The sequence below is a fragment of the Argiope bruennichi genome, chromosome 7 (assembly GCF_947563725.1).
Source record: "Argiope bruennichi chromosome 7, qqArgBrue1.1, whole genome shotgun sequence".
In the NCBI taxonomy this organism is placed as follows: domain Eukaryota; kingdom Metazoa; phylum Arthropoda; class Arachnida; order Araneae; family Araneidae; genus Argiope; species Argiope bruennichi.
The window spans coordinates 93,060,740-93,204,918 of record NC_079157.1 but is presented as its reverse complement, the minus strand read 5'-3'; the positions used below and the strand labels follow the sequence as shown (position 1 = coordinate 93,204,918).

At 29.9% G+C, this 144,179-nt stretch overlaps 2 protein-coding genes and 1 long non-coding RNA gene across 4 annotated transcripts in view; all 3 read left to right on the top strand.

Annotated features, from left to right (window-relative positions):
* The window catches only part of LOC129975677 (transcription elongation factor SPT5-like), a 22,952-nt gene extending 22,057 nt beyond the window's left edge, over positions 1-895 (top strand). For both annotated transcript variants that reach the window (XM_056088798.1, XM_056088800.1), the window contains exon 27: positions 1-895. This exon is cut by the window's left edge and continues 62 nt beyond it. In XM_056088798.1, coding sequence (XP_055944773.1) covers positions 1-73 — 73 coding nt within the window. In that variant the 3' untranslated portion in view covers positions 74-895.
* Positions 896-53,572: 52,677 nt separating this feature from the next.
* On the top strand, positions 53,573-118,114 carry LOC129975671 (elongation of very long chain fatty acids protein AAEL008004-like). The gene is made up of 8 exons (XM_056088790.1): positions 53,573-53,811; positions 73,684-73,805; positions 87,580-87,770; positions 91,749-91,838; positions 99,199-99,255; positions 101,079-101,184; positions 103,736-103,872; positions 116,100-118,114. The coding sequence occupies exons 2-8, from the start codon at positions 73,739-73,741 to the stop codon at positions 116,415-116,417; spliced, it is 966 nt and encodes a 321-aa protein (XP_055944765.1). The 5' UTR covers positions 53,573-53,811; positions 73,684-73,738; the 3' UTR covers positions 116,418-118,114.
* Positions 118,115-122,485: 4,371 nt separating this feature from the next.
* Positions 122,486-130,016, top strand: LOC129976372 (uncharacterized). The gene is made up of 3 exons (XR_008785132.1): positions 122,486-122,612; positions 124,782-124,865; positions 128,597-130,016. It is a non-coding gene; the product is annotated as an uncharacterized LOC129976372 (long non-coding RNA).
* The last annotated feature ends 14,163 nt before the right edge of the window (positions 130,017-144,179 follow it).

The window sequence follows — 144,179 nt, the reverse complement described above, 5'->3', positions numbered from 1 at the left end:
TGATGGTGTAGTAAAGCTTGATAGTAAAGATCTTAGGATGATGAATTTGAAGTTCTTATGCAAAATGAAGTAGAATTTGAAATCAGAACTCTTTGACTATTTTTTTTTCTTGGAGGGGAATGATCTTAGACATTCCTATTCATATTTATACTTTTGTTTTTTGTTGTTGATATATTTCATCTGACTTTATGCTCATATTGTTTGAATGAAAAAGTAATTATGCCCGTTAAAAATTTTTAAATAGTGCATCTGGGGAAACGTGATTATTTCATGCTGAAAAACATTTTGTATATATGTGTATATAAATTTGTAGATGATGTTGGTGATGTTCTCTGAGGTCACCACAAATTCTTACAATAAAAATACATTAAATAAATTTTCTTGTGTCATTTTTTTTTTATTGGCACAATCATCGTGCAAATTGCCTTTGGTTGACTAACTGGCTTACTTGGAATACTAGCTGATTTTAATTTAATTAAATCTCTAATCCATAACTTCATTATCATGGCTGTTTCAAAATACTTTTAAGCATCAAATTGTGACTGATATTAAAGTTATATTATTTTAAAAACTTAGTGCTAGCTCTCTTTATTTTGTGTACAAACCTTCCGAATCGAGATATGTCCCATGATGTCATAGTGTCATTAAAAAATTACTTTGTCTTTGCAGTAATACAATTTCACTTTCTGATTTCTTGTGCAAATTATGCAAATAATGAATACAATCATTCTTCTTTAGCTGTCAGCAATGAATGGAAGTCACATGTTTAAATATTTGATGAAGCAGATAGTGATTTTAATTTCACCCCAGCACTGAAATGTATTGTTGAAAAATTTTGTATAAGATTGTCAAAATTACATATCAACTAAATGGCATTAAGGAATTTTTTCTTTTTTTTTTGATTCGTAAAATTGTAAAGATTATTTTTGTATGGCATTATTTTTGTATGTTATTGTGTGAAGCACTAAAGCCTTACTTAAATTTTAATTTTCAAACAATCTCTTCAAGCTGCATTTACCATCCCCATAATATATTTGTACTACATTTGCTAGCTTTAGTTAAATGGTCTGTAAGATGACAGCATGCAAGTTCTTCTTTATGATCAGTAAAGATAAAGTTATTTACTGTATCTACTGCTTATGAATATCTTATGTTTTTGACACTGTTTTTTAGACAATCTAAAATTGCGAACTAAATTTCATTTACCTAATTTGCCTAGCTTTTGAATTATTGCACTTATATGCATGAAAAAAGTGTAGATTGACAGACAGTCAACTCTTTGACAGATTTGATTTAAAATTTAGTAAAAATTTAATTTGGAAGCTATGAGCTGACTTGTAATCAGACAATCAGCCTGAGAAATTTTTTTGAATGTGTTTTGCTCAAAGTATGACAGAAATCAACAAATTGATATAAAGACCATATACTGAATTTCATTGGTTCTATCTCAACGCATTTTTGCATCGTCATGTTCATAGTTCCAAATATATGTTTTTCAGATTAAGAGAGATCTGAAATATGGAAATTTATTGAGTTTGAATTTTTCGGTAGTTATAATTTTTGTATACTTCATATATAAGAAAGTAAAAACTAGCAATATTTTAAGGAATCTCAATATTAAGACATCCCTTAATAATATGTATATTATTTCTTAAACAGAATGACTCAAAAGTTGAACAAACTGCTCTATGAAATTCTATATTTGGTCCTTACATGAAATAAATTTAATAAATTCGTCTACAGGACGTTTATCTATCAGATTGACACATTGATTTAAAGACAATAGTAAATGGCATTCGAAGTTTCATAACCAGAAATGTAGTTTGCGATCAGATTTTCAGGCTCTTAAAGGCTGTCTATTTGAAATACAAGAATTAAAAATGCAGCAAGCTAGATTAATGAAATTTGTTGTTTTTGTGATTTTGATACCAAAATTGTAACCTGTAACAAAAATTAAATCCAATAATTGAATATTGTATTGCAAATTCGAGTAGAATATTCACACTAGTTATCTGTGGTTTCACTTATTTTATCAAGTTTATTTGAGAAGGAGAAAGTTTGACTCGCAAGAAAACCGATGCGTTTATGACTTACTTTGGCATGATTTCTTGCAATATTAAAATAATGAAATATCAAGTTTAAAGGCTCTTTTAGAAGCAGCATTTTTTCCTCCTAAATCTGAATTTTTTAGAAATATTAAGTAAAGGAATAAAATTATACAAAAGAAAACATGTCTTTGAGCAATTAATTTTAAAAAGTTAATAGAAGTCAATCTGCTTTCCGGTTTAATTAAATGAAATAGAGAAATAATTATGTCTAAAGCCTCTAATCTTTAATATAATTTTTTAGAGTATATGATAGATGTTAGGGAGGTAAATGATTTTTAAAAATTGAACATTAAAAAATAATTTTAATTTCTAAAATAAGATATACATTCGATTAAATAAGAATGCCTCACTTACTTCATCTAACTAGAATAAAGCAAAACTGACGAATTTAAATCAAATTTAAACTTTAAATATTATGAAATGCATTTTTTACATAATTTTTTTTATCACACGATTCATATTTGAATGAAAGAATATGCATACATAAATGTGAATAACCCAAGTATTCACCTCTTTATTATGTATGTATGCCTGTATATATACAATTACATATGCATATATACATTTCCTCATATTGAATAATAAAATAGATTAATTAAAATTGTATTAGTGTTACATAATTGCTTATTGCTATGTTTGTGTTTTTAAATAGATTAAATTATAATAAAGCGTTTTTTGGTTACCTTTGATTAATTACTTTTTGTTTGATGGCAACAACTTTAAAAACTGCTTCCAAAACTCTTTTTCGCATTTGCGAGAAAATAATGTTTTACTCTGCTAAAGAGAGCTTCTCTGAAACTGATTAATTTCTTGATTCTATATTTCATTTGATGGCGGATTTAATATTAGAATAGCTTTTTGTTTCAGCTTTTTTTTTTCTTCAGGAAAACCAAAAGCAATTTATATTTTAAATCAAGGGAATAATCGCTCTAAATGAGTAGCTGAAAGTCAGTTCAAACATATACTATGTTAGTGATCTTTTTTTTTGCCTTTAATTTACTTTTCGATTTCCACAAATGCATTGAATATGAGACAACAGCACAATGAGTTATTGCATTAAAAAATAGATATTTTGTTCTGATATGAGCAATTAAAAAAATCAGCAACTAAATTTAAATGGTGCATAGCTGGTAATGTTTCTGAAAATCGAATCTTGAACTTTATAAAGTTTTTTTTTTATTAATAGTCAAAATATTTATTTCCGAATAATTAATCGCACTTCTTTCTTTACTAATAATAAAAAAGAATTCGTATGTCTTGATGCTCTATTATCTAAACCATTTCGCCTACAGTAAAGAAATGTGATGCAAACATAACTTATAGTAAAAAAATGTGCATATTTTTTTGAAATTTTAATTAAAATTCTAATTAAATAAAAATTGGGCAACATTTTGGCGTTTTTTCACGATAACTCACGAAAATGTTATCGCAAACACAATTTTATGCTAATTATTCAGGAGTGGTCGCCTTAAAACTTTCTTTCATATTCTCTAATGAAGATGTTATCTTCATTCCGCATGAAATTGTGGACCTTGGGCAAGAATGCCTTGCATGGTATAAATAGTGACAAAATATTGATCGTCGGCATGAATGTAGCATTTTTATTGAATTTATCATGATGCTTGGTGAATTTTTTAGCGATTATTATCACAATGAAATCAAATTTGTATTTTTGATGCATTTTTTCAATCATTTGAAATCAAAATTTTTGACACAGAATTGCAATTGTAGTTACAACATTACATATCAAATGGCATAAATTTAAATCACTGCATTTTTGAGCCATTGTACTTACATAGTTCTGAAAGTGCATATAGACAGAAAGCCAACCCCTTCACGGATTTGATTTCAAATTTAATAAGTATGTAAGATATTAAATCTATGGACCAAATATTATCCATGTCGTTCTTCAGTTGTAAAAATGGAGTTTATGACATAAATGCGATAAATAAATTTCTGAAAAAAAGAAATATCAGTAATTGAGGTGAAGAGCTGTGATTTTGAACCATCCGTGGCTATGATGAAATGATTCGGAATTTTGGATGCATTCAGTGAAGTTTGAATGACATGAAGAAGCTGGGAATCCTTTGTTTTGGAAACTGAAATCTTTCAGAAAGATTTCACAAAGATCGGGGCAAGAATGGGAAAAAATTGGTATTTTTATTTGATGCTTTCGAGAACAATTTAAGGTTTTGAAACGAAGCTTTGAGCATTTCTTCATCCTTTTCAGTTAATGGGATATTTAGTTCATCAGAATTATTGGTTAAAGGTGAGAAAGGAAAATTAGTCATTTGTTTGATGAAAAATTGGATTGCAAGGAGTTTAATTTTTTCTGACAGAATATCTTATCCTGAAAGTTTTAATAAAATGGTATTGGAGGTCCAGATGAGGATGACAAGTGCTATTTTCAGTGCCATTGTTTGGATTGTATTACAGGATTTGAGATGTGTTTTAGAGAATTTGTTAATGATGGGACTACTGTAATAGAATAAACTAAATATGCTGTTATTAACGATTATGATTAAATTTTTTGTTCTTGGGCCATGTCTCATGGATCCTGAAATTTTGAGACCTTGTTTTTTTTAAGCGCGTTGTTTCTAAGACTTTTTAAAATTTTGCCATTTTGATTAGTTCTAGCAAATGGAATTCCAACATATTTGCAGAGGTGGCGGTAGAGTCTTGCCGACGGGGGGCGGGCAAGACATATCCGACAAGGGGGCAATCACAATTTCCCTAATTTGGTTAGAAAATAACTCATAATAATTAATTTTTACGTTTAATTAAAGGAAATTAAGTATTTTTTAGCTTCTTTTTTATTGAGATACTGACCTTTCTTTCATTGATAAAAATTTACAAAGATATTTGCACAAAAAAAAAAAAAAAAAAAATTCTCAGTTGTTTTTTTACTGACCATTAAAAAATTGTCAATATTTGAATCTATATATCTATGAGATTCTTGAGATTTATTTGCACTAAGATCTAATTTTGGAAAAAATACAATTTTTTTTATTCTAGATTGTAGTATATAGATAGAAACACAGGCTGAGGTAGAATGCGGTGTCATTGTAAATTAAACAAATACATGTTCTCATCATGGAAGCTATTTAAAATGAATGTAGAAATTATATTCAAAAAGTTTTATAAAAGAAATTTTTTAGAAATCCAGCATGATAAATGAAATGGAATATTCAGTGCTTTCGCCAAAAACCGATTTTTTCCCCCTTCTTTGTATAGTCTCCTACCTAAAATAATTTTTATAAGAATTGCAACAACGAGAGGGAATTCAGATATATTTCGAAACCGAGGCGAATAAGCGAACGCATACAACAAAAATTTTATATAATTCGGACACGAACAATATAGAATGCAGAAAAGATACAATGATGTTTCTTAAGAAAGTTTCGGAAGATATTTTGTAAAGATATGTACAAACTTAACTATTTTATGTAAGATTGAAAAATGAGCGGCTTAAGCATTAGGTGTCCCATATATTATGTATATGCTAAAAAACTATCAGACTTTAAAAGACAAAGCGTTTTATTAAAAAACATTTAGATCTAGAATATGAACTCCTCTATCTTCATTTTTAGGCACGTGTTCTTGTGGTTAAGTACTTGTTTCCCTCGAAGCTATTGCAAGCTAATATACCTCTAAAAAAATTATTTTTATCCCCTCAGTTGCATGCATTGGTTTTTCTTAACCACTTCGTATACAATGACGAGTCTGGATCGCGCATCGAATTACTAAATTTTTAATCTACAATTAAGTGAAAGTATTGAGTAAATTAAAAAGCAAAAATCACTTGAAAACTCATCAGCGCCTCAAATGACTTTATATTATTTTAGGAATTAAAATAATAATAATTGTCCTTAATAAGATGTACCAGTTAAGTAAATTCGGATGTCAAAGTATTAATATATCATATATAAATATTCTATGAATAAATATTTTAATCAAGACATTATCATTTTATCAAATTAAAATTAGAAATAAATATTAAGTTAACAGCCAAAGAATCAAAAAGAAAGATTAAATGAATCCGGCCCGAAGACTTTCTCAAGGGTCATCCTCAGGCAAGGATTCAAACCAGGAATTTTTTCTGTGAGGGGTCTGACTTTCGTCCAACAAACTGACCCCTCGTGACCCGAAAATCCCAGAAAATTGAGGTTTTGGAGATAAATTAGTATCACAAGATTAAAACAAGTAAAAACATTTGCAAAAAAACAATCCAAATAAGACTACAGCAAATCAAACCACAAAATACATGAAAATAGAACCAAAAAGTAATAAACAAAAGGCAAAATACTCACAAATTGAAAATACAAATCCGAAGCAAACTACTTGAGGTTAAAACTTGCTATTGTAGATGCACTTCGTTAAACTAAACTAAATTTTAATTTTTCCACGTTTAAAGCTATATACGCCTACCACGTTTCGTCATAATGCATCGTCATAAAACTTGAAGCGCCATCTATTGTGTTAAAACTCAAAGCTAACCAACTGGAGGAAGTCAGAAATTAAACAGACCCTCTCTTATCAAAACTTCTATATTGCAAAAGTTTTTGGGAAATTCGTTAATAGTTAAGTTTTTAATGAGATTGTTTGTTGCTAAAATATAAGAACTTTTATTATTGCAAATTTTTTTAATCCTGTTAAATTGTGAAAATATCAAATTTTTGAAAATTTTAGAGTTTAAATTAGAATGGTAGTTACTAAGTTTAATTATTTTAAAGTTAAATTCATCCCTTTTATCATAAATACCTATCAAAGTTTTTCCATTATCAATTTCTATATTTAAATCTAAATAATTAGCTTTAAGTTGATTTTCGTTTGTTTGAGTTAAAACTAAATCATTTGGGTAACAATTAATAATATCATTAGGATTATCCACATTTAACAAAATTAAGCCATCAATATATCTCCAGCCAATTATTAAGTTAAGTTTAATTATTTCTTTTTCATAATAATGTAGGAAAATATTGGCTAACGCACTTGAAAAAGCTGTTCCCATTGGAATTCCTTTTTCTTGTTTATAAAAATTTATTCCGTTAAAAACATAGTTTTCTTTAATATTAAATTTACATAACTCTAAACCAATTAGTTTTTGTAATAATATCTCTATTTAAATATTCCTCATAAATATTAGTACAGACATCTATTAACTTTTCATGAGGTAAATTAGTGTATAAATTTTCAAAATCATAAGTATTAAGCTTATTAATATTGTTATCTTTTAGAAAGTCCAAAATATTTAAAGTCTATTAAAAATTTAGAAGCACCAGAAATGATATAGATTTTACTGTAAAGAGTATTTATTAAAAAATATAAAAGAAGTATTTTTAAAAATACTTTTTCCGATTACATAGTTATAATACTGAATGCAGAATCTTAAAAATTTAGGTAGTAATTTATTTAACAAATTTAGTACATACTTGGATACGCTCTTAGCGTAGCTAAAAAGCTACCATAAAATATATATTTATTTTTTGTCGTCATTTTCAGTCGGTAATATTTCTTTAATAATTGTAGCCAGTAAATTAGATTGCATAAAAAAGATATTTTACTGTTAAATAATTTACAATAATAAAATTTACTTATTCCAGTAATTTATAATGAATTCACATAACCTGGTTACAGCAATCTAACTCTTCGTAGCATGCATAAAGCCAAAAGTATCGAGAGAAAAAGAGTGTTTATTAAATTTAGTTTAACCATAAACTAGATTTTAATCAGAGAATTCTCAGTGAAGTAAAATAAAATAAATTTACCAATTCATCACCGAAGAAATAACAATTAGATAAAAAAAATGATTCATTTTATAATCTAAAATCTCATAAAAGGATTCATTGAATTCCGAATTAGAGAAAACTATCGCCCTATTCATGTTTATAATGGCACGTGCCATGGACAAGCTCGTTGACGAAGTCAGCGATTTTAAGCCAAGGGAGCCTCTCTTGTTTTAGTAGCGCTAACTAGGGCCAAGAGTATGAAGAGTATGACTGAATATTTACACTTCTGGAAAATTGTTTCTTTTTCTTACTAGCCCATGTAAATTTAATCTTTATTTAGTTAGTGTTAGTATTTTAGTTCGGCATCTTTGATATAAATGATCAAACAAACATGAACTTCAGAACAAGCTTTAAAACGGTGGATTAAATCAGATTAAGAAGATGTTTCACGAATTTACATCCTGTCAACAAATACCACTGTTATTTTTAAATTCACTTATGTTTTTAAACTTTCGGATTTCAAGTTTAATCTTCATAATACTTTTGTTCCTAAAGAATCGTTCACTTTTTCCCGATAATAAGACCAATTTGAACAGTGACCCACTTATAAGTTTGAGTTTCGTTTTCTTTAAGTTCATGCAAATTTTTTACGTCGCTTTGAAGATTATTATTATTATTATTTTATTTCATTAAAAATAAAAAAAACCAACTTTCTTTTGAGATCCTTTGTGCTTAAAATCTAATTTAAGAGTGCTCTGCTCTAATTCCGAAGATTAGTTGGATAGATGTTTTTACAAACTACGAAATAAATGATGCATATTACTATGTCGCTGAAAAAAAAATTTATACAATGAAGATTCATTTCTTTCATTCGTAAAAGTCAGAGTTTTGTTTATCGTGATCCAATCTTCTTTCAAAACTTACTTCGCGAATTTCTGATAAATGGATTTCTAAAATATATTAAATATTAACTCATATTAAATTCATTTCTAACATATTTTTTTCACATTTATATATTTAAAATAATTCAGAAAACCAAAGAACCAGTTCCGAGTCATAATCATTGTCCAGATTTCGATAGTTTTTATTTCACATTTTCGCGTTTGCGAGCAACTGGTTCCGCGGATTTCTTATTGGTCACTAAAATTTTCATTTCAAAATTTTATATAACTTAGTCTTTATAGCTTTATCAATAAAATATTTTCAGGCAAATTTTGATAGATATATAACCCATACTATTTTAGAAATCTAATACCTTTCTGTTTATTTTACCATGCACTTCCCTTTTCTGTCAAAACCCTTAAAAATAGTAAAAAATGGATATATTACTATTTCTTTTCTTTTTAACAATGTAGCCTAGTTTCTAATCTGAAACATTGTAAAATTTGACATTTTTCTTCATGTTAATATTATAATTTAAACATAAATTTAAATCTTTTTGTAGCTTTATTTCAGAACTATCACTTATTTCTCGAAATCTGTTTTGCCAGTAATGATTTGTGTTAAAGACAGAAGTTTCATTTTAACATTTTGCAAGTTTAATTACAATTTGTATCAATATTGATTAAAATTTAATTAAAAAAATCTGCGGTCTTAATGAGGACTTTTATCAATAATTTTAGTGTTCTTCCAGAATTCCTATGTTTTTTTTATTTTTATTTTTTTATTATCGTTTTAGATACGTTTAATATTTGTTCAGAATTCTTGCGAATATTTATATTTTTGTTGGAAAACTTGCTTAAAATATTTTTTAAAAATTGATTAAATATGGAAAAAAATATACGAAAAAAAATTGGTATAATTGAAAATACATTTTTTGAATGTTAAGCTGATGAAAAAAATCATTTTAGTGCTACAATATTTTAGGAATTATCGAGGAAAAATACCAAAATATGACTTAAATATTGCATTGTTTGCAATATTTTCAACAAAACCTTTGTATCTGCTGAAAATTTTGATTCACAGGCTACGGACAATTTACGATCCTAGACAGTACTATATATAAAATTCCTCTTTTAACAATGGTATACATATTTCAGCATGTTTTTAATTTAACATTATGCTAATAATTTATTTCAAGTTAATTTCTTATTTTAGTAACTTTGTAAAATGCATATCTCTTATTTATTTACTACAGTGACCTTTAGCGACCAGCTGGTTCGCGGATATTTGTTATTTTTAATTTCAATTAAATCGTTTAGATATAATTTCATATCTAAGACATCGTGAAATTTCTAGACATTAAAGATGTATTATTTTAATTGTCTTACATATGATTTTCCCACTCAATACATGAGTCTCATACAGTCTCATGACAACATGGCGCTATTGAAAATGAAAATGTGTGGTTCATTTTTCTTATAAATTTCGTGGTAGTGTAACTTCAATTTTTTTACTTTGTCGTATACAACAGAGAGAAAATATTAAAATCGGCAAAAAAAAAAAAAAAAAAAAAAAAAAAATCTAAAGCGAAATTTTGATGGATCTCTGCGTTTTAGATTTCCCTGATTTCGAAAAATATATTTTTAGAAAATGTCTGTCTATGACAAAGATAACTCAAAAATACTAAGCTATATGAATGAAATTTGGTATACAGCTTTTACAGCAAATTTGTAAATTTCTGTCAAATTTTGAGCAAACTCCATTCTGAGGAAATCCGTTTGTTTGGAGGCCCGAATATAAGTTGACATTATAACTACAAAATGAAGACAGCTCTATAAATAAAATTCGGTACACAGACACCTATAGTGTAGATGTTCGGTAAATATCATAATCTAAATCTGCTAATAGACATTTAGCAGACGATTCCTTTTCAGACAATTTTTAAATGCCACTGTTTTTATTTAGTTAAAATATTATTAAAAAGTATAAGCAAACGATTTTTTCTTTGATAAATTTTTTTTTTATCTAGTTAAAATATTATTAAAAAGTATAAGCAAACGATTTTTTCTTTGATAAAAATATTTTTTTTATCTAGTTAAAGTATTATTAAAAAGTATAAGCAAAAGATTTTTTCTTTGATGAACATATTTTATTAATATTTTTTCGTTTATTTTTTATATAATAGCTGATGGTCAATTGTAAACCTTTTGGAATCTGACAGTGCTTGTAATATATGTTGTTAAGTTGAAAGAATAAACAAGCCGATGGAATTCTAAAATGCTTGGAGTATTATTTTAGTTTTTAAGAATTTAAGATGCCCTGCAAGCTATAGTTTGAAGCTTAAGAAAACGGATAGTTTTCTAGAAAGCATGCAAAAGTAGACGTCTTTAAAATTTTGAGCCAAATCCAAAAAGGACTGACGGTCTGTACTTACAGAAACAAGAGCGGTAATTTGAAAGTGCAACGACTTAAATATATCAAATTTGGTATGATATTTTGTGCCTACAAGTGTAGTCTTGTATCAATTTTTGTTTCAATCGATTGGGTAAAATGCGTCTAAAACAGAAACTTGATTTTCGAATACTATTAACCATATGCCAGGGATTAATCGCTAAAGATCACACGATGGATTCAGTAAAAGCTAAATTGCCACCAAAGGTTAATATTTCGTAACTACTGTACGCCAATATCATTCTGATATAACTCTTTTATTAAATAGTAAGAGGGAAAGTTTGGGGGAGACAAGTTTAAGTATCGTAAACTGCGAAGAAATTAAACAAAATCTTTCTTTAACTTTCAGCAATGGAATCAAGCGATCAGATAGTTGATGAAACAACGGAACCCTTTGAACTTGACAGCAATGTAATCTATTGTTGCAAATTAGGTAAAAAAAGCATATTTAAAAAAATTGCCAAAATTCAGTAAAAATATACATGATTATTAAATTGGCATCTGTGAAAAGAAAATTTCTTAAATTTTGAAGCGGTATATAAAATCAATTTTTCTGCATATTATTTTCAGAAATTACCCAGAAAAAGTCAAATATCAGCTTAATTTGTAATTCATTAAAATTTCAAAGACAAAAAAATCGTCCCGAAGGGCGCATTTTCCATCCTCCAGTGTATATATGAGTCAAATTTGGTAACTGTCTTGTAGAGTGCTAACACACACACACACACACACACACACACACACACACACACACACACACACACACGCGCGCGCGCGCGCGCGCGTTTATTATTAGTAGAGAAGACTCATTCAAAGAGCGGCGTCGGGGTTTTATAGTCACTCTTATTTACAGAGACACTCGATGTTTATAAACACTTTAGTATTTAAATAAATATGATAACCAAATTTAAACTCAAATTTATTAATTTCGAAACTAGGTTAATAAAATGCTTTTAATCAGCCTGCTTACGTCTTCCTCCAGCCCAGTGACCCTAGGCAGTTAGTTACATAATCTGTCTAATCGAAAATGTTGTGTTTTCAGGTTCAGTTCTGAATACAGTAAACACAGATAGGCAAGCTGGAAAAAAAAAAAAAAAAAAAAAAAAAGCCCTAAACCCCTATCTGCCAACAATAGGAGGAGTTCTGATTTATTGACATGTTCAACTAGAGGAGCTAATGAACACAAATAGCATTTAAACAACGGGTTCGCTGAACTAAGGAACAATTTCTTAGAAGAAGCGGCCTGAACCGGCCGAACTCGATGACGATATACCCATTCTAGTACAAAGGGGCCTTTCTTAAGGGCAGTAGATCTAAATGCGGATGCAGTGAGTGATTGCTGACCCTATGATGCAGTCGTGTAGCTAAAACTTGGGATTCCGGAGATACTTCCTGCAAAATTCGTACCCACGTCGAGCCTCCGCCGGATAGCGGGTCAGGTCAACACCTCGGGAAGGTGTGAGCCCGATCGCTCCAGGCGGTTAAAAATGTGCGGTCAAGGTAGTTCGTTTGCTTTCAGAGGACAGCTTTTTTTACTCAGCAAAAGATTCTCCTCGTCCGACAATGAGGTCTTGTGACGAGAAATCAATCACTTTTATTCTAATGTCCTTTTATTTATTTTTATATATATTATCTCTGTTGTTTTTATTTCCAGTCAGAGTTTAGAGGCGTTACCTCGTAATACAGTTTCGATTGTTTGTCTTTTTCTCGAATGTCGACGAGCTGTTGATGCTGCTGTCCATAAAAGATGGCTCTCCTGGCAGATGCTTAATTAGAAGATCTTGTTTACTTTTTGGGAACCTTGATCGTTTTTGCAACTTCTTCCTGTTTGTGTTATTGCAGTTCGTCAAATGACATAAAAACTGATCAATGATCTAATAGAGATGTTCTTTTTTGTTTGTTTACAAATTGATTTGAAATGATACAAACTTAAGGATTTTGTTTTGATTATAAGATTGACCTGGACATAAAATCATGATAATTCTGAAAAGGCCAGATCTAATATGTCAGATTCGTGTCCCACTATGAGTAGTTTTGAGACATAGACAGTATAGCATGCCAAACTCAAAATTTTGCGCTAACTTGATTTTTGAAATTTTCAATTGCACATAATAATTTATTACATTGAAAAAGAGCAAATTTGAATTCGTCAATACTTCGAGTACTTTTTTAAGCTTTAAAATTTCTATGAAGAGAAGATTTTAATATTGTGTAGAATTCCGGTTTATTTTGAGCGATTCGAATTCATTATCATTTTTTTTGGGAATGTTTTGTATATGCACCAATTTTGTATTTTGTTTTATTTATTTGTCTTTATAACTCATATTCTTTAATGATATCCTTTTAATATTTTTTATTAAAAAATATCCTTTCCATCCATCAAACTAGAAGGGAGCCTTTTTGACTCTAAAAACAGGAATGTAGGTGATTTAATACAATAATTCGAAATCAAGCCTAAAAACTATAAAATCCTGTTTTTCTTTCTGAATTATTTCATTTATTAAATATATCCTTAATGATCGAAAATAAGTAATTTTTTAAGTTTTTTTTAATTCATTCGAGGACTTAAAATGTATATAATCCAAATAAACCATAAAAATGGCTTGTTTTGTTTTGGAAATTTTGAACACAATATTCGAGAAAAGTACTTCTGTTTAATTTTAGGTTTTATTATAAGATTTTTGCATTTAGAATAATATTGAGTATTTGCTAAATCACATTGTCCATTTTTTTGTTGAAATTATTTTTTAAATAATGAGTGGTGAGGGCTTGTTTGAAGAAAGTTCTTATATTTACATGGAAGAAGTTTTTTCCGGATAAGGTTGTCGAATGCGACTACGAGGAACTTGGGCAAGTGCCTGTGGAACCTTCATCGATGATTTTGTCTCTGATCATGATTATGGGGCAAGAGATGGATAGATACCACATCGGTGAGCTGGTGGAAGAACATAGACAGATCTATCGAAGAGTTTATGGAGCTGCATTCTGTTTCACATAAAAATACTGCGGAAGAGGATTGGTCAGGAGTACAACTGTAGGCCCAATAGTGCAACAACCTTGAAGTGATATAAGCAAAATGCTGAAATGCCGATTATTGCATTGTATGTTGAGAAGCATTATCTTGATAAGATAATAATTATGCAAGATATACAGTGGCTCAAAAAATTGAGAGTACACTTTACTTTTACTTGATAAATCCGACTTTCAATATAAATTACATATTACCGGAAAGTGCAAACATGTTTTTATTTTTACGCATAACAAATGGTTTAATGTAGAGTAAAAATAAAGAAAAATTAACGAAAAACTTCTAAATTGAAAAGTTTAAGAAGCATTTTAAATAAACATACGCAGAATTTTGCCTCAAAAAATTGAGAATACACCAATGAATTTTTTGCAATATCACACATAGAAACCAAGTGTCACTATTAAGTTGCATGTCTTTTGGCTCTTATAATGGCCTCTAAACGTCATGATACCGATTCGACCCATTTTTGGTGGTATCTGAAGATATTTTACCCCTTTCTTCTTGCAACACTTGTTTTGTGTTTTTGAACCACTTTTTCGAGTATGGTCCACGAATATTCAATGGTATTGATGTCGGGGTACTGTGGTGGTGTGTGTAACTGCTGTTTACAATGAAAAAGACACCATATTTTAACTTTACGTGCATTCTGTTTGGGTTCGTTATCCTACTGGAAAATGGAATTTCCATCTAAACCCGAATTTTTAACACTTTCCTTTAGATTGCTGAGAAGTATATCCAAGTAAACCTATCGTTTATAATGTCATCTAAAAAAAAAAAAAAAAAAAAAAAAAAAAAAAAAAAAATTAAGTTCCTACCCCGGATAAAGCCATGCAACCTCAAATCATGACGGAGTAATTTTCGGATTGGAACACATAGTCCTATTTTACATAGATTCATATGAAAAAAATTGTTTCTCTAAACGCATTACGAGTAAGATTTGGGGATGAATTACGATCGTTTAATGAGATTCCACTGTATATCACAATTATAATCGGTTAAAGTTAAAATGGACGTAGACACCGAAATTTTTCCTTTTCAAATAAACTGCTTTGAAATTTTCATGGCAATTTTACTATATCGTGTAATGCTATAAAAAATAGTAATCGAAATTTATTGGTAACTTATTGATTTTTTTGGTAAAAAGATAAAAATTTTTTTAAATATAATTCAAATTCTTCCAAGAGCATTAAAATAGAATATAAATCCATTTTTTCTTACTTTTAGATAGATATTTTAATTCTTCATAATATTTTGCATGCTTAACTTTATTAAAAATAGAATTTTTACTACAAAATGTGAATCGTTTAACATTTTTCGAAAATTTTTTTAAAACACTATAATAATTCCTTGAGGTCTTCAAAAAAAAAAAAAAAAAAAGGTCTTTATAAATGATTGTGCAAAATTATATAATTATACATTTACTGTTCCAAACACTACTTTTGCAAAATTATATCATTATACATTTATACATCATAGAAAAGTTTCAAGGTTGAAATCATGTGCATTAAAACTCCTGCACTTGATGGAAAACGAAACTGTGTCATGCGGCAGTTGCATAAATGTAAACAAGTGGGAGTGGCATCCAAAAATCAATAAAAGAAAACTCTAATATTGAGCAAACCAATAAAGTTATCAAAATAATTCTTTTTGCAAACGATTACTCGCAGACTATTCATAAAAGAAAAAAAAATGTTAGTCGATTTTTTACATGTTTATTGTTTTATTGTATCTTTAAGACTTTATTTATCCCACATAATTTCACGTTACAGATTTTGAGCGTTATGTTTAGCGTCAGATTAAATTTTTTTTGTCTTCAAAAAGAGAACTAGAAATTAAAATGCTTGTAATTTTATTAAAAATAGTTTGACGTTTAAGGAGTTTTAAATTCTTGAGCATTATAAGGAAAGGAGAAGACAGCAATTTGCGGTAAAGATAGAATTGAATACACTGTCGTCATTTACAAAAATGATATAGGAATAGAAATCATTAAAACGTTTTAATTTAAATACTTAAGCTAATTTTTTTGTCCCTGCATTGATTTTTACTTTCTAATATAGGAAGTATACAAAGAGAAAACATTGTAAAAAAATATGAACTTGAAATTTTGTTTCCTCCATGTTTCAGACGTCCCTAAGCCTGAATAATAATTTGGTTGTCTGTCCATGAAAAAGATGACCCAAATTCGCTTTCCTCATGATGGATAAAATCCGGTATGTGGTCTTTACAGCAAATTTTTGGATTTCTATCAAATTGGAAACGAAATTTGTTCACTGAAAGTTTGTCTGTTTGGCTGTCATAGAATAAATGAACACGATAATTATAAAATATAAATAGCTAGATGATTAAATGTGGTACTCCATTTTTTTTAGCGTTTTGAACTATAAATTTGTATCAAATTTTGAACTAAATCTCTCAACAGTTTGACCATTTGTCGGTCTTTATATTTGCATGCGTGTAAACGCAATAAATAAAAATCGCAAAGATTTAGCTGATACTAATTTGGTATGTGATCTTTTCATTAAAATTCTTGTTCTATGCCGAATTTCAATTTCAATCGGTCAATAAAGGACATCAGATATACAGGGTGTGCAAAAAGTCCGTAAAAACTTTAAAAATTTATAAAACCCAGAAAATTAAGCAAAATAAAAAAACGGTTTACAGGTTTAGCCTTGATAAGTCGAGAGATTTTTTTTAAGATAAGAAAAAAATAATTAAAAAAACATCCGATAGGTGACGTTTCGTACATAAGTGAAAGAAAAGACACGCATATAACAAAAATTATGTTGCCAAATCATTTACTATAGCAATATTTGTTCCACATGTCCACTATCACTGGTGATAACACATTGCAGGTGTGTTACAAATCCAGCAACGGTAGAGTGGAGCATGTTTACGCACCAGCTCTCGGAGGATTGCATTTTTCCATTCCGGCATATTGGATGTAAGGGATCGATACATCCGAGATTTGAAATTTATCCATAGCGAAAAGTCTTCTGGTGTCAGATCTGGAAATCGAGGAGGCCATGGAAACTTGCAACACCTGCTAATGATTCTCTCGTCCCCGAACGTCTGTATCAGGAATTCCTTGACTGTAATAGCAGTGGTGACGTGTTGCTCATACACGTAACAGTAGAAGGCGTATCTTTTCCACGCAAACTTATAACAACCTTTTCGAGCAAAAGCGTTAAATAACGTTGAGCATTTACTGTCACCGTTTTCCACCCATTTACTGGACACTGTGTTTCAAAGAAGATGGGATCTGTGATGAAGGAACCTGTGGAGCCGCAATAAGTTTGACTTTTGTGGGAATGCAGTGGTTTCTCAGTGTACATTCGCGGATTTGACGTGTTTCCCAGAAGCGACAGCTATGTTTACTAACGTCGCCATGGAGAGAAAAATGAGCTTCATCTGTCCACAAGATATTAAAGACCCAGGAGGGCTCTTGTTTAATTTTGGAGTGAGCCCATTGTGGTGAATAGCATATAAGCCAGTTAACAGCTCTGTTACCCGAGCAATTATTTTGGTATCGTGGTTAAATTACTGGACTGCGAATCACAAGGTTCCAGGTTCTATCCTCGCTCATCACATATTCGCTTAATTGGTGACCTTGGACAATGAAATTTCAATCTTCGTACAGCTGTTGTGATGCCGTCTACCCTCAACCAAAGTCGTCAGACTCACTTGACGCAGCAACCACACACTCACACACGCTCGCCATAACGCTTGGCGCTATTCAACTGGGTACCGGCCCATGTAGACAACAGCTAATAACTCAATACATCACCACTCAACAGCCATATCGTTCGTCTCACCTCCGACTCACTGGAGTGAGCCCATTGTGGTGAATAGCATATAAGCCAGTTAACAGCTCTGCTACCCGAACAATTGTTTTGGTATCATGGTTAAGTTACTAGACTGCGAATCACAAGGTCCCAGGTTCTATCCTCGCTCATCACATATTCGCTTAATTGGTGACCTTGGACAATGAAATTTCAATCTTCGTACAGCTGTTGTGATGCCGTCTACCCTCAACCAAAGTCGTCAGACTCACTTGACGCAGCAACCACACACTCACACACGCTCGCCATAACGCTTGGCGCTATTCAACTGGGTACCGGCCCATGTAGACAACAGCTAATAACTCAATACATCACCACTCAACAGCCATATCGTTCGTCTCACCTCCGACTCACTGGAGTGAGCCCATTGTGGTGAATAGCATATAAGCCAGTTAACAGCTCTGCTACCCGAACAATTGTTTTGGTATCATGGTTAAGTTACTGGACTGCGAATCACAAGGTCCCAGGTTCTATCCTCGCTCATCACATATTCGCTTAATTGGTGACCTTGGACAATGAAATTTCAATCTTCGTACAGCTGTTGTGATGCCGTCTACCCTCAACCAAAGTCGTCAGACTCACTTGACGCAGCAACCACACACTCACACACGCTCGCCATAACGCTTGGCGCTATTCAACTGGGTACCGGCCCATGTAGACAACAGCTAATAACTCAATACATCACCACTCAACAGCCATATCGTTCGTCTCACCTCCGACTCACTGGAGTGAGCCCATTATGGTGAATAGCATATAAGCCAGTTAACAGCTCTGCTACCCGAACAATTGTTTTGGTATCATGGTTAAGTTACTGGACTGCGAATCACAAGGTCCCAGGTTCTATCCTCGCTCATCACAATATCGCTAAACCATCTCGCAAATGCTTCTCTCTCTACGGTATACGACGGTAAAAGTTCATATCAAGACTGTAATTCTGGATCAAGAGCGTATTTATAATCGTCTATCTCATTTGCAAATTTCCATTTAATTCGTCGTTCCAGCTAATTAAGTCGTTCTTACCAGCGCCATCTATCGGCTGTTTTTTAATTTTTTTTATTTTAAAAAGATTTCCGTGACCTATCAATGCTAAACCTGCAAACCGTTTTATTTTATTTTATTTTTTTATTTTTTCAGTTTTCATGAATTTTTATAGTTTTTACGGACTTTTTACCCACCTTGTACATACTCGGCTTTCTCCACTATATTATGAAGCACAAAACGCTCATATGTAAAAAACACTAAATAATAATAATAGTAATTAATTTAAGCATTCATGGCATTTATAGTCATCTTCGAGATCCATTATTTTTGTGTGGGAGGAGGGATAATATTTTTGCGAGGCACTAATCATAAAAACTTCAGGTAAACTATTCTTGCTGGTATAGAAAACATTCCTGGATTAAGTATTGTAATCAGTCATATTTTGATGAATTTTCGTCTTCCATATCTTCCACAGTTTAAGATCACAGTCGAAATTCTGTCTGTGAACTCAAAAATGAAACGAGCCAGGTAAACTAAATTTCATACATAATCTTCATATTAAAATTGTAGATCTATATAGGAGAAATTCCAATAATAGAAAACATATTCGTTCGTACGTCCGTGAACATGACATTAAAAAAAAGAACAAGCTACATAAATTGTGATTTTTCTCTAAAATTGAAGAACCGCATCATATTGTAACAGAATTTTAGAAATAGGTAAGATTTTTCTTTATACCTGGTTCTCTCCACTGAACAATTAAACTAAACACAAAATGCTCCTTATTATGTTAGTATACAAGAAAATTATTAAAAAAAATCCTTTTTTTTTGTATTTTTTATGCACTTTCATTTAACTGCAATGTTTAATTTTGTAAAAATGGAACTTCATGATTGTATTATACAGTCACTCAATAGCGGAATGAGCCATTTTGCGATTCTAGGCAGTGCCTATTAAGAGGCTCTTCTTTCAAAATTGAACAATGTAGTCATACAGTTCAAGAGATTTTTAATTTAATCAACATACTAATAATTTAATTTAGTATAATTTTGAAAAAAAATTATAATTATTATTAATTATGTATATTAGTGTGTTGTTACTCATTAACTAGGTAGTTAATTATTTCACTAGATAGTAACTATTAATTTAGTTAATTATTTCTTTATTTACAAATAAAAGCATACAATTATTATGATAAATTAAAAGGAAATAATCAACTTCAAGAATATATAGCATTAAAATTTATTATTTTGTTGGGGTTTTTAAAGTGAAATATAGCAGAGCTAACTATAAATAAAAAATTATACATTGCTTAATAATTCAGTGCAAACACATATTCTATTCCTGATATTTTACAATTTGAATTATATGAATTTTAAAATATTAGGAATATTTTACATAATTAAATTAATTCATATATATGAATTATTCACATAATTAAATTAATTCATATATATGAATTATTCACATAATTCATTATAATGAATTATAAATTATCATTAAATTAGAATTTACTATGTAATATTATCATATGAATTATTCATATAATAATATTATATATAAATTATTCATATAATAATATTATATATGAATTATTCATATAATAATATTATATATGAATTATTCATATAATTTGGGAATATTAGGAATATTCCCGAATTCACTTCTTTAATAACTTAGTAAATGGCCATTTTAAATCGATCTGCAAACGGCCTACCCTCAGCCCAGTGGCACTAGGTAGCAGCCTAATCTGACTAAATGGAAACTCGCTACTATTTTCATTCCATAATGTGCTAGAACTCTGACAATTCTTATATTTATCAAGTTTTTTTATATTATATCAAATTCGATGAAAATATCTTACTTTAATATATATGGCAATACTTCGATTTTTGTTAATTTCGATTAATGTTGATTTTGATTGAAAAATTTGTCTCCTGTTTTCGTCAATGGGTCCATGTGAATTCGCTGCTAAATTTCGTTCTTTTGCACAGAGTAGCATTGTTTCTTTTTGTGTGGAGTGCTCTCATATAGTGTCTTGATCATTTCAATTTCAGGGAGGTGTTTCCCTTCGTATTGTAGAGAAGGGAGGGAAAGAGCGTGTAGATAATCTAGGCGGAATTCTTGTGACAGTAGAATAAAGACAAAAACATTGTACGCTAATGACATGTTTTAGAGTTAAATATGATTAAAAAACTAAAAAATTATACCATGCTGCGAGTGTCATTATTATTTCCTAAGGCACAGATGAGCCCTGGAGGGTAAAAATGTCAATTAACTCCGGGCATCATTTAACTCCGATAGTCCACTGATTTTCTTTCTAAGACCAGCAGAAGTAGTCTCTACAAAAAGTTTCCCCGTACTATTTAAAAAGTAATATGACTCGAGTACCAGCATAAAACTGTATACTTTAAACGAAGATGAGCACCACGAATGCTCAGAATTTTATTTTCAGAGTCCTACGTATGAACCCATTTGTGATAGATGGTACAGAGAAGAAAGACAAGTATGCATTTAGAATGCTTTTACTTGATTACCTGAAAGCAAAATGGGGCACAAAACTGCAATCGTAATAAAAAGATCATATGCCAAATTCCATTTATCTAAGTTGTAGTGTTAAAGAGTTTACATGCTTGAGAATATTCAGGTCAGCAGATGACCAACCTGTGAGGAATTTAAAAGTAGTTTTAAATTCTTCGAGGTTTATCAAGGTTAAAGCTGTAGATACTAAAGCTATGTACCAAATTTCATTTATCAAAGTCATTGATTTTTTTTAAAAGTTAGCGCTTAACATGCGAAAGTATCGGTGATCAATATCTTGATAGACTTGCCTCAAAATTTGATCCTAATCTTCTCTTTAAAAGATAAATTTCTGCAACACATTTTATTTATCTACCTCTACATTTCGTAGTTATCGTGTGCCTTTATACTTAGATTTCCTACGCATGTACAAGGGGTGTTCAAATGAAAAGGTACGAAACGACATCTTTCAAATATGTCTATCAATATAAGAACAAAATGCTTGCAAAAATACTTAGGCAAATGAAACCTGGCATATGGTCTTAATCAAGATAGCCTTTGTAGATTATCTTGAAAAAAATACGTGGTGTTCAAATGAAAAGGTACGAAATGACAATGTGGGTATAAATGAAGATTTTATTCAAAGTATACACCATAGGCACAACGATTCCATTGATTAACGAGAAGAAGGATTCCTTGTTCCCAGATTCCTGTGGCCATGACGGGACCCAGTCCTTCACAACGTCCTTCAGTTCGTCGCCCGAGTTGAAGCGCTTCCCTTTCAAATGTTTTTTCAGGAGACATAACACATAAAAATCGCAGGGTGACATATCTGGGCTGTAGAGTGGATGGTCAAGCTGATCCCACTTGAACTTGGCCAGTTCCACCTGTGTGACTCTGGAGACGTGTGGACGCGCGTTATCATGGAGAAGAATCACATCCTCCGTGAGTAGCCTCTATCTTTTGTTCTTGATGGACCTGGTAGTCTTCTCAGTGTCTCAGAATACACATTGGAGTTAATAGTTCTTCTGGGATCGAGCAATTTAAAAAATAGCGTCAACTGGACGGAGAACTCAAGGACGCTGTGAAGGACTGGGTCTCGTCACGGCCACAGGAATTCTGGGAATAAAGGAATCCTTCTTCTCGTTAATCAATGGAATCGTTGTGCTCAGGACTATGGTGTATACTTTGAATAAAGTCTTCATTTATACCCACAGTGTCATTTCGTACCTTTTCATTTGAACACCACGTATTTTTTTCAAGATAATCTACAAAGGCTATCTTGATAAAGACCATATGTCAGGTTTCATTTGCCTAAGTATTTTTGTAGTTATTTTGTCATTATATTGATAGATATAATGACAAATCTATCAATTACTTTATTCCGATTGAGGACGTATGAAACTTGATTTATCAGGTCTCAAGATCGAATATGTCGTCGATTATAAACGTTCTCTTTGCATATTTCATATACGAGTAAATAAAAATAGTATCTGCATCTCTTTCTTTTCATTTTACCGCCTTCCATATGCCAAAAAGAATCTTCAGTAAGTTATTTTCAGTAAAATGGCCATTTTAAATGTTAATTTATTTGAATTATTCATTTATGATTAAATATATATTAATTTACTATTGTTTTTATTATCAAGCTCAATATTTTGTATAAATTGTATTTTCAATATTATTTTGTACTGTCTAGAGTGATTTAATGGGACTTACATTGATTGAATGGAAATAATTGTCTCAATTTTCATCGATTTCAGATTTTTTTGATAGTTTCTGTCCATAATATTTATATTAATGAGTTATAAACTGATGGAAAAATAAAGAATAATTGAAATAAAATTTTGTTTTTAAACTTATTTTTGTTAAATTTATTTCTCATTAAGACGAGTTTCATTCATAAAGACGAATCATGTTATTTTTGTTTAATATAGACATCAATTGTGAAGAACGATTCATCTCCAAGATTGCATTGATATGTCCCTATTTGAAAGGAAAAGAATACATAAAAAAAGGTTAAAAAAATCGTTTGAATTTCGTGAAATTTATCCTAATAATGCTTTCAAAAAGCATTTTAAAAATGCTAAATAATTTGTCAGAAAAGAAAAGAAAAGTTTGCGCCAGAAAGTAGAGTGATGTCAAACATCTAGAACAATACCAACTTTGATGTGTTTAAACAGAAAGTTTAAAGAATGCCCCATTTTTTTCCCTCTTAGTTTTTTGCTTTATTCGTTCTAGTAGTTGAATTTTAAAAACGTTATCGCATGGTTCACGGAGAACAGTTTGTTTGTCAGAAACTTCGTTTCTTCCATCTAAAAATACCAATCGTGAATGAAAACTGATCAAATCAAGTCTGGAAGAATAATCATATTATTTTTTTGCCTGATTTTTCTGCTTCAACGATTTTATTAAAGCTTATTTTCCTACATTTTTTATCCTCTTAAGAATTCTTCTAGAAGCAGTTAATCAATAAAACTTACTTATACAGATATTATTACCAAAAAAAAATTAAACTATCAGATGCATTTGTTATTGAATATATTTCTAACATGTTAAGATTTTAAAGGATTTTTTTTCTCTCAAATGTGAGTTCTGTAACTGTAATATGCAATCGACTGTAATCTTTTGGTCAAAAGATATCTATCGTTGTCACCAAAGATGATGAAAGCTTTCGTATTCGGGTGTCTTCTTTTGAGTCTGATATCATGGTATATTACAGGAACCTGAAAAAACTGTTATATCTTGGACATAATATACCATAAATCATAAAACCTATTCTATGGGCCACTTTCTTGTCTCAAATAGCCGAACTATTTCAAGCTATATTTATTAGTCTTTTGTAAAAACCTGTTGTTATGAATCATTCAGGTCCTATTCTGAAGGGAGCTTTAAAATTGTTTTTAAATGTATACAGTAAAATTTTTGAAGAATTATATTTTTTTAATCACAAATTCCAAGATCTGAATTTTTCCATCCTATACCCCAATTTGAGCAGTATAATTTGATGGGCAAAGCTAAATATTTTTTGTAACTTCGAGCTTAACCTGTTGTTGTTGTTTCTTGTGGCACTTGCTATGGATAAGCCTGCTGTAACGAAGACAGGGATTTAAGTCACTGGGGGAGCGTCTCTTTGTTAGCTTAGTAGCGCCAACTAGGGCTAAGAGTACGCCTTTGCTCACGCATCGCTCATTCGCTTGCACAACCCCTTTTTACAGGAGGGCACATTCACACATCTCACGGATAGAACAACGGAAGAACAACCATGCCCAAACCGGGACTCGAACCCAGGACGCCCAAATCAACGGAAGACGCGCTACCCCTATGCAAGAACGCCGGCAGTTTAGTCTGTTTCATCATGTGTTAGAACTGAAAACTGTAATATTTTGTACCACGGAAGTATATCCTGTACCTTTTATCATTGATCCAAGATATGCAGGTATTAATTATCATGGTTTTTTGCATTTCTTTTTTTACCTGATTAGAGGCAGATGCCCTCAGCTGCATTTGCGTTAACTCATTAACTAGTGCTATATGCTATGGAACGTTGGAATAGTTGTCGCATTGTAAACTTTATCCTTATCGATAAGATTCTCTGAATGACAAAGTACGACGGTTGGTAATCAATCAATATCAATATGAGAATTATATTTTACATTGTTAATAATGGAACGAAGCTACCGTGAAAAAATACCGATGATCCTAATTATTGTCCTTTTGAAATGAACAACTAATAAAGCATTTAAAAAGAGAGTAATGCGGAAAGATAATAATAATTCATTTTTCCGTTTCATATCATCATTCATTGCATTTTTATTATTGCGTTCAAAATTATGCACATTACTTATTGATACATTCTCATATAAAATTAGTAACTAGTTTTTCAGGTGCTGAGGGAGAAACAGACATTTTAAGGAATCCTATAAAATGTTTAATACTAAATTTACAGCAATGATTGGGTGTTTGACAACTTTTAAGAAATCTGGGAAAGAGAAATTCAAATAGGATGTTAGGCGAGAGAGTAGAAAAGTATTTTCAAGGAATAAATGAAAATCTGTTCAAAAGATAATCTAAACGAAGTAGTGAAGATGAACTATAGGAAGATAAAAAAAAGATGCTTAGTGCGAATAATAAAATTCGACCATTTTAGTAGAACGAAGACAAAGAGGCTGGAATATATATATATATATATATATATATATATATATATATATATATATATATATATATATATATATATATATATATATATTATTTGAATCCTGTCGGCTAAATTATATATAAATATATAACATATTTGGGTTGATGCAGAAGGCAGGTTTGAAGACGTAGATGAGACTTTGTATTTTTAATTTCGTTTCATTCTATTCCGAGTGGCAGGCATGATTTTTACAAGAAGGTGCAGTGTGGCACAAAAGCAGAAATAAGAAAGAAGCCAAAAAAGGGACGAACAAATGATCACTAGTCTTATATAACATAGGATTTCTGGCCAGGCGCCAATTCAATACATGTGGTGACTTTTGGCATCTTTTCAAGGGCAACCGAAGATATCACTTTCTCTTGATACGTAGTACTGATGGCGCATTATTTTTACAGATGAATTAATTAAACCGAAAGTGGAATTGCATCACAAAATAAGAGAATATTTTAGAATGAAGTTACGATGGGCTAAATTAAGATAAAATCTTGGAAATTAATTTGGATTAAATTAAGAGTTTAAAATATCATTATATATTTATATGTAACTTGATACTTGTTATTTCTCATAATCTGAAAAAAACATTCAATTCAAAGTAAAAACTTTATTCGATTTGGAAGAATGCCTTTTTTTAAAACATGTAAATTGCATCTATATATTTATGTAGGCATAATTTTCAAATTCTTTAATCGCAACTCCTAATAATAGTCTATTTAATTGATTCTAAATGATCAAAAAATCACAGAAATAAAATTTTAGACAAATTAGTACAAAATAGACAGAAATATGCAATAAAAAAGATTTAGAAATTGTTTCTATACAAGTAAACGAAACAAAAAGGACACTCTATTAATACTTTCTTTTATTCAAATTTTCATTTCAGTCATCAATATGTTAATTTTGCTCTAAGAAAATTATTGTATTTTTATACATAACATTATTAGAAATGAAACAAGATTTAATAAGAATTCGAAGTTCCTGCTTTTGTTTGTATACTTAATTACAAATAAATAATATATTAGTAATAATAATAGTATTTTCCAAGACATATTATTAAAAAAAATATTTGAGGTAAGTTTGACAATTGATATTAATAAAATTAGCTGAAATTAAATTTTTTTGAGCAAACGATAATTTAAATCATTTTAAATAATTTCTTTTAACACTTAATATATTTTTACTAGAACGCGTATTAAATAAAGAAAATAATTACCGAAGCTTTTGTTCATTTTTTAGATACGCTTTTGTTCATTTTTTAAATGGTATTTTGTGAATATTTAATGACACTGCCTTATTTACACACAAGAATTTGCTTTTGTATTTTATTCATTAATGTTTTATTTATTTATATATTTCACCATATAATAATTTTGTATTTTACACAGAATTTAGCTTCTGTGCTTTCTTTATTAATTAAATATTTCACAAATCAATTCTTTATCAGTAACCAACTCCCATTTGTTCCAGACGAAACTTCGTTTAGAATGTTGCCAGAGTAGAATAGATTATATACATAAACTCCCCCCACCCAGTCATGACATTTATTTTAAAAGAACAAATTATCTTAATCTAAAGCAGATGCGTTTTATTTTTCGTTTCATTTTAACGATTTTTTTTTTCCTGATAAAGAATCTTTTTGTAAAAATGAGATGCTGCCCTTCAAAAAAAAAAAAAAAAAAAAAAAAATCCTGCTGTTTTATTGTTGCTACATTTCTTAGAAACTACTATTTGACGAAAATTTATAAAATTCGGAATATTTTTAGGATTTCCTTCTTCGATTGGAATTAAAATTTTTAACTTGTGAATCAAAAAAAATTAATTAAAATATAAAATATACTTTCACATTTCAAAGAATTATTGACAAGCATTTCTCGTGTCTTGAAATATATTGAAGAGATGAGCAACTTCATATAACATTAGAAATTCCAATTTTTAATTTCTTATAACTCGCCAGCTATTTACTCAAAATTACAAAATCTTATATATATCTGAACTATTTTAAACTGAAGAATTCAGATATGTATTTGAAATTAGATATTATTGTTTGATAAATTGAGTACGAGTAAATAAATCTATGTATAGAAACGATACTGTGTACGAAAAATATTTCATACACATATTGAGAACATATTTCTACAGCGATAGACATTGATTTTTGGATAAAGAGCAGTATTTGATACTTCTTTTGAAATACTGTACAAGATTGTCATATTTCATGCATCTCTGTCATGGAATTATAATTTTTTTTAAACTTAAATTCACTATTTATAGTATACTGTTTATACGTAATCAAAACCGAAGTTAAATGGATGTTACATAAAATAGGATGATTGTAATTAGAAATACAAAAGCAAATTGTTGCACAATAAAATAATCGCAATATTTTATTCGCACTGTATAAAACAGTTTCTTCTACTGCAAAAAATGCCTCTTTTCTAGCATACATTTTATACTAAAACATAATTTTCTCAAATGGAAAATTATATCTATTTTAAAATTTAGAAATTCTATTGAGTGAGTTTTCGTTTTTTTTTTTGTTAAAGAACAGAAAAGAAACATTAGATGAATTCTTCCGGACTGATGGAGGTCTAGAACAAGGAAATTTGCTAGAGTTTCAAGGTGCATTTTTTTCCAATTATAATATATTCTTACAAAAATTTTATAATTTAAATTATAATTTAAAAACGAAAAAGTAAAAATTCTAATTATATATTCTTTTTAATTTAATTACTAAATTATGAGCATTGTTTCAATTTTGCAAAATATGCATATACTTAAGTACAGTTTGGAGCACGAAATACTTAAAATTGTAGTTTATCGAGATGCCATCCACTTGCGTCTCAAATAGTTAAAATTTTTTTGATGAACAAGTCTGCTTATTATGTGTCTAAATAATGCTGATTCCAAAGATAAAACATGAAAATTGGTTGCAGTATTTTTAAAACTGTCCTTGAAAACTGGAAGAATACCCACTCTAGGATTTTAGCGCCTGTAAGCAGAACTAATTATAGAACTTAAAAGCAGAATTAGTTATTCTTAACTAATTCTGCTTTTTTCTTTATATGGCATTTCCTTGAAATCTAGAAAAAAGTATTCGAATAAAATGAATATCTTTTATAACCAGAATATGATTTTGAAAAAATTGTTAAGCCTTCACTCAAATGTGCTTTTTCTCAACATTATATGGAATTTCTTTCACCTCCATAAATGATTTAGATTTGGAATGTAATACATTATCTGACAAATTCTAGTAGATTGACTTTGTTTGATATTATTGTCTGGGTTTTAATTATGTAATCAAGGTCTCAGACTTGTCTTATCTTTCAAGGCTAAAGATTTTAATATAAGGAGAAAATTGATTACCAATTTTGCCTTGAGATAGTTAGTTTTGCTTACGGAAGTGACAAAATTCGCAGAATAATTTGATTCGGTTCGAAACAAAATTCGGCAAAATGCTTTTACTTTTAAAGTAAATCTACGAATTTTTAAATAGTCCCTTTTGTCGACCAGCTGGTCCATCGGGGGTAATTTTCAATCCAATATTTTATCTAGTTTAATCCTGATGGCCTTCGCAGCAATTTTTTTTTTAACTTAAGTGTATGTACACACTTGAAACTTCGAAAATCGTTCAAAATATCGAATATTTTTTTTATTGCTTAATAATGTTCTCTGATTCTTTAGCTTTCCAACGATACCAAGATGTTGTCAATATTCGAAATATTTCTCGAGTTATAATTATTTTTCTTGTGGTGCTTTCATTAAAAACTCTAGTTACGGTATTTTTAATCTGAAAAATGATATTTTTCCACTATGTTGCTTCATTCAAACAATCATAACTCAACAAGAAATCAACCAAATACAATTATTTATATATCAAAAGAATCTACATGAAATAGCGGATGTTTTGTGCCTCAATCAAAGATATATTTATAGAAATAAATTTTTAATAGCTATTTAAAAATTAAAATTACAGAAAAAATCTCGCTTTTTCTATTTATAGTTAATGAAAAAAATTGTAAAAAAAAAAAAAAAAAAACCCTACATATTTTTATAACTTGATTGAGGCAGGCAACATGAAGACTAATATTGAAATGAAGGCAACATTTCCAACTAGAATTGTGTGTCTGTACAAATTAAAATTTAAAATATCATGTTTCAAAAAATATATGCTAATTAGCTCATTAAATATTAATTAATTAATTAATAATTAGCGTAATATGGTTTTTTCTCACTGAAATGAGTTTAAACAAATATTAATAACCTACTGTGAAAAAACTGGATTTTTAAAAAAATTAAAAAAAATATTCTAGTGTGCACGTACACCTTAAATTTTGATAGACACGCAACATTTTTTATTTTAAAAGCCTTACACTTTTCCGTTCATTGTGCGGAGTGTCTCTCTACGATTCTGTTAACTCATCTAAAATGTGAACTTTAATTTGCAAAATGAAACGCTAGACTTCAACTAATATAAAAATTTTTTTGTTGAAAATAATTTTTTAAAAATTAAAATATAAGAAAAGATATTAGATTCATTAAAAATTAAAATTTTAAATGAGCTACAAAATTTTTTTTTTATAATTTGTGTGATAATTCTGAAGATTGCTTAATACAAGTTCCTTTGTTTTAAAAAAAAATCAGTGCACTGAAATAAGAAAGCAAGAAGGATAAGTGTAATAATATACATTCAATTATACTTCATTTAAGAGTAGCACTGTTTAAAAATAGACGCATTTTAAACCACAGGGAATGATTTCTCCAACACTTTCTCATGTACTCTCTAATAAAAATGTTATACCAGTGAACGCTTGCATGGTATTGGAGTACAATAGTTACCAAATATTAACCTTGGGAGGAAATTTAGCATTGTTACTGAATCAATCGTGTTACATTCGAATAGTTTTTTTGGCGATTAATTCCTTGATATGCGGCTAATAGTATATAAAAAAAAGATCAAATTTGAGTTTTAGACGCTTTTTCACTCAACCGATTGAAACTAAAATTTGACACAGTTTTGTACTTACAAAAATTACATACAAAATTTGATATATTTAAGTCATTGCGTTTTTGACTTTCCACGTTACGTTTCTGAAAATACATAATGACTGAGGAAAATCTCTTGTTGGATTTTACGTTATTTTGATAGGTGTCTGTCTATACTATAGATGTTAAATCTGTGTACCGAATTTTACTCAATTTGCACTCTTCGTTTTGTAATTATTCAGTTAACTTATTTCTATTTGCCTGACAGACAGACTTCCTTCTGAACGGATTTTTCTCAAAATTTGATACAAATATACAAATTTGGTATAAAGAATGTATACCAAATTCTATCCGCCAAGTTCAAATCGTTTCTGAATTACTTTTGTCACAGAGAGACGGACAGATATTTTCCAAAAATGTGTTTTTCGAAGTCAGGGAAGTCTGCAAAGAGGGGATTTGTAAAAGTCTCGAGTTCAAATTTTTGACTATTACAATACTTTCTCTATACCGCATATACGATAAAATAAAAAAATGCTTTTATTTCTTAGTTATTATTTTGATAGGTGTCTGTTTATAATATAGATATTAAATTTGTGTACCGAATTTTACTCAATTTGCACTCTTCGTTTTGTAATTATTCAGTTAACTTATCATTAATGTCTATTTCTTAGTTATGAATTTAAATATTAACTAAAAGTGCAACAAATTTCAAAAACTATGTTAAAAACGCGCTTTAAATTGAAACCTACTCACTATGGTAAAATAAGCCGTAATGTTATACTTTCATTATCAACGATGGGAAAAAGAAGGTCGAATTCATTAGTAGCAATAAGAAAAAGATTTCAATTAAACTTAAACGAAGAAGCAAATTTCAAAATACCTTTAAATTCTTTTTTTTTTTTAAATGATTAAAAATAAATGTCGGGAAAAGGAAAAACAGAACAGATTTTGACGAATCTTTATATTTCAGACTTTCCACCACCACCATCATCATCATCACAACCACCACCACCATAATAATAATAATAATAATAATCCTGAGTCCCTGTGGTGTTTACCGACCTCATACAAACTGTTCAAACCAGTGGGAGTGATCTTCCTAAAATGTTCTCTTGTTTGCTCTAATAAAGATATCATCGCACACCCTCAGTGCTCCAATTTTTATTTTCAAAGTCTCGCAGGAAAGAATTTTGATCTTCGTAGTATAGTAAAGACATGCGTTTTGGACGCCTTTATTGATTGATTAATGCGGAAATTTGACACACAACTATAGCTTTAGTAACAATGTCACATATCAAATTTCATATTCATATTTAATTCAAAAATTCATATTTAATTATATTCATATATAATTCAAAAATTCATATTTAATTATATTCATATTTAATTCAGATTCATATTTAATTTTTGGATTATCATGATTATATGCATTCGACAATGCATGCAAATACATGAAATCCTTTAAATACAAACAAACAGATGATAAATCGTTTGACAAATTGGTTTAAAATTTGATACTTAATCTATATTTTAGATACTTATGCCTTTAGATATTTATGCTTTCTGCATAGATACGATCAATCAAAAATAGATACAATCAGAAACCGCAGGGAATCAAGTTTCGAGAATGAAAGGAACAAACAGAAAATGTTTCAAAACTATCCAATCATCTCCAAGAATGAAATCACGCTAGAGTAGTATTCATCACAGAATGCAGAGTTTGCTCGTTTCTAGGGACCAGGCTCCTGTGAGGGTATCCAGTATCCCATATGTGATAGTTCTGAGTATTGAAAACCTCGTTAGGGCAAAATATGCCTAACCACAGAATCTTATAAACAGGAAATGTTTCAAAACTATCCGATCATCTCCAAGAATGAAATTACTATAGAATAGTGTCCATCACAGAATGCAGAGTTTGCTTGTTACTAGGGACCAGGCTTCTGTGAGGGCATCCAGTATCCCATAAGTGATAGTTCTGAGTATTGAAGACCTCGTTGGGGTAAAATATGCCTCATTTAACCACAAAATCTTACAAACAGGAAATGTTTCGAAACTCTCCAATCATCTCCAAGAATGAAATCACGATAGAGTAGTATTCATCACAGAATGCAGAGTTTGCTCGTTTCTAGGGACCAGGCTCCTGTGAGGGTATCCAGTATCCCATATGTGATAGTTGTGAGTATTGAAGACCTCGTTAGGGCAAAATATGCCTAAACACAGAATCTTACAAACAGGAAATGTTTCAAAACTATCCAATCATCTCCAAGAATGAAATTACTATAGAATAGTGTCCATCACAGAATGCAGAGTTTGCTCGTTACTAGGGTCCAGGCTTCTGTGAGGGCATCCAGTATCCCATATGTGATAGTTCTGAGTATTGAAGACCTCGTTAGGGTAAAATATGCCTCATTTAACTACAAAATCTTGCGAGGCCATGAATGATCAACGACTATTATGGCCAGAAACCAGTAAGCAAAATGGTGTAGTTCTGAGTCTTGAAGATGCAGTTTGAAACTTTTGCATCATGTGAAATATCACTTTATGGATACTAACTCATTAATTTCACTTTAAAATATCACTTAATGGATTTCAACTCATGAATATCACTTTATGGATATCAACTCATGAATAATACTTTCAAATGGATCACAGAACCTTTTGTGTCGTAGACTAAGAGAAAGACAAATCACGCGATACCGCTCGAACACTTGTCGAAGAATATTGAGAACCGGGGTCTCTTTCAATTACAGCAATAGCGACTTCTTTCACACTTTCTTTTAAAATCCGTTTTCGTCCTTTTCTTGGCAGCATAAACCAACTTCTCAGTCTCTTCAAATTAATTTAATAATTATCTTTTTCAATTCATTCTTCGACATAGGCTCTTTTTTTTTCACAAGCGTTTCAGTAGTAGATATTCTCATAGGACAGATAAATTCTCATTGTAGTTTTGATAAGAGAACTTGATCTTTCTTTTCTAAAGATGTGATGAAGAACGATTTTACAGCGTTGACAACTGGCCATTTTAAATGTTCCTAATTTGAATAATGACTTTTCTATATTTCTTGAAAAAGTGTTATAACTAGTTTTTAAAATTTAAGCTATTATTATTATTTTTCTTTTTGTTGTTTTGTTTCTCTCAGGGCCCATACAAGGTATAAATCAAGTGTCAACCATAAAGGGTCTACATAGGTTTGAATAGCGCCAATTTAATTATAATCACTTTCAATGTCCCGAATTTCCTCCGAAAAACTAGCTTAACCCACTCAAACTTGGCATACTTATTATTATTTATGATAAAAAAAGGAATATGTTAACTTTTCAAAGTGTGAAAGTTAATTATATTTTTCATTAATAAGAAATAAAACGAAACCTTGCCAATTTCCCGCAATAACTTTGGAGCAAATTATTCCACAAGAAATATTTTTATATCATCTTAAAGTTGCGCCGTTTCAATAATATTACAGGAAGTGGCTAAAATTGAGGAAAACTTTTGGAAAGACAGCAATTTTGAGATTTGATGTCTCATAACAGCCAATTTCATTACGAGAAATATCTTAAAATTATACATCATTATAAAAGTAATTTAATCATAAGTTTTATAGAATTAATTTTAGAGTGGATAATTGTATTAGACAGCAATGATAGAAAAAAAATACGAATAATGATGTATGTAAAAATTCTCAATTATAATATTTAATTTTTAGTTGGGAAACTTTTAGCATCAGTTACGTCTTTGCAACACCGCCCCATAAATTTCACCGATGTTTTCAGTTCCTTAGAGTTATAATGTGATGCCATGATTGAATTATTCTTTTAGTTATTCAAATTTTATTTTTAGGTTGCAACTTTCTTTAACCGGCTCTATAGATTTTTTTATTGGGAAAGGTCTGAACTATTCCCAGACCATTCCAGTAATGATATATGATTGTCTCGAAAACAGTTATTACGTACATATTTTGACAACACGACATGGGGCTGAATCCTATTGAAATAAAAATTCTTCATTATCTGGGGAAAGATCTAATCTAAAAAAAGCTTAATCTAAAAATATCGAAGGCAATTATCAGTATTTTTTGGAAATTACCTAAGTACAAATATTTTTTTCATATGACATCACGATTGCTCTTGGATGCTCGGGCCCGCAAATCATTTGTGATAATAACCTTGACTATTGTAGACGTCACGTTTTCTTAAGGAAAAAGGAAATATCAGATCTCTAAAACTCTCAAAATGTGCTGGAAAATGTTCAGGTCAAAGAAGAAGAGTAACAAAAATCAGAACAACTTTTTTTCTAAAGATGTCCTTATTAACCAAGTTTCATTTGAAAACGCAGCTGGAAGTCATAAAAATTTCCATTCATCACTTTAAGCATACAAATGTTTTATTCATTGTAAGCATACAGATTTTGAAAGATTTAGTTAATTTTATCATTTAGGAATTGGTGAGTTTTTACGCTTTGATTTAAATAAAAAGTACATTTCCATTAAACAAAATCCAAAAAAACTTGAGGCAGATCATGAAATTTTTGTTATAGATTTTTTTTTAGTGATTAATTATGACACCAAACATTTAACACTTCAGCAGATACTAACAATACTTATTAACATTTCAACTAGACGACTTTGATGAAAAAGTATGAAAGTAAAATTATCTAGTTTCAATTCAAAACATCTCGGCCTCATTTCCTGTACAGATTTCATTTGTTACTAATGAGTAAAATCTGTGTACCTTTATTTGCAAGATCATTTTTAAAAATGGACTGTCTTAATCATAGGAAATAAATAGAAGGTTTCAGAATTCTTTTCGAATTTGAAGCATGGAATATCCTGGTAACCATTAGACCGCAACGAACCTGTTATTAAATAATGATAACCCTATCATAACTATCTTTCAGACGGTTTTTAGTTATAGTAGAATCTACTTGTTTAGCTTCATGCATGAAATAAGTGTTGAGAAATATCTACTAGTTTAATTTGCATTCGAGACGATATAATAAAAGAATATTAACTCATAACAATATTAATAATAAATCTTTGATTTACAAGGTCCTTTTTATCAAAGATACGTGTTTAATAAATTAGAGGTAAGGCATATAATTGAAACATTACGAAACTGTAATTTTTATTTTGTTCTAATTAATTGACACACATTTTCTGAATTTTAGTTTGGGCAGTATAGATATTGTGAGTAAACGTGACGCACAGAAAAGCAAGACAAGGATCAATCTGGAATATAGAGTGAATAATGGAATTTCTCTCTAATCCCATATGTCTGATCCTTTTATACATGATTTATTTTCGAAAAAAAAAAGACATTTCGGAAAATGAACAGTAATTTAGAAATTAAGGGTTAATTATTTATTATATCTTCCATTCCTTCCCACTTTTAATTATTGCACAAGACATCAAAATCTTTTTTTAATCATAAGAATCAAAACAAAGAAGTTAAACGAGATTCAAACCGAACAGAGTAATTTAATACATTTCCAGGCTTACTTCGTCTGTTTCTATATACTGTTACAAACCTGAAATTCTGCTTCCCAGTATAGTTGGTTCCATCATCAGAAAGACAGTTGTACAGTCATCTGTATTGGACGGAGTCTGGGTGTCGCGTCGGAGGTCCCGGAGCTTGGCGTCCATTTGGCGACTTGGTGACGAATTTGGCGCCAAAATAGATTATACCCGAAACATCGAGAATTTTCCCGATCCGTCCAGTAGGAACCGAGATACGCCTCGAACGTTCCTGATTGGTTGAGAGGCTTCTAGCCCCGCCTCCTGAGACCTATAAAAGGAGGCAGCCGCAGCTGCCAGAGTAGTCGTAGTCGGAAGCCACAGAGAAGAGTAGTCGGAATCGACGGTGAAGAACTGGTCTTCCAGGGATTAGCGGAGCAGCGACGGAGTCAAGCTAGTGCTGAACTAAGCTGTGTGCTACTGTCTGCAGTAGAGTCTTGTTGTATGCTGCACGTCCCGGCTGAAGATAATCGTCTTTTATGCTGTATATAGTTGTCGTCTTTGTGCTATCCTGATGTGCCTTCGTGTAAATAAACGTCGTTGTTTTATTTTCTACTGCCGCCTGCTGATTGAGCGTTCTAAACACCATATAACTTCCACTATCCAAACGAACCCAGGAAATTTCGTAACAATATATTTTGAGAATTTACATTGAATTATAAAGCAATTATAATGCAATAACAAAAAAAAAATGCATTTAGTTCTGACGAAAGTACATGTACATAAATGCAGAATTAAAATGAAGAATTAGAATTAAGTGTTGTTGTAAAATATACTTTAAAGTATTTGCAAATTTTTATTAAAAGTTTGTAAAAAATTATCAGGAAACAAAAAGGATACCTCTAAAAATTTAATTTTTGAATTTTAAAATGGCATAAAACATTTTTTGTCTTACAATATACAGCCATTGAGAAAAAATGTTAAAAATTTGAAAATTTCTTTCTTAGTGTTCACTTGCTATATATGAAGTAAATAACGAATTTTCTTGCCCTATATCCTACTATTTATCCCTTACAGTATTTTAAATGACTTTTTTTGTTCCAAGCATATCGAAATTTATAGACAGTATAAATTATTTTTTCGAAAACAAAATATAAATCGGAAATTTGTAGATATAGAATTTATACATACATTAGAATCTGGATAGAATTAGAATCATATATTAGAATGTACATTTAGTGGGTAACGATTAATTTAGGAGGTCATTAATTACTTTAAATTGGTGGTAGAAATATAATGAGTTAGCAGACTATTTTATGCTGTTTTAAAGCAACACAATAATCTTCTTCAAAAATTTTTTTTCTTGCACAGTGATATTTAAAATAATTAATGGCTATATTATTGTTTGTATTATAAAAGCGAATTTGGCAGAAAAAGGCAATTAATAAGCAGCATTATTTCAATATTTAAAAAACTGAATTAAATTTTTTAAAAATATTTTTTATAAAGTGGTTTATTTTTAATATTTTTTAATTATATCCCCCGATTTTTATTTGTTGGCTTATTGAAAATAAAAGTTAGTAAAGAATCTTTTAAAAATTTTAATAATTAGTTTTCCCCAAGAAAAACCTGAAAAAAAAATTCTAAAAATTACAAAAATATCAACTTTGATATAAAAAAAACTAGAATTCTTACATCTAAATCCATATTAGTTATAGTGTATAAATATGAAAACATGTACAGAAAATATCAAAACTCTATCTTCAAAAGAATAAAAAAAGCTTTAGAGAAAAGAAAATGCATCAAAACAAATTTTATTTAAAGTTCGTAAAGTTAGTAAACAAAACCTAATCATGCTTTTAGAGCTATAATATTTTAATAGGATTCCTCGAACTTAAAATATTCACAAAAACAATATTTAAACTCAATAAGATTGAATATGTTTTTTTAAATTCAAATTATTATGTTTTTGCATAATTTCTTTAAAATTAGAAAGTCAACAGCAGATTACTCGTTTTGATCAAACGTTAATTTCATAAAAGTTTTGAATACAGTGCATTTCTATAAAATAATAATAAAAATACAAAATTAAAAATAATCAATTTTATACATAAAACTTTATAATTCGGCCATTCAATTTATTATCAGTTTTGTATTGACACTATTATTTAATTTTGTTTTTCTATTGCACGATTTTATACATCACTGATTTTATTTTCAATATCTACAATATAGTTTAATGCAATAGAGATAACTTTCTTTCTGAATAGAGTTTTATTCAGAATACCGGCATTCAAAATATTTGTATTTTGAAGTCTTAAATTAGATGACTAGTTTTCAAATTTAATGTTTTTATTAGTCTGCAAACGCAAGAAGTCCCTGTTGCACAAGATATTGAACGATATCTCCATTATGTTGCTCCATATTTTGAATGCTAACCAATATCCTGGAACTAGCAATACAAAGTTGTTGGGCATTTTGTACTAATAGAAGTGTCTTAGTAATTTGAAAATATTTCGGAATCGGTATTTTCTCCACAGAAAAATGAATAGGAAACAACAAAGAATTGAAATTGCAAGCTTTTAAATAAAAAAAAAAAAAAAAAAAAAAAAAAAACCTTTTGTATAAAAACTAACACCTTAAATAAAATTAATATAATAAAACTCTTGAAAAACATTTTGATCTTGAAAAATTATGGATCTTAGTTAAGTAATAATGAAAGCTTAAAAAGAACACATAACATAAAGAGAAACGATGAGTGTGAAATATGACCATTTCCCTTAAGAAATTTAATTATATACAAAAATATTTTTAATTAATTAACTTTAAGAATGGAAAACTATTTCAAAATGGAAAATGGAACTAACCATGTGAACTCAATTTGAGATGGACAACACCCAGAAAGTTTCAAATATCTCTAAAATTGTATAAATATGAAATCTAAAATTTGGAATCAAGCTTCCTAACTGTTAAATTGTCGAAAAATGCAATAAAATTATTTTTCGATATTTTTGTCATTTTTAGGATTTGTGCATTCTTTAAAGAAAATTTATACTTTGTAAGTATTTTTTTAACACTTTTATTGATTGTGTTTTCAGTTCACTGAAATAGAAATTCAAGTCGACAAAAAAGCATATCTTCGCCACTTTATCAAGGCGTGTATGCCTTGAAATTGTTCATAAAATTTGCACTGGGCATGCAAAAAGAGCAATATCTCGAAAAACCATCCGCTCTTCTTTTTTGATTTTCAAAAATGAGAAATCCTGCTATACGGAAAAATCAAATATCAGTCCAGGAACTGAAATTTACTCACAAGTAATATTTTACTAATATTACTTGAGAGTAAAACATGAAAAATTTATTTAAATTTCAGGATAACATTTTTTTGAATCCTGAAAAATGAATTACAAATTGGGAGGTTCTGAATAATCAAGGAAATTTCCTCTCTGTTAAATTAAGGTGGAACACAGACAATATTATATGTAGTTAATCTTTTTCTTGGATATAATGATCATTATTTAAGTATTACTATTAAGAATGACTATTATTTAAGAATTACTATTAAGAATAACTATTATTTAAGAATTACTATTATTTAGAATATTAGGTAGTTAAATAAAAATTGGGGGTGTTTCAGGATTAGTTTTTTTTCAAACCGGTACATAGTATCGGAAATTAAGAAAGATACTCTCGACTAACCTGAGGAAAAGGTCTCTAATCACATAGTTACAGATGCAGTTAATTCTATTTATTCTCTTTCCAATGGAAGAGGAAATGTTTTAAGTGCTTCTGAAATTCTGACGAAAATTAATACACCGATTTTGTGGTTTTCTTATTTAGACCAAATCGGGGAAAATCAAATCACTCATCAAGAAATAGATTGCTATTTTTTTTTTTTTTCAAATTCACAAAACGCATTTTAATGGGAACACTCTGTTACGCTTTTATGCTTGACAAGTCTTTAAAATACTGTAACGTTTGTTATGTTTTGTAAATAAGAATAAATAGAATTCTTTTTTTTTTACGTTTAAACTCGTTTTTAAATCTAAATGAATTCTATTTTATGTAATGACCATCTTGATTACAATTGTAGAAATGTTTTATTTGAAATTTTTTATTCGAATGTTAAATTATCTATAGCTTTATTTTTTATTTTTTTACATCTAAAATATTCTACTCATTATATTATACAGAATCTATGGGGAAGTTTATTTTGTTCAAGAAATAAAATTCGCATGGTTTTTCTTTGAATAGTCATATGTAACGTAACTAAATAGTGACTAGTTTTATGAATTACTTATTTTTATCAAGAGTTGTTCGCAAGTTTTATCAAGAGATCACATGATGTTGTTTATTCTATGTGAATTTATTTTGATTTGATTGTATATAAATCAGGCGTAACTACTGTTACTAGTAAAGTAAAGAAAAGTGCCCCGATGTTCAGCAAGAATGCAGATTGCTTTGTTTTGCGTAACTGATTGCCTTTCTTCTTCTACTTAAGAGATGCAACTTGGCAATTCTTGGTCGATCTATTTTGAAATTATATGATTTTTATGATTGGAAGAGAAAATATTTTCCAATAACTAGGATTCTTCTTTCCCAAAATTAAAAAAGCGGAAAAAATTCTGACAATTTTGGTAAGTTTTGCAAATATTCAAAACATTACTAAAGTCATTAATATGAACTATATAGATTAACAAAATTACAATTTTTCAGTGCAATTAAATTATGGATTTGTTTTATCCGTATGAAATCAAACCGTTTAAAAAGATATGTACTTTAATTTTTTTAAAGATTTTTAATATAAAAATTATGTGATTAAATTTTTTTTTGATTTTTATTATTTACGAATTTAAGGTATAAAAATTGCAGCTTTTTTTAAAAATAATGTTAGTTAATTGCTGAAATATTTATATTATATTAGTATTCCAAGTTGTATGGAAATATTTAATTCCATACAAATGAAACAGATTTTTTTTTTGGATTTAAGAAAAATTGGCAATAAAAAAAAAATTAATTTTCATATATCCAAATTATTTTGAAATCAAACAAATTTAAACAAATAAGACTGCAGGAGTTCTTTTTAAAAGCATTTTCTTTTAAAATTAATTTGTTTTAAAAAAAACTTTGAGAACCCCCCCCCCCAAAAAAAAAAATGAATGTTATTAATGATTAAAAAAAAATTTTTAAATATTGAAGAAGAAATAAAAAAATATCTTGTCGAAATCATCTTTTTAAAAAAACACTTCTCAAATGTCCTTTTTAATTAAACTCTGTGCATTTTTGAAATATATTCTAAAAATAAAGAAAGTTAAATCACGAATAATAGTATGGTTGAAGTTAATTGCAAAATCTAACCTATATGACCTTCCTTATTTTCAGAGTTGCAACAAGGTGTCATCATTATGGTAATAAAAATAGAAAACGACATTGAAGAATCATGTTCTGAAATGAAAGTTAATAGATTTTAAATTATCCCAGCCGAGTATCAACTAATGGAGATTAAGTGTGAAGGATTCCCCATTTCTGATATGGCGTTTGTCCAAATTAATGAATTCTTATATAAAGAGTATTTAGTAAATATTGAAAATGAAAGCCCATCTTTTATTCTAATCCTTAAAATGACATTTTCATATAAAATGTTTTTTTCCCCAGAACTCTGAGATAGTGAATATCTAAACAGTTAGACTTTATTAAATACCAGTCGATTTAGGCTAAGTTTTAATAGCTGAAAATGAAATTAGGAAGTATCAAGAACAAGAGAATTTTTTGCGATATTAAAAAAAAGCCAACGGGAGTGGTCATCTCCCCCCCCCCCCAAACTTTCTAGCATTCTGTCCACTAAAGGTGTTATAAAAAAACGTTTTGATTAGCAATGACGCACAATAGTTGTGCAATATTAACCTTTGACGTGATTTTTGCATTTTTACACAATGTGTCGAGTGATTTTTGACGAATTTTTTGGCGATTAATCCCTGACATGAGGTTAACACTATCTGAAAATCGAATTTGTGTTTTAGATACAATTTTATTCGCGATTGAAACAAAAGTTCGATATAGAATTACTCTCGTAGTCACAAAATCACATACCATTCATTTCACTTCAGTGTTTTTGAGTTATCGTGTTTTCATGCTTATGAAAATATAGACCAGCAGAATGGTCGAGCCTTCGTTGGATTTGGTTAAAAATTTAATAGAGGTTTATGTTTTACAGATGTTAAATACAGATACAGGTACGGATGTTAAATCTGTGCACTAAATTTTAGCTAACTCTCTTCGTTTTGTATTTATTGTGTTAACTTATACTTGAGCCGGCGTTCTAGCATAGGGATAGCTCATTTTTCCCGCGATCTGGGCGTCCGGGTTCGAGTCTCGGTTCGGGCCTGGTTGTTCTTCGTCTGTGTTCTATCTGTGAGGTGTGTTAATGTGCCTCCTGTAAAAAGGGGTTGTGCGAGTGAATGTGACTCATGAGTAGCTAAGACGCATTCCTGGCGCTAAATGGCGCTACTGAAAAACAAGAGACGCTCTCTCGGCTTAAAATCGCTGAGCTCGTCAGCGGGTTTGTCAATGTGAAGCGACGTAAGAAACAACAACAAGTTATATTTGAACTGCCGGACAGACAGACTTCCTCTGAACGGATTTTGTTCAAAATTTGAAAAAAATTTGCAAATTTGATGTGAAGATCGTATTCCAAATTTATCCGTCTACCTCAAAGTGGTTTTGAATTATCTTTGTCACCGACTGATAGATAGTAGGACACTTTTTTCTTTAAAAGTGTTTTTCAAATGTCTAAAATATGGAAATTTATCAAAATTTTGAATTCGAATTTTTTTGACAATTACTGTATTTTCTCTATATTTCGTATATGAGAAAGTAGAAAAAGGGAAAGCTCTTGGTTTCGGAACTCCCACACATCTTGCGCGCATACTCCTTAATCCGCCCTTGATTATGAATAATAAACAGTTTTTCAAATGAGGTCCAAAACTATTTTCCAGTAAGGATAAGAGCCCATTTTTCTTCAGTAATCCTGAAATTGGCATTTGGTGTGACACAAGCGGGTCATATAGAACCAATTATATCTTTAATTCTTCCACTCATTAGAACAAAGTTTATTCCATTTGTTAAGATACTGTTTTTACAAACTACGACTTTTCGAACCATATTTAAAGGACCGAATCTAACAAGCCAACAGGGGATGTATTAAATACATTTTATGGGACCCACCGAGGCGTTAAGAATTGCATGTACAGCTCTAATTCTTTAGCGTAAAGCAGTAAAATCGGAAACTCTGCTTTTATAGGGCTACATTGCCATCGTAAACCTCGGGTGAGTTTTGAACTGTGACGAAAAAATTAATTTGCATTATAAACCCTAAGTGGGATGTTTGCCTATTTATTTTATGCTTTTGTCATTTTAGTCAATTTTATCAAAAGAATGTCTAAATGAATGACCAAAGAAAGCAATTGCTTTAAAAAAAATGCTAACATTTGCAAAACCACGGTTGAATGGTTTGATGGAAAAATGAAATTAGTTTGAAATTCATTATAACGATAAAAGCATTATTGCAAATTGTATATCAAATTAAATTTAAAAAGATAAAATTCGAGAAAAGATTGCACGGAAATAAAATTAGTATCATTAAAAATTTAATTTTTTTCCAGCTCTATGGCGATGTAAGATATAGCTATATATTTTTGTTTGAAAATATATTTTCTGAAGATATAGCTAAAAAACACTAAAAATTTGCATGTTTAGTTAAAAAAAATAACTTTTGAACTTTGAAAAACAGATTGTGTCCTTTCTCTTGTTTCGAGGAACATGTATGCCAAATTTTTATCAAGATCTTGTATAAAAAAACGTGCAAGGAAATATTAATGTTTATATATATATACTATATAAAGTCCGAAATAAAAGAATGAAAACATTCTCCGTTGAATAACTACCGATACTCTTTTTCGATGAATTTTGATATTCGCCGTTATGGCGACTACGTAAATGCTGACATTCATAGGAGAATGTCGACATTTGCCAGATATCGATCTTTTACTGTAACATATAGATTTACACAAGATTTAAGAATATTGTCATCTTTCACCTTTTCATCATCTGTCATTACAAGATTTAAGAATATTGTCATCTTTTATCTTGTCATCATCTGTCATTACAAGATTTAAGAATATTGTCATCTTTTACTTGTCATCATCTGTCATTACAAGATTTAAGAATATTGTCATTTTTTATCTTGTCATCATCTGTCATTACAAGATTTAAGAATATTGTCATTTTTTATCTTGTCATCATCTGTCATTACAAGATTTAAGAATATTGTCATTTTCCCATTTATGTGAATAATTCAAATATAAATCTGCTTATATATTTCATTTAACACTATTAGATTTTAAACATTTTGTCTTCTATTTTCATTCAAATGATCTCAAAATCTATTTCAGTAATTAAAATTTTCTGGGGCACAGATAAAATTCACAGAAAGGAAAATTTTTCTTAGTTTTTTTTTTTCTTAATTGAAGTTATTAATGGAACCCCCGCATTTTGTTAAAGATTAAAGTTCTTTAATTTGCAACTGAAAATAGTAATGAAAAACTACATTTAAAAAAAATGTTGCAATGTCAGAGCAAAGTAAATTTTAACTACACGTGTTTGTTTATCATTGCAAAACTCACGAAACCAGAAACACAATGGATCATTCAATTTTTAACCAAATTTTATCATTGGAACTCTTGCTTACTATCAGCGCTTCAATAATCGGACATAAATAGTTAATTGGAAACAATTCATAATTTTAGAGATTTCGAATACAACATCGCAAACTGTGCTTAAGTGCGTGTAAACTGCCGTGCACAACTGAAATAACTTCACATTTGGCAACATGCTAGTCTTGACACAGTAATTAGTTTTGCCAAAACATTGACTTTGAATTTTTTCTTTTATGTTTAGATAAAACGTTCACATTTCGAAACATCTATTTCAGAGTCAGTTTCTGATTGTAGTGATGCGTACAAATTACTTTTTAAAATTTCCAGATGTAACTAAATTTACAACTAAAGAAAGAGAGCAATTTGAAATACAAACAATAAAAAAGATACAAATAATAAAAAAAATTGTAACGATTCGAATATTGTATAAGTTAATAAACTCTTTTTTTTCCCCTTTTTTGAAAAAGAAAAAAGCGCATTATTGTTTTTTGCTTATATTAATGAATATTTCCAGAATAATCGTTTGCAAGAAAGAATTTTCACCTAGGAATAATTTTCCGTTTTTTTCCCTTTATAATTTCTTTTTTTTCTTAACCATTTATGAAATTAAATCTTTGAAATATAAAATGAATGAGTCGTAAACTATTGAGCAACATTAAATTATCTGATTTTATAATTCATTTATTTAAATGCTTTGTAAAGAATTGTTAACAAAAAAAGGGGGGGGAGACTTTTTTTATAAATAAGAACTGGGCCATTATTAGAGTTTATAAGCTTGAATGATGCAATAATATAAGCAAAGGAATGTTTTGCATGTTACACTAGTTTTAAATTGGCTATACGTTTGATTAAATTGATGAAACAGTTTTGATTCTAATGGACAAGTATACCGAATAATCTTTTCTGGACCAGTTACTGCAGTACTGTTAACAATGAATGCGGAATTTCGGGAAATGTTCCGAATAAAAATAGAGAATTTTTTATGCATATGAATGGATAATTAAACTGAAACTCGGGAAGCTTGACTACAAAAGAGTATCCCAACTTTGAAAGGCTATATTAATGAAACAAAACCAACATGAGTTATCTCCCCTTTGTCTCTCTTATTTACACACGGCATTTTGCGTTTTCTGTTTAACTTCACAATGCCGGGTAATTATATATATATATATATATATATATATATATATATATATATATATATATATATATATATATATATATATATATATTCAATATCAAGTATTGACATACACGCATATCTATATCTTTTTAAAACTTCGCATTGGGCATGCAGAAAAAATTGTGGGATGAATTATCGTATTGCTTTGATATCCTTCCTATTTCTGGGGTAGCTCATATTAAACACTTAAAACTGTGTTGAATTTAAACTTTCAACTGTTACTTTTGATATCCGATGAGTAAAAAGGCTGTACTTTGTTTTTTTTTTTTCAGCAGATCTACAAAATTAGAATATTTATTTATAATCACCCTGTATAGTAAATTATGCATGTATGCATTTTGCAACACCTAGGGCTAATTTTTTGGATCAAAATATGATATAAAAATACACGGAATGATAGTATAAAACAAAAGATATCACTTTATTGCATTTCCTTCAAATCAATCTCCAACCGCAACGCATTTCTGACAATATTTTTATTTCCAATCAACAAAAATGCCTTAAAGTTCGTAGCGAATTTTCTTTCATTATATTAATGGACTCAAAATAGTGGAAAAAATTTCAACCGCGGTCTCACCATTTTTTAAAAAAAAATCACATGGTGGCATATCATGTAAACACCGAGTTGGTGGATCTGTATTACATAATGATTTTTTTTTGATAAGACTCGATAATAATGGTACAGAAAATTATCTTGTTGCAAGATCCATGAGATATTTTAACACAACTTTCGTTGTTATCGAATTTTTCCATAAAAGAAGTTGCTCAATAATACCTCTTATTATCAAATGAGGATCACTAAAAGCCATTTCCCTGATCTGATCGATATATAGATGATTAGATGAAGTGGAATGGTATTCTAGAACGTGATTCATCTATGACAGATTCTCTACCTTCTTTAAAAATTTTATTCTACTCAAACACTCTTGTTTTTGATAAGCAGTTGTTTTCAAAGGCATATAGCAACATTTCAAATATTTTGTCATAAGAATTGCTATCCACGAACAAATTTTGTTGTATATTCTTTAATCAATTACGTTCGACATTATGGAAAGCTAACAAAGTTAAAATTCGTGTCTCATCAAAAAAATTGTTTTAGAAGATAAAATGAAATTAACTCATGAACTAAATAAATATTTAATAAAAATTTGTAGAAAATATTTAGTATAGATATATTTTAAATGAAGCATTCCTGATACTTTTTGATCACAGTAGTATAGTATAGATATATTTTAAATGAAGCATTCCTGATACTTTTTGATCACAGTAGTATAGTATAGATATATTTTAAATGAAGCATTCCTGATACTTTTTGATCACAGTAGTATATCAATAATTTTGGTTTTAAGACCACATAGCATTTCATTTATCTTGCCTGCTTAGTTTTTCAACTGTTGTGTAATACACAGATTATTTCCAATTAGTAAAAATAGGTAGCTGCTAGTATGGTACCACAGGAGCCACATGAGCCTGTTAACAATTTGCAAGGAAAGAAAGTTTTGTGACCTATAAAATATTAGGAATACAATTTTTTTTCTCGCTAAATCTATACTTATAATAAAGCTCAATATGTGTGTGTGTGTGTGTGTGTGTGTGTGTGTTGGCGCTCTACAGGCCAGGTCATTTGACATACAGCTATCAAATTTGGTACATGTATACCTTAGAGGTCGGGAATGTGCACCCGGGGTCCCTTTTTTTGAAATTTTAATTATTAATTAAAAACTAACTTTCCCGCCAAAAAAATCTTCCATTTTCCCCACCGCCAAATGAGTAAGACTTAAGTTTTATTTTCTCCCAACAGTAATGAGGCTAGGGTTAACATTTTTCGGCGGATTATTTCAAACGATTCTGTTTATTTTCTTAATGTTTTATGCATTTAAAATTAAACATTGTTAATTAATCCATGTTTCAGATTCATTCTGAAGTACTTTTGAATTAAAATGACACAGAATAAAGGAAATTAAAAATGCATAATCTGCATAGCGTTACCCCAACTGGCGTAGAAAAATTCACGCATTTGCGTTACCTTAACTGGCGAAGAAAATTCACGCCTGCGCATTGTGTTCTGATTGTTGCCATGACAACCGTTATCAACGGATAAATTATTTTTAGGTTAGTTGCATGCTTTTCTAAGTAAATTGTATTTATGTTAGTTATATATTTTTTGTATATGCTTATAGTTTTAATACATCGTTTTTTAAGTAGTTTTTTTTAACCTGTTTTCAATGATTTAAATTATTTTTAGGTTAGTTGCATGCTTTTGTAATTAAATTGTATTTATGTTAGTTATATATTTTTTTGTATATGCTTATAGTTTTAAGTACATCGTTTTTTAAGTAGTTTTTTTAAACCTGTTTTCGACCGATTATTTTAAGCGATTTATTTTCTTAGTGATTGATGCATTTAAAATTAAACATTGTTAATGAATCGATCTGCTCATGATGAATCTGAGAAAATTTTGTTGACAAATTCTTGAGATATTACATAACTTAAGAAAGATATTCTTTAGTGCCCATAAAGTTTAAACGCTCAGTGACTCTATTATCAGTAATCATATTATTAAAAAAATGCTTTGTTTCAGTAAAAAATATTATTATATTAATTTCAGTTTAGTCATTTCCATTTTAATTTTAAGCATAAATTCTACCAGAACTAACAGAAAATTAGAGAGATACATATTATACTATGGCTGAAGGACTTTATATTATTATGAGTGAATTACATGACTATCAAAATTTGAAGCTTTAAAATATTTGATGAAGAAGCTATTAAAGTAGGAATTACATAAAATATTTAATTATTAAAATTTTAACGAGCATTAAGATTGGCGAACCGGCTGGTCGCCAAAGGCGGCTAGTTATTAAAATAATCATTACATAAATTAAAGTATAAGTAATTTTTCATTTATAAAATTTTGGAATATTGATAACTTATTTAGCTGGTTATGCTATATTCTACCTGATAAATCCTTCAAAACAATTTTTATCATTATATTCGAAATTTATTATATTTTATAAACTTTATATCTAGCCACATTTGGCGTAGAACAGCTTAATATATATATATATATATATATTATATATATATATTATATATTTGGGAGCTATTTGGCCACCTTTCACATTTTAAAAATATTTGGCAAAACCAAAGTACCAATCTTCGAGCCAGAACCATTGCACTGATTCTGTGCATTTGTAATTCACATGGAAGTTGATGATACATAAATACGTTATCAATGATCCTCTGCTCTGAAACACCATCCATTTTCGAGAAAGTTCTCGAAAACACTACTTCATAGAGCATTCTATGTGAGAGAAAAAAAAATCTTGACCAAGAGTTCCGCAGCCACTAAATGAAATAAAATTGCTATTAAAAAAAAATTTTTTTTTTTACCTCATATGAAAATTTATGATTCCTAGACTAGAGTTTTCTGCCTTCTCTGTTTTCACATTCGAGAGATATTGCAGAGTAAAACTAACTTCCTCAAACCAAATTTCAACAACTTAGCTGATTGCGACAATTTTCGTCTTTAGTTAATTTCAATAAACAAACAAATGATTTCAATGAACATCAAAGGAATGCTTTTATAGTAATTTTAAACTGACTGACGGTTGATTAAATTGAAAAACTTTTGATGCGGCATCAAGACAAATAACATATACCGAGTTATTTCTTCTGGATCAATTTCTACAGTTTTATAAAAAACGAATGCTGAATTTTAGATTGCTAGTATAGCTACCCAATATTGATGTTTTATTATTATTACGCAATTATAATTTTAAAAAGTATTTTATTTCGTTTTGAAAAAAATGAATTTTAACAAAATTTGTCCACATGACTTTATTAATTGAATGTCATTACGACCATTAATATCGCAGCCGAATGCAGCTAATAATAATAATATTAATTTATTCATGCCATTTAGCTCTGATGTGCTGCATCTTATCTCAACAAAGTGCAAGAAAAATGACATTACCAAGATATATTAAAAATTATACTACTGAAATAATACTAAAATTATATTAAAATAATACTAAAAATTATATTAAAATAATACTAAAAATCATATTAAATTAATACTAAAAATTATACTTGCATACTAGTGATAAAGTATTCATATTAGTTGGCTATACTTTAAAATGGTGAATTGTTAAGATGCTGTGAAAATTGGCGAAATCGGACCCTTTGTTGAGGTTAAGAGTTCTTGCAACATTTTATTTTGAAATATCTTATGAAATGGGGATGAAAGGGATAAAATACTATTGATGACATATCTAGAAATCATGAGCTTTCATATGAAACTAATATTTTTGAGATTGGTCCACCGGTAGGAATTGGCGAAGTAGGAAAGTTTTCTCCATAGAGAATGTACAGAAAAGCTCTGTTTTTTTTTTTTTTTTTTCGATTTCTCTTACACAACTGGATGAAGATAGACGACATATTGATGGCATATCTAGAAGTCAGGGAGCTTTCATATGAAATAAAAATTGGCGAAATTGAACCAGTTGAGCTAGACGATTGCTTCAGTAATTTTCATAACTATTTCAAATTTATAGATCATAGAAATTGTTTAAGGAATTCATTGTCTGCTATTATCGTTAATTTTTCAAGAATTCTATTACTTTTCATTGATATACATATTGAAGAATAAATAAATCAAAATATTTCTATTTTATCAAAATTATTAAAGTGAAAAGTTAAATTTAAATACAACAAAATATTGACATGTTGCTTACATTAAAAATCTTGGAGATGTAAAACATATTGATTAGTTTTTAAAGAGGGATCTCATGACATGTACCGCCTGGAGCTTCAAAATTCTTAAATTTGACACTGGAATCAACACGGATAGAATTACAGATAGCATAATGTCCAACAGATTTATACCAGAATTATATAATTCTGGTATAGACTAATACTAAAATTCATTTTTCTAGCTTATTGTGCTTCCGAATTATCGCTTTTATACAGGTATGAAAAATATTTTATGTAAATTGATCTCATAATAGCTTCTTCAGAAAAATATTTTGAGCTTCAAATTTTGATAGTCATATAATTCAATAGTCATACTGTTATGGAGGTCTTTAGACGTGCTGCGTTCTCTCTTTAATTTCCAGTCAGCGTCCGTAAAATTTCTACTTTAAATTAAAGTGAAAATGATTAAATTTCAATTAATATAAAAACATTTTTACTGAAACCAAGCATGTGCACTGATTAGAGCTGATATTCTGTATATATTCAACTATGTATACCTTAATTAAAATTGAAATAATAATATAACTATTTTAAAATGTCAACGAAAACTTTTTTTACATTCATTTTATTAGAAAACATCACATTTCACATTCATTTGATCTCATGTAAACGCGTGTTGAACATTACACATTCCCAGGTTTTTAGTTTACCGTAAGAGTTTTGTAAAATTTAATTTAATCTTTCAATTTGAGTTTTTATCAACGTCGTTGCAACGGGCCGCTAAAAGCTAATTTTTCTCACGCACTCATAACCTGCTTGTGCAGGTTAAATTTTATTTTCATTTTGTGCGAAATAAACTGTTATAAAATATGATTAAAATACTTTTTTTAAAAAATTAAAAATACAGACTTAATTTATAGGTTAACATTAACAACAACGAATAGATTATTTTTTGAACTTTAAGATGACGTATAAATCAGTTTTGAGCTGCAAAATTTTCGTAACTTATCTCGGAAATACGTAAAAATTTCGTTCAATTTTTAATTAGTTAAAATTGTAATTAAACTTTCAAAAAAGTCTCTCCAGGTATCCATTACCACCCTTCAAAGAAAATATGGGCCAAATTTGGTAGCTGTACATCATATGGTCTGGCATGTAGTGTTCCAACACGTACACACGCATTCAATGAATAATCAGGCCTTAAGAAACTCCGGGCACTGATGGAGTATTTTCTTTAAGAAGGTGAATGGAAAGGTCCAAACTCAAGTGTTTATATTATAATGGAGATACTCAAATTTACATAAATTAGTCAGTTTTTGTGATTGATTTAGTTGATTGGATTTATTTTAAATAAAAATATTTGGCATATCTTTTTATTTAAAACATTAGTGTCTCATTACTTATTTATTTAAATATAAGTCATAGGACTGAGAATCTATGTAAAAATTTAAAATTTGTAATTTATCTGAGAATTTGTTGATTCATGTTACAAATTTAAACAATTTTGTTAGCAGATGCACAAGGTTTACATGCTAGCTGTCGGAATCTATATAGAGTGAATATCCTGTATATATCAAACTACGTATGCTTTAAATAAAAAAAAAAATATTAAATGAATAATATCGATCTTAAAGATCGTAGAAACTTTTTACTTGTATTTACTTTTTTGAAAATTTTATTTTATTTCATTCAAACACGTGCTGAAAATTACACTTTTCTATGTTTAATTTGCAATAACAATTATTTTTATTTGAGCTTTTGTTAATGTTACGGTAATACGTTGATAAAAGCTAATTTTTCCCCCATTAACGTGCAACATGCTCGTGCAGCTTAAATTTTATTTTTATTTTGAGTGAAATAAATTGTTGGAAAAATATAATTAAATTATTTTTTAAAAATCCATTAAAAATAGAAATTTAATTTGCTGGTTAAAACGTTACTATCTTTAAAAAAGATTATTTTTTGGTCGTCAATATGATGTAAAAATAAATTTTGTGCTGTACTATTTTCGTAAGTTATAGCAGATAGACGCCAAATTCTCGCTTAATTTTTAATTAATTAAAATTCTAATTAAAAATTTAAAAAAAAATCGTTCCGAGGTGCACATTCCCGGCCTCCAAGGTATACAGGTTCCAAATTTAGTAGCTATAGGTCGAAGATTCTGGCCTTTAGAGCCCCAACACACACAAACACACACACACACACACACTGAGCTTTCTTATAAGTATAGATATAGATAGATATCTGCAATTTGGGCAATCAAGCCATATATGAAATTTTATCTCCCTCGCTCATTGCATTTTGAAGTTATACACATGCACATGCACATATAAACATTTCTGTCAACAGATTTCGCTTGAAATTTCAATAGATAGCTTTTTTTATTTACCAGCGTCCAGGTTGAAGTTCAACAATTCTTCTTACTTTATGACTTACCTTTCCATAAGCTGTAACATCATCTTTAATTAGAGTTATTTGCAAACCTTTCACTTTCAAACAAAAAAATAAAAAAATAAACATGAGCCTTTCCATTAAAAACGAATCACTTGTCAAGAAAGAGAAAGCTAATATAAACCTCACTCCAAATTTTCCTTCACTGAATTAATTAAATTAGTGCTCTCCATGAATTGAGTAATCGTTTTCATTTTAGGAGATGGTAAAACCCCGAAATCCTTAAAATGTCCAAGGGGCATGCACATTTCATTCGTCGTTTTGCGCGCCCGCTGCCTGACGTCATAAGACAAGCTGACCAATGAAAAAGGTTCTGCTCTTCCGTGCCTCCGAGTTAAACATCGGAACATGCTTCCGAAACTGTCACAGAAATTCAACAGACCTCGAAAACAGCGGGGATTGAAATAGTTTTCGCGGTCGAACTCTGCGAGAGGGTTTGGAGTTTGAATTCGGATCCCTACAGAGAGAGAAACTCAATGAATGCCTCCGAAACCGTAGCGAGTTGAAGCCTCTTCTCCTCCAAACTGTGTGTTTACAATTTAAAAAAATTTTTTGGAGGGTACTAGAGTTGACATTTAATTTGTTAACCGGCAGTTTTGGTAAGTGAATATTTTTTTAAAAAGTTTTTAAAGCTAAGAATTTTTATTATTATAATGCTTTATGAAATTATGCTTTTTTGATTTCTAATCAGAAATGTAGAGTGTATAAACAGTAGAATTTAAAATTATTGTATTGTATTAAAAAGTAGAACTGAAAATGTGAATATTCTGTTTATATATTGGACAACAGAGAATATATATATAAAGAATTTTACAGCAGTTGAATAACAATATATCAATTTAAATATAAATTGTTTTAGTTGTTCTTTTTTGATTAGAAGTAATTATTTGTTTGGATCTATTTATTTTTAATGTCTTCTTTATAAATTATTATGATATAATTTAAATCAATTTATTACATATATTTACTTTTTCACATATTTTATTGAAAAAATTCACGCATTTAGAGAAATTATCGTTTGCCTTTTATTTTATTCTATTGCCATGCCAGACTTCTTTTTTAAAAATTTATTTTGGTAGAGTTTTATGATAAATAAAAAAGCTTTTTACTCATTTTTATGCATTTTAATTCTAAGGAGTAATTTAAAAAAAAAAAAAAACACTCATTTACCAGATGTATTTCATTCTAAAACCGCAAAAGATTTTTGCACTCCTCTTGCAATTTTATTCAACAAAATGTAATCATCAAACATTTCAACTTAAAATATTTCATTTTAAAACCGAATAACATAGAACGTTTATTAAATATTTTATTAATATTTCCAATGTGAAAAAAAAGATTTTTTTTCCCTCGGTGTATTTGGTTAAATTCATAAGCGTTTTTCAATTTTCAAATTTTTAATTTTTTTTTTCTAAAATGTCTTTTTTAAGAATTAGAAGAAAATAGCTTAAAGAGATAACTGACGTTTTGGAGATTTTTATTTCCATTTTTTTAGCATTTTATTTCTTATTGATAACATACGTTTATACTTATATTTATACAGACATTATTTTATTTTAAATAAATACAAATTTAACAATAAGTTTGGCTCATTGTGAAAATAAAAACAATTAAACTTTCATTAATTACTCCAACCTGTGTGTGATAGAATTTATTAATTTTAACTAGCAAGCGCATGATTGTTTTATTTTATTTAAAGCTCATATACGTTTTATTTTATTAAAGCTTTAAAGAAAATAATAATAATAATATTGCCACAATCTAAATATTAAAGTAATAAATCAAAAAATAATTAAAAACAAAATTTAGCACTAAATTATCATACATGTAAAAGGAAAAATAAACATAACAAGATGATAACAAAAAATAAAATAAAAATCCTTTGAATAATAATCATTCACACGATATGATTTTCCAACTCTGGTTCTGTACCAATGAGCCGCAAATGACGAATGTAAGGAATTAAAATACACAATAGATTTTTTAGAAAAGGAAGACAGTTCCGAAAGATTGAGAAAAATTTCTGAAAGCTAAAACACTTCCGTACTCTTTTCTATTCATTAATATTGTGATGCGGACACTTCTTCCTACATTTGGTGCTGCCACACGGAGTTGACCGTGACCGTTTAAAGACGCTAAATGTAGGTTGTTTAACTTGAGGAATATCGAGTTTGAAGAATAGCCCTTCATTTCAGCATCCGCTTCAATGGAGAAATGTTCATTATTTATTCGATCTGTCATTTGTCGCTATATTTGACCATTCCATTTGCATATGTTTATTTTTCTTCTTTGTTGAGTCACCTGACAGAAACGAATTCTGTTTTTTTTTTGTTAGTTGTCTTAGTAGATGGCTTTTCTGGGGGAAGTAATGACCTTATGAACTGTATAAGTTTATTGCCGTTAACATCAAAATTTAAGCTAAATAAGTTATAGTTTTTTTATTATTAAAAAATATTTAAATTTGCCTATCCTCAATTTCTTTATGTATTTTCTTATAGCAATGTCATTTTTAATGGCTTCATCAAAAATGATTGTGCTTTTAGATTCTCCACCGATATTCATAAGAATACTTGCTACAAACACCATTCCTGATGATAGTTTGACTTTATTCTTATTTTGTCATTTTGATGTACTTTGGTGGGCGTGGTGGCCTAGTAGTTACAGACTCGAAACATGATTCCATGGAGGAATTGCTATATAAGTGAGCTCAATGCATATTAAACTGATCAGGGTCAAATATCCTTCGGTCAGAGTGAAGCCGCAGCTTGGAGTGCGGCCTCGATATAGTCATCTGGCCACGATTCAAAATTACAAGGTTCTTCTGAAAAAATCTCTCTGGTGCTTCACATTAAGATTTTTTGTATACCCCGTGCCCGAGAAATTAAGAAGTAAAATTACTAAACTATGATGGAAGGAAAATAATAAAAATTTTCTTTCCTTGCGATTTGAGAGACATTAATCAAATTTTTATTTCGCAATTTTAGGAGTTATGTATGCTTTTCTAATTACAAAAAAAAAAAAAAAAAAAAAAAAATAAATGATTTTTTAGTAAAATATTTTAAGAAGTCGCCCAGTCATTAATTTTTAAACCATAAGAGATATTCTCACATAGAAATAGGCTTTAAATTGTTTAAAAAATTATATCTTATACTGGATGAAACAAATTAGTCGCGAAAAAATTAAGAAAGTCTAAACATTTATATAATCATATGGTCCTATAAATCATTTTTAAAAAAATATTTTTGAACCAGTAACATTTTAATTAAAAATGATCCATTCTACTTCAACCAAAAACTGAACGAGTTATGAAGTTTTGAATATACTATTTTACGATTTCAAGTGGCAACCTTGAAGAAAATTGATTAATCAATGGATGGTCATTGATTTGTTTACTAGCTTAATCGATCGATCACAATGATTAAAGATTATGTTAATTCTTTAGGAAAGTTGAAAAAATAGGAATACTATATAGCTTAAGTATAGCGTTTTACTTATTTCCCATGGCTGATATTAAATTTTCCCATGGCGCTAATTTGAGAGTGAAGAAATGGGGTCAGAAAACTCTAGTAGTCGTCAAAAATTGCGACTCACCTAGTAGCGATATGAATGAATTTGTAAAAAGTACAAATTTTATGGTTTAGAAAGTATTAGAATAATATTAATACCTTGTATAGTTATAACTAGTCTGGTTTCTGTCTGCTTCTTCACTTTGTTATCAGAGAATTTATATTACATCAATAATCATCAACTTTCTTCAATATAAATGCGTATAAATGTGGGTGGAGTCATGGGTCATAATAATGTAAAGAAATAAAAAGAAATAAATTACAAAATTATTTAAATAAATCCTAATTATATTGATTTAGATTAAATTGTATTGAAATGTGAAACTAAATAGACCAGTTAATTAAAAACGGGCCTTTTAATATTCACCTACCTAAGAACACAATTTATCTAAATCCGTCATTGCTTATTATCCATTCTTCTAATGGCAATATCTTATCTTTCACTCAGAATTTTACTTGTATGATAATTTACACTACAAATTGTTAATGATGATGGTATACGTTTATATAATCTATTCTAAATTAAGTACTTAAAGAAGTCGTCAAAAATAAGTTATCTAATGCAGATTGAATTTATAATATAAAGATAAACACAGTGAAAGGAATAATGGGTTCTATAAACTCCATTGGAAAGAGAATAATAGATATACCGATATAAATGCATTGCATAAATGAATAGCTGCAGACAGTCATTTTTGGAATCACATTTTCAGGAATGCATTGCGTGAGAAGATAATGGCAGACATTTAGTTTCAGGACCAAGATTTTATTGAATGTATTGCGGATGAGGACATTGGCAGACATTCAATTCTAGGATCAAATTTTTATAATTGAATTTTGGAAGAAGAACGCGGAAGACATTGAATTTCAGGATCAAGTTTCTTATCGATGGGTGTGTTATCTATGAATGAAATAGTTAAAACTGTGTTATGACCACATCCGGGTCCTTTTCTTAGAGATCAAAAGAGGGTCAGCTTAATCAGATCAAATGGCAATTCATCTCCCACTCCTCTGGATTTCCCAAATTTCAACAAATGTTCGAAATACACCATTTCCGCGGGAGTATTCGAAACGTTTCAGAAGAATAAGAATGGAAATATTTCGCCATTCATTTTCATGTAGGATCGGTTTAAGCTTGCAGATATAGTGGGACCTTTGTACCTATCACATAAATGAAATTTCGGAAACAAGCAACATTAGAGTGATTATCCTTGAATGCTATTTGAATTTCTAGTTAGTTTTACTATTTTGGTTTATAGATTATGTATATACATGATAAAATTTTATTTATTACGAAACTAATAGCACAATATTCATATCTCATGGTGGTTGGAAAATTAAAGATTCTTTTAAATTTTGATGATTACAATACTTTTTTTTGGGAATTTATCTTATACGAGAAAGTAAAAGAGTAGCTGTTTTACATTCTGTAAATTTATTGTAAAAAATGTTTTGTTTTTCATTTATTATTCAATTTTATGATTTTCAAAAAATTTTCAGTGCAAAAAGAAAGCGCAAGTAAAAAAGTTATAAAAAAAACTCTTTATAAATATTCCCTTTTAAATATAACTTCAACGTTATTCCAGAAGGAAAAAAATGGTCCAAATTTATAAATACGAGCAGATATTTTTCATTTAAATATGATTAAACCTTTCTTTTTTCTTTTAAAAGGAATAAAACCTAACAACATTTTAACACATTAACGGACATAAATCCACTTCATAGAGATTCTCTTTATTTAAAATCTTATGAAAAAAACATTGAAATAAGAAAGAAATTATCAGAACTTTAAGCTAAAAATTTAAAAAGAAAGTCGCGTTTCAGTCATTCATTCTATTTTTTCCGTGAAAAGAAAATGAAATGTTTCATAAATCTGAAAATTCTTTTGTCTAAATATATTTGAAATGAGTTTTATTCTGTTATTCAATATAGTTTAAAGGATGGCATTATTATAGTATTCTTTATCAACTGTAATTTGCTTCCTTTCAAAAATTTTCAAACTGGCTTCCATATAATTTTTTCCTAATAATAAATGGCATTTTTATGCAGATAAAAAGAATAAGAAAAATTCTTAAGGCTGGATGATTAAACAGCATTAGTTTTTGAACAGTTTATATAAATAAAAAAGTATTTACCAGAGTAAATCTGCACAAAAAGGTTCGTATCTTTCATCTAATGTAGCATTTTGTTGACATATACACATACACAAATTAGACGAAAACAAAAACAAATTCTAGACGAACTCAACTTTAAGAACAGTTTAACACGAATGTATAAATCAATATATGCAGTTACAGTTAGATCATTGATGTAACAGACGATTTTTTTCACAGTCAGGAAAAATTTTATTGTAAAGATTGAAAGACATAATCTTTCTACATCAGAAGTATTTTTAAATCAAGATTCTAAGAATTTTGCAGCTTATTGCAAAATTTCTAAATCTTTGCCTTCTTCCGTTTGCCAAAGGAAAGCCACCTGCACATATTGCATTACTCAAAGCTCGTTTGCTGGAAAAGAACATCGTTCATAATGTAGATTCAAATAACAAACGATAATAAAAAAAGAATTGTTGATAATATCACTTTAAGCTTTGATTTGTTATCCAACCAAAGATTTCTATCTCACTTTCAGCCGAGATATAATTATGTCTTCTTCAAAACACATGCATAATAATATCACTCTTATGTTTAATATAATGAAAGAATTTTTAACAAGACATTAAACCGGAATTGAAGCAGTCATTGACTCCCATCTATAGGGATTATCTTTCATGCAATTACCATAATTTCACTCTCTGTAATAACTTTTTTTTGCTCATGAGTTCATCTTCTAGAAATCATTAGGAGTTGCAGATGCAAGGATTAATGATCAGGTATGATGCGTTTATCATTATTGTCATTATAGAATTCCAAAACGTACCACAGAAAGTGAAACTTGTGTGATAAATGCACACAAACACAGTACATTAGTGCATTGAACTAAACAGAATTATGGTAACTTTCAAATTAAATTATTGTACTTCAAAACCAAATTATTGTATTTCAATTAATAATTTCAAAAATTCGTTCTGTAATATTCTACAGTCTTATTATTTCTGTGATTTAAGAAATTTCTTACAAATGACCACTCTGTAGCTTCCATTCAGTCCAACGGTCTTATGCAATGTCTTGTAAGAAATTCTTTTAGCTTTCTTCTTTATATTTTTAACAAAAATATGCTAAAATCGGCCAACTCAGAAATTCAGATGAATCTTCACATTTTAGATATTTGAGAGTCTAAAATATTCAGTTTCTTGTTAAGTCCGTTTGCCCCAAAACACGACGACTTAAAAAGGGAAGCAGCTAGAGGCATAAAATTTGTCACGCACTTGTGGTCATTGCATCAAAATAGTTTATTCGTAAGAAATTTTGGAGGAATCCGTCAAATGGCTGATTGTTTGTCGGTCTGTCTATCCGTATGTACGTGAACGCGATAATTCAAAAACAGAATAGGCTATGTAAAAGAATTTCATATGTGATGTTGGTTACAAAGTTGTATATCTGTATCAAAATTTAGATTTTTCAAATATTATTTATAAAGATGAATATATTATTATATATTCGTCAATCATTTAATTTCAAGATCCTAAGAAAAAATACAAAGTACACCATGCGGATTTGATTTTCAAGCCCACTGCACGTTTCGTATTTACAAAAAAATTCCTTTCCGCAAGCTGGATGGCAATGAGAGAAGATTCCTTTTCTTTTAAGTTACTACCTGGCATTATAAATTGTTGATGTTAAAAGCAATCAATATTAAGGCTAGAAAACCACTTTTCAGCCTCTAACTTCTAAGATATTGCAGTTATCGAAAAGCATTAAGTACAAAAGTTGTTTGTCTTAATGAGGCGCTAATTTGACTAATTGGATTTAGTTTTCTATCGCCAATAACAAGAATTTTATAGCGAAATGAAAATTTCAGGCCCTTTCCCACTGTTTATAACCTCTTTGAACTAGATGAGCCATTTACGATCTTATCTCGACATATATATACACACATAGCTAAAAAATCTTCATACGTTATATAGATGGATGTTATGTGACATAGAAAAAGCACCCCAAACCACCTTCTTGCAAATCGTGAAAAACATATAATTTTAAATATTTTAACTCTCCCAACAGCAAAGTTATTACTTGCAGTGTATAATAATGTCCTTCAGAAAACAGATGTAGAATTTAATAACTCATCTCATCACTGTAGAATTCGCTGTCAACGGACATTTTTAAGCATTCAGTGTACAAATAAATTCCCTCCTCATGGTTCTTTCTACGAAATTCCTTCAAAGGCATGAGACATGATTTGAATTTAAATGACCGTCAAGACTTATAGTCTTGTATAGAAATTTATTTACACAGAGTAGGAGATTTCGGTTACTTTCGGTTGTAAAAAATTCACAAAATTTCTTTAAATCTGGAATGTAAAAGACGATTAAAAGCATGTTTTTTAAATGATAAAGACAGAGTTCACTATGAATTTTTTAAATTTGTAACTGAGTAGAATTTGGAGCATATTGGAGTGGTTCCTTTCTATCTTTTTGCATCCTGTTATACCATAGGCACGAAGAACAATGTTTAAAAATGGACGCACCTTAAAAATTTTTCACCGATGCCTAATTCTGAAGTTCAACTTTTATTATAAATACGGCAAAGTTTCAAAAATTTTATGAAATGAATAAATTTACTCATCTATGTATCATAAAATCTGTAACCCCTCCCCCCAGATAAAGAAGGATTTTTCAGTTAAAAAAGAACTAAAACGCTTATATTAATTGTGGTAAAATAAGAAAACAGCGATTAAATATCATTTAAAAGAGCCTTTTATTAAATATAAAGAATTGTGTTTAAGGAGTAAAAAATGATCAAATATATATAAAAAAGAGCGTTTTAATTTGCAGAAAACACTAGAAAAAACCTCGAATCAAAATCCGTGAAGAATTAAAGTAATCTGAAAAGTGTTTATTTGATAGAAAAAAATTTTTTTTTTCAGGTACTTTCGATTCGGATCGCTGCACTGCATGAAGTTGGGAAAAACGTAAACAACATCATAAGCACTTTCGAAGCCACGCGGTTCCATATTAATATTTTTATTAACTTGATAATATTTATAAGCTGGTACTATTTAAAAATTTCGAGGCACATGACACAAAAATCGTTCAAAACATTTTACAGGTCAATACATATAGGAACTTGTAGGCCATTTTACAGGATTTTTACATGCCATTGGATTTATAGTTGCCGAATTTGTCACATGGTTATTTCTTGGATGGTAGACTCTTACTAAAAAAATTCCCCAAAATTTTAATCACATTTTTAATGAAAAATTGATCAAAACGTGAGAGTTTTCCTTATTCACTTTGGAGCATATTATAGCCGCCCCCCCCTAAAAAACCCACACATACACAAAGCAAGACCCATCAACTTAAAAAAATTTTAAAAACTACCTTTTAAGTGGCATCAATTTTATATTCTAGAAAATTTTCTCTAATTTTAATACATTTTTGAAAACTTTTTAAAGTTTAGTATATAACAATGCTTTCCATTTCTATTTGCGCAATACATTTATTTTTGTGTGAGCGAGTTAGCGTTACTATATAATTGAAAAAGCAAATTCTTTTTTAATGCAAAGACTGGTGAATTGATACGACAATATTATCATGTAACGATGTTTTACAGCTTATAATTTTTTTTATGTTTTAAAATCAGAAGATATTGGGGTTAATTAGAAAATAAGATCTATCATTAATACATCATTGCAGTACAAGAAAACCCTAATTTCAATATCAGTATAAAACAGCTAAAATAATATTACGTGGGCTTTCTTTTATACTCATTTAACAAGAACCCAATCGCCAATATAGGTTCACAATTTTGGCATCAAGCTCATATGCTAAATTTCATTTATCTAGCATGTAGGTTTACACATTAAAACGTTCACATGCATATGATACATAGATATCTCAATCAAATGACTTTGATAATCAATGGTAAAAGTATAAATTAAATCAGTTGCGAATCAGTTTTCGAAAGATGACTTCAAATTGAAATAATTGTTATAATAAAAACCTTCTGCCTATTAAGAGAGGTGTATAATTATCTTAACTAATAATGTGTAATAGGAAAAGTTATAACCATAAATATTATATAAAGTGCCGTGAAAAACAATGTCGTTTCCCTAAAGATAAGTCATAATAATGACTTAGACGTATAATTAATTATATTGATGCTGCAATTAAAAAAAAACTATTCAATGACTTAGTTGTTTATCCCTTTTTAAGATATGCATGGTCCTTTTATTTGATGTAAAGTCATACACCATTTTCATGTCTGTACCTCTTTACATTTTTAAGTAATTGTGTTTATAGATGAATAATAGTCAAAAAGATATTATTTTCAAAAATTAATTTTTTTTATTGAGGTTGGTCTAAAACCTGGAAATATATCAAAATATGGAAATCGATTTTTTTTTTTGATGGGAGCAATATTTCCACTTCTTATTCTTCAATAGTGAAAAAGCAAAAAATAATAATGTTTTAAATGAGGATGATGTCGTGTCCGCGTTACCACGGAAAGGGGGGGGGGTGCAGTAGTTTCTGAGGGTAAAGACCCTTGAGCACCCGGGGGAAGAAGTCTGACTTCTAGCTCATATGAAGATAATAAACACACATTCGCTTGCACAACCCCCTTTTTTTACAGGGGGGCACATTCACACACCTCCCAGATAGAGCACATATGAAGAACAACCATGCCCGAACCGGGATTCGAACCCGGGACGCCCAGACCACGGGGAAAATGAGCTACCCCTATGCCAGGAAGCCGGTAGTAATGTTGTAAATAAGACCTTTAAAAGCTAAACATTATTTTAAGAATTTCATCTGAATTATTACTTTTAAAACATTGCATATTATTCAAATAAGTAGATTTGTTACGTATTACACGTTTTCTAGGGCAAGAACGAACAAATAGATCGATAATCGAATGTGTTTCGCTTTCCTGATCATCACTTTCATCGCTTTTCACTGACATAATCTTCTTTAACATATTGGATGGGTTTTTATCCGATTGAGTAAGCTACTGATTGTCGTTTACCTAATTCTGAAATTTTTTAATCTTCTACTGTTTGAATAATAATAGAGTTTTGTTGGTGGCTTACATTTAGTAGGAATGATTTTTAAATAGGTTTTTATAAATCAGTTTAGGAAAGTATATTCTGAATATGTAAGTCGTATAATACAAAAATTTAGAATGCTATGTAATAAATATGACTTTCTTGTATTTAGATACTGCACGAGGACGCATAGAAAATAATAGATAAGTAAAAGATAATCTGTAACTTTAAGATTCAATAGGATCTGAAAAATGCAAATAATGATTTAATTCTACAAACGACTATTTCGAATCTAGAACAATAAAGCATTGGTTATATTTATGTATTTTTAAAAATACTATATTTTGTATTTTTCCAGAAAAAAAAACATATTGTTTTCTAGACTCTAGCAACTTTTTTAGAAATCTGTTTTCACCAATTTCCAATTTTGTTTTGAATTTAAAGTTTATAATTTTAGCTCAAAGACGACATATCAACATTCACTTACCTAACTAGCTGCATTTTTGATATAACGCGTTCACGTTTATGCAAATAAGCAGATAGTCAATTGACAATTTGACAGTTGACAGTTTGATTCAAATTTTTACACAGTTCTAGAGATTATAATAATAAAACCAAAAGTTAAGTTTCATTAATATAGATGCATGAATTTTTGAAATAATCATGCTCATATGGACAAACAGATATTCTAGAGATGATATCCGAGTAAAATTTGACCAGATCTTCAATTCTGGCTGCAAGAATACATACCAAGATTTCATTTATCTAAGTTATTGCATTTTCGATTCGGGATGAGGCAATATATTCTCCTAGATACACAGACCAACGGATAATCATCCCTTTGATTGATTAGGTTACTAATTAGTCTACAATTCTAATGATAATCAATTCAATTCAATAATCTAACTATTTGCATGTTTGAATTACCATGATCACAAGGTCATTGAAGGACGAACATAGACGGATTTCGTCCAAACTTTGATTAAAATCAGCAAACTAGAGGGAAAGTGTCACTTATCAAATTTCATTTTTGTGGCTCGTTACGTTTTTGAGCAATCGTATTCACAGGCCGACTGCTGATAAACAAATACAATTTCAAAATTTTATTTTTCGGACTCAAGAAATTTTAAAATTTGGAGATTTATCAAAATTTAACATTTTCTCTCGGTTACTCATCAATACGAGAATGCAATAAATCAAAATTATCAAAAGTCACTACTTTTCAAAATCAAATAAAATCGTTAATTACTTTTTATTTTAGAAATCAGAAGTACTTAGGACTATATTTAATTAAGACACGTATGAAAAAAAAAAATCTGCACATTTTATAAAGTTTTGTAGAAAATTATAACTCATTATCTGATTTAAGATGTAGGGTTGATTATTTTTTTCAACGATCATAGGTACTGTTACTACTTTTTTCCTTAAAAAAACATTCCACAGTTGGCCGGATGTTGACTTCTTCTGAAGTGTTTCCACATGGTTCACCACAAGAATTGCCTCTAAACATATAATTTAATTGCTTTGAGGCTCTGCCAGGATATTTCACACGAGGACAAAATACCTGCTCTAATTTAGGGGCCTCTACCATTCACTGGTCTATGACGGTTGCCCCAGTAAATCTACTGGAATTGACGTTGAAGGGGTGGGGGTGGGGGGATCTCATGCTAGCCTTTGTTTCTGATGTCACGGCTTTCAAAACTTCTTCGAAAAAATTTATTCCAATTGCGACGTGATCAGAAACAGGATAAAGTGGTGGGGCATTCCAATTTTACCAGCGAGCGGTCAGTCACTCGGAATTGTTTCTTCATTTCTCACTGTAACTAGTTTTGGTACTAGAGTTGCTTTGTTCTGAGTCAGATGACCTAAAAATGGGAGAGTTGGTCATTTTTTTTTATCAACGAATTATTTTGTTAGCGAAATAGTTAAATATTTTTGGTGTATTGCGGCTAGATTTATTGCACAATAAAAAGTTAAATCATAGAAAATTCGTATTAAAGTTTCACAGTGCATAATTTTTTAATATTTCATTATTTATGCTGCAATCTAAAATTCTTAAGACATAGTTGTAAAATGGGATTTTAATAAATGAAGAAGTAGAGATTTTTTTTAAAAAAATAGAAGGTTTGTATAATTTGAGACTATTTGATGAATTGACTTAAATTTTAAATTCATGATCAGCATAGAACATTTTTAATAGGTGGTGACTGGAAAAAAATTGTTCAACACTAAAATAAAAAAAAAAAATCGACATTATAGTCTTAAATGGACAAATATGATGCATGTTTCAATAGATATATGCATTTACTGTTAAAGTCAGTTTAATGCAGTACTGATTCAAAAATTTGCTTATTATATAAAATTAAAGATATAAAATGAATAAGCAACATTTAAACGTGATTTTTTTGTCTTAAGCGTTTACAGTTATTAGAAATTACTTTATAGATGGGCTAACTAATAATTAACCGCTAAATGAGGCTTAATGAATCTGTACTTTTAGTGATGTGCCAGACAGAAGTTGTGGGGCATGGCCCGGGGCCCATTGTTGCTGGTCCCTTGGAGATATTACATGAATATATTTATATCACCTTTTAAAGAAAAAAAAAGACGAAGGACAAAAAATTATCAAGGCTAATTCATCTCTTACTCTTTCTATGACATCGCGTGTTTTAAACGATTACTGTTCTTATCTATTGCAATATAATTACTACATATGTTATATTATTTAGGAAAAAGATATTTTTATGTGAATTAAAACTCAGAATTCTTCAATAAATCATTTGTTGAAGATGTTTTGGGTGGAATTTGTTTTAGAAGATAAAAATTTGGCTTTAAAGGTGGAGTAGAATATATCTGAAAAGACATGGAATATTTATGGAATAGAATCTTTGAGTAGAAGAATTATTTTAGTATGCTTCCATGTCAGTGCACATTGTGAATCTTATTTTTTTAATTACTGGTCATTTCATTTTTAGATTTCATCAGATTTTTAACATAATCAACAAAATAATATTTTGTTTTTAAGGAACTTTGTGAAAACAGATGTGTTTCAATTTATTTGTTTTTTAATAATTATATTTTTGGAAGCCGACGTCCTGGCCTAGGGGTAGCGCGTCTTCCCCGTGATCTAGGCATTCCGGGTTCGAGTCCTGGTTCGGGCATGGTTGTTCTCTTCCTTGTGTTCTCTCTGTGATTTGCGTGAATGAGCCCCGTGTAAAAAGGAGTTGTGCAAACGCGCGTGTGTGTGCTATCTTCATTTGAGCTAGAAATCAGATTTCTGCCCTCGGGGGCTCAGGGGTCCTTACCCTCAGAAGCTACTGAGCAAAAATTTGACTTAAATAGTCACATGACAAAAAAAATGCTTTTGGAAAAAATGTCTAAAGAAATAAAATTCATTTAAGTCATTTATTAAAGTCCTTAATTAATATAATAGATTGTTAAGAAACATGCATTCAACAAATATACATTGAAAGCTGTTATTTCACAGGGCTTATTAAGTGGAATATAACATAAACTGTTATCATTTATATATCAAGATGTTATCAAAAAGCAATTACGTTTTACTTTAATTTATTTAATAATGTAAACATATGTTGAACTACAAATAAACTCATATTGTAATCCCAATATTTTAAACTTCATAAATTTGTAACTTTTATTATTTGGTTACGAATCTAATAAATTTTGTTAATCGATCTGCCTGTCCATTCAGCTAAGTTCATTCTAGAGAGCTACCTAGCCTGACTAGATGGAATCCGTCGATAGAAGGATTGATCTATGAAATAAGTTCTCTATCCAGAGTATGTTATTGTCCAAATAAATGTTACGCATCGTTTATTCACACTGTTGTTTACAGTTTGGTCCATTCAATCTCTTTTTTTTTACGCTTGAGGTAGCAGATCACTCTTTCTGCGATTTTTGCGCAATTATTTGTATTACAGCTCATTTAAATGAATATTAATTTACTTACTCTTAGTTTACGAGATTTTGAAACAGTTTGGTGGTCATATTTTCTTTTTAATAATGGTTGAATTTCATAACGGATATGTAATTATTGATACAATTATGTTCTGAGCTTGTAGTGTTTTGGTTAATAATGTAAAAACGGCACGCCCATTGAATATACCAGACATTACAATTTCCTCAAAAACGTGGATATCAACATTTTCGCAATCAAATTTTATTATTCTTGATATCAATTAATTTTCTTTTAAGTAATAGTTGTACAATATTTAAAATATTTCAAGCATTTTTTTTGTATGAATTCATTCGTTTGTTGTTCAATTTTTCACACTTTATTTCAGTTATCGGTATTTATGATTGGCACAATTCATTATTTTAAGAAATTTAGTTTTTTTCGTTCCAAGCTTTGTCATGTCTGTTATTTGCATGCAGCGTTAATGCAAAATTCGTAAAATAGCATGTCCATCGAATATTTTCATGCTGTGCTAAGGAATTAGTATGCCTTTGAATATTTGTCTACTGTGTTAATGCATAGTTAGAGAAATAGCATGCCCATTGAATATTTTCATGCTGCGCTAAGAAATTAGTATGCCCTTGAATATTTGTCTGCTGTGTTAATACATAATTAGAGAAATAGCATGCCCATTGAATATTTTCATGTTGCGCTAAGGAATTAATATGTAATTGAATATTTGTCTGCTCTGTTAATGCATAGTTAGAGAAATAGCATGCCCATTGAATATTTTCATGCTGCGCTAAGGAATTAGTATGCCCTTGAATATTTGTCTGCTGTGTTAATGCATAATTAGAGAAATAGCATGCCCATTGAATATTTTCATGTTGTGCTAAGGAATTAATATGTAATTGAATATTTGTCTGCTCTGTTAATGCATAGTTAGAGAAATAGCATGCCCATTGAATATTTTCATGCTGCGCTAAGAAATTAGTATGCCCTTGAATATTTGTCTGCTGTGTTAATGCATAATTAGAGAAATAGCATTCCTACTAAATATTTGCATGTAGTGCTAATGAACAGCTAGTAAAATAGTGCGAGTTTTCAATATCTTCATGTTTGTGCTAATTCACAACTAATAAAAACTAGCATGTTTCTTAATATTTGCATGTTGTGTTAATGCACAATTGATGAAATAAGATGCCTTTTGAATATCTGCATGCGATGCCAATGTTCGATAAGTAAAATAGCCCTTGAATAGTTGTAAGCTGTATTAATTCCTAGCTGATAAAACAGCATGCCCATTAAATATGCATGGAGTGTTAAAACATAATTAGTGCTGATAACTTACGGATATTAATCACTCAGGTAACAGACATTCCGGCTTAGCGATCTGAATTTTCACGTTTGCTTGAGGTTGAAATAAATGCTCCGAATTTAAGTTAAATGTTCCCGATTGTCTCAGAATTTTTTTTATAAATGACAGATTGTATAATTAGTAAATATTTATTAAATTTTTTTATTTGCGGCTGAACTAAGATGTAAAGAAAAACTTTCGAAATTAGAAATTTATCAAAAAATTGATTTAAAATCTTGCAGACAACTTAAAAAACATATTATCCAATTCCTAAACTGAGCAATGATTCTTGCCGGCATAGAGGTAGCGCGTCTTCCCCATGATCAGGGTGTCTTGGGCTCGAGTCCCTGTTCGGGTATGGTTGTTCTTCTGTGTTCTATGTGTGAGGTGTGTGAATGCCCCCCCCTTGTAAAAAGGGGTTGTGCAAGAGTAGCTAAGTCTTATCCTGTTGGCGCTACTGACAAAACAAGAGACGGGCGCTCGGCTTAAATCGCTGACAGATAACTGGCAGTGGGCTTGTAAAGTGCCATAAGTCACAACAACAAAAATAATTCAGTGTTTAAAAAACCAGTTTTCCTCTAATTAATAGCTTAACATTTTCAGTTCCCCAATGTTAATAATTTATTTAACTGATTATAATGCATCTCATTTTACAGGTCCTGTGAAATAATAATTTTCATTTTTACATTTGTTTGAATGGTTTCATTTCTTCCTCATCTATCATAATAAATAGATGCTATTTTTGAAAGAAAAGAAATCGTTAGTTAATAGTGATGGATAGTTAGTTAATAGTGTGGATAATGATTGACTTTAACATTTCATTTCAAGAATTCACTTTTAACGCTTCACATTGACACTTCAAGAATTTTATTATTTTTTATATTTATCTGAATAATATATGATATATAGCAAAGGATTAAGTAAAAAAAAAAATGCCTATTTACAAAGGCAGAAAAATAGTAAGAAAAAAAAACTAATATGAAATGAATTATTAACATAATGATTAGGCTAAAAATTTACTGAAATGTAAAACTGAATTGATTAGTTATTAAAAGTGGTGCCTCATGTTGCGCAAAATTTCTAAACCGCAATTTCTACTTCGCCGCATAGAAGAAAGAAAGAAAAAAATAAAGAAAAGAAAAGAAAAAGAACACATACACACACACGTCTCGCTGTCATTTTGAGCAATTTTACAAGTATTAACAAGTTCAAGCTTATGAAAAGTCAGAAGCGATTCTATCTTTCAAGAATAGAACACAGGTAGCAATATAACAAGTTCAGTAGGAGAGATTTGACCTCAACCTTCTCTGAACTAAATATTGAGGCAATTTCACCTCGACAAGGTCAGCTCAGTTTACTTTTATAAAATGCAGCTCGCGTTTTTCTGCCAGGGGTGATTCTGCTCTGCAAACTGGTATCGGTGCGGCCTTTGGGATGTTAGGCTATTGAACGTAATCAGGAATTCCGATAGGACCTTTATTTCTCCTAATTAATTCTGAAAATTTGTGACAAAATTTTGAAATTTATTTCCGGCAGGAAATGCGAGTGAGTGTAAACTGGTTTCCGAATACAAGATTTTTTTTTAAAGAATTAAATTATTATTTCATTTATTCAGAATTTTTTAAATCATGCTTTTTATTAGCGAACTAAAAGTTTATTTTATCTCTTTCCTTAATTAAAATTTTAGAGGACAAATTTAAATTATAAACTCACAAGATTCCGGCAATAATTCGGATTAGAATTTATTATCTACTTTTCGCGGCTTTATAAAATAACAGAATACATTGTCTCTTCTGAGATATGGAAATCCTTCTTGCTTTTCAGCATAAGCCAGGAAGCGTTGATTTCATTAAAATAAGTTAAAAGAGAAAGAAGGAGATGATTACATTTTACTAAGCAATACGGTAAGATCCGATTAATAGCGGAATCAAGTGGAGTAATAATTTGCAATAAACCTCAAAAGTGAACTAGTTATATCTCTACTAATAATAGAGGTTAATGTGTGTGACTGTTTTTGCGCATGTTTTAACGCACTAATTAAACCGTTTGACTACAGTTATCTAATCTGGCACATATATATTTTGAAGGATGGGAATGTGCACCTCGAAGCAATTATTTAAATAAAATTTTAATTAATTAAAAATTAAACTGAATTTTGAATTTCTTTCGCGATAGTTTCCGAGGATATTATTACAGAAAAATGATTTCTACATCTTTTCCTAAAAGTATATTATATAAAAAAAAATTCAAAAGACATATTTTTAATTCATATGAATTTAGTAGTCTTGCAAATATTTCCTGAGTTTTGACAATTTTTTTTATAAAATATTTTTTTTTGTTTCCTTTCTAATAATAAGATTATTTTGTTGCCTTGGAAAATAAAGCCTCTTTCCTTGTTTCTTCAAATGTTTAATAGCGGTACTTCCTATCAAGATTGAAAGTTAAAGATGGCGGATTCTGTTTAATATTTTTATAATTTATAAGGAGAATAAAACACGAATCTTCCATATTATAAAATTAGATGAGAGATGAAACGGATTATTGCATTTTTATTAGCGCTTTGATGTCTTGGGATTTGTCTACATTAGGAAGGCTCATGGATGCAAAAAAATAGAGCATATGTAAGACAATTAAAATAACATGGCTTTAATGTCTCACAACTTATGGAATCATGGATATGGAATTGCGTCACAGGGGGATTCAACTGAAATTAAATATGGCGAACTAATCATATGTAATTTCAATTCCCTGCGAAACCAGTTGACTTGTCAAAAGTGGCTAGTGAATATTAAATACACAAGATTCGAATTTAAATAATATGTTTCTGATTCACAACCTTATGGAAAGAACTGGAAGAAAAGGCATCTAATGCAGACGAACGGCGAGACCTGACAAAGATTTCCAGAAAGCCGTTAATTTTTACTCACTGCATTTGACCCCCGGGTGGGGCACCTCGAAATGAGGATGAGATGCTTCCGGCATGTTGGTTGGATCTCGCCACCCTGGAGGGTACACTAATAGATGGGGGATCTGGCTCCTCCCATCGATAACGGGACGTACTTCCTTCGGGGAGGGTTGTACCGTGGCCGGTGACGGCCCTTAGGACTCAACCCCAGTTACCGCCAATGTTGCTGTTGCGGCGGTCCGATCATTTAGTTTTTATGGTTTAAATCCGTGGGCCTTCGTGGCGGGTCGGAGAGTTAGATGGTTGACTTACTCACTGCATACCATCTCTTTGTCGAGTGATAGCATTCGTTTATAGACTCATATTCTTGAAGCAAATTTGGAATTACAAATTTGTGATATATTTTCTTAACATTTAAGAATAAGTGGTTCTTATTTTTTTCATGTTATGCTTTTTTCCAACAGATTAAAATTAAAATTTGAGTCAGAACTGCGATTGTAGGCACAAGTTCATATGCCAAATTTTATATGTTTAAGTCTTTGTGTTTTTCAGTTATCCGTTTACATGCTTCTGAAAGTACAGACCGATAGACAGTCAATAGATCTTAACAGATCTGGCTCCGATTTTGATACATATTTACACTTTAGATGTCAAATTTGTGATCAAATTTTATCCCTCTAACTTTCTTTTCTTTGTAGTTATTATGCTATATTCGAAAAGCCGGACTGGCAGACTTACTTTGAATTAATTTCGTTTAAAATTTGATAAAATTCTACAGATTTGATCGCGCCCACAAAAATAACAAAAATATCGCTTAATAAAACAAACCTGACAACACAAACAGCACAACAAAATAAATTAACTTCACAAAATTTGATCAAAAATTATTGCGCTCACAGTCAGACCGACAGACTGCCGAAAAAAATGTGTTTTTGGAATTCAGGAAGGTCTGATTCGTTAAAACCTCGAATTCAAATTTTTTGACGATTACAATTTTTTTTTTTTTTGGAACTCATATATGAGAAAGTAACAATGTACCGATATCTGTATTAAACATAGTGCTAATTTTATATAGTGGGTTAATTGCTAATTTAATTCATGTCCCTTTGGTTGCTAGCTCGAACCCCGCCGGCCGAAGACTCCCCGCGTGCTTGGTGGCTGACGCGCGTTAAATCTGTCGTGGTCACAAAGTCCTCCATGTCGAGAGTAATACCACTGGGTGTACTGCATCAAGGGTGATCGTTCTCTGATTCAGGTCTAAATTACGATCTGTGGTTGAATGAATGAAATGCGTGAATGAAGTCCTCCCCGTAAGAAGGGTTGTGACATGTGTGTAGCTAAAGTCGTACTCTTGGCCCTAGATGGCGCTACTATAGAAACAAGAGGCGCTCCCCCTCGGGCTTAAACCGGCTGTCTTCGAACACCGGGCTTGCCCATGGCAAGTGCCATAAGAAACAACAATAATATCTAGACTTTCTGAGAATTACTACACGTATAATTTTTAGTTAAGTTAAATTGTGAAGGAATACATGATTATTTGTACTTTTTAATCAGAAATTCATATGGTTTTTTTTTCGTTTACAGGGACCTATTAATTTTGTAACTGAGGCATCCGCTTGACTTTTAAGAACAAACCAAAATGGAATATGTGGCACAGGCTTTCCGAGCACCATTCGAATTTTACCATTGGATGATGTCTAAAAGCGGTAAGTAAAATATCTACCCTTATTTAATCACTTAAAAAGTATTTTAAAAATATGAAATTTTAAAGTGCTCATGTTATGAAACAAATACAATTATCTTCTGGAATCAAATTAACATTATTTAAAGAAAATCTTTGTCCATCTTTTTTTTAAAAATATCACTTTGCCGTAAGTTCTATTATACATTGTAAAAAAAAATAATAATAAATGCATTTTGTTATTCAAAATCATTTACAAAGTGATTACGAAAATGGTTAGTTGCTAATTATGTTTTTTGTTTCCTGATATAGAATTGTTTAATATCATTTTAGTTAGAAATTCGAAATTACATGCCAGTTGCAAAATTTGAATAACTGGTTAGATTTTCCAAAATTATTATTTTTTTACCGTTACCATGGCTGCAAATTTGTGTTTAAAAATACATTTTATTTCCCAAAATCTTTTCATACCCCTATCGCTGCTACTATGAATGGAAATTGTGTTGAATTGCATTCTGTCAATCAAACTTCTTTGTTTCACTAATTTTAGTTGCCCAAAATGAAAATTCCCTCATTAAATACCTGGAAAGACTGTAACTCAGAAAGCCCATTTAAGTTTGTTTCCATGAGATCCTCCAGTATAAGGCTAGATGGCTCCTGCTTAAAAAAAAAAATATGACCAAAGGTCATCGTTTCATTCATTTACTATATAGCGCAGTTGTAAAAAAAAATATGGACCACTTCTTTCTCACAAGGAAAAAGGACCATTGATACATTTTAAGACATCTTTTCTCCCCCCTTTTTTATGTACTTCTATTGCTGACTACATACTCTTCCACATTCCACCGTGGGTCACGGTCGGAAGGAACCGGATTACTTGGGATTACGCTCTTGCTTTAGATGATTAGGCGGTTCTTTTTTATGTACCATTAACTAGCTTATGTTGTACCATTATGTAATTTGTATGTACCATTATGTAGCTTATTCCATTTTTTTCTATCATTTATTCACTTTTATTATAGCATGGTCACTAAAGGAAATCGATGTATAAAATAAGAGAATTAGAAGGTTTATGTTTTAAGCATATAAAAAAATTAATAGACGAATCGTGAATTACTGTATTCTTGACTTTAATAAACTGCTGTCACATTCTCCATTTTCTTTGAGGCATTCTTCATTTATGTTTTATTTTTCCTCATTTTGAAATTCTTTGTAGAAAGTTTTTTTTTAAACTAAAATTTCTCTTAATTTTGCTGTTTTTTTTTTTCTTTTGGAATGTGCAGGTTTTTTTATAGAATTTTTAAAAAACTTTTTTATCACAATTCTGTATTAAAAATAAAGCATACACAAAATAATTTATTGAATATTACAACAATGGATATCACATAATTATTTTTTTATAAAATTAGAGAAATTCTTAATAAAGATGATATATGAATGCCTATTTAATCGTTCAGTGGTCATAATGGTTACGACAAGGATATGAGACAGTGTTTTGTGACTGAAATACAAATGATTCTTGACAAGCAAAACAAAATAAAAGCAGTTAATTTAATAATAAAAAATATATAATATTGCAATTTGTATATTTTGAATTTATTTGTAAAATACATGTAGATTTAATTGTAAATTCAAAATGAATAATGGAATTTGCATACAATTTTTTCTGAATACGCATGAATATGAAAGTAGTCATAAAATGCTTAGACTAAACTTAAGAATGCACAAACTTGTGTTCAGAAATTAATATTATGCACAAGAATGTTTTCTCCGTTTTTTCTCTCACAAAATAATGGGAACCATTAAATTCTATCGTATTGTAAATTGTAGGATGCTTCTTTTAAAAATATTCTGCGCTGTAAATGTCTTAAAACGGTATGCACTGCATCTACATTTATCTTCTTAAAATTAGAGAAATTCAAAATAAATCTATAGCTAAAGCAGATTTATGCAAGAAAAAAACCCCAGCAATTATTAAAATTATTAAATTATTTTCTATATATTAAAAAGAAAATAGGCAATTGAAAAAATTAGAGCGAATTACTTTCCTTAAAATTGAGACTTTGTTCGCCAACCTAATGATTTTGTTTTAAAAACCATGCTGTTCTTGATGACAAAATAGTAAACTTTCATTTACATGTAACTTTGTTTCAGATTCTTTAAAGTATAGTTTAGTTACCGGTAGAATAAATTCGGAAATTGTATACGAAAGAAAAGAAAAGGTTATTTGAGTATTCTTCTGATAATTAAAGAAAGGGAAAATTCAAACTAAAAGAAATTGCTTTGCTGTTTAACTACAATTAGTTTCATTTAAAAGGATCTATGAACAGAGATTATCTCCAGTAAAGATTCTTACTTTCTCGCGTATAAAACATAGAGAAAGCATTGTAATCGCCAAAAAGCTGAATTCGAGATTTTGACAAATGTCCATGTTTTGGACCTCCCCTAACAACAACAACAAAAAAAAATAAAAAAAAATGGCATTATATCTCTCTGTCTGTCAATCAGTACGATAACTCAAAAATATTTTAAGCTAGACAGATGAAATTTATTGCATGGGTTTAAGATCAAATGTATTTCTATCAAATTCTGTCTGGTTGATCAGATGATCGATAACTATGAAACATAAAGCTAGTTAGCATAAATGCTAGACAGATAAGATTTTGTACACAGGTTTAGCATATAAAATGTAGATTCTTATCAAATTTAGAACCAAGTCAGTCAATGAGTTGACTGTCTGTCGGTCTATGCTTTCGCATGCATGTAAACACAATAACTAATTGACTTAAATAACGTAATAACTTAAATCAATGAAATTAGGTATACGATCTTATGATTAACCTTAGTTCTGTATAAAATTTGGGTTTCAACTGGTTCAGAAACAAGCGTCGAAAATGCATATTCGTTAGATGGATTCAATGCAAATATTAGACTCATGGCAAGGATCTATATTTCATAAATGTTCATCAATACGATGGTCGCGGTCTTATCCCAAGTTCACAACCTTATATAGGGAGAAGGGGATAAAATCTTTTTCGGAGAGATTATTTGTGCTGCTTTATAATATAGAGATTTAGAATACATTTGAGAATTCGTAAACGTCATCATTAGAAATTGAGTTCAACTCTTTATTTTATTTTTTTATTTATCCGAAGAGTAGGAATAAAAAATCTCGAAAAGGGAAAACAACTGCAGACGATTTTCATTGAGTCCGCGAGGGCGATTGTTTCGTTCTGTGACCGGTTGACCGGTTTCAGGCAATTTGGGTAGCAAACTCTTCCTGACCTACAGGCGGCACGGTTCAGTAACTTTTCTCAGCCGTCCACTTCTTCTTTCTGGCGACCTTACCATTCATTTTAATGGCCACAACAATATTCTTCTTTAAACGAACAACAATAAGTTGTTGAGGCCAGATAATCGGCCAATTTATAGAAGTATAACGTGTGTGCTTATTATCATGATCTTGAAGTTTATTAGGCCACATAGTGATAACAAAACGATTGGAAGCTGTCGTTCTTTCTTTCCGGTTTCTTTGATACATCTATACGATGGTCAGTCAAATGAGACACGCAAGCATGGTATTTCGAATTTTGTGGTTTAAAACTGTGTCGCTTTTTCTAAAAATGTATTCTTAAAATTGCTCGTAAATGTAAGATGAAAAATAAACATATTAAAAGAAACAACTTGAATGCTATTTTTCGCCGTTGTTATTGTTTCTCAAATGACTGTTGCGATGAAAAACGATATCGTCTTAATAGAAGTAAGTTAAAAATAGGGCAAGATTTTTTTTTGTGTTGTTGCTTAGCTCTTTCTTTTTAAAGGATGGGTATAAACTAAAATATTTTTTGTGTGGCAGATACTGGCACACTTTTCAAAAAAGCATATATTCTCAAAATTATGACTCATTACCTCAAAATTGTCGAATCGGAAAATTATAGGCTTCAAAAATTTTCAGAGCATTTTATTTTTTCATATCTATATTCAAAATAACTAAGAACATCATTTTAATACAAAACATTTCGAAGTTTGCGGATTAAAATTGTGCCGGTTTTTCTGCAAATATCACTGCTTATTGAGCAAAAACATAAGGCTACAAAAATTTTCATAGCATTTTATTTTTTCATATCTATATTCAAGAACATCATTTTGATTCAAAACATTTTTTTGTTAAAATTTGTTGAATAATTACTTTTAATTGAATTAATTTCTTTTTCTTAATAATCGAAGCTTAGTTTTCTTATTTTCGAATACTAGAGGAATTCGAAAAAGTTTCAGATTATTGTCGGTTTAAGAATTTCTGCCTAAGTAGCTTTGTACTCGACTGAGGCACTGAAAAAGTTGTCTCCAGGCAAGTTAAAAATGGTTCGATCGCCTTATAAAAGTTACTATTTTATTTATTGCATATAATTAATTGTAAATTATTTAGTTTCAGAATGTATTAATGTAATTAAAAGTAAGAAAAAAAAGAAACCAAAGATTATAATGTTTAAAACAACGCAATGCGCTTTTATTAAGATAGATTAAACAAAATTTATTGAAGCGCGCTTAGAAACCATAAAAAAAAATCGATACATGTTCAAAAAGTTAAATATGATGTACACATTTTATTTTGGAGTCCACTGTTCATCTTGTAGTAGGCACAAAACCATTTTTACAAATCTTAAAAATTTAAAAAAATTAAATCTTTAGTGGTATTCATTTTGTACAATTTTTTTAATGCTTCAATGAATTCTTGAAAACCAATTTGAAATACAATTTGCTAAACTGCCTTTTTAATTTTATAATGAAATTCAAATAAATTTTTTGTTACTTCAAATCTGTTGCCCTCATGTTTTCGACGAAGTTAAAGTTATGATGAAAAAAAATTGCTTGCTGTGGACAGAAATTTCAAAGCAGAACCTTCACTTTTACTTTCATTAATATATATTTTTAGACTTTTTTATTGATTTGTTATTCTTTCTGCAAATTTTGTTGTGCGAAAGTCGGTTTATGTATAAAGCAACGCCTTTTTAGACAAGACATTGGAATCCTTTTTTTAATATTTTTATGACTAAAGAAATTAAAACACACACACACACACACACACACACACACACACACACACACACACACACACACACACACACACACACACACACAATCTCACATCAGAAAGAACAAAGAGCAAAAAATGTCGGAATTAATCTATGATATGTGATAAATTTTTTCACGCCAAAAGAACCGCCAGATTCTATCAACGCATGCGCAGTAAGAAAGAAATGTAATACAGCAGCATGTTGCTGTTCCGTAGGGGCAATTACTTGCCATTAATCGAACAGCATTTTTCAGCCTTTCTATACATGCGCTACCTACTAGCCATCTTACAACTGGCCGAGTGTAAATCCGGCATTCATTCAAGAAATCACAAAGATAATAGCATAAAATGTTGCCATCAAAACAATGTGCAATAAAAATACATTTTTATAAACCTAATATTTATTTTTATTTTGTCGCTCGAGTTCTAATAAAATATCATCTACGATTATTCAAATTCTTACTATTTTTTAGCTCGTGACAATATTATTTGTTTGAATATAATAAGTGATAAATATCGTTTAGTCATGCGGATGCATTATAATGGCTCCTGTTTTTCAAAGAGTGTTCTTAATACATGCAAAGAATAACAAATCAACAGCAAAATAGATTAAGCGGCTAATTATATGAAATAATCTTGACCACAAAGAGATTTATTTGAATTGATTATTTGATACAGCATATACTGAAGGCATATATTAAAAAATAAAACAATTCTGCATTTCTAAAGGCAACCTCAGGCTGGAAACAAAGATGATAATGGAAATTGATCAGCAGATTTTGCTAATTACAGACCACTGACATGAAAAAGAAGAACGCTTCAGAGGTTGTCAAGTCGATATTCTCACAATTATTTGGTTATTAAAATTCAAGACAGGTTCTAGTGACTGGACCTTGACATTAAGAGTTAGCGTTGGAATGACCTATTAATTAAGCAGGAAATTCCGATTCTATGTAACAAAAGATAGTCTTCTCTTTATTCCGACAGGGAATATCCGATTTTTTGCGTCAGTTGCATCCTTTGTTGGGGTTTGAGCTGTCAGTTTTGTTACTTCGTTCCTATACTTACAAGCTGCAAAACAAGGATACTAACACGGATACAATCGCTGAAAGCAAAAGAAATTTAAAGTGCTTGGTATAATTTTTACGGACAAATTAGAAATATGAAGCCATATAAATAGATTGAATTTGATATTAATCATTGATTTGAGAATCATGCCATTTTTATCTACAGGTATACAAGGTGATAGGTAAAATCCTTTTAAGTCCTTTAAATTCAAAATGGCGTGTCGTATAGCGAGGGAAATAACGAGTATTTATATTAAAGTGACTATGCTGAATTTATTGAGATTTTACAGCGCTCCTAGCAGCTAAATAAGGAAGTTACAAAAAATAAAGGTGATCGACCAAAAATCTCCAATTAAGGAAATGTATTGTTGTTTGTTTGTTTCTTTCTTATGGCACTTGCCACTGACAAGCCCGCTGTTACGAAGACAGCGATTTAAGCCTGAGGGGGACGTCTCTTATTTTTTATAGCAGCGCCAACTAGGGCCAAGAGTACGACTTTGCTACTCACGCATCACTCATTCGCTTGCACAACCCCTTTTTACAGGAGGGCACATTCACACATCTCACAGATAGAACAACAGAAGAACAACCATGCCCAAACCGGGACTCGAACCCGGGACGCCCAGATCACGGGGAAGACGCGCTACCCCTATGCCAGGACGCCGGCAAGGAAATGTATACTATAATGTAATAAAATTACAGGAAAAAGTTTATAGAGTTATTTGTAAAATTGAGTGGTGATATTTGCGATTAAAATCATAAAATTTTCGGGACTTATAAAAGAGTTTGTATAAAATAGAAAATCACCGATATTATCATTCAGTTTTTCCAAGTTAAGCAATGGAGAAGTAAAATTTCAGCGAGGAAGAAAATGAATAAAACTAATAATAATAATAAAACCCTAAAAAATGCACTCGATGAGTGGGGGAGGATGACGGAGAATACATTTTTCATTTTAAGACGAGCCCTTTTTCAAGTCTCAGAAAGTTTTTCGAACTGGACTTTTTTTGGCTGATCTCCTTTATATTTTGATTTATTTTCGCAACTCCCTTATTTCTCCGTTAGGAATGCTGTAACCTATCTCAATAAATTCAACATAGTCACGTCACTGTAAGTACACGTTAATTATCTGTCTCTATGAGACGCCATTTTGAAATTAAAGGGCTTAAAAGACTTTTCCCTTTATTTTGTATAATGACAGAGAAGATATTAACATGAATCTAATCACTAAGAATGGTCTCCTCGAAACTTTCTAGCATTTTTCTACTAAAGATATTGTGCCCTTCCCTTCCCGCATTAATCTGTGAACCTTGAGCAAGTTCTTGAATGATAAGAATGTTCAGATTTTTATTTTCAGAATCCAGCACATGAGAGTTTTATGTCTTCTTAATATAGTGAAGAAAAATGAAAATATATTTTGACAGTCTTCTTACCATCTGATTAGAATCAAAATTGAATATAAACTGTCAAACATTCACATTATTGAATAATCTTATTATTTCAATAGCATTTTTATTTTCCCCAGTCGTTATGTTTCTGAGTTATCGCGTTTCTATGCATGCTTAACAAACGATCAACCCTTTGACGAATTTGATTTAAGACGTGCTATGGATCCGTATTTTAGAAAATAAGACTAGCTCTTTGCGTTTTGAATTACTAATATTCCTATGAACTTGGGTCTATAGATAGACAAGCTTCCTGTGTATGGATTTCATTCAAAATTTTATAGAAATCTACAAAGATGGTGCTAAAAACCATGCACCAAATTATATTTGCCCAGCAAGTAATATTTTTGAACTATCTTATTTACAGACAGGTATAATTTCAAAAATACGTTTTATAGATTCAGGGAGATTCATCATATTCTCGAGTTGAAATGTTTTAACTATTAAAATATTTCTTTTGCATACTTTATATGCATGAAAATCAAAGTAATATTTATTAATATATTGTGAAGTAAATTATGAAAGTTTAAATTTTAGTGTTTGTGTTACTAGCTTAAAAACATAAAATTACATTAGGATGAAAATTTTAGTATTTTCTTACGAAGCATCGATCCTAGTTTAGAAATTTGAATCGAAGGATTTCATTTTTCAAAAATTCGCCATTTATGCATTAATGCATTAGCCAATAGGCATTGAATATGTTTTATATATCTAATTAGAATTGAGCATGAAGATCCTCGGAATTGATCTCTGTTTTCATTTTATTTACGTTTATATGCGATATTATTTTTTTAAGAAAAGTAATTTATTTCATAAAAGGCTTCTTTTTTTTCGCATAAAACACTAGTTGCCAAAGTATGGATATTCTTTCAAATCTCGAGATAGAATTTTAAGAATTGCAATTCTTTCTTTCATTCCACATTAAAGTTACTCGTTAAAAGTAGTTTTTTTTATATTTATTGAACTTCTAACCTTTATAAAAATGTATCGGAAATTCAATTATGTAAATGTTTCAAGGCGTACTGAGTTTCAAATATACAAAGCAAGTATTTTTTAATGAGGATATTCTATTAAATTCAGAAGGCAGTCGTTTATCATCATATGACCGCGATTCGAAATTCCGAGGTTTTTCGAGGTTTCTTCATGTAGCCTTAAAATAGTACACTAATATAACTAATAAAACCTAAAAAAAAAAAAAAAAGGGCGTTGAAGTCTAAGCTGCAATTTTGATCAGTACGTTGGATACCTATGTTGGATACCTTGGGCGTTGATCAGTATTCATTTCAGTTTGATTGATGCTTTTTAATACGGAAGTCCTTCATTATGACAAGGTCGTCAGTGTTGGATTACCTTAGAATCCTCCTTAAGAAACTGATTCCCATTTCTAGTACCTTCGGTCATCTATAAGGTACTAATTATATTTTTAAGAATTTAATTGAGGTTAAAATTTAAACCTTAATAATAAATAGTACTAATTAAAAAATTAAAATAATTTAATTATATATTAATTATTTTTATATTAATACGTACTCCGAAGCCTTGACAAGGTTAAAAAGAATATAATTGTCTCGATTTTTTGAAGAGGTTTTTTTTTAATAAATTATGTAAAAATATTTAATGTATCGATTTGTTTTCTGGTATTCCAGAGAGTTTTTTAGCAGTTTTGCAACAATGATAGAACAATGACAAAAGAAAGTACTTTTCTGAGTTGTTTAATATTGTATTTCGATTTTTGTTTATTTATTTTACACATTTTTCCATGCTATTACGAAATTATAATTTTAAAAATATTTCTTTGAAGTCAATCTATATTGAATAGAAAAAAATAGTTCGTTAAATATTTATATGTTTTTATTTTAATAAACTTTTGCTTTTATCATTTTGTCTTCTAATCCATTACTTAATAGAATGTGATCAAAATTATTTGACTTCCGAAAAAATATCGTCTGCTAGTTTCTTTTCTTTAGTTGATTTGGTCAATATTTTCTGATAATAAAAAAAGAAAATTATCGAGTGCACATTAATTAAAATATATTTCCATTCAAAATTAATCAGTTTTGTCATTTAATATAATATGAATAATTGAAAAAATTTATAATCCACTAGAAGCTACAGTGGCTCCCAAAAGTGTTCGTACACAAAGAAATTTGCAGAAATTGTGTTCTATACTTCTTAATAAAGCATTTTATTAGTTGGTTTTTTTTAAATTAGCATCTTTAAATAGTTCTTAATAAAACTGAACAAATATTTTTATAAAAAATCAAGTAGTATTGTTTTAAAAAATAAATAAATAAAAAATGTCACAAAATTAGAACACAAAAGTCTTTGTACATCCAAACATTATTTATTTAAATTCATCATAAAAATATCTTTTGCTGCTTATTTTTCTTCTAATTGAAAAATACATTAAAATCGTTTGATTTCAGCATTTAATATCACAATTATTTATTCTATTTACTTTATTCTTAGACATGACGCGCATTCTTAAAGAAACGAGTTTAGACGTACGAAAATTAATTATATTTCATTTTAAAGCTGGAAAATCAATTAGAGACATTGCAACTATAACTAATCTACCTCATTCAACGGTGCAAAGTATAATAAAACGTTACAGAGAGGGAAAAAGGATTGCAAACAAGCCTCGTAATGGTCGCTCTCAAATTCTGTCAGCTAGAAGTCAAAGAAATATTGTGAGTAAATTTCTAAAAAATCCACGTCTGAGTGCAATAAAGTTTACTTCACAATATAATGAATCAAATGGAACTTCCTATTTCCTGTGAAACTATTCGTAGAATTCTTCGGAATGCTGGTATACATGGCCGCTCTGCACGAAGAAATTTCTTTGTAAGTCAGAAGAACAGAATTACTAGGCTTAAATTTGCCAAATCTATGATAAACCAGCCAGAGAGCTATTGGAATCGTGTCTTATTTGCAGATGAAAGTAAGTTTAACATCTTTGGGTCGGATGGGAGAATCATTGTATGGAGAAAAAAAAACCCGAAGAACTTAATCCCAAGAATTTGGTTGGAACAGTAAAACATGGCGGTGGAGGTGTCATGGTTTGGGGGTGTATGTCAGTGGCTGCTGTAGACAATTTAGTATTCATTGATGGTATAATGGATCATAGAGTTTATATAAATATTCTCAATAATAATTTAAAAGTGTAAGCACACAAAATTGGGCATTTTAAACAACTTTGTGTATTACCAAGACAACGATCCTAAGCACACGGCCATGAATGTTCGTCTTTTTTGCCTCTATCATTGCCCTCAAACCCTTAAAACACCAGCTCAATCACCGGATTTAAACCCTATACAACATATTTGGAAAGAATTAGAGGTGCGAATAAGAAGTCACGACATTAAATCGAAAATTCAACTGAAAGCAGTAATGATCGAAGAATGGAACAGGATCGGTGCAGAAGTAACCGACCGTTTAGTTAAATCTATGCCCAAACGTTTAAAAGCTGTTATAAAGAATAAAGGATTAAGGATATCATACTAAATACTAAACATTTATAAAAATTTAGAAAATTTCATATTTAGTGATGTTTTTTTAAAGTGTATGATCACTTTTGTGTCCTATTTTTGTGCAATTTTATTTATTGTCATTTAAAAAAAAATAATTTGCATCATAATTAAAATTTATTCTTCTCTGCTTTATTAAGAACTATAAAAATATGCTATGAAAACATTTTCATGCAAAAATAAGAATATATAATGGTAAATAATGAGGTTTTTAATTGATTCTTGTTGGTGTACGAACACTTTTGGGAGCCACTGTATGTATAAATCATCTTACAATAAAAGAAATTATTAACAGTGCTATATAAGTGATTAAAGTTATGTTTTTCTTAAGAAGGCTTCTCTTTAAAATTGAAACAATCTTCTCTCAACCAATGAATGGAATTCAAAATTTAAATAAATATTTTTATAGAAAGGTTTTTATTTTAAATAAGTATATTTAACAAAATTATGAATAGTATTTTAATTCTCAGTTATCTTCCATTTAAAAGCTGCGTATATTTTACTTTTTTTTTCAAATATTTGATTACTCAACCTTGAATTTAGATCAACCTGGTTTCATTTTAGTTCTATTAATATGAATTATTTTCAACTATAATTCATGATTTCAGAAGTGATTGTTTTTTATTTTTACCTACTGGTATGCGTGACTTTAACTAATTTTAAGATACAAAAAAATGCTTGAATGCTTTTCTGTGTTCCACGAAAAAAGAATTTAATTAACATGTTTACTCATGGAAAGAGAATTCATGACTCGCATGTAGTATTCGAGGTCAAATTCTTGCGTGAGAGTAACGGTCCCACAACCTGTCGAAAATTCAAGAAGCGTCTTCTTCTTCCATTCATAATTTCGAAACGACTTCAAATTGTAATATTCTACAAAGCTAAAAAAATGAAGACCTTTTTCCGGTGATTATTTTATAAATATACTTATACAAGACAGCCTCTCTTTTACACTATTTAATGAAGATTCCACTATTTATAATTAATTAGAACTGTTATTTAATAAAATACTTTTGGAAAAAAGAGAAAAAAAAAGTACAAAGATGCAAGAATGAGGACATGTTTCTACAGCTTAAACTAAACATTTTTTAAATTTTTAATCTGCCATTTATATCATATTGTAAAGAATAGTTCTTGAATCAGAATTCTAATTCCAGGACTTTTCAGAAAATTTAATCAATTCCAACCAAGTGTGACCATTAATAGTTATTTAAATTTATATTATAGTAATAAATTGAATTAAAATTCTGCAGTATATTCAATAATAAAAATTATATTTTGTTTGAGAAATTTAAAAAATATATATATGTTTGTTCGTTACTCAAGAAAGATTTATTGCAATAAAATTACTGTAATTCGCTACCATCTGTAAAATTATTAAAAAATTTTAAGCTTTATAAATATTATTTGAAATTAGAAGCTTATAAGTTTACTAAAATGGCTACGAAATTCCACTGAACAGAACTAGTACAGCAGATGCCTTTTAAAACAAGGAACGATGAAGAATCAATCACCATTTTCATTTCTTCTAATCATTACACAATAGAAAAGGCACTTCATTATGAATTACATTGCAAATTTGCTGCACTTTTGTCGCTGATGAAGCAACAACAGGAAAAAGCAGTAGAACAGAATATTACGAAGAATAAATGAAACGAGCAAACAAGTAGGCAAACGAAGACAACAATCAAAATGAAAAATTTCAAAATAACACAAAGCGATTTCAAAAACATTTGTGCAAATGATTTTTAGTAAATTAAAAAAAAAAAAAAAATGGGAATTTTCATTTATCTTATCTATATGCCGGGTTTACACTCGGCCAGTTATAACCAGTAAGCAGCGCATGTGCAGAAAGGGACTAATTAATGTTTGCCATATTTCATAAGAGAGATTCCAGTATTCCATGCTTGGCTATAAATTGCGGTTTTGGCTTGGCGTCCCTGAATTTTTTTTTCACTGCGTATGGTATTAAAATGATAGATATTTACTCAAAGAAACATGGTAAAAAAAAAAAAAAAGGTCAACGCACCTAAATTTGCAAAACTATAAAAAAGAAATGATGAATAAATTGAAAACACACACACACAACCTCGCATTAGAAAGAACAAAGAGCAAAAATGTCTGAATTAATCTATGATAAGTTATGTTATTTTTTTCATGCCAAAAAAACCCGCCCGAATTCTACCAGTGCAGTAAGAAAAAAATACAATTCAGCGGCATGTTGTTGTCCCATCGGTACAATTACTTGCCATCGATTGAATTTCATTTTTCAGCCTTTCTACGCATGCGCTGCCTACTGGCCGAGTGCAAACCCGGCAATATAATGTATGCAACAGAAGAAAAAACAATATATCAATCAAAAGTCTCGATAAAAATTTTATTTAGGTTTGTTTTTTTAATTATCTTATTTAAAGACTTTATGTAATATTTTTAATTTTTCTGTTTTATTTAAAAATTCTTATAGTCATACTAAAAAACACGCTGGCAATGATGTCAATCTAGTCGAAGGATTTCTAATGGAACTATTCCGTTAATTAATTGTCATATTTAAGAAGAAATCCTACGTGTCCCAATTTATAAATACAATCCAGAAAACCGATTTTTATTAATATTTTTTAATAAAACCGAATTTAAGATTTTTCTGTCTTAAAATATAACTAAAGCGTTTTCTACTGTTACTTTACAGATCCTCGGACAATCGACTGGCCTTTATGTGGTAGCCCGTTTCCAATCCTATCCATAATTTTTTCTTATGTCTATTTTGTGAAAGTGTTGGGTCCTCAATGGATGAAAAACAGAGAACCTTTCAAAATCGAAGGGATCATTGTACTCTACAACATTCTCATGGTCATATTTTCAGCAGGTTTCTTCATTTACGTAAGTATGAAGTAATACGAAAATGTAATTGTTATTCTTCACATGAAAGTATTCTAAACAATGTGGAAATATTAATTTCGAATATTGAGTGCGAATCTATGACACAAATTTTTTTTTTGTAAATTTTTTTTTACAAATTTTTTTTTAGATGATATCTGATTTTATTTACAAGAATTATTCTTAAACATAAATATATCTTCATTCTTGGAATAAAAGGAATTAAAATTAAGGGGAAAATAGGAACATGTTATAGACAGCTATTCTTTATAAATAATGTAATTAGACAGCATTTAAATATATATTTGTAATGTTTTAGAAGAAAATTATTTTAAAAAGCAAATGACAAAGTTTGCTTGTTGTATGTGTAAAAATTTAGAAAAAAATTTCAAAAATTCTGGAATAATTCTCCAAAGGAGTTTGCACTAAATGTTTACTACGTTTATTTTTTGAACAAAAATTACTTGTATATTCTACATCATATTTATTGCTACTATCAATCGACTAAGCCATCATTAAAAGATAATTTATTTTTATTTTTATTCAATTTCCAATGGCAACTTGATTTGAATGTACGTTGAATGACAGGAATTTTAGATTTCTAAATTTCGAAGAAAAAAAAAGATATTATTAAAATTAAATAAACTTTAGTTGTTACAAATTTTAATGTATAAAACATTGAATATGTGTGTTATGAAATAAATAGATTACTTTTAAAATGCACTAATATAATATTTAGCACTCTTTCATTAATAAAGGTACATTGTGTTTACTGGAAATCTGACGTGTCGTGGACTATTTAAGCTATTATAAAATTATATATGCACTTTGAAAAACTATTAAATAAAAAATAATAACAAGTATGAAAATTTCAAAATTCACCTTAATGATATAGTAAATTGCAGAGCAAATTAATGTGTTAATTCATCTGAGTTAGTAATCAAACAATAAGACTTATCTATATGGATTTCCGACAAATATATGTTATCGTTATTTATCTAATGGCCAAATAAATAAATTTGTAAAAAATGATAAATTTTATGAATTAACGCACTTGTATTGACAAGTATAATTGGTCGTGTTTCTATTTGTTTCATTATATTCCCTTATTATGGTGTTTATAAAAATGAAAAGCTTGCTTAAATAGAGTTGTGGATGCCGTGCAGTCATTAATGCAGTAAAAATAAATAAATAGAAAAATGAACAAATAAAACATTAGCATTTTCATAGAATAACCAAGTAAACAATTAACCTACAATAAATCATAAACACGTTTATTAAAATAAATAAAAGATTGAAAAGTGAAACAAAATTGTGAAGTTTATTAAAAGAAGGGCCCATCATGCATACCGCTTAAGGTCTTAAAATATCTAAATCTGCCATTGCAGACAGAGAATAGAATGACCCCGCTACCACGAATAATAATTTCTGGTTCTGTGAACAAAGCAAGTTACCTTCCATTACGAGTAGGGATTGCAATACCGGTATACCGGGATACCGAATACCGGTATTTTGAGCCATTTTACAATTTCGTAATACTGGTATTCACAAGTTTAAATACCGGTTTTTCGGTACTTACTAGAAATTTTTTAAATTGTCTCCACTATATGTTCAGGGATCGCCAACATAGCAAAATAGTATACGTTTTTGTTTTTATGTCTCTCTAAAGGGCGAAATTAATTAGCTAATTAATGGCTTAATGAATTGCTTAAATCTAAATTAGCGAAACATGGATTATCCCTGAAAGAAGATATTGTATCCGTAACGACTAATGGAGCAACAGTTATGAAAAAAGTTGGAAAGTTGATTGGTGCAAATTAGCAATTGTGCTTTTCTCATGGAATTCAAATAGGAGTAATAGATGTCCAAAAAAAATAAAGAACAGAAGAATCCAAATACTGTGGATATAGAAACTTCGGATTCCGACTTTGAAGAGAATGAGAGTGATATTGACAATGAAGATAATGACAATATAACTGTTGAAGACGATATTGCTAATGAGGATGAAATATTAACCCATCAAAAATTGCTTCCTATAATTTATAAAGTTCGAAAAATTGTTAAGATATTAAACTTTCCCCTACAAAAAATGCCATATTACAAAAATATATACTAACTGAAAATAAAACGGAATATATGTTAATAATAGATTCTAAGACACGTTGGAACAGTTTACTCCTAATGATTTTTGAAATTTAGAATTCCCTATTTTTGAAATTTAGAAACCCAATCCAAAAAGCAATAATCGACTTAAACCTGTAAATTAAATTTCAGATAGTGAATTCGACTTAATATCCAGAACTATATCAGCTCTACTTCCAATAAAACTGACTATAGAGGCATTATGTCGGAGAGATTTTAATTTATTAACAGCTAATGCAACAATAAATTTCATGTTGCAGTCATGAAATAACAGCACACATCATTATCAGAAGAATTATGTATTACATTGAAAAATCGCACAGAAGAAAGGCATACCGAAATAGAAAATGTCTTATGGTATTTACATAATTATAATGATTTTTAAAATAAAAATGAGAAAGAAGAAAAGAAAATAATTTAAATTTGATTTTTATAGTAAATTTTCTTAAAATTTTTTACTCACAAATCTATCCACATTCGGAAGAATTCGGTAGTTATCGAAGATTATGATGACACTAATGTGGATAATGAAAAGGAATTGTCTCTAGAACAAAAATTAGAATTAGCGATAAATAAATTAAAAAAAATCAACGAACTAAAATACAATACAGAAATCAGCTATATCCAAAACCATCCGACAAGAAATTGATTTATTTGAAAAGGAGGGATTTAGAGGTAAATACTTGGAAAAAGTATATCGCGCATTGCTAACAGTATCACCAACTAGCGTAGATGCCGAAAGAGCGTTTTCGACAGCTGGTCATTTTCACACAAAATTACTTTTCAGACTTAAAGGCAGTACAATTGATACATTATGTTTTTTAAGATCGCATTCCAAAAATTTGTAATAGTACCACAGACTGAATAGTGATATTTACACTTTTTTGTGATTTAAATAAATAAGTCGTTCCTTTACTTTTTTGTGATTCTTTATATGCTGTTATAATTTATAAGTTACAATTTTTTTTTGATATTTACCCTCTCTAATAAAACTGGCAAATAAAACAAAGAAACACCTGCGTTTTCTTTCTTTTTCTAAAATTTCTAATACCGGTATTAAAACCGGTATCCCGGTGTTAAGGTCTAAAAAATACTGAATACCGGTATTGAAATTTTGGTCCGGTATTGCAACCCCTAATTACGAGCCGCACACAAGCCGATTTCTCAAACAGAGACATGACTATCACCGGAAAATGGATTCTTTACTCTATAGAATCCACTCATTATCTCTGATGATTTTCTGGTGATAAATCAGACCCACGCTTAAAAGGTCTCTCTCCAATACTGAGCAAACTTAATCATAAATCCTATCTTTTCTAAGCATCCGGAAAATTAAACGACAATCACTATAACAGTACTGAAGTGGGAATTATAGGTTAGCCATCATCGGCCATTGTGCACCCCTCCAGTCATTAGAGTGAAGGTGACCTTGATACCATAATATACTTTTGCCCAATAGGGAAGCGAGAACCAACAACCATCCTGGAAGCTTCTCATCCATGTATTTGGACCAAAACCAGTTGAAATCAACATCTTAAGAAAAAAAAACATCATTAAAAGTGGGTGCGATCAAATACAAATTATATGCTTAATGGAGTTTGTAATCTTTTCGATCAAAATTTTCAGAATTACTTGAGTGATAATATTAATTAGAAACGGAATAATATTTTTGTTCCCCAAATTCAGCTATTGAATTTTGATGCATATTATTCACTCTTTATGTAATATTTATTCAAAAAAATTTGTCTACTTTGAGAGCAATCTAATATTGACGTACTGTCAATTATTAATATACTTTCTTTTACCTTCTGTGCATAATTTGAAATGAAATATTTTTAGGGAGGAAGTTATTCATACATACCGCCTTGGGGGAAATTTAGTTGGATATGTGAGCCTATCAACTATAGCACAGATCCTGAAATTATAGACGTAAGTATGACGTATGTATGACGTAAATATGACGTATGACATAACATTTGAACATATATTTGCTTGAGGTCATTTATTAAATAGATTATTTTTAAAAATAATTATCAATAATAGATGAAACACATTTGTTTTTTGTCCTTTCATTTATGGAAAAACTTACTTGCATAAGCTAAACTTATATTTTTAATATTAGCTAATATTAATAGCTAATATAAAGCTAATATAAAAGCTAATATTTTTTAATTATGATAATGTTTAAGGGTAGCTAACTGTCTTCTAACTGTGAAAGGCTTGCTTAAAATTCGGGGCACAAGGCAGGTTGTTGGCTTAAAGACATCAAATTCTTTTTGGGTGCTCAATATGAAAGGACTTTTCAAAATTTTAATTAGATTTTTTAAAATTTAAAATCAATTTATCAAAATATTGTCACGTAGGTTCTTTAGTGTGGAACTCAATGACACACACAAGAAGTAGAGCTAAACCAATTTATTAACTCAACACAGTGACTGACAGATCTTCTGCTTTTATACTAGCAGGGAAAGTTCCAGAATACTTTTCTGGAGACAGTTAGAAAAGTCCAGAATACTTGTCTGGTAAATTAAAGAAATGTCCAGAATCTTCTGGAACATGAAATAAATGAAAACATAAAATCAAGGAATTAAATATTTACACAATCAGTACATCGCATTGTCACTAGCGAGATTCGAACCTACGATCTCTTGATTATAAGTCCAGTGCTATGACCATTCGGCCATGGAGAGACGATCGTTTTCTGACTTTTCAATGCGGCAATATTTGGAATGCATTATTGCATAAAAGTTTTTTTTATACTACTTTAAAATATCAAAATTTACTTTTTCAGTTATATCGATTTTATTTCTGTGTAATTTTTTTTCTCTAATTTTGTTTAATTTTTCAAAATAATTTAAAGCATACTTTATAATTTTCATTGCTTTAGTAACTGCTTTCATATGCATATGTTCTGCTGCGATATGAAATATATTTTTCTGTGTTCCTTATCATTGCTATAGTTAAGAATTAAAAATTTAAAATACTATAAAAATGAACGAACCAATCCTAAAACATTATCATGCTACTATATTCCGGTCTAGAAGTTCAAATCCCATCTTTTTTTTCCTCAAATGTATACAATAAATTTCAGTAGAGCTTTCCTTTCATCATACAAATGATCTGAGGAATTATCTATCACCCCGTAGATAATTTTACTCCTTTAAGTGTGAATAGATATAATTCTTAATGATAAAAGGCAGGATTAGAAAATCCATTGATGGATGAAACACAAAACAGATCTTATTATGAAATGATTTCAATAGAAAAAAATATATTTATTGTTTTTTTCCTCTCTGAAATTCTTATTTTAGGAGTACATTTGAAAGGATTTCTATCCTCTATTCTTCGCAACGAGAAAGTAGCAAAATTGAAACCACTTTCTGAATGAAGTTTCAAAATTTATTCTTTAGCAACATATCATATTTAATTTTATTAAAAGTTAAACACAACAAAGAAATTCTGATTGTAAAATGAAACACGAAACTTAGGAAACCATTTCAGTTTCATTAAAATATGAATGCAACGAAAGGTAAAAAGAACAAAGGAATATACTCATTATTCTAGTTCGCATAAAATTCGAACATCATTTCTAAATCATAAAACAAACAGAATATGACTAATTGCATGCATTGTTCCCAGTTTTGTGTTTTCCGTGCACTGATCGCATTCCGAAACATATCAGCATTGTTGTTATTTGGACCAACAGCATTTAATAACGAAATGCAAACAAAATGAGTTACTCCAAATAGGCTGGAAAAATTTATTTTATTATTGTTAAGCAAAATTTATGTAAAAGAATATTGGATTTCCCTTGACATACATTTGAAATGAGTACGTTTTCATGAACAAATATTATTATTAATACATTTAAAAAACAGTTAGTTGTTTTTGAAATTGCGATATGCATTAACTGCTCCACAAATTTAAGTACTGTATATGCCATTGCTATGCATATTTGAGGTGATCAGTTTTTCAGATTAAAACTGGTACGGATTCGTTACTTTTCGGTAACCAATCACTCAAGATATTGGCTATTTTGGATCAGAGTAAGTCAGATACTATAGTATATAGATTATGAAGATGGGTGAAAATTATAATAAATTAAATAACAAAAAAGAAATCCATTAAAAATGACGAAAAATTATTAATACATTTTAAACAATCGTTTTTGACGTGCCGTAGATCTATTATAATTTTTTAGGTGTCATGCGTTAACTGTAATATTAACCCACCATATTATATGCAATTTAGTAATGCCTATCAACTTTGAGGAATTATATTTTATCGCACCAAATGAAAATATTATTCTAAATTATATTTGTGCAAAAAAAAGAAGAGCATTCGTATTGGTTGCTATGCACGAAAATTGGTTAAATTAAGTGGCGAAATCGGTTCAGTCATTGAGATTGGTCTCTCTCTCTCTTTTACGTATAATAAAGAATGTAAAGAACGTACTATATAGTACAGTTTTTGAAATTCTTCTTAAACGAAAGTGGGCATGGTGAATGACAGGTGATGTTTAATGATGTGTCTAAGGGTCATGAGCTTCCATATAAAATAAAAATTGATGAAATCGGTACAATAATTGGAGCTGAGGGACTTTTTCCATAGACATGGTTTTTTCCCCTCTTAGATAATGTAAAGTAGTTCTTTTGAAAGGTCTTTCGAAAATGGAGCATGATGGGGAATAGGCTGCCTTTGATGATATGTCTAGGGATGATGAAGTTTTCATAGAAAAGAAAAATTAGCATGACCAGGCTAGTAGTTGGTGCTGGACGGACAACTCTTTGGTTGTCATTTTTTTTAAAAAAGAAATAATTATAATTGTATTATAAATAACAATACAGAATAATTTACATTTTAAAGAAATTATCACTTTAAAAAGGCCATTATTCCTTAATTTTTTTTCACTTGTAACCATTTTTAAATTGGGTGAAATAGGTTCAAACTATAGTTTTAGTGACTAAACAAATATTTCTAAATGAAAAATAAAATCAAGTCTTCATTGCATTTCTAAAAGTAACTTCCAGCCGAAATTTCACGGCTATTTAACAAAAAAATCGCAATTAAATTCGCGGTCTTCCGAGTCATTACCAATTTATTAGCAAATGATTCTACTAATCTGAGGAAATTCCACGCCTTCCTGCTGAGCTAACCGTGAACTTTCGGAATAATAATTAGGAAAGCTGTAGAATGTACTCGAAAAAGCCGTTACACATTTTTTAACTTGCACGATGGCAAGACAATGTATGAGACAAGCAATGAGCTATCATTTAAATAAATGTCGAGATTCCCTGAACTTCAATCCGGGAAGTTCTAAAATAGAGGAAAGAATGGAGAAGTCTCACCTCTAGGGCAAGAAGCTAAAAGTCAAATTGTTCAGTCTGATCATTTCATACTGACATCAATAATATGATACTATATTATTATTATTATAATACTTATATACATTATTATTGCAATAATATGATACTTATTATTCCAAATACAATTTTGAACTGGATAGCATGATTATCTAAATATAAAATAAAATCTTTGTCTACTTACTATATAAGACAAAAGAGAGACAATTTTTAAAGTGCAGTGAGTGAATTAAATATTTAATGAATTAAAGAAATCGATTTTTTTTTTCATTTTAAACAGAAATTTTTATTAATTTTTCAAGAATTAATAAAAAAATGATTATATGCAGACCATTTCGAAATATGGTATTTTTAGATACACAATAGCTCGGCAACGTTGACATTTTAAACGTCTCTGCTTTTATTTTTTGTATGTTTCGGTTTCGTTATTTTTAAAAAAAATATTTTGGCAACATTTTTTATTGGTTTTAAGAGTATTCTAAAGTTTATTTAATAGGATTGAAAAAAATATTGCCGTTAAAAAAATCTTATTTTTGCACTCTGAGAAGTAATAATTTAGTAATATTTCAATTGTAAAGAATATAGAACTTTGAATTCGGAGAAATTTGGAGAAAAATTTAAAAATGACAAAAAAAAAAAAAAAAAAAAAAAAAAAAAAACCCTAAGAAAATATATATAGCAAATTTTAAAAAATTTGCTCCGTACAGAAATCTACAGTTTTTGTTCAATTTCAAAGGACTTTTGCATATTTAACCCCTTTAAAACAAAAAAAAAGTCGCTGTGGATTTTTCAAAGCTTAAGTGTAAATTAAGGTCGTAGTGATTAAAATACAATTTCAACAAAATTTTGAATTTTGAAATCTTTTTAAATGCACAGATTGGTAGTTGATAATATAGTTCAGAAACTACAAAACATACTGAAAAATTATTATTCCAAATCTGAACATAGAAAATTTTGCTTTCCGATTTTAATTTACGATTCTTTTTACAAGAATATTTTAGTAATTCAGAGTGAAAAAACAGCATCTGAAGACACAAAATGGCATTAAAATGTGCTATGCAAATGTGAAAATGAATGTAACTTCGAAAAGAATGAATATAGAAACAAAAATCAAACGTTTTTATAATAAAAACTGTTAAAAAATTAAGAATATTGAATTTTAAAAATAATCGACATTTTTTTTTGTTGCCAAAAATAGATTTTCAATATTGACGATTACGACATAATCATGCTATTATATAGAGATTTACAAATAGACTATGGATCTATCATGATTGTTGCCAAATGAGAAATTCGGAATTGCTTAGAAGAGAAGTTTTAAAATACATCCTTCTGTGTGAATCCCACGGAAAACATAAACTAATTAGGAACTTGAAAAACAGCAAACACTCACAACGTTTTCAATAAAAAGTTTTCCTCCACCCATTAACTTGCTTCAAATTTGTATTACTCATTGATGTCTACGAGGAAAATAGCGTTCATTGCACCTAAAAATGTGTTCAAAGGATGCACTATAGTGGAAGAAGCATTCATTGTAATATAATGCGATTTTTTTAAACATTTTTTTTATTTGCACGGAAATATCTGCCGCTTCCCTTCTCTAACCTCCATGTAAATGGACTGCTCCAAGATGGATAGTGCAATGATATATTTATGCAGAGGTATATGTACACACTTGAAACTTCGAAAATCGCTCAAAATATCGAATATTTTTTTTATTGCTTAATAATCCTTTCTGATCCTTTCTCTGATTTCCTCTGATCCTTTAGCTTTCAAACGATACCAAGACGTTGTCAATATTCAAATATTTCTCGAGTTATAATTATTTTTCTTGAGGTGCTTTTATTAAAAACTCTAGTTACGGTGTTTTTAAAACTCATTTTATGAAGAATGATATTTTTCCACTATGTTGCTTCATTCAAACAATCATAACTCAACAAGAAATGAACCAAATACAGTTATTTATTTATCAAAAGAATCTGTATGAAATAGCGGATGTTTTGTGCCTCAATGAAAGATATATTTATAGAAATAAATTTTTAATAGCTGTTTAAATGTTAAAATGACAGAAAAAATCTCGCTTTTTCTATTCATCGTTGATGAAAAAATTGTTTTAAAAAACTATACATTTTTATAACTTGTTTGAGGCAGACAACATGAAGACTAATATTAGGCATCATTTTCAACTAGAATTGTGTGTCTGTATAAATTACAATTTAAGATATCATGTTTCAAAAAATAGGCTAATTAGCTCATTAAATATTATTTAATTAATTAATAATGAGTGTAATATGGTTTTTTCTCACTGAAATGAGTTTAAACATATATTAATAACCTATTGTGAAAAAACTGGATTTTTAAAGTTAAAATTTAAAAAAAAATCTTCAAGTGTGTACGTACACCTTAACTCTTTTAATTTCTTCTTTTAAAATACTTTATACCAATCTAATAAATGTAGGAAGAATAGGAATGTGAATATTTTTTTCTAGAAGTTCAGTATTAAACTCATGCTTAGAAAAACACATTCTTTTTTTAATTTTTATACTAATTTAATGATTGGCTCATGTACGAAGAAGAGGACTGAGGATATTGTTGCTAGAGATCGAATTTTGAATTTAATACATTGGAAAACAAATTTAAATATGCCTGACATGGACCAGCGAAGGCAATCTTTAAATATTGAAATTTCACATTCAAATATAAAAAGGACTCACTTTTACAAATTAAATTCAGTCATTTTTCTTGAGAAGGATAGCCCGCTAGCGGCTATAGAGATAAACAGGTAGTCAACCTCTAGCCGTCGGCAATGTAGGGTTGTTAGGATGTGTCTAATTTGCTTTATGTGTTAAATGCGTTGTATCTAATGGTTTTTGGCTGTAGTTCATTAGATATTAAATATAATTTCATTTGAGCTAGCCAATGTCTGTCAGTCTTAAATCACCCAGTCTGAAATTGGGGCCTCGCATTGGGCACCTATGTTATGATATTATCTTTTTACAAAATAAGAGTCTAAGAAAGGATTATTTACCAATTAATGGTTACAAAATGACTCGTGTTTTGTAGCCGTGCTCGCGTATAAAAGAATTGTTAGTTACGAATGTTCGAGATTTCCATCAACTAGGGTGTATAAGACCGAAAACCACAGGAACTTCTACCACCGTAAATATTTGGCACTGGAAACTCGCAAGTCAAAGCCTCAACGTTATATAATATCCAACGTTATAATAATCCAATAATAATCTCTCACCCCCTTTGTCTTGCGGCCTTTGACAATTTGCCTAGTTTGCTTAGTAGGAAATTTGCCACTACTCAAATATTCTATAGTGTTATTCATAAATCAATTACAAACAACCGGAGCATGAATATATTCTTGCAATTGCAAAGTTATACAATTTAAGAACAATTTGAATTTCACTCTCAAAGGATGCCGAATAATTCTGCCTAAAGGACTTTTTCTTCCCTTTTTGTCAAAAAGACTTTCTTATTAATCTAGAGTAATGTAAACAAAACTGTGTCGCACGCAAATCAACAGAAAGACAAAACGAAAGTACTACGGATTAGTATCGCTTCTGTGCACACAGAGAATAAATATACCGTTTGCATACTAATTTCAAATAAAAAAGAATTATATGATATTATTTATTGTAAATCGGTTGTTTACTATTAGGTGAAATAGACTGTTCTGTCCTGTTCCATTTTACAAACGTCCCATTTACCACTTGATTGAGCATTAACTAGCTTCTTTTAAAAAAATAGCCCTTGACATTTTGTTATGATTTAAGAATAGAATTATAGAAATTGTTTTGGGAAAATATACAAAATATTGAGCAATTTTAATATTAAGTTTTGTAAATCCTTTCTTCTTTGAAAGCGAAAACCAAAATTAAAATGTCATTCTTACTTTACTTATTTATCTATTTTTGCAGATGATCTCAATTGGTTGGTGGTTTTTACTACTGAAGATAGTTGAATTTGCTGATACGGTAAGTCCAATTCATGATATTTGATATGCATATGTGAAAGGATACTGATACTGATACTTAAGAATACTTATACTGATACTTAAGAATACTGATGTTTAAAAATACATTTTTGAGAGAATCATACATTTCAAGTTATGCATGCGAGATTTAATCGGAACACCACAAATATTCTTGGTGTATCAACCGGTCGCCAAAAAAGGATAGTATGAATGCATATCCACAAAAAGAAAGATTCTCTTTTTGAAAATATCGTATTTGAAACATTTATTATTATTTTAATTCCTATAACAATATAAGGGATTTTAAGATATTAAAGCGTTTTTAAGTGATTTGTTTTTGCATTTTTAATTGCTTACTTTCTCTTTATTGCAGATTTAAAATTAAAACTTCAGTAATTCAGTGACTGCACGAAGCACGAGTTAAAATCGTCATTGTATGCGAAGGGTTAATTTTACATGATACCGCATTTTAATAATTTTTTTTCATTCATTAATAAACTTCTTGACATAAAAATCATTCAAATGTGTCAATTGCTTCCAAGGTTAAAGAATGAAATCGAAACTTTATACCAGAATCTTAATTTATTATTTCTTTTTAACGCTCTGGTAAGTAGTACTATTAAATGGAACAATAAAAAAATGGTCTGATTACCTTCAATTAAAAAAAAATATTATTTTTATTACTTGATGAATTGCCCTAATTCCACATTCAATTGTTACAAACTCCATTCAATAAATTATAGATATCTATCTTTTCACGTTTTTTTATAGTACACATTCATCTTTTTTTTTTTCGAAATTGTCAGATTGGTCTATTGATTATTGCTATTCAATTTTTTTATTGTACTTTTCTGAAGGAAAATTCTTAGCCATCATATATTTTAGATAATTGAATTTACTTTTTCAATTATCAGCATGGATCAGTTGTAGTAAAAAAGCTTTATTTTATATGAAAAAAAAAAGTTGGTATGTGTGCGTTGATTATGTATACAATCAAATTAAGAAATCCTTTCAATTTACTAAATAAATTCAAATTTCCTGTTGTTGTTGTGTTGATTTTGTATAATATAATAATTGTTCAAAGGGCCAGTGTTTTTGAATAAAGGTAGGGCGGCGTCTTCCCCGTGATCTGGGCGTCTTGGGCTCGAGTCCCGGTTCGGGCATGGCTCTTCTTCTTCTTTGTTCTATCTATGAGGTGTATGAATGTCCCCTCCCCATGTAAAAAGGGGTTGTGCAAGCGAATAGGACGCATGAAGTAGAAAAGTCGTACTCTTGGCCCTAGTTGGCACTACTGAAAAAAAAAGAGACGCTGACCCGGCTTAAATCGCTGACAGATAACTGTCAGCGGGCCTGTAAAGTGCCATAAGCCACAACACAACAACAACTGTTCAATGTGATATAATAACTAGAATAACTAACTTGAAGCATTCACAGAAGACAATCCAATCGAAATGTATTTAGACACGAATAAAACAATAACAATTTTTTAATGGCTTTATTTATTGGATTGGTCATTCAAATCACTTTTTCTAAAAACAACCATATAGAAATCATTTTAATTTGTTGAATAATATTTCTAGAATAAGATTTCTATTCGAATTCGAATTCAGACAGATGTAAATACTATTAAAGAATTTTTAGATAGCCTTTTTTTTGAAAGGAATAATTTTTTTGAAACCATATTGCATATATAAATGTTTGCCAGATATTTCTTCCTTTATAATATACATTTAAACGAATTCGTGAAAATTCTGTTCATGTTTTAAAACAAGAATTAATTTTAGCTAATTGCGTTAACTGCTAATTCTATTTTGCTCTTTTCAGATTTTCTTCGTGCTGCGTAAGAAATTCACTCATATTTCAGCGTTGCATGTCATTCATCACTCATTGGTAGCCTGGGGAATATGGATCGGCATGAAATTCGGCGCGGGTGAGTAAACAGCGATGTTTTTGTTCTTTTCCTTGTCGAATTATACCTTTCCTTAGAATCTTAAAGTAAATTAATGCAAAAAGAAAGTATAAGCTATGGATTGAGATTATTCAATGTATCAAAATTCAATATTTCTTAAAAATAACTCGAAAATTTACCACAGGTTCCAATATTTTAATGTCCTTTATTGACTCGCAAGTTATTTCAATTTCCAACTCTAAAAATACAATTTAAAAGAAAATTTTATAATTTTCATTTTGATAAATCTATACTAGTAAGATGTCTAGGTTGATACATTACTGAGACTATTGTGATTTTAACAGAATGGGTTTCATATTTAATTTAACTAAAGATTCGCTGCGTATTTGAATAGCAGAATATGAAAATTCTTTTGCTTATGTCTCAATAACAGAAACAAAAAATTTAATTCGGTGACCATAAAGTTTATAAAAAGACGAACAGAAAAGAAAAATCAATTTAAACAGTTTTACTCATTTCTTTATTTCTGGAGCTTGACGGTTTCATTTAGTTGGTGTTTAAAGGTGACAGACACACACAGAGAGAGAGAGAGACAGAGAGAGAGAAACAGATACACACACAAGAGAGTGAGAGAGAGACAGATAGACACACACACAAGAGAGTGAGAGAGAGACAGATAGACACACACACAAGAGAGTGAGAGTGAGACAGATAGACACATACACACGAGAGAGAGAGAGAGAGACAGATAGACACACACACGAGAGAGAGAGATAGAGAGACAGATAGATACACATACAAAAGAGAGAGAGACACACACACACGACAGATAGACACACACACACACACACACACACACACACAAGAGAGATAGATAGACACACACACAAGAGAGAGAGAGAGAGAGACAGATAGACACACACACAAGAGAGAGAGAGAGAGAGAGAGAGACAGATAGACACACACACACACAAGAGAGAGAGAGAGACAAGAGAGAGAGAGAGACAAGAGAGATAGAGAGACAAGAGAGAGAGACACACACACACACACAAGAGAGAGAGAGAGAGAGACACACACACACACAAGAGAGAGAGAGAGACACACACACACACAAGAGAGAGAGACACACACACACAAGAGAGAGAGACACACACACACAAGAGAGAGAGACACACACACACAAGAGAGAGAGAGAGAGAGAGCAGACACACACACACAAATCAACATAAAAATGAAGAGATGGAGGAAACAAAGAAACAAGCGTAGATTTAGACAGCTAATAAAATAAAATAAAAAAAAAAAGACAAATGAAGTTAAACGCTTTGCTTTCAGTTTTTGCCTGTGTTATCTAGTTGATCGAGATGATCAATGCAGTGGTCGAAAATGGCGCATTTTTATCAGATGGTAATATTTAAAATTTTCTAATTCTCTCGATTTTACTCGGAATAAAGTGGAACTTTTTTTATATTTAAATTTTAATGCCCCAAGAATATTTTACTAAATATTCATAGAACCGAAGGTCTGTATAAAAATATAAAATTCTTCATTCATCGGAATATTTATTCATTCAAACTGCATTAAATATTATCCTTTTCTTCATTTAGACCATTTTTCCTACTAGATGTTTATACCTACCTAATGATAATTTTTTAGGAATTAGATATTGGAAACCGAATGGAATATATATATATATATATATATATATATATATATATATATATATATATATATATATATATATATATATATATATATATATATATATATATATAAACCACGATTACCTTAAATACTACATAATAATTGAATTAATATTATAGATATTTTGAAACTTCGCAGGAACCTTGTTCTTGAACTTATCTTTATAAAAAATTCATGTTTATTTTCTTCCCTGTGGACACGTGCTGAAACTTACACTTTCTTAGGTTTATTTTTCCTTAATTGTTAACATTATTGACAACCCGATGGCAACACATTGATAAAAGCTCATCCCCCCACCCCCACCTTCTTGTGTAACGTGCTCATGCAAGTTAAATTTTATTTTGTGTGAAATAAATTTTTGAAAAATATGTTTAAAATTAAAAATAAAAAATGAAATTATACGTTAAAAATCGGTTTAATTGAAAAGATAATTTTTGAATTTCAACATGATGTAAAAATCACTTTTGTGCTATAATATTTTCTGATATTAAGAGAAAACTTCAAAGCTTCGCTTAATTTTTTTAATTAATTAGATCCTTGGTATATATGCACCCTCTAGTACATATATCCCTCCAAAGTACATATTTACCAAGTTTGGCTGCTCTAGGCCAAACAGTCAAGCCTGTAGAAAGGCAATACACACATTCATTATAAATAAAAATGTTTTTGCTTGTGTATTTTCTGATAGTATCATTTTCAAATTATATTTAGTTAAATCGAAATATAGAATTTGTAATTTTCAGAAAAATACTCAAATTTATCAATCAGATGAAATTTTTTGATTCAATTTCCAAATAAGACTATGCGTTGCAATATTATGAACAACAGATGCTCTTTTAAAATATTTTCCTGATTTAAACTATATTTCTAGGTGGAAATAATGCCTTTTTCCCTTTCATCAACTGCTTTGTCCACACCATTATGTATTCCTACTACTGTTTAGCAGCTTTAGGACCTGGAATGAGGAAATATCTTTGGTGGAAGAAATACCTCACAATTTTGCAGATGGTAATTACTTTTTCTTTTATATAATATAATCCCATTCGAGCATACCATTATAAATATTAGCATTAAAGAGTAATAATTTTTCTATTTATATAACTATCTATTATTGATACAATTATGTTCCTTTCATAATTGCAAAAATTCCGGGTTTTAAATGCTTTAAATAATTGTGTTCTTTTTATCGAATAGTATTTTCTATTAAATTCTTCCATTTTTACTGTTATTCAGTCATCATAAAATCATTTACATCAAAATATCGGGGAAGAAACTTTAAAATAAAATAAATAAATAATTCAAAAAATTAATGTTCTTTCAAAACATATGATTAACTACAAGATTTTTGAAACTGAAGTTATAATAAAACAAAGTAATAATCTGTTATTAATTTAATACTAAAATCTGTTAATACTAAAAGTTTAACTAAATCTGTTAATACTACTGTTTAATACTAATCTGTTAATACTAAAAGCAAATTCGTCTAAGTGTTTTTAAACAACACAAGGAGAAAAGTTCTTGCATATTTTTAAACTTCGACATTCTTTAGTCCTGGGCATGACTTTTCATAATTATTTTATTTAAGTTGAAAATAATTTCCTTTCTCCATGGTAAAAATATTCAGAAAAAAATAAAACATTCTTGTGTATAGATACAATGGTTCTCAAAATTGAGTATACACTATTCTCTCTCTTCACTAAAGGTTTAAAAATGTATTTAAGAGTTTAGTTTCCTATTTAAGAGTTTAGTTTCCTATTTAAGAGTTTAGACAATAGTTAAATTCACATTAGTAAACATATAAAATTTATATATAAGAAAGACGAACTCAAAGTTACAAATTCTTTAACTACAAAATTGAGTTACAGTTAGTCTAGTTCGGTTATAAAAAAGGAAGTAAAATTCTCATGCTTAATAATTAAAAGTACATTGCAACACTGAATTCATTATATAGGCTCATTTTAAGAAGTAGACTCGTGATCAAATCGTGATTTTTACGAAATATGTGTGAATTGGGAAATTTTATGACGCACAAATTTTCTCCGTATATTTTTGGGGTTGGAGTAAATTTTGACGATGACTCCCAATTTAGAAACTTCAACTTCAGAATTTCATCAGTCGAGCTGTTATCATTTCACTTTTTGCTTCTTTGCTTAATGCATTCTTTAATAAGCATTAAACATTTATATCAGTATCATACTTAGAAGAAATTTTATCGTGTTATTTTAGAAATATAATGAAAAACAAGGATGGTATGTCCTCAGTTTTTGGGAGCCAGTGTATGCAATGTTGAAAGATATATTAAATTTGAAATATTCCAGTAGCGGTATATGCATGAAATCAGATATTTCAGAAAATTAAGCGGCACAATTTGCGAGTTTGATTCGCATAATTTTTCTATCTTTAAAGTTTATCGAAACCCTAATTGAAACTTACTTTAGTATGCACCTTCACATCGTTAAGAATGCCTACAATACCAGACCTCCAAAAATCAGATATCAAGATGGCCAACAAAGTAAATGGTACTGTGTAAGACTAGCTAGAAGAGCAACTTCGCTTACCGGTTTGTGTTACTATATTGGCGACAAACACAAGGGGCACATTAAAGTAGATTTCAGCCGAACCCTTTACAATCTCATTTTCATGTTAATTTTATCCCCCCCCCCCGTATAATTGATTATCTATAAAAATTGGTAGATTTTTAATTCGATATGAAATTGTTAATAGAAAAGGAGATTTTACTAGTATTTCGGTATTAAGTCAAACTGATATCACTTGAAATTATTGCTTGCCCTGGTTATTAAAATAAACATTCCTCGGTGCCCCGTCTACCAAAATGGCGGGAATAGTTCTTGTCAATGAAATCTGAAATATTAGGTTAATCTAAAAGTATCATAGATAACTAAAAGTATCATGGCTAAATATTAAATTTTTATATGAATATAATCGCTTTAAAAATATTGCCTCGGATTTTTCGAATAATGCGTTTTTGAATGAAAGCGAAACTTTTTGTGCTGTATTCATGGTCTAGTGCTTTCATGAATGGTAATATGTCATCACTTACTAACATAGAAGAAAATCTCGGTTTAAATAGCATTTTCGGATTAAATAATAATTCTGTTTAAGAAATTTCTGAAATGAAGATCTATTCAAAGATTTATTTGATTCTTAAGCTGATACAAATCTATAATGCTCTTAAAATATATCCGCTCAAGTATTCAGGTATGATTTTAAAAATAAACGTTCTGTTTGACCATGGATTATCGTTTTATCAAATGTTTGCTACAATGCAGCAATCATCATCCAAAATCTCTGATTGTTATTTTTTCAAAATTAGAAGATAATCCTTGATCAGTGGTGGTTTTTCGCATAGGCGTCAGAGGCGCTCGCCTTGTGGCTTGAGACGCGGGGGGACCTCAAAATCTATTTGAAGTATATCATAGCGTTAATCCAAGGACGAAATTATGATATTGGATAAGAAGAGGAGATTTGAAAACATTTGAAAATGGCCCTTTTGTTTCGTCCTCTCTAATTCTGCTACTGTCTATGATGTATCTAACTTTTTATAGAGACAGAGGCCATCTGGTGGAAAATTAGATGCTTATAAGTTCTAAACCTCATGTCATCCACGCGTATGTATTCTGCATAAACATGTTGCACGTTTAACCTTTCCTAGGGCCGTGGGAATTATGCTTCCCACCAAATTTATCAATATTTGTATGAAATTTTGTAGGTTGGCATAAGTTCTGACACATTTTTTTTAGAAAGACAGGAATTTAGATTCAGTTCTTTATCTCACACAAAATGATGTGTCATGATTTGTTACTTAATTATTAATTACCAAATTAATTAATTAATCAAATTAAATTTATATAATAAGCTAAATGAATCCCTTTTCTTGTTCAAATTTCAACCCTAAAAATATTTTAACATAATATGACTAGAAAAAAATTTAAAGGGTTAATTTGTGTATGTTCAAACCCCTTCCCCTGGTCTGGAACTTAGCGAAGGGGGTCCTTACTCAAATTTTCCTCGGTATCCGATTTCGACTTAAAATCTCAAAATTCATCTTCCACTTTAACATTTTATTAACTGCCGCCGTCGTTAACTAAAGTAGACATAATTACTTTCTCGCATAAATACAAAGAAAAATATTAAAATCACCAAAAAAAATTCAACCTTGATCGAGTCTTCACATTTTAGACCTCACTGAGTTCGAAGAACGCATTTTTGAAATTATATCTGTCTGTGAATATACGATAACTTAAAAATGTTTTTACAAATGTAATTTAGTATGTAGTTTGAACACCTAATGTGTAGATTTCTATCACAATTTGAACGAAATCCTTTCGCAGGAAGTTTATTTGTCTATCTTTCAGAATGCAAGTGAATAACATAATATAAAAGATCTAAAAAAGATCTAAAATTAAGATCTAAAAAATCTATACACAATTATTCGGTATCTAATGCGTAAATCAACTCCAACGATTTATTTAAATTTATCATGCCGCTGGCCATATGTTGGTCTGCATATTCATTTGCATTCATGCAAACGATATAGCATAAAAAACGCCACAACCTAAATAAATGAAATTTGGTACGTGTAGACCTGTAGTTCTATATTAAATTTTGATTTCGATCGATCGGATAAAACAAGCCTAAAATATAAATTTGGTTTTCTTCACTACGTAGCACAAAACGTTCATGCTTGAAATTCTGAAATTGAAAAGCTTGTGCACTTGTGGCGTTCACGATCTTCCCAAAGTTCATATTTTTTGTGAGAAGGGGGAGGCTAAAAATTTTATTACAGGATATGCGAGAAATTTTTGAGGAGACAACTTCTTCTCGGTTTATTTTTTTCTATTAAATTTAATTAATTTGAACATTATCTCTCATACAGCAGACAGATTATTAAAATTTTGCTAAGAATCAGATCTGAATATGAAATGGATTTTCTATTAAAATGTTTCTTAATGATATCAAAAGCAAAGAGGAAGTGAAATAACAATACTAGCAGCTGATCCAAGTATAACATTAACATTTAAACTGGCACTAGACTCCATTGTCTGGGATTTGAATACAAATTCATAAAATAATTGAATTTATTCACAATATGTTCATTACAAGTTCATTAAAAAATAATACATTTACGTCTGATTTGAATATAAAGAAAAAAAAAGCTTTACTTTCTATTTGAATTTTTTTATATATTTGCTTTTTGATATACAAAGTATTTAAAAAAAAAAAAATACTGAAATCGTTGAAATTCTTGAATTTGATGTATCTTCACTTTTTAGGCCTCCCTGAGTTTGAGATTATAACATTTGAAATTTGTCATGCTTACCTGTAAATATGAATATTCAAAAGACATAATGCCATTGAATGATGATATTTGATATATGATCTTCATAATAAATGTATAGAAATTAAATTCTACAAAATTTGCGAAAGAGAAGTGTATCTGTTATCAATCCGTTTGTAAGCTTATGAACAATATAATTGAAAGAAAGAAACAAATTGGATAGTAACTTATCCACCAATTTCATTTAACTCGGTTCTCCTAGATCACCAGAGGCCGCGGTGGCCTGGTGGTAAGGTCTCGGCTTGTAAGCCGTAGGGTTTCAGGTTCGTGACCCGATTTCACCGAAGAATCGTCGTGTAAGGGGGTCTGTTGCACGTTAAATCCGTCGGACCAAACGTCCTCCCGCTGGTGTGGTGTGGTGTGGTGTGGAGAGGGGGATGCCAGCTCAGGTGTCGTCCTCGTCATCTGACCGCGGTTCAAAATGACGAGGTCCGTCCCAAAATATCCCTAGTGTTGCTTTACAACGGGACGTTAATATAACTAAACTAAACTAAACTAAACCTAGATCACCAGACTGATTATACATGACTGCTTATACTTATTTGTAGAAAATTTTGGTAGCGTTTATTTGCTGTAGCAAATTGTTTACATGAAGTTGATGAATTTGATTTCCTGTTTTACTGTACCGGCTTGGGAATCCAATTAATTCCTATCAACTTACTATAGCACTCTCTTTTTTATTAAAAGAGAACAAAACAGTAAAACTAATTGCTTGGCTTGTTGTTCTTATCAGAAAAACTATCAGCGCGCTCCAATTTCCCAGAATTGACACTTTTTCCTGTGGATCTTTGCGCCGTGCGGTTAATCCTCAATTTGTTATACATGGCGACCAAGTGTAACGATGGTCACACAGAAGTCAGTGGAGTGAAACCCCTAAACACGTGGAAAGTTGATGTTTTGAACGTGCGTATGTCTCCTCCGATACACTCAATATTCTCTTGGCCTAATTAAGGAGATATTCCTGGTGATGTTATTCAAGGAATTAAACGGTTCAAACGCAATTTGGAATGCGAGTTTTCAATATTTTTTTTCTGACACAATTTATTTGATTTTACTTGTTAAAATAAGAAAGAAATAATCAATAAGAATACAACATTTTTTTAATTAAAAAAATTTCAATTCGTCATTTTGAAAAAAAAAAATCAAAACCCAACACAGTATTTTAACTTTTCATATACAAATATAATGGAAATGTTGCATTCGCCAATAAATTCGAACTGGAGATTTTGACGTACCTTCACCTATCAGATCTCTCTTTTTAGTTCGAAAAACATATTTTATAACATTATGTCTGTCTGTGAACCTGAAAATGTAAAAAAATTTTGAGCTAGAAGGATGAAATTTGGTATATGTACTTACGACCAAATTTGTAGATTTCTATTCAATTTTGAACGAAATCCATTCACAGGAAGACTGTCTGGCTGGCTGATCGATTACAAGCGAACTTGGTAACTCCAAAATGCAACTCCGCATTGACTAGTTCCGCACACTCGTTTCACTCATAAACACCTTTTATTCGGTAATCGAGCTCCTGTCTGCTCTAGATGACAAGTGATTTTAACCGTTCTTCATCTTTTAACAGAGTGTCCTAATTTTGATCATCATCGTTTACGTTTTTTCTGTGCTTCAACAGTGGACATGCAAATGCTCGTGGGGGAACGTTCCCACAAAAAATCTTTTGAAATTTTTAAAAGCAATTGGTTTTTATAATTTTATTTAACATTTCATTTCGTTGCCAATTTTTACAATGTTTGAAGATATGTAATTTTTTTAATCAGTTTTTAATTCTACAGTATCTTACATATAAACGCCTTATATATTTTAACCATACGACTGGCGCAGCATAGTCAAATATGGCTCTTGCGCCACTAAATCCCACTATCCATCCATCCATCCAAAATGCAAAGAGCTAGATAGAATAAATTTTGTACACAGATTTAATATTTAAAATGTAGATTTTTTTATTAAATTTTGAACTAAATCTGTGAAACGATTGACCGTCTGTCTATCTGTAATTAGGCATGCATGTAGACCTAATAACTCATAAATGGAATCAATGAAATTCGACATTTTATCTCGTGACTACAATTGTAATTCCATGTCAACTTTTGGTTTTATTCGGTTGGCAAAAAGGCTTCTAAATTATATAATTGCATGACAGATTCAGTAAAAATGCTAAATTCCCGCCGATGGTCTATATTTCGTAACTATTGTTTGCTATACAGTACAAGGCATTTATGGCCATAATATTTTTCGTGGAGAAGGAATAAGACCTCGATTAGAGAGCATGTGAGGAAGTTTCGAAGATACCTTTCCAGCAGGTTTTAAAGGCTGTAAGTTACCGTTAAGAATAGTTTTATCTGTTAAAAGATAGTATTTAAAAGCATTAAATTTAAATTAATACGTTTTTTAATTATAATCATTAATTTAAAGAAATTATTTAAAGAATCTGCTTTTATATGAGAAATTGATTTTGGGTTATGCACCCATTTTTGACTCACAAAAACTCAAATTTGGTGAACACGTGCGTTACAAATAAAATGGATGTAACAATTCAGGTTCAGATTGCAACATTTCGCAATCTGAACCAATCGGCTGTACCTATTTATTTCCAATACAATTGCTACTCTTTTATAAACTGCAGAACGGTCAATGAAGGATTTCTAATCAGGTAGATTAAGTAACTGCATAAGGTCACTAGGTTGAGTGACAGGCAGAGTTTAAAAAAATTATTAATCTTATATGCTGTTATTTGTATACAATTCAAAGTCATTCAGTTATAAAATATTAAACTACAAAGTATGTTCATACTGAATTATCAAAATAATTAATCATAATATAAACGATTATTTATTTATTATAATGTCACTTGATATTGTAATAGACAGATAGAATAGAAGTAACAATCCAATTTTTCTAATGCAATTTAATACGACTGAATAATTACACTTGATTGAAAACCTAACCAAAATAAATGTACATAACATTAAATTGTTGTTGTTGTTTCTGATGGCACATGTCATAGACAAACTCGCTTTTATTATGTTAGCGAATTTAAGCCGAAATTATTGCGTCTCTTGTTTTTCAGTAGCGCCATCTAGGGCCAAGAGTATGATTCAGCTACTCACGCGTCACAACCCTTTTTACGGGGTGAACTTTATTCATGCATTTCATTCATTCAGCCACAGATCGTAGTTTAGACTTGAACCAGTGAACGATCACCTCTAATCCATTACCCCCAGTGGTATTACTCTCTACATGGAGAACTTTGGGACCACTACAAATTTATACGTGCGCCAGCCCCCACTACACACGGAGAGTCTTCGGTTTGAGGGTTCGAACTCACAACCCACGGTATGCGAATCCAACGCCCTACCAACCAGGCTATCTCGGTCACTGAAATTAAATAGCATCATGGAATGCTCCAGAACACCGTTTTGGAAAAGTAAAGAATATTGGAGAAATTTTAACTAAAAATCATTTATAAATTGAAACTTTCGGTATTGTCGTCCTCAGGAAATGAATCTACAAACTTTCGATCTGAAGTAACGCGCTTCACCTCAGAGCTATTGGCGTTCGAGTGTCCCGTGTCCATATATTAAAATATCAATCATTCATTTATATTACAAGCCGCTTGGCAGGTTTCATAAAATAATTTTTATATTATATTTCAAGCTTATTATTTATTTTTAATCTACTTGATAATTAAATCTTTAAATTTATGAAGTTTATTAATTATTATTTAGTTATAATTAATAATTATTTTTCATTTTTAAAAATTTTTGAAACTGCCGTCATTTTTGTCCATGATATGCATCCTTAAAAAGAAAAATAAATAAAAACATTTTTACGTAATTATTAAAGTTAAAAAGATTTAGCTGAAATTCATATCTTGACAAAAATGATTAAGTTGAAAATATATTGAAACTTAAAGCTGAATTGGCCAGTAATTAAATTTAAAAATGTATGCTGTAAAATGCCTAAATTTGTCACTGACAAGAGTGGTATTGTGACAATAAGCCAAAAGGACACAAAGTTCCTGAATATCTAAATTAGGACGCCGTCGCACTAAAAGCGTAATTAGTTCATTTTTTTACATGTTTTTTATGCTTTTATTGCTTTTTACCAATTTCGTTACCGGCGTCCTGGCTTAGGGGTAGCGCGTCTTCCCCGGTTCACGGGTTCGAGTCCTGGTCCGGGCGTGGTTGTGGCTCTCCCTGTGTCGAATCCGTAAGTTGTGAGAATAAGCCTTCATGTAGAAAGGGGTTGTGCAAGTGCATATGCGTGTGTGTCATCTTCATATGAACTGAAAGTCAAACGTTTGCCCTCGGTTGCTCAGTGGCCTTTACCCTTACCTCTATACCGCTATAAAGAGATCATGACATCATCACCGCCAATTTCGTTGATCATAGAATTCTGAGACTGAAAAAGTCAGCAAAGAGTATCGAATTCTAAGAGAAGTAATGAAATTCGATAAACAAACAAATAGAAATGCAGCTTTAAAAAAAATTCGAGGGGTCTTGCAACAGCCTAATGGACGTGCTGCCTTTGTTGAAAGTGTTAGATGTTTTTCGAAATGTTAACGATGAAATCACCTAAATATTACGCTTGAATCTGCAACAACAGTCATTATCAATGACTTAGCAAAATTAAATGGTGATCTGAGATTTTTTTTTTTAATCAGTCGTCATATTTTGCTTTAAAATATTTTATAAACGCAATAAACTTTCTAACTCCATGAACACCTTCTAAGATTGATGACCTGACGGCATCCCGGGCAGTAATTAAGGATTTGGAGTATCCGGGGTAACAAATGATAATGGATGCCTCCCCTCTTATAGTTTCTCCCTAACGTAATTTTTCCCCCTAATAATGATGACAATTTTCTTATAAATTAAAATTAACAGCTTTTTATCGAATATCATAGCCTTTTAATCGGATGAAAAAATCAACAACTCTTTCTTTGGCATGTGCTATTATATATTATATTCCTGTTTAATCCTGTTGGGAAAAAAAGAGTATGATATTTGAAACTATTTGAAGCCATATAAAGCATAAACATTTTCAATATAATTAAAATAAAACATTTGTTTGAAAATTATTCTGTATATTTTATTTTTATATTTTTATTACAAAAATCTTTTTTTAATTGGAGCCGTGGTGGCCTGGTGGTAAGATCTCGACTGGTGAATGGTAGGATTTCAGATTCGAGATCCAATTCCACCGAATAGCCGTTGAGTAATGGGGCCTGTTGCTCCTTAAATCCGTCAGGACACAAACGCCCTCCGGACGGAGGTGCCAACTCAGGCATCGTCCTCGTTATCTGACCACGGTTCAAAGTTACGAGGTCCATCCCAAAATAGCCCTAGTGTTGCTTTACAACGGGACGTTAACATAACTGAAACTAGATAAACTAAAGTTCTTTCTAAATATTAAGGATTTTCAATCATTGATTATTTTATCAAGGTTAATTTTTTTAACATTTTCTATTTAATTAGAAATAAGCTTTATTTCTTATTAGATAAATAATTTTTCAATAATAAGTGAAAATATAAATATCGATTGCAAAGATTAACTTTTCATTTTTTTAAAAACTTAATATAAAAAAAATCTCCAATATAAAAAAATGATATATATTTTTTCCACCGCTACGCCACTGTGATAGTAGGATCTATTCCTCTGGAACCAGTTCTAAAGAAAATTTCAAATAAGTTTTTTTTTTTTTTTTTTTTTTTTTAATTTTACAAAAACGATATCCGTATTTTTAATACCAATTTGATTTCATTCTATCTTGCCTGGATTTTTTAACCTAATAACGTGTAAGTATTAATAAATAATCATTACTAATTTAAATGTCAAAGAAATATAAGGCTCTTTGGACGAAAATAGATACATTGTTTTTCTCCTGAAGTTCCCATTGCAAGATCTTAATAGAAAGGTCAATGTGCGTGATCTTTAATGGGTTTCCCTGTGTTCTTTGGCGATTCTAAAGCTCACCCTTTCCAGTGAAACGTGAATGACGTTTCTGGGAAGATCAGTTACATTTAATTATCTTTTTAAAAAAATCTGAATTCCAGAAGGCTTTCAGATTTTTAAATTTCATTTGTTTTTTGATGATAGATATCAGATTGTTAATAGGTGGGCCGATCTGAGTGATCTTTTGTGGTTTTCCAATTACTTCGAAATTGGGGAAACAAGAAGGATGGGAAGTTATATTTCTCAACCCCCTTTTTTCCTGTAAAACACGAATGTCGTCCATGGGAAAATCCGATGCATTTAATTATATATCTCCAAAATTCTGAATACTTTTACATTCCAGAAGGCGTTTCGAGAGTTTTTTTTTTCTTTAAGATTATGGCGGAAATGTCATTATTTGACCCTGAAATGTGAAACGTAGGTCAATTAAAGTCTTGAAGCATGTTATTAACACCGGTTGAATTAAAATTTTCATCTTTCAGAGAAACAGAAAGTGTACAGGGTGATTCAGAAGTCTGGTGAAAATTTAAAAATCAATCATTCAAAACGAATATTGATAGGAAGTTGCTGTTTGCACAAAATGGATTGAAATGTTTCGTTTTTTGTTAGTTTTAGTTAATTAATCAAAGTTTATTAGTACTGTATTTTACAATCAGATGATTCTGCAGTTCATAGAATACCACCGTTAAATTAGATATATCAGCTGGTAAACTTTTTGTAGAAAATTAATATGGAATGTAATTTAATGTGAAATATTGATTATATTATTTTCTTTTTAACTTTTCCAGCATATTTTGTTGTTTATGAATCCTTTAATAGAATAATAATATACTATGATAAAAAAATGGCATTTTTATTAATGGCATTATTATTTATTTTAATAACCTATATCTATCATATATATATAAGATTACGTGAACAATTTTTTTTATTAATATTATTTCTTACACCTATAGACTTCCACCTTTTCCATTTATAGTAGTTCCAAAACATCCTAGTGCTATTAAAAATATAATTGTTCACGTACATGATCTTTCACGGAGCTACGCCTTAGTTTTTTCATATAAGTAATACAAATAAGAAATAGAATATTTCTTCTTTAGATTTCAGTATTAGAAAAAAAATCAAACTATCAAATATTTCATGAAGCAATGGAAATGGTTTGAATTTCATTACTATAATGAATAATTGTCGAAAATTACGAAAAAAAAGTTTGACAAATTTCTAAATTCAAAATGCATTTCATCCTACCTAACTCGATATTAGTACAAGGAATTAATTGTTTTAAATTTTTAAGCTTTATGAATTTTAGAATGATATAAAAATTATTTTAGTAAATTCATATTTTCAGAAGTTATAGAAGGACACCTAAATTTCTCTTAATTTTAAATTAATTAATACCATAATAAAAAATTTTAAAATTCCCCCGAGGATTATATTTCAATTCTCAAAAATATATATTTGCCATTTTTGAGACGCAAGACTGTCCTGTAGAGCATCCACCCTCATTCGCACATTTTCTTTTACTGATAGTAAGGATTAAACAAGAATATTATTACTAATATAAAAAACCCAGCGTCCTGGCCTAGGGGTAGCGCGTCTTCCCCGTGATCTAGGCGTTCCTGGTTCGGGCGTGGTTGTTCTCTTCCTTGTGTTCTCTCTGTGAGGTGCGTGAATGAGCCCCCTGTAAAAAGGGGTTCTGCAAGCGTGTGTGTGTGTGCTATCTTCATATGAGCTAGAAGTCAAGCTTCTGCCCTCGGGTGCTCAGGGGTCTTTACCCTCAGAAGCTACTGCGCAAAAGTTTGACTCAAAATAGTCACACGACAAAAAAAAAATCCATTAAGAATAGATAAATAACTATCAAGATGTAAGAACTTTAATATTAATCTTTTTTTTTCAGGTTCAATTCGTTATCGCCTTCATCCATTCCATGATTCCTTTGTTCTACGACTGCGGCTACCATAAAGGATTCGCTTATGCCATCATGTTCCATGCTTTATTATTTATGGCTATGTTTATGAATTTTTACCGCCATGCGTATAACAAACAAAAGAAGGCCATTCAATCAAGTGAGCAGGATGGAACTACAGTCGTGAAGGCAAATGGCCACAACTATACAGAAAAGACTGAACAGAATGGTCAAATCTACCATCGAAAAAATGGCGTAGCCAAAGTGGCAGAAGGAACGAATGAGAAAGTTGCCGGCAAAGAGCTGTAAATGTCGGAATAACTGTATTTTGTTGCAATATTTAAGTAAATATGTGTTGAAGCAAAGATTGTTGCAAAGGTGGTGCAATAGCGGCAATTTATGAAACCCAGTGACTCTATAGAATACCTAGAGTGAAATATTTTTATTTTATTTTACGATTTTACATACATTCCTATGGTAGTGTATACAGCAGATATATAACAGTTTGTCAGATACTTTTTCAGCAATTACTTAAAAGTCATCAAATAAAATGCTCAACTATCATATAGAATAATAATATTTTTACTGCAAAATACAAAAAAAAAAAAAAAAAAAAAAGGCACTGGATAGAATATTGTCTTTATAAAGGATTCAAATATGCTTTGGACAAGATGTAACGTAGAATATTTAGACTTGTATAAACTGTCAGATAGTTTTACAGTACATATGAAAGCAGTATCGAATAAAATATTCACATACTTTATGACATATACTTTTTGACTATGTCATACAGAATGACGCATACTTTTTGACTTATTAAATGCATTCCATAGAAGTTGCATTAAGTTGTTTTTAAAGCTGTAGGAAGCACAAAACCAAACTAATATACGGGATTTGTTTAAGGAAAATAAAACGGCCAATGCTTGTTATCTGTCTTTACAAAGTCGACTGGAATAGCGTAAAATTGTTATTTTACATTCTGTAGTGTGACTGGATTTCATACATTTCCAATAACATAACCATCATATGAAAGAGGTTTATCGGCGCAAAAATTTTATCTTTTTCTTTTATTACAAACTGCCATAATATCACATACTTGTTTGTCCGCATCTGTTTTCTACGTCATTGAGCTTTTCCCCGATAAAATATTCATAAAGAAAATTAAAATATTGTTGCATTACGGGTAAGTGTTTTCGAGTTTTGAAAGACGCTTCGCATATTATTCGATCGTGCTTTTTCTAATTCAAAAATAATTTTAATTTCTTTCGTCTTTTTACAAGATACCCAACATAAGCTTATTATTAAATTATTTAATGATTGAAATTATGAAATGAGTTGTTGGAGTTTTTTTTTTTTTTTTTTTTTTTTTTTAATTTCACGCCAACAACCACATTTTGCCAAATATATCTTTATTATGCAGAAAAAGGCCATTTTCTCCAATACTGCTCACCGAAGAATGTTGTACTTGAATTTTGTCCACAATTTTGATATTGCGATAAGAAAAAGCGATTTTTCTTGCTACAATTTATGCTTGACGGCAACTGTTGTTAAAATAAAAAGGCTACAAAATCGAGTGCATTAAAATTTGTGAAACTTAAAATTTATTTTCACATATCAAAGATTTTGTCAATGAAATATATATTGATGCATTATTGTTACGTTTATTGTGACTATCAATAGAATCTTTTATGCATGGATCTTCTACTTTTTAAAAAAATCATAGAAGTTTTTTTTGTTCATTATTAAAAATGAATTTTTCACTCTTTTTTATAATCATTTGGAAGTTTAATTTTATCAGTAGAAAAAAAATATTGATATATGAAAATTATTGATTTCAATTTGTATGTTAAATTTGCAGATAGGAATATGTATCTACAAATATGTATATGTAGTATGTTTGCATATTTAAAAAAATATTTTTTTAATATTCAAATAAGTTTTTATAATGTGCAATGCTTTTTGCTGTGAATCAGTGCAAATGCGTTACCATGTAATGTAATTTTATTGAAAACAAACAATTAATGTTACAATGTATTTGTCATTTTTACACTTTTATAATAAAACGATATATATTTATGTGTATACATTTATTGTTTATTTTGTTCATTTTAATGCTTTCATCCAGAAAATTTTTGAGAAGAAAAGAAAAGATGTTATTTATTTACAAAGCGAAATTATTGATAATTTTTATGCATCAGTCTGCTATATTAAACTAACGATAATGCGTATATTAATCAAGCTATCTGTAAGCTGCGACACGCGTGATGAAAGAAATCATCCAAAACTCTCTTTATAATTTTACCTAATAGTTTCTAAAATTTACCAGTAATTAGTTCTTGGATATAGATTCTCACTAAGGTAATATTTTTCGAAATTTTTAAATTATATTTTTTAACTAAAAATTAACCAAAATGTTAAAATAAGTCCAAAAAGTTTCAGCTCATTTGTTATTATTGATTTTTAGTTAAAACAACGGGAAACATATTTATCAACTAAATTTCTAAGTTGATTTTATTGATAAATATGTTCAAGGGCGAGTTCATCTACAGAGAAAAAAAACATTCTTTTATCTATGTTTTTTTAAAGCTTTCACATATTCAAAAACTAATTACGAAAAAGTTTTAAATACAATTTTTAAAAGACCTCTGAAAAATATGTTTAATCGTTTTTAATATGCTTAATCTTATATATAGCAATCCTTAATTTAACTTCAATGAACATAAAGGCTGAACCGCGATTACTAAAAATTAGCAGCTTTCGGCAGCCATTTGCTACGCCGTTAGTATACGGGTTGACTCATAAGTCCGTTAACATTTCAAAATACAATAATTCACGGAATAATGTTGTTAGAGAGGTAAAAATTTTACACGTGTTTGAAATGACATGAGGTTTTATTGAAACAAAAACAAGTGCGAAAACGGGTTAATAGATGGCAGATTAGATCCATTTTCTTTGAGGAAATGCGTGGTTCTACTTTTCAAACTGTAGTCGTGACAGGTGCGGGGTACGCCGATATGTTACAGTATTGCATCATTTGCCTGACTGATAAACTCCTGCTGTAAGATATGACTTTTATGCAGGATGGCGTTCTACCCTCTATTTCTACATAAGTGAAAGATCCCCTGTGCATATCTTTTGGTGAGGATCACGTGCTGAGCCGTTACTGCCGTCATGCTTGGCACCCTGATCTTAATCCGTGTGATTATTGGTTGCGACTTCACGGGTTACCTGAAGTCGCAAGTCCGATCGCATTAGGGATATTAAAAGGCAACATCTGACGACAATTTCTCACCACACCTACAGCTATGCTGTACAGTTCTGTTCGCAATACTGTTCCTCGACTACCAGTATTGTCGGTGAATGACAGCCGGCATGTTGAAAATTTGTTATAAAAAATATAGTTTTTGCTAAAATTCAATTGTTATGCTAATTATTGCTTTTTTTATACGATACGTTATCTTTTGGTCATTTTTTGCAATTTTTTGTTTTAAAAAAATCACGTGACATTTCAAGCACGTGTGTCAATTTTTACTAATCTACCTACATTATTCCGTGAATTATACACTTTTTAAAATCTAGAATTAAATTATAGAATTCTATAATTCCGTGAATTATAGAATTTTAAAATATTCATGAAACAATAGCACGATTTGAATTTCTCAGAAACAAAAAGAATGCATTGACAAAAATTATATAAAAAATATTTTTTTTTTTTAACTTTTAGGCTAAGGAAAAATTTTATGATAAATATTGACATAAAAAATACAATTATTTTGAATTTTAAAATGATATGAAAATCCTATTTGTGAAATGATAGTTTTTAAAGATATCGAAGGAAAAGGCCAAATTTCGCTTCATTTTTACTTTCTCGTGTACGAAGTATGAAGGCAATAGTATAAGTTTCAATAAATTCGAACCCGAGATTTCGACGAATCTCTACATTTTAGACTTTTCTGTATTCGAAAAAAACATTTTTTAAAAATGGCCATCCGTTTATCTGCCTATCTGCGATAAAGATAACACAAAAATGCTTTGAGCTACATGTATGAAATTTGGTATACGATCTTCGTAACTATTTTATAGATTTCTATCGAAATTTATGCAGAATCCGTTCAGAGGAAGTCTATCTGTCTGGCTGCCAGATAGAAAGTGAACACAATTACTGCGAAACACAGAGAACTAGGTGAATAAAATCTAGTACACAGATTTAGGATCTATAGTGTAGACATCTATAAATTTTGATCCAAATCCAACAACGGATTGACCGTCTGTCGATCTGTACTTTTAGAAACATGGAAACGCGATAACTCAAAAACGCAGTGACTTAAATATATGAAATTTGGTATGTAATTTTGTGGCTATAAGTGTAGCTCTACGTCAGATTTTAGTTTCAATAGACAGATTAAAATTTGTCTAAAACACAAATTCAATGGTTGTTGTTGTTTCTAATGACACTTGTCATTGACAAGCCCGCTGAGTATGTCAGCGATTTTAAGCCGAGAGATCGTCTCCTGTTTCAGTAGCGCCATCTAGGAGCAAGAGTACGACTTAGCTACTCATGCGTCACAAAAATTCAATTTTCGGATCCTATTAACCATGGTGTACAAATAAAAAAAAATCGCTAATAATTTCATGATAAATTTAATAAAAATACTAAATCCACGCCAAAGATTAATATTTTGTAACTATTGTACGCTAATGCCATGCAAGGCATTCTCTGGGGTAACATCTTTATTAGAGGGTATGCAAGAAAGTTTTGTGGAGACCACCCCCGTTGATTAATTAATTTAAATATTAAAAAATTCCTTAGAGAGGGGTATACCTTCCTTTTATTTAAATATTTGTACAAAAAATGGTATTCTGAATGAAACGATCTACTTTGTAGGTCAAAAACACACACATATACATTCTCTTTTATTTTTAATAGAAACAGAGATTCATTTAAATTAAATGCAGGATATACATCAATCTAATTTGCTGATATTTTACATAACGGGGATATATTTAGAATACATTTCGGTCAATAAAGTCCAAAGTTATATCTAAAAATAATTTTATCAATGTTGCGATTTTTTTTACTTTTATTGTTAAAAAAACACGATAATTGGGATTTAGTTTGTTTGGATTTAATCATTAATATTCAAAAGGAAATGCAGGCAAGGCATCGTAAAGTTACCAGTTTTGTGCCAGATCAATATCAATAAAAAGACGTTCAAAATATATAATCGGTTTTCTTGTCTACACTACGAAGTACAAAACGTTCATGAGCGGGTACCTGAAAATAAAATTCTGAGTACTCATTAAGTTTGCCCCGTTGACTTAGATCCACAATATTTATAATAGTGAAGGAAATAACATCCTTATTTAGGAATATGCAATCTTTCATTCCTTAATAAAAAAGTTCACTAAAAGTGTTCTTAATTTGGCCACCCTCCAAATAAGATCGATCCTGATTTTCAGACTGACCTAGTGGTGGATGACAAGGGCAATATATGAGCTCTCCCCGTGCTCCAGCACTATATTAGAAACTGTCGTCCTGATGACGATTCGTGTCGGCGTTACAACAGAAATTGGGGGCGAGTAGCTTCTGGGGGTAAAGACTCCTGAGCAGCCGAGGGCAGAAGTCTGGTTCTAGCTCATATGAAGATGACACACATACACTTGCTTGCACAAATCCTTTTTACAAAGGGGCTCTTTCACACTCCTCATAGATAGAACACAAGGTGAAGCACAGGACTCGAACCCGGGACACCCAGATCAAGGGGAAGACGCGCTAACCCTAAGCCAGAACGCCAGTACGTGCCAGTCTCATTGTCATATTTAATGCTTTTGAGGCAGCTCACCTGCGAGGCATACCTTTGAAGGAATCGATTTTCACACTTAGAACCCGATCCTGAAACCAACACTTTGTCGCCATGCCACCACGGCGTTTAGAAGAATGATCAATACTCTGATCTTTCTTTTTCAAACTTCTCTTTAATATTAGTAGATTTATTTTTTAACTTATAAATATTATATTATTAAATATAAATAAGAAATATTGTTACATGCCAAACTTAACTTTAAGCAAAAATTACAACTCTGTACAATAAATAAATTGTTAAATATTTTCTTCTAAGTTACCTATCGTATCTGTCGAAATCGCCCAAAACTTCAGTACACTTAGTATACGTTTCTTCCGGGTTCAAATTTGAATGTCAGGTCTTATAAATTTCTTAGACCCTTATGCTATCTGGGCGATTGTTTGTTAAAATTTTTGAAGAAGAGTACTATGAACAACTAATTCTATTCTTCGCGTTAACTGGCTTTAACTTTGATGTCTCTAATATAAAAGGCATTCATTTGCAGTTTGCATTTCCTGTTAAAGCTTGCTACTCTTTGCCGTCTCTTAATTCTACACTGAAGATTTTAATATTTTTGACCTGGGATGTCATTTAAGATTTTCATTATTTTATTACGATGTAAAAATTGAACTTCTGTCTTCAAATTGGCGATAAGAACAAGGTAAAATGTTTTACTTGCATAAATTTAGTATTACCTTTTATTATTGTATATATTTCTATCCTAAATAATTAAAATATGATAGCTAATGAGTTATTTCTACCGAAAATTTTTAACATTAATAGTTTGTTGTATGTGGAATTGAATATTTTTAAGAAACTAAATGTTATTCATATTTTAATTTCCTACACATACATTATCTTTTTTTTTCACTTTCATTTAAATTATTTCTCAATATTACAATCGGATATAGAGAACTTCAAAGACAGTCTCTTGGGTAATGAAGTTGTCAATATTAGCAGGGAATTGGATATGTATAATACAGCCATTAATGGATACTTAAACTATCTAATAAACGAAGGGAGGCTGCTATTTAGAGACCCCGTGGTTTCGATACATAAATGTATATAGTATGTGTTATTTAGTTTCTGAGAATCACTTATTTGAGCATATTAAAACTTTAAAAAAAAAACAATTTTATTTTGAAGATATTTTTAGGATGTATGCGTTATAGATTCAAAATAGTTTCCTTTGAATGATACAAATGTGATTTTTTTTTTATTTTACTTTTAATTGTGCTTAAAATATTCTTAAATTATTGCACAACAATATAAATACGTCACAATTATGAAGTGAAATAACATTTTTTCGAAAATCAATGATATGACGAACTTTGTATTTAGAAATCGTTCAGTGTTGTATTTTTGCTAAAAAATAACTTTTAAAATTTGTTTGAAAATTTCTTATACGGGAGATACCGAAATCGACTGTTTTGAAGTCAGCCTGCAAATTTTGATGCATAGCAATTTATTAAATTCCTTTCTCAGTAATATTCAAATTTTTAAGTTAAGTTTGCACTGTTTTTGAAATTTTATAGTAAAATTATATCCTAAGTATCCTGTTATTTTTAATATTTAAACTATTAATAGATGTGCCATACCTTTTATACTATTTATTTTAAAATTTTTATAAAAAAATTTGACACCAAGAATCTTTACTGATGGTTTAAGTTTCAACTGCCATTTCCTTTTTGGTGTACTCATTTTTAGAACTAATTTTCCATAATTTACCGACATTTTTCGAATTTTCATTTTAAGCTCGATAGCATTCAATTATCTCAACTTCACAATTTTTAGACAAATTCGTGAATTCTTTCAGAGATAGTCAATTTGGGAATAGGATGCAAACGATAAAGAGAATATAAAAGAATGTTCTATCAAATGATGTGTTTAAACTGCAGAATATTAATTTGCAACACTTTGTAGTTGACTAATCTTCCGATGTGCGGAATGGTTGGCATAGTGCTTGACCTGAAAGTTATTCACCTGCGACAATGCGACTGATCGTAAAAAATAATTACATAGCAAAAAGGAAGTGCCATAAAACTTAAACAACGGAAATGGTCTCTCTACAACTTTCTCGCATACTCTCTAATAAAGGTGTTATCTTATAGAATGCCTTGCATGGCGTTGGTGTACAACAATTAGGAAATATTAATCTCTGGCATGAATCTATATTGTGATCCTTGGCGAGTTTTTTGGCGATTAATCCCTGCAATGCCGTTACTAGCATCCAAAACTCGAATTTTTTAGACACTTGCTTCCTAACCAATTGGAACAAAAATCTAACAGAAAATTACATTTGTAGTCACCAAATGGTATATCAGATTTGGTATATTTAAGTCATTTGAATTTTTGAGTCATTGTGTGTACTTGTTTCTGAAACTACACACCGACAGTCAACCTCTTATTGGGTTTGGTTAAACTTTGACAAATGTTTAAACTACAGACGTTAAATCTGTTTGTCGATTTTCATTTTATGGTTATCGTGCAGTCGGAAAGACTTCCTCTCAACGGATTTTGTTCAAGATTTGATAGAAATAAACAAATTTGGTTTAAAGACCATACACCAAATTATCATCCGTCTACTTGAATGTTTTTAGTTATCTTTGTCACAGACAGATGGACAGTATGTTTATCGAACTCGGGTAGCTCTAAAATGTGAAGATGTACCAAATCTGGAGTTTAAATTTCCTGATTACAGTATTTTCTCTATACTTCGTATATGCGAAAGTTAAAATGAGTACATAATATAATCAAATTAGGCGTAAAATATTTTTAAAAAATAGTAAGTTTGATTGTTTATGTAATAAAATTTCTGTTTTCGTTTCAGTCGTAGTAGTGTGGTGACAAATCCCCAGTGGACTAGTTGTCGATCAATCGTCTATCTTCTAGCTTTATACAGATGCCTTGCGTGGTAAGTTTCAATTTGATTGCTACATAATAATTTTCTCGAGGTTTGCAGAGAATTAAAAATTTTGTGCGCTAATCATAACTGTAGGTAGTTGTAAATCTTTGTGAATATAGGTATTCTAGACAAACTACGGAATTTCGTGAAATTTTCTTGCTGATTTATTTCGGAGGGTGCGTTCGGTTTTAATGCGATTTCTAGTTGCAGTTGTCTAGATGGAAGATTAACCATATATTTGCTTCTTCCTGATAACTTCGTTTTAATTTATTAGGGAATAAATACCCTTGCCTTTGCATTTTTAAAATTGCGTTTGATTCTTCGAATACAATCTCTGCATGTGAAATGTTTAATGTTTATCTAGAATAACATTAAACTATGTGATTTTTCTTACTCTAAGGTTTTTCTGAAGACTTTTTGTGGAATAGGAAAGTGTTTTCCGATTATTTCCGTAATATTTACTAATTTCAACTTTCCATTGGGTATTTTTCAAAACGTTTTGGGTATTCTCTTAACTGTTCGGAATCTTGCTAGGGATACTTGTCGGTGTGAAAAAATGTCATAGCTCTGACAAATGCATTTACATCGAGGGTAAAAAGCATAACTCGTAGATTCCGCGAAAAATATGGTTATTATAAATACTACTAAGTTAAACTCCGTGCATCCTATTTGTCATTACTGAGGCATCTTCTATCGTTTTATGAAAGAGTGGAATGCAGTTAATCTGACAAACTTCAATTCGAGTCTCAATTTATCAAAATGGACTCGTTCTGAATTACGCAAGTTTCATGTATCCTTAATAAAATACAGATGCGAGCATATAATATTAAACAAATGCAGCTTCTAATTTTGTCAAACAAATCTCTGCTCTGGCAATAAATTGTCACTGTTTCAATTTTAAGCCATAAGTCGGTTATCGTATGAAGATGAAAGTAAATCCATATTCGTACTTATGGATAGTCTGAAATAATGGATGAAAATTGAGAAATTTATAAATCTCGATTGGGAAAATTAAAATTATCCAAAATGGGTTAATCGCAATTCGTTCCATCGTATTTGAGGGAATAATAAAATTAATTTCTTTAGACAAAAAAAAAAAAGGCTTCCCGTTTCTTTTAAATATAACCGTTCTAAGTCACCTTCCTCAATTTTTTGCTTTATACTATATGGCAATTTTTTATATTAGCTTCATAATATGAAAAGTTTGCATTTTGGACCGTTTACCTTTCATACATGTCCAAAATTTTATTGGTTTAAAATTTTTGTTTCAACATCCCTATAGTTTAATACATAGTTAAGATTTTAATTTATTCCCAAAGTAAACGATAGGCATTCAACAATTTGACGAATTATGTCCAAAATTAGATGCATATCTGCACTCTTGATATAAAGAATCATCCAAAAATTTGATAAAAGAAAAACCATCCATCTAACTTACGTTTTGAAGATGTGCTTACAAACGTGCTAATAGGCGAATCTATAGACGGCTAATCTTTTGGTAGATTTAGTTGAAAGTGATATAGATGTAAAATTCTAACAATAAAATCATATGCCAAATCTCATACGAATTTGATCTAACTTATTGCATTTTGAACTATCTTGCTCTCACATACATGGATTGAATAGATATTTAAATTTCTTTGTGCTATATTGGATAACTGTACTGTAACTGTTACTGTTAGTGTAAAATGCCGATACAAAATTTCAAACGTCTGGATTTATAGTTCATAAATATAATTAAATAATGGTTACTTTCATACTGTAGGTCATAAAAGCAAAAATCCATCAAATTTCGATGCCGAATCATTAAATAAAATATCGAATGCAGCGATTTTACCAGTTTTCTTCTACATGAAAACTCATGGTTACTTAGCATGTCATCAAGGGTGATCTGTCCCGTCCACCTTAATTTTCTGGGAAAAGAGAAATCGAAATTCTCTAAAACTTGACTCGATCGGTTTTGTCATCAGTTTCACCATTTTGCAAACATGTCAAACCATTCTGAATGGTTTATCATTATTACGCAGTCGTAATTAAAGTTATTTTTATTTTTGTAAGTTGTATTTCATCAATTCTATGACTAGACATGCCTATTAATGCAAGCATCTAAGCTGCCCGATTACTAAATTTAATTTAGTCATATAAGCCAACTTTAATTGCATCTTATCACGATGAAAGTATAATAGCTACAATAAGTTATTCAATAATGATAGAGCATTCTGATTTGTTAGTTATATTTCAAAGTGATAAAATAAGTTGGCGGTGAAAAGTGGAGAAATCATTCCAGTATTTAAGCCTGAGGGTTATGAACTTTATTTTGTAAAATTTCTGGAACAAAAAATAGAATTGCAATTGGTTTGAAAAATTTAAGAAAACGGCTCGAGCTAATTAGAAGATATTAAAATAGATCAGCCGCGATTCCTTGTCTTCAAATAACCACCAATGACGTATCGAGAGGCCATGAGCATTCAAATGATTTTTTAAAATCTGTTTTCGTTGGCGAATTTTATCGTAAAATTTCCTCATATTTTTTATAAAGTATTCTCTTTAAATTTTTCTTAAATGGAGGATAATGGAAGTTGTCAGTGCTCGTGAGCTTTCATATGAAACTAAAATTGTCCAAATCGGATGCAGATGGGTGGCTGACTCGTTAATTTTCCTTATTGATTTAATTGTAAAGATTTTCTTATTAGTTGAGATATTAAAGAAAAAATTATATACAGTATCGTTTGAGTTTTAAATCTGGTCTGGCAAAAAGTTGCCAATCATAATTCGAATTTGCAAAATTTCCGATTAGCAATTCAAAATTTGATTAGATGTTTGTTATCAATTAACAAATGTACTCGCCTCTTTGACACTCCACATGCACTATAAAACACGAGGAAGGAAAGAAATAAGATAAATTATTGAAACCAGATTACGAAATGTATATTTACGAAAAGGCAACATCGAATTCTGTGTTTAAATTTTATTTCTTCACAGGAAATATGTTGCCATAATGGACAACTTACATAATTGACTGATAGCAACTTTCTGTTTTAATAAAATATGGAAATTTTTGCAACGTTTTTATAGTGCGAAACTTGTTTATTTCGAAACAGACAGGACCAAAATACTCAGTTTTACAAAAAATTTAAGAAAGCCAGGATCGTGAACGAGTGCAACAAAAAGCTTATTTTTCAAAGATGACGGTAAAAAAATACTTATTCTTAATGCTTCAATTTTAATACGTAAGGGCTAGTAATATTTTTAATTAAAAAATCAATTTTTATGATTTTTAGTTAGGAAAATATCAAATAGCCCGACAATAGTATATACTTGTCCTAACAAAACAATTGCATATCATTTTCAATATTTTTTTACATATTTGATCTGATTGGATGGGAATACTGGTATAAAACAAATGCTCTTTAATAATAGCAAAAAAGAACGCCCATAATCTCCTATTTCATGTCTTTTCAGTCCTCATCCAGGAATTGCTGATTAGTGAATTAACATGTCTATGAAAAAAAAATAGGTTCATATTGGCTTAAAAGGTCGATAGATTTCTTTTTTGACACAAATTATTTTGATACTGCATAAAACAACATTTAGTACTTAATTAGGTTTTGATACTTGGTGATTGCTTTTGAATTTTATGTAAATTTATATAAAAATTAATGAACGAGTACATTGAAGAAGCTGCTGTATGGAACAAATTACATTTTTCTTAATGATTAAAGTAATATTTTTCTTTTCAGCTCCATTGTTGTACAAGAATTTTTCTACATCAAGTAGGACCAAGTATCCACCTTCATGTTTTTCGATTCATGTCGTCTTGGATAAAAGTTGTAGGACATACTGGCCAAATTTTTTAATTTGGTGCATTTTCCAAGTTGCGAGTAAAGAATCTGACATTGGATGCCATTGGCCTTTGAAGCAATCGATGCTGCCATGTCGCAAAGCTGCTTCGAATAGAGCAGCAACTTTCTTCAGTCCTAATAGCAATCGATTCTGAAAGCAAGACCACATGATTTTGGAGCCTTGGAGGAGCACGTCCAGTTTCAAGATAAGTACATTAATTAAAAGTATTGAAACTGTTGTAATGTTCAAATCTAATGTATTGTATTTGAATTTTTGTAATTTGAATATCTAATTTAGGAGAATCGCCAAATTATCAGATGAATGGATATCCGTGTGTAGGAAATGATTTCCTAGTATTTGAAATAAAATTCTGTCTTTCTCAACATAGAATTAATTCGACTATTTTTAAAAACTTATTTTAACTTATTTAAAAGCGTTTTATTACGAGGATGATTTCATGGCTAATTATATTTGCCCCAATTTCTGGCATTAACAGTTCATTATCAGTGCCAGAAATAAACAATTGGTAGATTTTAAGGCAGAGGCCCAAGTATGTTAATATTTCGATTGCAATGAGCAGGAGTTTATCATCCCAGTATTTTCAATTTCCATTTAGCATTTTGCTTCTCGCTGACATAGAATAAAGATGCCTTTTTATAACTAAATGATATCCGAGATAATGTCAACTTAATCCTTTTATGTGATGTGATGTGTGTCGCCGTTATGAGAAAAATAAAGAAACGATAAAGCATGTAGAACACGATGGATACTAAACTAATTTTTCTATCTTAGTTTGCGGTAATTAAAACTATAGGAGGTAAAACTAAAAACTATCAACGGTAAAGACCATTTAAAAAAATGATTCAGACGAAATTCCTTTCTTGAACAAAGGAATTGCCAGTTTCAGATTAAGAGGTATTAAATAAGTTTTTTAAAAGTCAACTTAGAATTCTAAATTTGGATTTTCAACAATTGTTAATTGAGCTACGATATGATTACCGCCGATGCTTCATTATCTCGTCTTATTTTCCATGCACGAATACAATATTAAAAGGAGTAATGTAATTCTTGGAATTGTGTAAGCCATTTTAAGAGTCATTAAATATTTTCTAATTTTAATTACATTTTCCTAAGAATATCGCTGAATATTTTCAAGAAAGTGTACAAATAGAAAATTCTCAAATTTTACCATTTTTAGCTGCAGGCATTACAATTGAGATTGTAAACGTCGACTGTTCACACGTGCGGTGTCCTATAAACTTCAACTTCCAAGTTGAAGAATTTTCTTATTTAATACTAGTGATTAAGTCAATGACCGTTAAAATTCTTTGATTTTAAAATTCCTTTACTTATTTTTAGATATCTACGCCTAAATTACCAAATCCGGGAAATACTTATTTCTTGCAACTTCCTGTATTCTCAAATTTAGAAGAAATATTAAGTAGGCTTTAAAAGTAAATTTCGGATTACAATTTTAAGTTTTCAAAAATTGTAAATTAAACTGCAAAATGTTTTATTTCAAGTAAGATAGCAAGTTTCTATCGCTAGTTAACTTTGGTAAATGAATGCAATATTAAAATGTTTAACAAAAAGTTCTTAGAATTAAATTATTTCATGATCGTTATATTTTGACAAGCTTGATTTCACACTGGAATCGAATACAATTTTGGGAATATTGTCGTATTTCTGCGTATTAAGTTATTTACAAAACTACATTTCACGTCTCTTAAAGGCATCACTGAACATTTTTAAAGACGTAATATTTTTAGAAAAAGCACAATTTATTATTAACCTTAATAACAAGTATTAGAATTCAAAGTGTAAAGTGTGGTGGATTCTCTGTCATCGCATAAATTAAAATTTCCTATTGAGGTTGAAGACTTATTTAATACATCCTATTTTAAGTCGATAACAAATTTAACTTTTAAAATCCATACTTTTTTGTCTGACTTTGCAGATGTCTGGTATTTGATGCAAATCAAAATTACCAAATCGGGGAAATGGGTATTCCTCATTATAACATTCTGTATTGTTAATCGGTTCTTTCTTGGTGACTTTAGCAGGTGTTGGGAACTGAGAAAATGTTACCTGAAATGCTAGATTTTTAAATATTCATGAAATTTCGATATTAAAGGCATTTTGACAAGTTTCAACACTCTTCTATACTTCGCGATTTAAATTGAAAGCGTCAAATCGATTTTAATATTAGATTAGATATTAGCTCTCCATCGAAGTACGAAATTGAACGCACTTCAATGGAGGACTTTAGGAAAAATTTATCAGATTGAACGTACTTCGATAGACAACTTTAGGAAATTTTTCTCTTGTCAAATTTGACAACAGGAAAATGAATAGATTCCAGAAAGAAATTTTTTGGCGTTTTGGCAAGATTTAAGAGTCGATAAGAGAAATGGATCTGCAATAAATTGTCTTATGGCTAGAGAGGCATTTATCATTATCGATTTAAGGATGAGAAAAAGGTTAATTGCAGTGTCTATTTTATCTTTGGAAACTTTCGGTTGCTTTTCATTGCCGTTTCTGTAATTGTAACTTTGTGTCCTAAATATGGAGATTGTTATTTGGATTCTCTTGTCTCGAAAGACTTTTTAATGCATTTTTTCGCCCATGGTAAGTTATTTATAGAAAGATACGATTTAACGTTTTGGGTATCTACTCTTTTCAGATCAGGAAAGAATTGATAAAATGTTTCCGGAATATATTAAATTTATCAGTGGATGTAACTGCTGAAATATTCCTCGAATAACTTAGTGCTAATCTTTGCATTACTATAAGTCTGAAGGTCAAAACAAGAGGGAGGGAGGAGCTTTTAATAAATTTCTAAATGTACATCAGTTCGTTTTAATTTTTAATTTTAACCAAGATTAAATAGATTTTTAAAATTTAGTATTGTTGTAAATGCCGTCAATAAATTGCAATTTGTGAAAACAATGACCATTTCGCTATAAAACGCAACGTTTGGACCATATAAAGAATTAAGCGTTTTTTCCTGGTTTTAGAGTCGTATTTGGTTATTCTAAAATAAAATACATCTGAGTCAAGACACTCAAAAGTGATAACTTTTCTAGTTAAGGCGGGTTTAGTTATATTATAAATATGGTATGAAATACGTGAATTAAACAGTTTGTAATGTGTGAAAAATGCATCTTCACTATGAGAACAGTAGAATCAGTCGTTGGTCATGACATAGATATGTGGATTGATAATATTTGAATCGGATAATCTATAAAAGGAGGCGTGGGTTGAGGATGGTGGAATTGGATGTTGCTTGGATTGAGGATCGTGGAATCGAAGGATTTGTAAGATGTGGGTCGTGATAGTGGAAGTTGGAAGAGTGCGGAGTTGCGGTTCGGGGGAGTGTCTGGTTTGGATCGTAATTAAGCGGTATATAGCGTTTCGTAATATCACGGGTCGATATTTTGGTCATTCTAAATGTAAATGCCTGACTAGGTGATATAGCGTAATGAAGTGACCCCTGTGTTTTGCTTGAACGCTAATCCAGTGAACACTGTGTTTTACCGGTGTGGGTAATGCATGTTTGGAATGCCGTTTTTGGACGGTGTGGGTAATGCATGTTTGGAATGCCGTTTTTGGACGGTGTGGGTAATGCATGTTTGGAATGCCGTTTTTGGACGGTGTGGGTAATGCATGTTTGGAATGCCGTTTTTGGACGGTGTGGGTAATGCATGTTTGGAATGCCGCTTTTGGACGGTGTGGGTAATGCATGTTTGGAATGCCGCTTTTGGACGGTGTGGGTAATGCATGTTTGGAATGCCGCTTTTGGACGGTGTGGGTAATGCATGTTTGGAATGCCGCTTTTGGACGGTGTGGGTAATGCATGTTTGGAATGCCGCTTTTGGACGGTGTGGGTAATGCATGTTTGGAATGCCGCTTTTGGACGGTGTGGGTAATGCATGTTTGGAATGCCGCTTTTGGACGGTGTGGGTAATGCATGTTTGGAATGCCGCTTTTGGACGGTGTGGGTAATGCATGTTTGGAATGCCGCTTTTGGACGGTGTGGGTAATGCATGTTTGGAATGCCGCTTTTGGACGGTGTGGGTAATGCATGTTTGTGGAGGATTTCTAAAAGTGTGAGTACTTAGATCAATGAGTGAAATGTGGCATTTTAGCTACGTACTAGTTTACAATATAACGTTCTTTCGGTTTTAAAATATTCAGTGAGAAATAAGGGCATTTAATATGTGGGGTGAAAAGTGGAAGAGTTGTGAAAGTGAGAAATGGTGCAAGAAAGTATAAGTAGATCTGGTGATGGCATTTGTGGCATATAAACTGAATTTGAGTGCTTTAGTATTCTGTAGTCTTTTGGAATTAAAAAAAAATTGTATTATATTAAATATCTCCTTATTTTCACGGAAAAAATTCTTATTCATGCTGTATTTTACTTCACTGATGGAATTTTCACTTATGAATCGCGCATTTTAATAGTCTGTGCAATTTTGAGTTCCTTCTTAGATTTTGGTATGCTGAAATATGGAATTCCCGAGTATTTATTCTGAAAACGGTTATTCTATTTCGTATTCTATAAATTAGCATGCGTTGAAGTTTGTTAGATTAGAATGACTCATTTTATCGGTCAAACGTCAGTGGAATATTACAAATTTCTTACCAAAGTTGTCCTCGAGTATCCTGAATTTGACATCCATTTTTAAACGGATGGAACTTGTGTCTGCAACTTTTTGTAAAAAAATTTATCTTTTAATTTTTTAATTATTTAAATCTGTAAAAAAAATTATAGATGGTAAGTTTTTAGAAGTGTAAAAAGTATAGCTTTTAGTTGGTTATTTTTAAGTATAGTTTTTAGATAATTTTAGCTAAAAATCAGATTTTTAATTAGCTATAAAAGTTCTAGAGATCAAATGGGTTGAAAATGAAGATATCATCATAAATTTTTACAATATACTCATGATTTTGCAATTGCAAAATCATACAAGTTTTCACGCCATTTCTATTGAGATTATTTGAATTTCGAAAATACACTAAGCAATATCAAGTTATTCGTTAATTAAATTTCGTCTTGATTAATAGAATTATTGTTTGGGGGCAAAAATTTTAAAGAAACTGATACCCATCGTTTTTTATGGTTATTTAGTTCGCTCAACAGCATTAGGCCCCATAATCACCATTGTTTGTACAATAACTTGTTCATTCATATAATTTTCAAAAGATGACAATTCTGGACGTTCGTTTCTATTAAAATGCAATAACAGACTTAATTTTCATGTCAAAAAATTTCACAACATCGGAATTTTGTTATCCATTTTCCATTGTGATCCTTTCTGTTCCATCTTATTTAAAGGATGTCTGACTTGCCTGACAACCATATTGGAAAATCTAAATTTATTACTTAAATTGTGACAAAACTAACATTCGTGAAAAAATGAAACTTTTAGTTCTTTTGGACTTAAATAATCCCCATATACAATAAATATTTATCATGTTGTGATCCTTAGTAAATTTTACAATATATATTTAGAAAATGGTTGCTGATGACTATTTTGATACATCTTGAAAAATGGTTTATCAAGTCTGTCGTGACCCTCCCCCCACCACCCGAAGAACAGATAAATTAAGGAATTTCGTATGTTGATGGGGAAAAATATACATTAAAAAGAATTAGGAGACGCTTGGATCCAACAAATTGCAGCCTTCGTATCTGACTTACAAATGCTAAAACGATAGTGAAAATCAGTGGATTGGTTCCAGAAATGACAAAGTAATCTATTTCATACTTCTTAAAGAGATAATGATAATGTCTATTTGGCCCCAAAACAATTCATTTATTGCAGATCAAGAGCGACACTGACGATTAAATCTCGCTTTATTTAGCAAAAAAAAAAAAAAAAAAAAAAAAATCTGGAATCTGCTCACTTTGCCTTTACCAAACTTGACTAAATAAATTCAAATTGCCATAGAGTTGGAATCGGTTAATTTCATACTTCGATGAAAAGCTGAATTAATCTGTCGGATGTTGACGCCTTCAGTTTAGATCATGAAGCATGGAAGAACGCAGGACATTGAAACCTCGTTGGAGAGCCTTTGGTACTGAAATTTTTTCTTCGCAAATATTCAAAATCTAAGTGTTTGGGTAACTTTTCGCAGTTTCCAGTTCGGCTAATGCCATTTAAGAAAATTTATACATAAATCATGATGTTACGAAAAGGATGGACACATTTCCTGGATCTGGAAATTTCGAACTTTATCAGTTCGATGTCTTATGTCTTTCATTTTAAGTAATAAATTCGTATTTTGTTGACTTTAAATCGGAAGCATTAAATAAAGGTCCCATCTTAATGGCTAGGAAATCTCAAATTGCGATGTGGCATAAGATAATTTTTTTTTCATTTTATACTTTTAATTTATAGCACAATCAACTGAGGACAATTAATAACATCTGAAATTTGATGCTTTAGAAAAATAATTCTGCATTTGTCAGTTTTCTTGTAAATAATATTCAGTGATGACTGAAAGAGATGGAAAATTCTGTTTTGATTGTCTAACAATGAGGCAAGTTTATAAAAATAGGTCCAAACCGGATGCAAAATTTGATTTCATACGAGTCAAAATATTTTAGATTCTTTTCTCTAAAATCTACATAATTTTCTTTGAATGGCTAGGAATTTCGTACCATTAAAATTGCAATTCCGTCTGTCGCGTACACGACTTAATTCAAGCCTCTCAACTTAGCAATCTCATGTTAAAAAACGCAAACGATAATTTATGAAAATTCTCGCAGAATTCTTCTCTTGTGAATATTAGTTGAAAATTCTTTTCTTACAGTTGTGATCGTTATTTTATCAAGCAAGCGAATTTGCTTAGTTCCATATCAATTTAACGGATTGAAAGAATCGAATGTTCTAGCATATTGGTAACTAGGGAAGTTTTTTTTGATATCCGATATTAAATGCCTGATGCAACATCGTTTAATCCACCTAAACGGGTAAATTCATAGGCAAGACATCTTGAACCACAATTGTATCAAACGGAGCTCTGATGCGTTTTAGAAATCTTTTGATATCAAATCGTGTAGATTTTAAATTGAAGGACTTTTGATAAACCGAATGCATGCATTACTTCATAAGACAAATAAATCTTATTTATTAAACTGTTACTATCAAAAAATTTGGACTTTATAACAACCCTGACTCTCTTCGACAACCAAGACAATTGCATTGAACTTACCCCGTGCACTACTTGAAGTATTCAACTCAAAGAACAAACCTTTAAAGAAGCTCATTTTCAATCGCCAAGAACTTGCGTCTTCTAAAATTTTGATCCAAAAACTGTTTTTGATAAGGGCTTTCTATAAATTTTTCTTTGTTTACGGAAGATTTTTATATTAGCTAATCCTGGTTCTCTGGCATTAGAAGATGGCAGCATTTGCTGCTAAAAATCCCAATATATTTATTTCAATAATAATTTCAATAAGTAGAACGATTGTAAAAATTGGCGATGAAATCTTTCTCTTGTTTATTTTGCTCAATTTAATCCACTGGGTGTATTTGGCAGTTTGAGAAATACTCAATTTTCTTTCGAATTAGTGATAATCATTTCCAGTATCAAGATATCCATTCATCTAATAACTTGTTTAATATTTGCTGAATTAGTTAGTTAACAATTTAAATTTCTTTTAATGAATTAGGTTCATTTACCATGATATCCCTAGTAATTAATAATAATCTTTCAAAATATAATTGATCTAGTATTAAAGCGCCATAGATTTACAAAGTCACGTGGTCTTGCTTCTAGTTCATTAAGGTTAAGGAGAAATTATCTAGTAATTTTGATTCAATTCTGTTAAAATAAAAACAAAGTATTAGATTTATTTGAAACACTATTTATGGAATATATTATGAAAACTAGAGATTAATATAAACTGATCACTCATGACAAGTTCAGTTTGGAAGTGCAGTAAATGTTCTCAGACTGGTATCTTAAAATAACTACAAGCTTCTTCAAAAAGACAAATTTCACAGTTCATTAGTTTCACTAGCAGCATGCCGAATAATGGATATTGTGTCAAAATTCAGGCCTCAAAGAACTTGCTGAATCAAAGATAACAAATACCTGACAGTTTTGATAATCTCTTTAGACCTTAATGGGATTCCATTAATCATTTGCGTTGTATTGTAGCTTATGTTCTTAACTTCTAAGAATATTTTTTTCTAGCGAATGAAATATCTTGAAATAATTACTATACAGTTGAAGAAATGAGAATGAAATCTGAATACTTATTTGACAAGAAACCAAGAATGAAAATCTGGGGACGGCTCGAAGCTCGAGAAACGGAAGAACATTTTGAATCATAGGGACATGAAACTCGGAGCAGCATAGATTTTTGTTAAAAAAAAGTTATACTAATTCCGAGATTTTCTCAAGCACTAATGTCGCTTCAGAAACGAGATTCACTTGACTTGGATACACGACTCCTTAAAATATGTAAGAAATAGTACTTTATCACCAACTGTAAACGGAATCGGAAATCTGTTTTCTTGACGATTTATTTGAATTTAATATGCTCTCCTTTCTTAACTATTTACAGGGCTCCACTGTTTTAAAATTTGTAATACTAACTTCTAGGACTTTCTGATCAATTTCTACAGAATACTAGTTCCAAACAAGAATCGTAAATCATTCGTAAAATAATTAGAACCAAGAATATTTACTTCTGTAGTTTTCTTCACTTAAAAACGTTGAAACGCGTTGTTTGTCAAGGATACACCTGCATTGGTTGATAATGCGTACGAGGAGAATGACTTCCTTTCTGGTGCAATGATGCCACGTGAATAAAATTTCTTGAGCATCTTCTTGCTATCAATATTAAATTAGAGAATGTCTTCTCTTGGTTGACATCGTAGCTCGCGTCGTTCAGAAGCAAGGCAAGTTATTGAATTTTCATAACAATTAAGGATAAAAGCTAATTCAATTTGGAAACAATAATTTTTCAATTATTCGACAACTTTGTCAAAACATTTTTAATTCTTCACGAATTCTATCAATTATTTCTTCTTATAACAAATCTTTGTATGAGACAAAGTTTAAATTGAAGACTGTATATGATTAAAATTATTTACTATGTATTTTAAATTCCCTAAGAATGGTTTCAATTACAAAAAATGTTGAATTAGAAAACCTTTATTGAAAGGAAAGTTTGTTCTTTTCATTTCCTTTTGTCGATGTTGATTCTGCCTATTCTATTTTCAGACAATCCAATAGTTACTGAAATTTTGGTGAACAATATTAAGAATTAAGAATCTCTACTAATGAAGAATCTCTAAGAATCTCTACTAATAAGAAAGGCGAATGGGTGTGTGAAGTTTCAGCTATACAAGGCAAATTCGAGTATAGATCATAACCAAGTTTGACACAGATGTACTTTGGAAGGTGAGGTTGTACGCCTTGGTGTTTTTTGCTCAATTTTCATTTAAAATTACAATTAAAAATTCTGACTATTTTTTCACCTTAAATTTTAGAAATATTGTACAAAAAATGACTCTTTTACCGTTTCAAAATCCTAAAATATTGCCTTCTTAATTATAGCAATTTAATAGTTCTACAAGTTTTTCTTTAATGCTGGTAATTTTTAAAAAATGTTTTGTATTATTTCCTACAATTATCTTATTTTATCAAATTTAATTATGTGCTTTTTATGGATACAAGCTTAAAAAGAATTCTGTTTAATATCTGTATTTTATAAACTGAATAAAAAGTGAAGTTACGATATTGGGAATTTAGAAGAGAGGAATACATTTTTATTCATGTCTTTCTTTTATTCCGTGGCATTTTTTATAGCTCTATAATATCATGGAACTGATTCTAATTAGAAAGTTTAATGTATACAATAAACAGAATATATGTAAAATTATTAAAATAATAAATCTTTAATTTCTATGACAACTTAAAATTTGAAAAGTATGTAAATGAAGTCATTAATCAGCGAACTATCTGGTCACCAAAGGCGGCTAGTCATTAATATTGGTTCTAAAGGTAAAATCGTATCTGGTCTCTCTAAATTAAGTCTTTGTCTTTTTAGATTTCCCATGATGCTAGAACGAAGTGGCTCGTTTGAATGATAGAGAGGATCTTGTTTTTCATCCTTGTCAAACTGTTCTATGAATTCCTGGCCTTTAGAAGATGGACATCCAGCATCTCCATTAGCAAAAAAGAATTTTTATTCAAGCATGTGGAATACAAGTTAACAAGTAAAGACAAACGTCCTTGATTGAGAAATGTGAATTTTATTGCAAACGATTATTTGACGGTTAATTGATTGAAAATTAAAACGGTAAATGTTTCAATGATGTATGAACTTAAAATGCCACTGAAGCTAAATGCTTCAAATGTCCTTTCTGTCCTTTTATGCTCAGAATAATCATAACTTGTTCTTTTTCATTGAAACTAATTTACCTTCCTCAAATTCTTCTCGTATTTCTTTTTAAAAAATCGTTTTTCAACGTTTCATGTGTTGCAAAACACAGATGAAAGTTTGATATGCTATTGAAATATTGAATACATCTGTTGGCCAGTATGTTTTTGAATTATCTGAATGTCAATCATTTAGTTAACATTTCATACTAACGTTTATCGCTTGAAAAGTTTGGCTAAAAGATACTATTGGGTTAGAAATGTCTGAAAAAGCTGAAAATGCAATTTTTATTAAGGCAAATATCTTGGTAATGAAGCAATGATTTCATATTCCCAATTTTAAATTTAACTGTTCTAATTTCCATTCGTGAGTCTTTGTAAATACCTCAGTAAAAACTTTCTGTACCATTTACTGTTGAAATAGAATTTGTGATTGCAAAAATTATTTTAAGTAACCGTGTTCATATCTTCATGCTTATTTCGTCTTTTAATTGCTAAATTTGATCACTAAAATGATAAAAATATTGAATCCTAATTAATAGCACTTTCAGAATGTATTTTAATGCTTCTAATAATTGTCGATTTAGAAAAATCTGAACAATTGTCAATGACATATTTCTAAAAGGCTTTAAAAACTTTATTTCCACTTGATTAAATTTGATTTTATTTGTGAAATCTCTTGAGTTATATTGGTTTGTTTATCAATTTCTAAAGATCATCAGTTGAATAAGTAAATTAAGGTGAAAAATTGTGATAATGTATTATCTCGTTAATTTTAATTGTATAACTTCATGAACGATGTGGAATAATTGCTGAAGTCAGAAATAAGTATTTTTGTACAACTGTCTGATAAGCGATTCTTTTTTGTTTTAAATGCCCATGCTTTTAACCATGCAAGAAAGCATGGCCAATGATTTAAATGCTTAAAATACCTTAAACTCGAATGGAATTGTTTCTGTTAGTTGTATTCTATATCTAATTCATTGAAAATTCTAAATTAAGTAAATTCTAAGTATTCTAAAATTTATGAACTAAATAAAAGTTTATTTTGAAGTGATTAGTGCTGATTTAATAGAGAAATTTTTAGATCCTACAAGTAGCATGAGAGATGGCTAGGAAGTTAAAACAAAAGTATTAACAAAGGCATATCTGATTCTCATTGAAAATATTTTGTTGCAGATAATTAAAAAAAACGCCTATATTAATAATTTAGTAAATTATCCAAGCCCTAAAACATAAAAACTGGCTCAAGTGAAACTAAGTTGTATGTTTATGTAGTTAGCTGTATATTGCTTTAGTTGCCTAAATTGTGTTATATTTAATGTCAATGACTTAATGTTTTAAATTTTATGAAAGCGCAATATTGTGAATGCAATTATTAAACTCATTTGCATTGCAGTTCTGTATGTTTCTTGCATAGCTTATCTGAAATTTTCGATTTATATCCAACTCATAAACATTAATTACTGCAGAGTGATAATCTTATTTTTTCTATGCAATTTTATTTAAAAAATACGAGATGATTTGACAAAAGATAATCATTCAGTTACTCAATAAACTGAAATAATTTATAGATCTGTTTAACCAAAATTAGTTTTTTAAAAATTCTTGTAATCCTTTTGTACTGCTTGTAAAACATTCAAATGTCTCAAGGAAAGAATACCACAAAGATAGTATTTCGTGGTTGAGTCGAACTGTGTGAATTGTTCCGCTTTCAAATGCAAATAAGCGATTTTTTTTTTAAATTGCTTTTAAATGTCCTTAATTCTTCAGTAGCTTTGACAACTCCGGATTTGATAGAATATTTGGCATTAGTAATTGTTCCTCTTTAGAAATTTAAGGAAATATTAAATTTATTTGTTAAAAAACATAATTATATAATTTTTAAAGAAATTTCTCTATGAATTGCGTAAATACACTAAAAATTTTATTAACTGCATCCATTTGAAATTCCTGGCAAACGTGACATATTTTAAATTTAAAAACTAAATATTTTAACTTAGACAACATTTAAACCGTATAAATTCTATAAAATTCTGCTTAGATAGATATACTATATTAAATTTTACAAAAAAAAAAAAAAAAAAAAAAAATTCGGTCTACTTTAATTTTCCGATTGAGGATGTTTGATTGGTTTGGCCGGCCAACCAATCAAAACTCCTCTGAATTTCAGAAAGCACTATTTGATCATCATGTCTGATCAGCATGGTGATCAATGTGCTTTTATCAAAAGTATAATATAAAACTTTCATATAATTTTTCGAAAAAGTTGTTGAATAAATTATCGCGGTTTTATTTGAAGAAAACTGTCGAATGGATGCGATTAATAAATTTCTAATTTTAATAGTTCCCATTTAATATTGCTTTTTAAAAAATTTGAATTCTAAATTATCTAATTAAACTGAATTTTCGATAATTCACTTAAATTAATAGTTTTTATTTTTAATCTCTTCGCGTCATTTTAAATACTTTTCATTTCTGTAAAATTACTTCGTTCATAATTGTCTAGATTTGTAGATTTAATTTTAATTCTCCCTTATCTTATGAAAATCTTTTAGTTTGAAAAAACTTCTAGCAATTTTAAAGATTTTCAACTTTATACTTGTGAAACGTGACTTTGTTTTCGGATTTGGTATCCATTTTATTCTCTTCCGACATGCCAGTTCTGAAACCTTTCCATTGTGTATTTTTGGTGATAATTAAATTCTTAAAATATTTAAATAATTTATTATTAACATAGTTTAAATTTTGATCAATTTCAATGTAGTAAATTTGAGAAATTATCTCAAGATGATTCCATAATAATTACAATTATGAATTATATAAATTAATAACTAATGGTAATAAGCGAAAGAAAAAAATTCTACTTTTAATACGTAATTAAAATGTTTTTAATATTTATGGATTTATTCATATATATGTATTATAGCAAAAGCTTAGATTTTGCTATTTCACAATTTGCTCTGAATCTCATTGTTAAATTATGCTTGTATCGCTTTGATTACTGTAATGATCTCGTAAGCTTTATTTGTAATATTTTTATAATTAAATTGTATATATTTTGAACTTGTATTAAATATTGTATTGGTGTATTAAATTGCAAATAAAATGTTCTTGCTTGGCAATCTGTGTAGTTTTTATATTATCAGCAGTCATTGTAATTTAAATCATTTCAGACGGCATAATTTACTGTTCATGGAAAGTTACTCTACGGTCATTTTTATTAAAATATCTCCTTATACGTTAAAAACAAAGCCGGATTATTTAATAGGCTAAGCAGTCATTTGCCTGGCAGGTACTTGATTATTTATTTTGAATGTTATTTTTGTGCTTTGACTTATTTAACGCCTGTGCAATCGAATTAAAATTGAAACCTAGTATTGTTTAATTTTGTATCGATATTCTAGTAACATTTTTACTTTATTGTCATTTACAAGATTTATATTTATATAAAAAATGTGCTTTATAATTCTAAGAAATGTCGGATCCTGTTATTGAATGTTTAGAATGTGTCGAGTCATTTTTTAATATTTAAAGCAATTTTCATTGTTGAAAATTGCTTTAAATTGCAGCTGATATAAGCGATACATAGAAATCAAGCCTTTAGAAAGTGATCTGCAGTTAAACGTTTTCGATTTTTATTTACGATATTTCGATCTCTCAATGTGTTTTTTAAAAATTGCATAAAAATTAAAACCAGTAAAAGAAATTAATTGAAAAGGGAAAATGAACTAGAACGTCTATATTGTCGAACCGCTTCTGGAAAGTTTAATCCGGCTCTAAACACAGATATTGTTTTGTCCTTAATTCGTTAAGCACAACCAGTTTTTACATTTTTATTTCCGTTAACGCTAAGTTTCATTAATTTTCATTGATATTCTGCTGGTCGGGGGGGGGGGTTCTATATAAGGTTGCCATAAGATTGGGTGCATTTAGGTAGGATATCGTTATGATTTACAAATTCTTAATGTATTAATAGCATAATGTAACTTTTTAAATTTTATTTTGTCGGTTAATTTTTAAGAATCTTCCCCAATGAAATAGACTGTATTCTATCATAGCCAAGATCTAAATAGTAAAAATTTGAGAATTTAAACTATTAACATCATTCCATTTTAAGTTTTTAATATATATGAAGAAAAATTTCCTTGCGTCTTTCAATATTTTCTGCGAACTTGTGAGAATTTGATCATATCTTGGTTTTCTTTAAGCAGTTCTTGACTACTTAAAGAACCAAGGTATATAGGACATTTTTTTTTCCCCCAAGAACTTTTTTGAATCTGAATTGGGTCCAGTTTTTAGGGTTAATTCTTGATTATTCATTTTATATACCAGGGAGTATTGATCTGAGCATTACTTGATATTGTACTGTTCGCAATGGAGAATTTTGTTCTTGTTTTCAATTAATTATTTATTTCCGGTTCCTGTTTAAAAATCTTATAACTTTTTTCCATTATCATGGAAAAAATTTATAAAAATCGAATGAGAAGTTGGATATTTTTCTTTTTGGATTTGCTGGTTATTACAATTCCACATGGAATAACCTACGGATCTTTCGATTTTCAGCGGACCTATTACTTGCATGATCTCGCTCCTCAACTCGCGAACAGAATGAAAAATTCAAAAACTGTACCACTTCTTAGTTTTTTTTTTGTGATTATTTCATTTATGATACGCTTACACTAGCAGTAATTTGGATTTCATTATAACGGCCAGCTCAATTACCATTTAGTGATTTTTGATAATTTTTTGGCATCATAGCATTAATTGGATTGTATCTGGAATTTTTAAATAATTGAATATCGTAGCATAGGATCATATTGGCGAATTTGTTCCCAAACCTTTTACTATAGAATTGGATGGTGATACTATGATTAAGTATTAATAATAGATTGCTTTCTGGCAGCTTTAACCGAAGTACTTTAAGAAGAAAATTTCTGGATAGTTGACGCTTAATTTATAAATACTCCAAAAAAAAACTTCGGAAATTTAACAATTTTTTTTAAAAACTTGCATCAAGAGTACAGTATTGAGTAGAAATATTGTATAAAAACTAATAAACTTCATAACATAAACTTC

Bases quoted from the DNA above. Each gene is read 5' to 3' on its own strand.
- LOC129975671 (XM_056088790.1), top strand. From the start codon at position 73,739: ATGGAATATGTGGCACAGGCTTTCCGAGCACCATTCGAATTTTACCAT. The intron at 99,256-101,078 runs GTAAGTCCAATT...TGCTCTTTTCAG, and splicing joins TAGTTGAATTTGCTGATACG to ATTTTCTTCGTGCTGCGTAA. The intron at 103,873-116,099 runs GTAATTACTTTT...TTTTTTTTTCAG, and splicing joins ACCTCACAATTTTGCAGATG to GTTCAATTCGTTATCGCCTT.